The sequence below is a fragment of the Vigna unguiculata genome, chromosome 3 (assembly GCF_037176805.1).
Source record: "Vigna unguiculata cultivar grain cowpea cultivar isolate G323 ecotype 2 chromosome 3, ASM3717680v1, whole genome shotgun sequence".
NCBI lineage: Eukaryota > Viridiplantae > Streptophyta > Magnoliopsida > Fabales > Fabaceae > Vigna > Vigna unguiculata.
This window is the reverse complement of record NC_140794.1, coordinates 67144886-67262606: the sequence shown is the minus strand read 5'-3', so window position 1 is coordinate 67262606 and position 117721 is coordinate 67144886. Positions and strand designations below refer to the sequence as shown.

General features: G+C 31.8%; 11 protein-coding genes, 1 long non-coding RNA gene, 2 other non-coding genes and 3 pseudogenes across 21 annotated transcripts; 12 read left to right on the top strand and 5 right to left on the bottom strand.

Annotated features, from left to right (window-relative positions):
* Positions 1–474: 474 nt before the first annotated feature.
* LOC114175654 (ATP-citrate synthase beta chain protein 1-like) lies at positions 475–6195 on the top strand. 2 transcript variants are annotated; one of them, XM_028060426.2, is made up of 17 exons: positions 475–725; positions 1695–1813; positions 1916–2018; positions 2217–2282; positions 2364–2487; positions 2582–2716; positions 3205–3265; positions 3343–3419; positions 3542–3697; positions 3793–3921; positions 4060–4192; positions 4296–4423; positions 4644–4749; positions 4888–4964; positions 5046–5116; positions 5213–5497; positions 5759–6195. In XM_028060426.2, the coding sequence occupies exons 2-17, from the start codon at positions 1714–1716 to the stop codon at positions 5832–5834; spliced, it is 1827 nt and encodes a 608-aa protein (XP_027916227.2). In that variant the 5' UTR covers positions 475–725; positions 1695–1713; the 3' UTR covers positions 5835–6195. The 2 variants fall into 2 exon arrangements, with proteins under 2 accessions (XP_027916227.2, XP_027916229.2); XM_028060428.2 differs by lacking the exon at positions 475–725 and adding an exon at positions 1154–1285.
* Positions 6196–8506: 2311 nt separating this feature from the next.
* Positions 8507–15997, top strand: LOC114177860 (uncharacterized). Of its 3 annotated transcripts, none has more exons than XR_003603234.2 (13): positions 8508–9369; positions 9845–10265; positions 10349–11021; positions 11262–11302; positions 11648–11716; positions 13274–13374; positions 13505–13583; positions 13825–13923; positions 14049–14117; positions 14242–14291; positions 14395–14476; positions 14856–14961; positions 15409–15997. XR_003603234.2 is itself a non-coding variant. In XM_028063443.2 (13 exons), the coding sequence occupies exons 1-13, from the start codon at positions 8936–8938 to the stop codon at positions 15533–15535; spliced, it is 2340 nt and encodes a 779-aa protein (XP_027919244.1). In that variant the 5' UTR covers positions 8511–8935; the 3' UTR covers positions 15536–15997. The 3 variants fall into 3 exon arrangements, 1 of the variants encoding a protein (XP_027919244.1); XM_028063443.2 differs by having other exon boundaries at positions 8511–9369; positions 14867–14961; XR_014993826.1 differs by lacking the exon at positions 15409–15997 and having other exon boundaries at positions 8507–9369; positions 14355–14476; positions 14867–14884.
* Positions 15998–17592: 1595 nt separating this feature from the next.
* LOC114176065 (uncharacterized) lies at positions 17593–19620 on the bottom strand. Of its 2 annotated transcripts, none has more exons than XM_085670726.1 (4): positions 19360–19620; positions 19098–19153; positions 18942–19008; positions 17593–18016 (listed from the first exon to the last, which is right to left on the bottom strand). In XM_085670726.1, exons 1-4 carry the CDS (start codon positions 19486–19488, stop codon positions 17978–17980), a joined length of 291 nt encoding a protein of 96 aa, XP_085526852.1. In that variant the 5' UTR covers positions 19489–19620; the 3' UTR covers positions 17593–17977. The 2 variants fall into 2 exon arrangements, with proteins under 2 accessions (XP_085526852.1, XP_027916771.1); XM_028060970.2 differs by having other exon boundaries at positions 17734–18854; positions 19360–19619.
* Positions 19621–26669: 7049 nt separating this feature from the next.
* Positions 26670–28288, top strand: LOC114175564 (uncharacterized). The gene has a single exon (XM_028060316.2). It carries the CDS (start codon positions 26832–26834, stop codon positions 28155–28157), a length of 1326 nt encoding a protein of 441 aa, XP_027916117.2. The 5' UTR covers positions 26670–26831; the 3' UTR covers positions 28158–28288.
* Positions 28289–34392: 6104 nt separating this feature from the next.
* On the top strand, positions 34393–36150 carry LOC114175004 (GDSL esterase/lipase At4g16230-like). Its single transcript, XM_028059758.2, has 5 exons — positions 34393–34706; positions 34817–34944; positions 35068–35313; positions 35401–35656; positions 35776–36150. The coding sequence occupies exons 1-5, from the start codon at positions 34478–34480 to the stop codon at positions 35997–35999; spliced, it is 1083 nt and encodes a 360-aa protein (XP_027915559.2). The 5' UTR covers positions 34393–34477; the 3' UTR covers positions 36000–36150.
* Positions 36151–40679: 4529 nt separating this feature from the next.
* Positions 40680–42759, top strand: ECHIA (enoyl-CoA hydratase/isomerase A). Of its 2 annotated transcripts, none has more exons than XM_085671627.1 (3): positions 40680–41206; positions 41279–41561; positions 42191–42404. In XM_085671627.1, the coding sequence occupies exons 1-3, from the start codon at positions 40797–40799 to the stop codon at positions 42209–42211; spliced, it is 714 nt and encodes a 237-aa protein (XP_085527753.1). In that variant the 5' UTR covers positions 40680–40796; the 3' UTR covers positions 42212–42404. The 2 variants fall into 2 exon arrangements, with proteins under 2 accessions (XP_085527753.1, XP_027922061.1); XM_028066260.2 differs by lacking the exon at positions 42191–42404 and adding an exon at positions 42428–42759 and having other exon boundaries at positions 40685–41206.
* A 295-nt stretch (positions 42760–43054) lies between these two features.
* Positions 43055–44428, bottom strand: LOC114177386 (putative ubiquitin-conjugating enzyme E2 38 pseudogene; annotated as a pseudogene).
* Positions 44429–47066: 2638 nt separating this feature from the next.
* Positions 47067–48278, top strand: LOC114175731 (putative ubiquitin-conjugating enzyme E2 38 pseudogene; annotated as a pseudogene).
* Positions 48279–54526: 6248 nt separating this feature from the next.
* LOC114175562 (putative ubiquitin-conjugating enzyme E2 39 pseudogene) lies at positions 54527–55610 on the top strand (annotated as a pseudogene).
* Positions 55611–62219: 6609 nt separating this feature from the next.
* On the top strand, positions 62220–66213 carry LOC114178858 (Protein phosphatase 2C family protein). Of its 3 annotated transcripts, none has more exons than XM_028064982.2 (4): positions 62220–62886; positions 63527–63897; positions 64852–65088; positions 65606–66213. In XM_028064982.2, the coding sequence occupies exons 1-4, from the start codon at positions 62568–62570 to the stop codon at positions 65678–65680; spliced, it is 1002 nt and encodes a 333-aa protein (XP_027920783.1). In that variant the 5' UTR covers positions 62220–62567; the 3' UTR covers positions 65681–66213. The 3 variants fall into 3 exon arrangements, with proteins under 3 accessions (XP_027920783.1, XP_027920782.1, XP_027920784.1); XM_028064981.2 differs by having other exon boundaries at positions 62231–62886; positions 65601–66213; XM_028064983.2 differs by lacking the exon at positions 62220–62886 and adding an exon at positions 62923–63433 and having other exon boundaries at positions 63510–63897; positions 65601–66213.
* A 1665-nt stretch (positions 66214–67878) lies between these two features.
* LOC114178163 (uncharacterized) lies at positions 67879–75446 on the top strand. Its single transcript, XM_028063911.2, has 15 exons — positions 67879–68257; positions 68344–68538; positions 69489–69563; positions 69638–69805; positions 69936–70099; positions 70268–70486; positions 71874–72000; positions 72134–72322; positions 72692–72933; positions 73573–73692; positions 74024–74249; positions 74331–74390; positions 74464–74637; positions 74722–74831; positions 74961–75446. Exons 1-15 carry the CDS (start codon positions 68081–68083, stop codon positions 75124–75126), a joined length of 2412 nt encoding a protein of 803 aa, XP_027919712.1. The 5' UTR covers positions 67879–68080; the 3' UTR covers positions 75127–75446.
* Positions 75447–77709: 2263 nt separating this feature from the next.
* On the bottom strand, positions 77710–77786 carry LOC114180007 (small nucleolar RNA snoR118). Its single transcript, XR_003603585.1, has one exon. It is a non-coding gene; the product is annotated as a small nucleolar RNA snoR118 (small nucleolar RNA).
* Positions 77787–77902: 116 nt separating this feature from the next.
* LOC114180058 (small nucleolar RNA R66) lies at positions 77903–77975 on the bottom strand. Its single transcript, XR_003603633.1, has one exon. It is a non-coding gene; the product is annotated as a small nucleolar RNA R66 (small nucleolar RNA).
* A 4778-nt stretch (positions 77976–82753) lies between these two features.
* On the top strand, positions 82754–83404 carry CP1 (Ca2+-binding protein 1). The gene has a single exon (XM_028061665.2). The coding sequence runs from the start codon at positions 82841–82843 to the stop codon at positions 83324–83326; it is 486 nt and encodes a 161-aa protein (XP_027917466.2). The 5' UTR covers positions 82754–82840; the 3' UTR covers positions 83327–83404.
* A 7982-nt stretch (positions 83405–91386) lies between these two features.
* Positions 91387–96557, bottom strand: MCM2 (minichromosome maintenance (MCM2/3/5) family protein). Its single transcript, XM_028066218.2, has 17 exons — positions 96283–96557; positions 96020–96201; positions 95387–95547; positions 95109–95292; positions 94796–95015; positions 94503–94710; positions 94141–94275; positions 93860–94051; positions 93604–93776; positions 93331–93519; positions 93109–93225; positions 92855–92939; positions 92634–92783; positions 92409–92534; positions 92136–92318; positions 91778–91939; positions 91387–91701 (listed from the first exon to the last, which is right to left on the bottom strand). Exons 1-17 carry the CDS (start codon positions 96492–96494, stop codon positions 91588–91590), a joined length of 2793 nt encoding a protein of 930 aa, XP_027922019.2. The 5' UTR covers positions 96495–96557; the 3' UTR covers positions 91387–91587.
* Positions 96558–103424: 6867 nt separating this feature from the next.
* On the top strand, positions 103425–104378 carry LOC114176208 (transcription factor bHLH148-like). The gene has a single exon (XM_028061165.2). It carries the CDS (start codon positions 103653–103655, stop codon positions 104223–104225), a length of 573 nt encoding a protein of 190 aa, XP_027916966.2. The 5' UTR covers positions 103425–103652; the 3' UTR covers positions 104226–104378.
* A 6895-nt stretch (positions 104379–111273) lies between these two features.
* On the top strand, positions 111274–115568 carry LOC114177036 (uncharacterized). Its single transcript, XR_014993629.1, has 2 exons — positions 111274–111574; positions 114966–115568. It is a non-coding gene; the product is annotated as an uncharacterized LOC114177036 (long non-coding RNA).
* Positions 115569–117721: the final 2153 nt, after the last annotated feature.

Below are 117721 nucleotides of genomic sequence, written 5' to 3'. Positions count from 1 at the left end.
GAATATGGTGAAGTAATTAAAATATATTTATTAAGAAAGTAAGATGAGTTTAATAAAAAAAATTATTCTTTATTATTATTTTAATAGTATGCTAAAAATAAGATCAAAGTCGAAACTGACGTGACAACTTTGTAATATAAAAGGGTTGGCCACTCAATCCACTTTATGCAATGTAAGTTAAAACCAAAAAATATATATATTTTAAATATTTAAACATGATAATTTTTTCTTATAACATAAGAGATGATGAGATTTTTAAAGATTGTTTTTAATATAAAAAAATAAGAAAATAGAAAAAAGATAGAAAATCACTCGATGTCACTTATTGTAAAAAAATATTATCAAATTATAATTATTAAAATATTATTTTCCAATAAAAAAAAATATCATTTTCCAATAAAAAATAAAAGATAAAAATTGGGATGTGATTCACCCCGCACAAAAGATAACATAACCGGTCACAGCCTCCTTCTCCAATGACCAACTAGGCCAGTGCTCACCCCACCTTCCCTTTCGCAAAACACAGAGTGTGAGAAAGAGTTATATATGGACATTGGACACTGAGAATGTATGTATGTGGATGAGGTTTTAACAACTCATAATAATGGTGACTCCCGATCTAAGCTAACTATCACTCTCACGTGACCACTCTCATTCATTTCATTTCATAATGTATACAACTTAACTCGTCTCTTGCACAGCATTCACCAGCACACTCCATTCAGGTACACTCTCTCTTTCAATCTCAGATCTCCTTCAACCGTTTTCTTCCATTATCACTGCACCAATCTCATCACATCGTCCCTTCGCTGCTCCCCAATCTGCTTCAATTTCATTTATCTCTTCGTTCTTTCTTTCCCCAATTTCAAAACCAACAGCATGCACACACACCATCTTGTTCTTTAAAAAAAATTTGTCTAATTATGTGGAATCGGAATTTCGGATCTGGCGAGTTGCAGTAATTACGTTGGATCAGCGTTAGATTTTAGAATTTGTTTGATTCGAACTTAATGCCTAACGTCACGTCCATCTTGTCAAGGTAGCTGTTTGGTGGTGGTTCAAGACTCGGTTAAGTTTTCAGTCTCATTTACTCACTCCTTTGACAAATTTGCTTCTTCGTTAATCTGTTTCCTTTTCTTGTAAGTTAGGAATTTAATGATGTAGTTTTGCATTTCCTTTTCTGAGGTTATATTAGGCTTAGGAACGAGTGCGGTTTTTCTTAGTAAATGCCCACGCTCAGTGGTTTCTTTTCTTGCTTTTCAAGTTTAAGAGGTTTCACGTTCTGGTTTGTTTGCTCTATTCCTTTTCCGTGCGTGTGTTTGATGATAACTTCATGACATGCATGACACGTGGATTTTTGCGCATTACGAACCTGCTTGATCTGTTTATTATATTTTGTTAATCAGTCCCGTGATCCTAGAGCTGTTATATAGTATAACTATTAGGCTGAAGTGTCAGTAAGTTATTCGAGGGTTGTGGTTATTTTGTAATCGATTTATCTTAAAGAATTTAACTGTCTTTCTTCTTAAAATTAAAATAGTTGATTGATACTGAATCCTGCAGAAAGATTTCGATATCTATCGGTGATTCTGAGGGAATTTTACATGTCTTTTGCTATGTTGTCAAATATTGGTTTATACTGTATCTAGTTTCTACTGCAATATAGAAAGTAATGCATTAGTGTATGTTATCAGATCCATCTGTTTCTTCGTCATGGCCGCTGGACAACTATTCTCGCGTACTACACAGGCTTTGTTTTACAACTACAAGCAACTTCCCATCCAGCGGATGCTTGACTTTGACTTTCTTTGTGGTGTGCATCATCAATTCTTTGACAGTAGAAAATTGTGGAGCTACATTAATGTGTTTTTTTTTTTTTTTTAATTAATGAAAGATCCAATTGTTTTATTCGCAGGTAGAGAAACACCATCAGTTGCTGGAATAATTAATCCTGGTTCGGAGGGATTTCAAAAACTCTTTTTTGGTCAGGAGGAAATTGCCATACCAGTTCATGCTGAGTATGTGTTTCATGATTCACAAATTGTCTCTTTTTGGCTTAAAATTTGAACTTGATGAACCAAACATAGTTAAGAGTTTTTTCCCTTCCTTCATTTTTGTGGTCTCTTTACTGCTTGCACATGCCGCTGGAATACCAAGTAACCTGTAATGAAAGGAAATTCTCGTTTCTCTAAGTTTATGTTTGACTTATTTTTCAGTATTGAAGCAGCTTGTGCTGCACACCCTACTGCTGATGTGTTCATCAACTTTGCATCGTTTAGAAGGTTGGTATTCATGGCTGTTCTTTTTGAGTCCAGGACTATCTTATTGCATGTTATCACGAGAATAGTTTGATATACTTGCAGTGCGGCTGCATCATCCATGACTGCTTTAAAGCAGCCGACGACTAGAGTTGTTGCTATTATTGCTGAAGGCGTCCCTGAGTCAGACACTAAGCAATTGATAGCGTATGCTCGGGCAAACAATAAGGTGAGAGAAGAAATGGAAATTAAATTAAATAAACAAACTTTCTAGCGAAATAGAATAGGTTGGAATACTAATTTTAGTGATGATGTTGTGCTAGGTTGTTATTGGTCCAGCCACTGTCGGAGGAATTCAAGCCGGTAGTTTTAAGATAGGGGACACTGCTGGAACAATTGACAACATAATTCAGTGCAAGCTCTACCGGCCTGGATCTGTTGGATTTGTTTCTAAATCTGTAAGTAGTTATTTATTTTCCTGTTCATGTCGTAGTGTTGTTCCATCTCATTTTTCTCTTGTTAAGGACATGATATTATATCTAGTACTACTTTGAAAGGAGGAGATACTTTTCTATCAATGTATTGGTTAGCATTCAGTCTTGTAGATTTCAGAGTGGAAATTATGGTTGTGGAGCGATGAATCAATTTAATATTGAAGTGCAGTTCTGCATAACAGTGAAAATTGGTAGTAGTAAACCTGTTTGATAGGATTCTGTAACATCACTACTAAGCTACCATTCGCTGATCCCCTTTCTGTTGGTAAGTAGTAGCACCAGCTAGTACAGCTAAAATAATGTGCTTACATTTTGATAGTGAAATTACTGTTATCCAATGTTGGATTACCAAACAGCTAAGAAATTTGGAATTTGAGCTCTATTTCTTTTGGCGTTGTCTTATTATGCATACACCAATGGTTGTGAGAGAAGAAAAAACTATTGAATTGCAGGGTGGGATGTCCAATGAATTATACAACACTATTGCCCGTGTGACTGATGGAATTTATGAAGGTACTGCCAGGGTGTATGTTGCTGCTGTATTTCTTTAACATAGTTTTGAATTATATTTTAATATTGTCTTGCTTCAGGTATTGCCATTGGCGGAGATGTTTTTCCAGGTTCCACACTCTCTGACCATGTTTTGCGGTTTAACAACATACCACAGGTAAAATTTCTTTTTCATCTTGGTTACCGTACATAACATCTGCAACTCATAAAGAACTGTGAAGAATTTGGAGCCTATAATTTTCTTGTGAGTGATCAGTCTGTATTTACATCAAACCTCAGGTTAAAATGGTAGTAGTACTTGGTGAGCTTGGTGGGCGAGATGAGTATTCTCTGGTGGAAGCCCTAAAACAAGGGAAAGTGATAAAACCAGTTGTTGCCTGGGTTAGCGGAACCTGTGCACGACTCTTCAAATCTGAAGTACAATTTGGTCATGCTGTATGTCACTGGGTCGTTACTTTTGACTAATTCTCAGTTATTTTTATAACATGGGAGGCAAATTCTTGATGTCCATTGGCAAATTTATAAATTAGGGAGCAAAAAGTGGCAGTGACATGGAGTCTGCTCAAGCAAAGAATCAGGCACTAAAAGAAGCTGGAGCTGTTGTTCCCACTTCATATGAGGATTTTGAAGCTGCAATAAAGGAAACATTTGACAAATTGGTTAGTTTATCTTGAAAATTTTATCTCCATAACTGTTTTTTTCCTTGTTTCCATCTCCCTTAAGGAGCAATGTTTTAAAGAAGTCTTGTCAGTTTTCTAGATTAGCCTGACTATCGTGGTTGTTTTTTCTTTTGCTAGGTTGGAGAAGGGAAGATCGCACCTATTAAAGAGTTTACTCCTCCACCAATCCCTGAGGACCTTAACATTGCAATTAAGAGTGGAAAAGTACGTTCTCCAACTCACATTATTTCCACCATCTCTGATGACAGAGGTATGTTGGGATCCATCAAGTTTGTTAATTGTAACATGGAAATGAGGTGTCCCAAGACACATTTGATAGCTAAATCAAACTTCTCTTCCATTATTTTCTAAAGGTGAGGAGCCCTGCTATGCTGGTGTACCCATGTCTACCATTATTGAAAATGGTTATGGTGTGGGGGATGTTATTTCTCTTTTGTGGTTCAAACGTAGCCTTCCCCGTTACTGTACTCAATTTATTGAGGTATACTACTCATACTCCACTTTGCTGAGCTTTCCTTAAATCTAGTTCTCCCTTTCTTTTTATGCATTGTCCACATTAAGCATGTGAAACTGTCTATGCTCATGCTCTTTCTTAAGACTATTATTGCACTATTCGCATTTCATATAGGTATTGGTTGAGTAAAATATTTATATGATCTTCTAGCTTATATTTTTCTGATGCATTACATTGGTGATATCAGATGTGTGTCATGCTGTGTGCCGACCACGGTCCTTGTGTCTCTGGTGCTCACAATTCTATAGTAACAGCAAGGGCTGGAAAAGACCTTGTCTCCTGTCTTGTATCTGGTAAATACTGGCCTCAAATCTATCTACTGCTGAAGTATGCTTGTTATCTGAGTAACCGTGTCTGTGCACTGATATTTCCTTTAAATCATCTCTAATATTTTTCATTTGGCATTCTTGGTTCCTAACATTATAAAACAGGCTTGCTTACAATTGGTCCTCGATTTGGAGGTGCCATTGATGATGCTGCTCGCTATTTCAAGGATGCTTATGACAGGGTATGATTAGTAGGCTTTTCTTGTGAAGCTAGCTATCCAGTTATTGTTTAACATGCGATACCACGCATTTTCTTGTTACAGAATCTTACACCTTATGAATTTGTTGAAAGTATGAAGAAGAAGGGCATCCGTGTTCCTGGAATAGGGCACAGGTAGTGTGTATACTTGTGTGTTCATTTACTTCTTTTTTTTTTATTTGTATTGTTTCTTTGAAGATCTATAAATTTTGGTTTTGTTCTGTAAATTAGAATCAAGAATAGGGATAACAAAGATAAGAGAGTCGAGCTGCTACAAAAGTTTGCACGCACGCATTTTCCATCTGTGAAATACATGGAGTATGCTGTTGAAGTTGAAAACTACACCCTCACCAAGGCAAATAATCTAGTTTTAAACGTAGATGGTGCAATTGGGTCGCTTTTCTTGGATCTCCTAGCTGGTAGCGGAATGTTCACCAAACAAGAGGTTGACGAAATTGTGTGGATTGGCTATCTTAATGGGCTTTTTGTTTTGGCACGCTCCATTGGTCTGATAGGGTGAGTTTCATTTTGATTGTCTTTTTTTGTCAGGAAGAGCTTCATTTTGATCGTATTTATCTGTCAGTTAGAGCGTTTATCTTTTTCTTTTTTCAAGTAAATAAAAGATATAATTTTTTGTGTATACACACACAAATTTCAACCATTCCAATTGTCAAAACTCGTAACTTCATTGGATTTTGACATCCGTAAAGTGATTGTGTTGCAGATACAGTACTCATGACTTGAAATTAATTCATTTTTATTAATTTATCTTTTCAGGCATACCTTTGACCAAAAGAGATTGAAACAGCCACTCTACCGCCACCCATGGGAAGATGTTCTGTATACAAAATGAGGGGTTCTGCATTGCTGAAAGAACTTTGCTATGCTTCAGATCAGCTGTTTTTAGGGAAATCATGCATCATGCTGGAATGATTTTGTTTTTTAGTTGTTAGACTAGTATATGGCGGTTTTTTTTTTTTTTAAATTTTTTTATCAACAATAAAAAATATAGGGATGAAACAAAAGAATATTTCATTCAATAGGTTTATATACACAAGAAAGTAGAAGAGTACAACAATAACTTTTACTCTCCTAAACACAAAGACCAGTGTATATGGGGGTTTATTGGTATCTAGCTGTTTGTAAGTTGTATTAAAAATTAATTTAAGAAATAACTTAGTTAAATTAAAATTATTCTTCTTGCTCTTGATGAAGATGGTCTCTGTTCTACCCTGACTTCAAACAAAATTGGTCACCAAGTCCTTGTTCATTCGTGCATTACTCTACCATTTTGTCAAAAATTCTGATCATCATAATCTTGTCTTTTTATTTATGCTAATAACGACTCTAAGTAGACCATGAAAAGATGCTCCAATTATTTTTACTTCAACATTTGTTTGGTTCAATAAACATAGTGGAAGAAAATAAAGAAACAGTATTTCAAAAGTTTGGCTTTGAATTTTAGTGTTAAGCTCTAAATCTTAAACTAATTCAGGTCAAAAACTATTTTAATTAGTACACTATCAATCTTAATAAATTATTTGAATCACATAAATTTTTCTATTTTCTATTTTACACCAAAGCAAACTTTCAAACCTCGTTGAAAAGTAACTTTAACTTTATATTTACATAGTATTTTATTTTTTATAGGTCAAATGATATATTTCACTTTTCTGTCTTTTTCTTTCGTATATTCTATTTTAGTATTACAATTAACACTTGCAAAATTTGTAATAATAATTCTTGTATTTCCCCTCCTCCGTGGGGATAGGATATCCGGATTCTTCTCTATTCTTTCTATAAGCCTCCTAAAATTGTGTGTATATACTTATTAATATTCAAGAAATCAACTGTCTAAAAGGATTGAATTATACAGTATTAAGATGAGATTGTTAGGATTTTCATTCTAAAAAAATATTTTTTTCTAATTAGAAATTTTAATAAAATGTCATACACTTTTTCATATTTATAATTCTTAATACTTATTTCCATTCTCTTCTAATTGATATTCTTTATTTCAACTTTTAATCTTTATCTTCATCAAATTAATCTTGATGTTCTTTATTTTTAACTTTTAATTTTTATCTTCATCAAATTAATTTTATTTACGTGCAACATTTAAAATGATTACTTACTCATCTAGTGTCACATCACATACTAATTTGAGGTTCTTACAAGTTAAAAAATTAAAAGAATTTTTCAGAACTTAAATAAAACAGAAAAAAAAAAGTTGTAAAGCAATTTGTACAAGAATACAAAAATTAAAATTATAAATAATATTACTCCTAAAAACACTCATATTTCCTTAAAATTTTGTTTTGAATTTTTTTAAAAAAAAATACTTATAAATTTTGTTATGAAAAAAATTTTGCAGGAAACTATTGTCAATTTTTTTTAACAAATTAAAAAGAAATACTTATGAATTTTATAATTTTATAGGAAATAATTATCCATGAAAAAATTATTCGTCAATCAAGATTCTTATCAAAAATAGTAAAAAAAAAAATTCTTACAAATTTTTTAATAAATTTGTAAAAAAAATCTTATGCATTATGAAAATTTTTAATAAGATATATAAGGATATAAATTCAATCAGAAACAAAATTCTTAGTCCCTCTTACAAAAGTTATAGTAAATCATTCAATTTGAAAAATAAAGAGTTAGTTTTCCCTATCTGATTTTGGAAAGTAAATACAGAATGTATCTGATTTAGACAGTTTAAGGCAACAAAGTGGTGATTTCCTTTTCCATACGCATGTCCTTTTGATAATACTTAGTTAGTTCAACGACGGCTCTAAATTTTTAACATCTTAAAAGATTTCTACTCATATTTTACTAACACAACTTAAAATAAATAAATAATATAAAAATATAGGGTCTTGACCTAGAAAAAAAAAGTTTGTCTTTTAATTTTTTTATGTTGCCATAGTATGTGTGCATGACATTGGTGTAACTATGCTTACACTTATTAAATTATATTTAATATATTAAAAAATATCAAATATACATTATTATTTTTAAGAACACTGGAGAACAGATTAAATTATAATGTGTCAGTCCAATGAACATACCCAAGATGTATAAAGAAAAATATCTTGTTGCTTGCTCATTTGAGGTCTCATTTCATTTTACTTTATGATGAGTAATCACAAATTTTGCAAACAAGGAAAAAACAGGTAAGAAATGTGTCCAGTATTGTGTCTGAACCAAATTAAAACAAGTGGAGTCCTCCTGAAGAGAAAAAATAGCATGCTCCACGGAATAAAAAAAAAAGTGCTGGTGTGAGAATGAACCAATCCGAATGAAGCCACTCAAAAGTTTTTAAACCAAAAAGACAGAGTACGTTAGGAGCATAAAACACACCCAGAAGAGAGAGTTGACACACGTGCGTCCTGGATTGGCCCAACACTAAGAACTTGAATGGAGAACGGGCTGTTACTGCCACGCGCCCGATTGCGAGTGGGGGTTTTCGGTCTACTTTTATGATGTAATAATAATGAATAACTTTCTTTTGGTCCAAATAGCTGGATTCAGATATTAACGATGAGATAGAGAGTGGAAAGAGAAAGAGTTGAAGTAAGAGTAAGCAAAGGCAAAGGAGAAGAAAAAAAGGAAAAAAAAAAAGAAAAGAAGAAGAAGTAAGAGTGAAGAATATAGGTAGAGATAATAGAGATAGAGAAAGGAAGAGATTATTGTTTTTTGTTTTGATGCTGTATTGACTCTGTTGAGAGATAAGACTTTGAACTTGAATTGAAAATTTATTGCAATCTGTGTGTCTAATCAATTTATTTATGAGCTATATGTGTTGGTAGCTTCTAGAGAAAAGGGAGGTGAATGTTGTTGTTGTTGCGGTTGCTTGTTGTTAGTGGATAAAATACACATATCTGAAGAGGACGATAGCAATAGCGTGTGTTTGTGTTTGTGATTGCGATTGTGATTGTGATTGTTGTTGCAATGGGAACTCCACCAACGGATGAACTCGTGAAGAAGATCCAACAGTTAGAAGAAGGACACGCGCACTTGAAGCAAGAAATGTCAAAGCTCAAACTCTCCGATGTGAGGCATGGACATCGCCAGAGGTCGCACTCCGTCTCTCCGCAGCGTTCCAGATTGGGCGCTCCGCCGAGGAGGCGGACTGATGCGCCGGCAGCTGCGTGGAAGAGAGGTTCGTGTTCCTTCAAACAATCCTCGCCGCTGCAGAGAGAGAGCCGCGGCGGCGGCGATCCTCAAATTCACGGCGGCGGAGGTGGAGGAGGAGAAGGAGAAGGTGCTACTCCGTGCCGTGGTCCTTCCGCGGTGAATTTCACGGAACGGCAGTATCTTAATATTTTGCAGTCAATGGGACAGTCTGTTCATATATTGGATCTTAATTGTCGCATAATATACTGGTCAGTCTTTGTCTCAATGCGCATCGCGTTTTTTTATTTGTTTTGCTATTAAATTCTGTGTAATTTTTCTATTCTGTAACGGTGATAGTTAACGAAGATGTGGAATTATATGAATGTATTGACTTTTATAGCAACTTTCTCATTTAACTTTTTTTAAAATGAGATGCATGAGTTAATTTTAGTGCATGAGAGAAAGTCGGATGATTTTCCTTTTCTGTGAATACTTAGGGAAAAGCTTCTTACTATAAATGCTTGTGGAGAGAAGTTTCTTCCACTAAATACTTAAGGGAAAGTTTCTCAAAACTTATGATTAGTTCTTTGCTGGAAAATGGATGTGCTGACTGTGTTTGAGGTTTGATATATTGTTTACTGTTGAGCATGTGATGTTGTATGGTGCTGATTGCGTGAATTCGGGGAACATATATTAAGACCTTGTTTTGAGAAAACAAAAATGTGGTTGGGGAAAATTTTGCAGGAACCGTAGTGCGGAAAATCTGTATGGTTATACAGCAGAGGAAGCTTTAGGGCGGGATGGGATTGAGCTGCTTGTAGACCCTAGGGATTTGGGCTTGGCCAATGATACACTTAACCGTGTAATGATGGGAGAGAACTGGACAGGGCAATTTCCGGTCAAGAATAAGATGGGAGAGAAGTTCATAGCCGTAGCGACTAATACACCTTTCTATGATGATGATGGAAGCTTAGTTGGGATAATTTGTGTCTCTTGTGATTCACGGCCTTTTCTTGAAATGAAAGTTCCGATGTCTGGTGTAAGGAACACTGAGTTAGAATTGGACTCGGGCGGAACTCGATCTAGAAGTAGCATTACGAATAAACTTGGCATTGACACTCAGCAGCCACTTCAAGTTGCTCTTGCGTCGAAAATTTCAAATTTGGTTTGTGACATAACTTTTTTGATTCTGTAATTTTAGTATACCGTGGTGTGTCTCGAGTCTTGACGTCTTTAATCATTAAACAGGCATCAAAGGTGAGTAACAAAGTAAAGTCAAGGATCTGGACGGGAGAAAATAATGTGGATCGTGAAGGTGGAAGCGGTGACAGTCATCATTCTGAGCATAGTTTGTCGGAATCTGTTCTTTCGGACCAGAGAGAGGATGCTAATTCCAGTGGAGCTAGCACCCCCAGAGGTGATGTGCCACCGTCCCATTTTGGTGTGCTTTCTCACGGCGAAGAAAAATCTCAGGGAAAATCTTCGAGAGGGTCTGGTGACGAGAGTGAAGGAAAATCTATTCACAAAATCTTACCTGCTAAGGCTGAAGCCTGGATTCAAAGGAAAACATTATCATGGCCATGGAGAACAAAGGACCGAGAAGGTTCAGATGGATCAGAGGGAACCAATGTTCGTGTTACTGGACCCTGGAGACAGAATGATCGAGAAAATGAATCAGTTAATCAGAAGATTCTGTCTTCTGGCTTGAAGCAAGAAAGCCAGGGAGGTGAAAGTAATCGCCCTAATAACAATGAAGTTTCAGGATCCTGGTCCTCCTTTAATGTTAACAGCACAAGCAGTGCCAGCAGCTGTGGGAGTGCTGGCAGTTGTGCTGTCAATAATAAAGTGGATGTGGACACTGATTGCTTGGATTATGAAATTTTGTGGGAGGATCTGACAATTGGAGAACAAATTGGGCAAGGTGAGACGCTCTTAACTAGAGGGGCAAACTTGAGAACATAATCTTTTGATAACATCTATGCCTTAAGATCAAAATTTATTTTGTTTGAAATTCTGTTCGTTTCTTTCTAGAGCTTTCAAAATTTATTATGCCTATGCTTGCAAACCCAAATATCAAGTTAACAATGGTTATTATGCCTTTTATGCTTTACCTGTGACTTCGTTTCCTATTCACATAACTGTTTCCTTTTCCAAATTGCAGGTTCTTGTGGAACTGTATATCATGCTCTGTGGTATGGATCAGTATGTTCTTTTCTCTTTCTGCAATTTCTGATTTTAATTTCTTCCGTTATTGAGGATACTTTCCAAGAAATTTACTCTAGCTTAGGTTTCTTTGATGCATTATTTTCCTCGCATTTTTTGGGGCATAAGTTTATATATTGGTGCAACTGGAAGTTAATAGCATTTAGTATACCGGTGTCCTTTATTCTGCTAGTTCAACATTCTTGAGTTAAGACATCATAGAATTTCTGTTTGTCCTTGGAAAAGAGGATGACAATTCTAAGCAAGACAACGTTAGAACGTGCCTTTTATAGTTTTATAGGCTGACTGAAATTCTGATGTCAACTTATATTTGAAATTTTGCAGGATGTTGCCGTTAAAGTTTTCTCAAAGCAAGAATATTCAGATGATGTGATATTGTCCTTCAGACAAGAGGTATACTTTCCTCTAGCCTAATTTTCTTATCAGTGAGGAAGTTACAGAGGTTCAGAAAAACAACTATTGTTGCCAATGTAATTAGGAGAGAAAAATCGGCTAAAAACAAAATAGTTTTCCTTACTTTGATGTTTGCTCAATTATTGCACAATTGGGAGGGAAATGTCATACTTGTTGCTTTCACTTTTTTAATACCATGATTTTATGAGAAACAAATCCACAAACAAGTTGGGCATCATTGGCCTCTGATAAGTGAACTTGATTCATTTGCTAAGCTTGTGTTGGGCTTCTTAATTACTTTTGGTTATTTTTGTAAGGATTAATAGGCATTATTGTGACTTTGCTAAGCTTGTGAAAGGGATCCATGTTTATATGGACATGGCTTAGGTGAATGATGGCCTACATTGTTATTCTGTTTTGCTTTTGTTGCGGGGGGTGGGGTGAGGTGTTACATTATCTACCTTAGAGTGGATATAATTAGCCAAATGCAGTGAAAAGTCACACATGTAGCGTACAAGATAAACATCATCTGCATTGTGGAGTGGATGCAAATAGCCAAATACAGTATAAAGCCACACATTTAACGTAAAAAATAGTGTATGATTTATGTAGCATGACTGGTTGGGTAAAATTCAGTCTCATTATCTCTTAGTCTCCTCTCTGATGATAAAAGAGTTTAGGAGGGGACAACCTATACTGAAAGTAGTGAGTTCTAGTGTGGGATTTATAGAGCCTTTGGCTCCAACTAAAGTGGCTAGCTTTTTTGATCTAGCTCTTCCATGATTCTAATAAATTGATATTAGAGCTTTTCGCGACCGTGTCTCTCAGTTATGAAGAAGCAGCGGGTGGTGACACTGCCATTACAGCATTCGATTTGACTAGTAAAAGGGCTAGTGTGTACATCCAGCCCGTATGAACACAAGGGTTTCTAAAGTGCGGGTTTTATAAGGCTTTGGGCTCTACACTACAACAGCTAGCTTTTGTGATGTGGTTTCCCATTTGTGATTGGATGCCTTTTTTTCTCTTCATTAGTTGTCCTTCAAGTTCAATACTGTTTGGTTACTCAGCATCTTGTTATTAGCCACATTTTTCTTCCTTAAATACGGTAAATTACTTATATTGATTTAATATGACCCATATATATATATATATATATATATATATATATATATATATATATATATATATATATATTCTATTCCTTTATTTATCTGACTTTATACTCCAATTTACCATTGTAATATGGATGCACACTCACAGCCTAGATTGCATTCATTATATTTTCAAGATTGACAATTTCCCATAATATGTTTAAAATAATCGGAAAAAAATTGGATTGGTGCAACTTAGTTATCGAGAGCCGTGGCTATTAGGATGGCTAGGGATTTTGATATAATGTACTTTCTAGAATTTAACTAATATGGAACTGTGCCTTGTTCTTCCACTTGATTATTTTACCGTATTGATCACTTTTTTCGTCTAAACCTCACGAGTGCTTGGCAGACCCCTATAATATTTCTCTTACATTGATTTGACAACGTTTTTTCTCGTATGAAGGTGTCTGTAATGAAAAGACTTCGTCACCCAAATATTCTTCTCTTTATGGGGGCCGTGACTTCACCTCAACGTCTCTGCATCGTGACAGAGTTTCTCCCACGGTTTGTGCTGAGCTTTTTCTTTTGAACCATTTGTATCAATAGCATATGATTGTACTTTACTATGCTATGTATCACAAAGTACTTAGCTGGGTTAGTAATTGCTGTGTTGATTTGTATTTTATTACTTCAGTGGAAGCTTGTGCCGCTTGTTACACAGAAACACTTCTAAACTTGACTGGAGACGGCGAGTTCATATGGCCTTGGATATTGTGAGTACCTTTCCTTCTAAATAAGACCATTGTTATGATGCTATTGATTTGTGGTATAATAGTGGATCATTCACTTTTTTTCCTTTTCCTTTTGGTATTATTTATTTCGGATTTTACTCCTGGAGCATAACGTAATTTTGACTTTGTTCGTATAAATATAAATTCCATTAGTATTTTAGAAAGCATCTCTCACATTGTTTGAAGCTTGTTGTTGTATGCTTACAACATATTCTTTGTACAGGCACGGGGCGTAAATTATCTTCATCATTCTAACCCACCTATCATCCACAGAGATTTGAAGTCTTCAAATCTTCTAGTTGATAAGAACTGGACTGTGAAGGTCAGCTACTTTTCAGTTTTCTGTTTATTCTACTATGTTGGTTTGGAAGCTTGTCCTTGATTGCTTAAAGTTTCTAACACTGTCTCTGTTGCTACAAATATCTTGATGACGTTTTAACTGAACAGGTTGGTGATTTTGGTCTTTCACGAGTTAAGCATGAAACATATCTCACAACTAAGACTGGAAGGGGCACGGTACACTCCTTTTCTTTAGTGGGACATACTATTTCTTATATTTTTGCAATCGTCCCCTTTATATTTTTCAATGCTAAAGAGTCTCAAAACATCTCACTGATTCTAGCATTTTTTTTCTTTATAGCCCCAATGGATGGCACCCGAAGTCCTTCGTAATGAACCCTCCGATGAGAAGTATGTCCTATCTGTACTCTCAATTTCTCTTTCTCTCCACTGATGTTTCTAAACAAATTTCAGACTTTGAATATCTGTTTTTGCTGCTTCTTGGGAACATCAGATCTGACGTTTACAGCTTTGGAGTGATACTATGGGAAATTGCAACTGAAAAGATACCTTGGGATAATCTCAACTCAATGCAGGTATTGCTTTCATGAGTACATGAACCTTCGAAAATATATACGCGCGATGCTTAAAATGGTAGTAAAGCTTATTTAATCGAATTGCAAAGTTTGGTTTTATCGTTGGTCAAGCTTTTACTTTTTTTCAAGTTATTTGTTATTCCAGTGCTTCAAACTTGAAAGTGAACTATTATACCATAAAGGATGCACGTTGGGTGTTTAAATTTTTTTTGGCCGCAGCTTATTTAGTTTTTGAATTACGCTTATTCTGGTATTAAAGATCATGGTGACTGGATATTATTATATCATAATGTTTTCCCAGTTCAATACGAAGATTTTCTTTAATGAACTATGGAATATAGATCACTGTGGGTGCATATATGAACAACTTTTCCTCTAGGAATCTTGCAGGTGATTGGAGCTGTAGGATTCATGAATCAACGGCTAGAAATTCCAAAAAATGTCGATCCGCGGTGGGCTTCTATAATTGAGAGCTGCTGGCACACGTAAGCATTCTAATCTCCGTTAAACTTTTGTACGTCAATTTCAACCCTCCAAATGCCTTGATATCCTAGCATGAAAGTTATCACCCAAATGAATATAGAAGTTGCTTTACTTGTGCTCCAATAGTTGGCCAGTTTACCTACTCGTATTTTCTTGCTGTTTCATCAGACTGGAAGAAGTATTTGGCCTTTTATTTATTCAACATTAGGTTACCTACTTGATGTAGCCCATTTTACATTTTCGAACTGTAGTGAATAAGAAATTCTCAGTTCCTTAGTTGACCTTTGGTTTGTTGCGTTTGCTCCTCAACATATATATTTTTTTCATGTAAATCCTTGATCCCTTATATTTCCTACCTTTTTTTGGTAGTTTTACTTACGAATGTTGAAGCCATATAAGTGGAGTTAGCAAACGTTTTTCCAACTTACAAATTTGTCTGTTCCTACCAGCGATCCAGCATGCCGGCCAACGTTCCCGGAACTGCTTGAAAGGCTTAGAGAGCTGCAAAAACAGTATGCCATTCAGTTCCAGGCAACACGATCCGCCAGCAAGGAAAGCACCCAAAAAGAGACGTAGAAAAGCCTGGAGCCATTTTTTTCTGATGGTTAATGATTTTTTTTGCATATATTTTACCAAAACTGGTGGAGTAGATGAGTTAGTACAAACAAACAGCTGGTCTTGGAACTTTGTAGCATAGCTGATCTGAGTCCTTCATCAACATTTGCCAAGTTATTTTGAAGAAGGTGGATTACTGATAAAAGAAACGTGGGGATTGCCAAACTTTTGATAGTGATTGGGTCAGTCATCTTATTTTTCTCTTGTGGCATCTTTTAAGTTTCGTCAATTGATTGGTGGTTTTAGATGTTTGGAGTCTTGTCAATTGGATCGATTACCACCCGCATTGTACTTTTCTATGCAAATGTTTGCGCCACTATTTCAAAGTTGTACAGAAGGTGGCGAAAAGATGGGGAAAAAAAATCATTTGACTACATAGATTTTAGAATCACAAAATCAGTGTGCTTCAGTGTTTTTTGTTAATGTTGGATCTCTATCATTATCCACTCGAAGCAAAAAGTGCAGTTTAGCACATCCGACAGCCTTTGAAGGGAACCATTCAGAATTTGATTGGCTGTCATCAATTCAACTCATCGAACGATTATGCGCAATAATTCCTATATTAGACACTAATTTTCAATTGCTTCTGCTTGGCCGTTCCTTTTTGTTAATATTAACCGAACTGTAAAATGCTGATTTCCTAAGGGATATAACGACCAAAATATTTATTTTTCTCAAGATTAACTGTAATGGTAGATGGAGGTATGATTATTACGATTTGAATCCTTGGCGACGATAACGTTTTTTTCCTTAATAAATCGCACAAAAAAGTAAATTTGTTTTGAGAAAAACATGAAATTATGAAGAAAAACATGCTAACAATTCTCACTTAGTTAGTCTGACTTTAAAGGAACGAATTCTTTTACGTTTTTTTTTTTTTTTAAATTTGAATCCTATAATTTTTTTACAAGTATTTGCATCAGAAATCAAGCTAAATGATTATAGATAACGATGAAGTTGAGTAATTTATACTTAACTGTTTACAGTAATATATAGAGAAAATAGATTATGTACCGATAATATCAAATAACTACTAAAAACAAATAATCATGCATGGTAAGTATGTTAATTTTTACATTAAGAGTTATACTATAGCATTTCTTTTTGGGGTGTTGTTCTACTTTTTTTAGTTTCAACAAGTAACTACAATGTGGCAAAATTCAAACAATGTTTGAATTCCATTACTAACTTCAGTTATGACATATTTTAGATTATTTATGTTGATTTTAATTGGATGCTTATACGAAGTTAGCATATCATCAATTCAAAAAGTAAATTTAAGAGTCAAAACATAATTTTGTATAATTAATATAATCATCATACTCACTTCACATAGACATAACACATGCTTTAGCAGAGTTTTTCTAATGTAGTTTCCTAACAAGCTCAAAAGTTGACTTTCATCGAGTGATTCATGTTCTTTTTCCATGACACCAATGTTTTTTTCAATTGAAATCAATGGAATTTATTTTGAATTAATATAAACCCCAATTATTTGTAATAATATCAACCAGGGTTGTTTTTCTTTTTACATTATTGGTAATTTGTATTTAGATAATTTTGGGCCCAGCTTTATATTTGCATTTTTATTAAAGTTGCGCCAAAAACATTTAAAGAAAGTTTTTCAGATAAAACTCCTAGCAACAGTCATTCAAAACTTTAACTTTAAAATAGCTTTTAAACAATAAGAAAGAAAGTTGGGTCAACTATAGCCCTTTTCCTCCTTCCTAACAATTCCCTGTTTACTAGTGAAAATGTGACGTAAGTTACGAGACAAGAAAGGTGGGAAACATCTCATGCAACTTGTAGAAATCTGAAACAACTTCATGGTGGGGAACTTATAAAGCCCATTTAAGGACTAAGGTTGCTTTTATCACTTGGGAAGTGGGATTACATTTTCAGATAAAGAAAGTAGTGGATTCCCCGACAAACACAAGCAAGAAAAAAAGGGATGAGATGACAAACTAATGGCTCTAAAGACATCTTAGAAATAAAGATAAAAAAAAGACACCACAGCATGAAGAACTGTTGCAGCTATATGTTTTATTAGAATCTTTCTTTAATACGGAAAAAAGTAGGCGAAAACATAGTGGGTGCTTTCTTCACGACAATGTCAACTTCAAGTAACATCAAGAATCTAGCCTCTATCAACTTGAAAGTGGTAAAAATAGTGCAAATATGTCATAACAACTAGCACAAACTGTTGCGCCCAATACCTTACATGAGCATTTAGCATAGAGATAGAGGACTAAGTACAAGGTTTTCTATTTCACCACAGTAGTTGACAAAGCATTAAGCACTGAACTTGAAGATGGAGGAGCTTCACGTTGAACATCCAAAAGAGCTAATATTAGTGGCAAACACAGAGATACATGACTCCAATTATCCCACGCTCCAACATAACTATGCATAGATGATCCAAGGGATCAAGAGCTCAAGATCCTATCATATACCCTCTTAGCCATTCGTTTAGTTCCAATTGGTCAATTTGATGCATGAAAGAGAAAAAACAGAACTGTAATACGGAGAAATCTAAGAACTCTGATACATTTATTTTTTGAGTCAGTAGTAGAATGAATTTAAACACATAAAAAAGAGAGGGAAGGAGGGATAAAACTTCAATAGATAACAATTCATTTAACTAAAAGTTTAAACAAAAATAATAGGTACCCAATACCTTAAATTTCCTTGGGTACCACAATTTCTCAAGAAAACATTGTTTGAATGGTGATATTTGTTCTTCAACCTGTAGGGCATGCATTTCCATGATCCAACGGGTGCTACCTATGGTGATACCCTGTGTTCAAATCTCACTCCCCACCTCCCCAATTCAGGCTAGAAATTCTAACTTGAAACCATCTACGCCAGAACAAAATACCACCCTTGCCACTAGGTTCCCTAGCCTTCATGAAACATTAATTGATTGGTTCTATCGGCTTATATTTGCTCAAAGTCTCGTCTAATATCACCAAACATAAGAGCAGAACAATGCAAGACAACTAAGCTAATCTATTGTTAGTTCCTTTATGTTAGTCATTATGATTTCAATTGCTGACAAGACTTGATTATGAATATAGAAATTTGTAAACATCTAAACAAATGTTTCGGCACATGGATCGTATGGTTTCTGCATAAATTAGGTCTTTGCATTCAGATAAGTATGATTCTGCTAAGCTATGGCACTTCCATTCCCACAACTCTAGCGAAGCAAGTGCCGGATTGCAGCAACAGCATCACCTTTATGTTCGCGTAAGGTCCTTTCAGCCACTTTTTTATCCAGCTTTTGAAACAAATTACACATAAAAATATCAATTGATTAAAAAAAGAACTAGAAAAATTTTAAAAAGCGACATACGGAAAAAGTTACCTCTAATTCATTAGCGATAATATCAACCTCGGCGGCATTTATCTTAACAGCAGCTAATTCTTTCTCCCTACAATCAGGGGGGAAAATACAGACTAATAGTTACTTAATAATTAATCAAATGTTGAAGACAGAAAAAAAAAATAGGAATAATTTTACCTCAAACGCATGGCTTGCCAATCAGCTTCTGCGGATGCAGCAATTGATGCCATGGCCTGCAAGATCGTTAGAAAATACCGCAAAATTCAGTTTAACAAGAATCGAATTGCTAGTGTGGAATTTTGTAGCAACGTTTGGTAACAGCGCGTTCGATTTCACTTTAGGACGTGATTTTGAGAAGCTGATAAACGCGCTTCCGAACGTGTTTTGAATTTCGAATGCGATTAGAAGAAAAGGTGAGAGAGAGAAGAGAGAAGAGAACCTCTTGAACTCGAGAGGAATCGAGTTGGCGATCCTCAACGCGATCAGTGAGCTTGTCGAAAGCTTTGGTCTGCTGCTGCATGTCCTTCGAGTCCACCACCCTCTCTATTCCTTCATCTGCACCTTCCATTTCTCTCTCTCTCTCTCTCTCGCTTCAATTTCACTCTTTCTGCTGCAAAATCAAACTCTACAACAAAACTCACACAACCCACGAGCAACGCTGGAAGAGCTTCATCTCATACTGTTACTTTGTGCTTTCTGAAACATTTTTCGGCCCTTATTGGGCTCAACTGGGGATTCATTTCTCTAAAGGATTTACCTCCTGCACCCCACCATTTCTTCACGCACCCAAACCTTTCAAAATAACAATTTTACTTTATTTCAGACTGTACAATAATATTTTAACAATTTTTTCTTATAAATTGAGGTAAGATTTTTAAGTGGTTTTGAAATAAAAAATTTATAACAAGAAATAATTGTCAAAATTTAATTTTTAAAAAATATTTTTCTTTTCGATTCTTTGGGATAAAATTTCGAAAACACTTTTTTCTAGATCAAATTTTCTGAAACAACACACATGAAATACATTCTACAAAACCTAAACAAGATCAAATTTTCTGAAACAACACACATGAAATACATTCTACAAAACCTAAACACATTTATCTTAATCTTCCTCTACAACATTCTTCGTCTATTTTTCTTCCTTTGTAACAGCGCTGATGATAGAAGCGGGAGCAGCAGTGGCAGCGGTAGCGGGCTACGGTGGTGTATTTATAGCACAGGGGCGTTGTTAATAATTGTAGTGGTGCAGGAAGCAGTAACTCTCTCTTAAACACTCTCAAACAATTAGCCCACTAAGCTAGGCCCAACTACTTTTTCAGAGAAGAAAGGATTTTTTCGGTGCCAATAAAAAAATATTAACTATATTGTAATTAAAATAAATAATGTTTAGTTATTGATAATTTTTAATATAGCAATTAAAAATTAATTTACAAATAAAAATATATATTAAGAAAGGGATAAACAGATCAGGAGATTAAATATACCAATAAAAATAAAATAAGAATATTTTAATATTTCTGGAAGGAATATTTTGTAGGTTCGATATAAAAAATGTATACAGAATAAGAAAAATAGAACAAAAAATATTGATCTGTGTAAGTGGGAGCACGTGCACGATAGTCTCGTTCTTCACATGATATATTTTATGATATAGAAACAGATAACTAATTAGAAATCTTCTTAAATATAACTTTTAAAGAAATAATTACAAAAACAAAAAAGAAAACTTATCATACAAAGTTATTTCTGATTTTATAATAATGTAAAACACTTTATTATATCATAACTCCATATATTTAATTTCTTTTAATAATATGAAAATGATCAAGATTAATCTTAAGTGAAAGTAATTTTCTTATTTATATATTAAAGTGTAAAATTATTCTAATTAGTGTATTTTTTTCGTTTTCAATTACTAAGCACGTAGACGTAAATAAATTGGTACGAGGTCATAGATAGACATCACATAGTATAAAATATACATTATTTCTTTTTTTCAGAAGATATCAATGGTGTATACAAAAAATCTCTGAAATAATTAAATAATTTCGGAACATGATGCACTTAATTAATACAATTAAATAGTTCTTGCATGTGATGAACTTAATGCATTATAACAAGTGTCTACTTTTTGTTTTATAAAATTATGACATGAAATATCTTTTTGATTTATTAATTGTTAATTTCGGATGAAATACTTTATTAAAGGTTTAAATACAAGTTAATATCTATTTTTATCATTTTTATTTAATTGGTTATCATTTTAATTTAGTGTTCAATTAGATCCTAATTTTTGTCAATTGATATTTTTGTTAATAGTGTTTTATTAATTAACTGTACATGTCACGTGTTGACTCCTGATTATTTTTTTAATTAAAAACATTTTAAAAAAATTAATTTTTAAATATTGTTAGTAAGAAAAATCAAATTGACCACAAATTAACAAAAATTAGGATTTAATTGAACACTAAAAATCAAATTGAACAAAAATGATAAAAATAGGAACTAAATATATATTTAAGCTTATATTAAATAATTTAAAATTACTAAATTTATTTTGAGCTGCTAGATTGTTGATTCTTAGATTGAAAGTTGAAAATTTTCACCTTATTTATTTTCTTTATTTGCTTCTATTTTCTGATTTTGCCACTTCTATGCCGATTTTAGATGTTTGTGTGCTTCCGAATCACATTAATCCATTTTAAAAAAGACATACTCGTTTGGGGATGATGCAGACACATCCTTTTTGTTCGACAGAGTTACCGTTGTTAGGTGTGTAAATTCACAATGCTAAAAATAAGTATCTTTTATTAGAGTATTGATTAAGGAATTTAAAAGAATCATTAGTATAGTTTAATCCTGATTTTCAATGTGATTTCAGTAAAAACATATAGACATGATAAGAGGTTTTACAGTTGAATTGTGTTGTTGAGTTGGTTCTGAAATGGTGAACAGCTAGCTAGGTTAGCTCAATTAAGGAATGGGATATCCCCAAGAATGTGGTGGTTGACGAATCACATGATGCTGCGCTCCAGCTATTCCAATTAATTAAGTAGTTAGTTCATTTTTTCTTTCTTGTTGAAATTGAAAGTAATAATTTACTGATATGACAACGATGTTCTTGCTTCCGACTGTTGCCGCTGGATGCATGCATTCTCTCAACTTGCTTGCATCACTGTACCCTTTTTCTTTTCTCCTCCAGTGTGAAGTTCTTCATCTAAATTTCATTAAGTTGAATTGCACAAATATGGTATGAGATAAATGCTTATCATACTTTGTAAACAATATTATCTATTATATTTTTTTGTGCGAATTAAGCTGTGAAATTTAAGTTTAATTTAATTTTATAAAATTAATTTATAAGATCAAGTTTGCATTTATTTATATATTAAAAGAGTGTCAAAGTGAGTCAATTTGGTTCATATGGATTGGTTCACTGTAAGTTGAGCTAAAAAATTATTAACAAGTTCAACTTGACTCACTTTTTGGTGAGTCAGACATTTTATAATTTGATGTGACTCACGGGTTGATGGGTTAGTGAATTGGTTCACTTTTAATTTTTTTTTAATTTATTTTATATTTATTACATTACAGTGGATGTGAATTGACTTCATTTATTTTTTATGATAGCAGAATTTAATTTTCAAAATTTTATTATAAAAATAATAATTAAATATTAAAGTATCAACATATATAATTTTACAAATAAATTAAATAAACATTCAAACTATTCATATATTATTAAACAATATTCTAAGTGAACCATATATAAAATAGTATTTTGTGAATAATAGCTTAAAGCTTTATTCGATCTCTTTTAGGTTTAGTTTTGTTTAATGAAAAGTAAAATTGCAAATATCAACAAAATTGAAGGGGAAGAGCTAGTATTTTTTATTAAACATATATATAATACAATTATATGAATAATGTCTACAAAATTATTGTTTAAAAAATAGTATTGAGTTGAATTAAATATTCACACATACTAACAAATTGGTATGCGCAACAATCTAAAAAGTACTAAGATTTTAATTTTATTAGTATTCAAACTCAATCCTTCTTGAATAATAATGAATTCCATAAATATAAAATTATATCCAATATCCATTTAAAAAGTGCTTCAGAACATTATAAGGTGTCTGAAATTAAAATATAAGAAATAACTTCTTAGTTATATTTATTTTTCTTTTAAGATTTATCATTGACGTGCTAATCTAATTATCCAAATTAACCATTAGAAAAAATCTCATTTAAATCAGTTCAATTACATCCATATCATTTATATATGTGAATTAATAAATAAGATCTATTAATATTCATTTAATGAATATTATCTCTCTCACACACAGTGATGAAACCTAGACAAAAAATTCAAGGGTGCCAATTTATATTTTATATAATTTATTAATTAATTTTTTTTTATTTCTTTTATTTAAACCATTTTCATACCGTAATTCACACTTCTCAATTTTATTTTTTCTAATTGATTGAATTCATGCAAAATAGGTATTCTAATTTCTATTCAAATTCAAGATTATTCAACTAATTCGTTATATGAAATGGAAAACATAAAATTCTAACATTTTATAATGTAGGGTAATACTAATTTAGGAAGATATAATTAGGGTTCATACCAATTTCATAAAAAAATTCCTAAAATCAAATTAGTTTTCATACTAATTTAGGGAAAACTTAATTTAAAAGAAATAATGAAATAATCATAAATCTAACATACATAAATCATACTGTAAGTCTTGTGAGTATGAGTTATTCGATCTCTCAACTCTCCCATCTTGTTTTCTCAACCTCTCTTTCTTTTTACGATCAGATACAAAATCTTAATCGATTTATTAACTAAGATTTATAAAATTAGTTTTTTAAAACATATATATAATTTAATACATTATATATATATATATATATATATAACTTAATAAAAATAATATATAAATATAAATTTAAAAAATATATAAAAAAATAAATATATATATAAAATTTAAAATTAAAAACTTAGGGAAAAACATGACTCTCCTTGGTCACAACGCAGGTATGCCTATGCTCACACACACACACATATATATATATATATATATATATATATATATATATTGATTTATTCAAATCATTATTTTCATTAATAATAATACTATGATTAAGAATAATTTAAATTAAAATTGTGGAAGATTATAGTATCTCATTATCATAATCTCCATTATGATAACATATTTTAAATTATTATTAAAGATTTTATAAAACTAACTATTATATTATACCTTATAAATATGAAATAAGAAAACTTTATTTAAAAAATAAAACTAAGTAATTAGACATTGGGTACACGTATTGGTTCCAACACCAACCTCACCACCTTCCAAACCAGCAACACCAACACCAGTCATAACAGCCTCATCACCCTCCACACCTCCACCACTACTACTAGAAACCAAATAAAACCATTTTTATGTCATTCAATGCTTTACTCAATGAAACAGACAAAAAATAAATGAAAAACAGGATTTTTTGTATGGACTAAAATCATGAATCGACGTTAAAAGTACACTCCACATTTATTTTTGAATCAGAGAACACTATTTTCTACCATCAAAAACATTCATCCTATAGTTAAAACATAAATCATCAGCCTTAATAGCTCTGTATAGATGAAACCTGCAAACATTAAACTTGTTATGTAGGTACATTTCGATTTGAAGCCAATTGAAATCTTAAAAATAATTTCCCTTTCATTGCATCTAAAAAATTAGAACAAAATGAAGGGAAAACTTACCTATTAATAAGGTAACCTTATGAAGAAATTGCAACAAAATACAAATATATATACCTACTCACAATCCACCACCTATTTAAGTCCCCACAGCATTCGCATGAAAAGAAAGAACAAACAAAATGCGTATTAAGGAGCAGAAGAGGCCAAGAATGGAGGCTTTTGCACAGACACGTTCAGATAACTCTCACACTCTATCCATTCTTCAAATTAACTACACAGACAAATAAATTTAACAGGTAAACGAGAACCATTATAATTGTTATGTAAAATTATAAGAACCAAATAGATAAATTATTTAATATAAATATTAGAACCAACAAAAAAAAAACACATTTAACCTTACAATAATAATATATAACTGATCTAGAAAACGTGGAAATTCAGACTAAGAAACGATGAAAAGTATCGGTTTGTATTATAATTAATACTGCATGTATAGGTCAGTTTTCTAAGAATTGGTTTATATACCTTGACTAAGATAAGTATAGTGTCAGGTTTACAGAGTATCTATTCTCGTATAGCTGTTTATCTTAACGGAACACGTTTATCTGAAATTCTTGTCAGAAAAATTTTTGATACAAGGACATGCACTCGTCTGAGCCGGTTTTAACCACTCTGTTATGATACCACTTGTCAGGTTTACAGAGGAGTTTCACTGACGAGATACAACAGACCTAAGGCTAACCACATAAGACATTGATATACCACTCTCAACCCAAAACCTTAAGGCAATAGGTTTATGGATCTTTATTCTTATATGGTGCTCTACTTTCTCATTTCTAGCCAATGTAGTACTTATACTCACACTTGAATTCCTAATATATACTATTTTATTTTTATATTACAACAATTTTTGGATGATTATATTATTTATTTAAAGACAGTGATGGGAGCACATTCAAACCTAAAAGCCATTGAGAATGCTGGTACTTTATTTTTAACAAGTTCTTTAACTAAAAGTACATTTTAATATTAAAGTTTTATGAAATAATATTGCTGTCACCGAGTATTGATGAAGCAAGTTGTACATGTGGTGGTGGGGTGGCTAAACGTCCAGAAATGCTACATATTTCTGAAACTGGATTAAGCATTAACATGTGAAGTTTTTTTAATTTGATTATTAGTGAGATGGCTGAAAATGTTGCTCACATCACATGCCAATCCCATTTATATGACATTGAACCGACAGATAATACACATAAGAGTAGGGCAAGTTTTGAAGCTATAAATGAGAAAAACAGTGTAAAGACGTGAGGGTCTTCAACATCTCATAATTGCCATCTGCCAATCGCAGTCACTTCCAGAAAATTTTTCTAATTACACTTTTACTCACACTCAAAATGGAAGAAAATTTATCACTCTGTATCCTTGATTTCGACAAGTTACGTCCAGCATTAAATATATTTACCAACTAAAGTTCTGTTGGATACCAAAAATAACACCAATTTACCATCATGATCAAGAAGTGTATCGTTAGAGATTGAATCTTCTGTGTAGAAAAATTTTCTTTTCGAGATATTAGTCCTTCAAATAAATTTTAACAATTTAAGAAATTATAGTTCTCAGTTCTTTATCAAGATTCTAATAATTTACTTCAAAATAAGAATTTGTTCCTGTACAAACTTCATTTTTTGTGGATAGTGATTCTTGACAATTAAAATAAGGAACATGTTTCATGGAAAATTGTGAACAACCACTTTCCTTAAAAACGAAGCTGTGCCATTTAGCAAGTGATCATGAATAAGATAATTCACCGCAGAAACCCCGAAAGGCCTACTCACTATTTAAACTCCTACTGTGAGTGGAGCAAGCTAGTTGCTTTCACTAGTGTTTGTTATTATCGAGATATTAACGTTTTTGTTAATAGTTATTAATCGCACTACATTGTACTTAAATAAAGTAGTTGATGGTTGGGACATGACAATTAAGATTTCACCGGCCCGTGGATTTTGTCTTTAGGAACAAAGTTTGAACTTTTGACGGTGTTGGATAGTTGAGATCTTCATAAGTCTACGTGTATTAATGGTGTGTGTGCGCGCTTGTTCACACTATAAATAACTCCTTTCTTCCCAAGCTTTCTCCACAGAGAGCATTTTCTGCCCCTTTTCTCTATTTGTGGAAGGATGGGAAAGTTACAAAGCTATGTTGCAGTACTTGCTGTGGCATTTGTAATAGTGATAGGAGCAGCAGAATGCAGAAAAATAAAAGAAAATGAGTTTGTTGACAATTTTGGAGGTGGCTTAGGTGGTGGCGGAGGTGGTGGCTTAGGTATAGGAATTGGAGGTGGACACGGTGGTGGATTAGGAGGAGGAATTGGTGGTGGTGGTGGTGCTGGTGGCGGCTTTGGAGGTGGAAAAGGTGGTGGTATAGGAGGAGGAATCGGAGGTGGGCACGGTGGTGGAGGAGGCATTGGAGGAGGTGCTGGTGGTGGTTTTGGAGGTGGAAAAGGTGGTGGCGTGGGAGGAGGAGTTGGTGGCGGAGGAGGTGCAGGAGGAGGCATTGGAGGAGGAGCAGGTGGAGGGGCTGGTGGTGGTGGTGGTTTTGGAGGTGGAAAAGGTGGTGGCGTGGGAGGAGGAGTTGGTGGTGGAGGAGGTGCAGGAGGAGGCATTGGAGGAGGTGCAGGTGGAGGTGCTGGTGGTGGTTTTGGAGGTGGAAAAGGTGGTGGCGTGGGAGGAGGAGTTGGTGGCGGAGGAGGTGCAGGAGGAGGCATTGGAGGAGGAGCAGGTGGAGGTGCTGGTGGTGGTTTTGGAGGTGGAAAAGGTGGTGGCGTGGGAGGAGGAGTTGGTGGCGGAGGAGGTGCAGGAGGAGGAGCAGGTGGAGGTGCTGGTAGTGGTGGTGGTTTTGGAGGTGGAAAAGGTGGTGGCGTGGGAGGAGGAGTTGGTGGTGGAGGAGGCGCAGGAGGAGGCGTTGGAGGTGGTGCAGGTGGAGGAGCTGGGGGTGGTTTTGGAGGTGGAAAAGGTGGTGGAGGAGGGGTAGGTGGAGGCATTGGAGGTGGGGCAGGTGGAGGAGCTGGCGGTGGTGTAGGAGGAGGAGCAGGTGGAGGACTTGGAGGTGGTGCAGGTGGAGGAGCTGGAGGTGGTGTAGGAGGAGGAGCAGGCGGAGGAGTTGGAGGTGGTGCAGGTGGAGGAGCTGGCGGTGGTATAGGAGGAGGGGCAGGCGGAGGTCTAGGCGGAGGAGCTGGCGGTGGTCTAGGAGGAGGGGCAGGCGGAGGAGCTGGAGGTGGTGCAGGTGGAGGAGCTGGAGGTGGTCTAGGAGGAGGAGCAGGTGGAGGTGCTGGTGGTGGTTTTGGAGGTGGAAAAGGTGGTGGTGTAGGAGGAGGAGTTGGTGGAGGTGCCGGTGGAGGCGCAGGAGGAGGCTTTGGAGGTGGTGCTGGCGGTGGTGCCGGTGGTGGCTTTGGAGGTGGGGCTGGTGGTGGCGGCGGTGGTTTCGGTGGTGGTGGGGGCTTTTGAGTTAAAATATATTCTTAATAGTATGTATAATATATACCATGCAATGCAATGCTCATTTAACGAACCAAGTACGTATAACGTACACTATATTTATACACTATCGAAATAAACGAAAGTTTCTTTCATGCTCATCTTATTCTTCTCCTTTATACCTCACAAGTCCATTTTATTTTATCACAGTTAACAATTAGCCCTTAATAAAACAATTGCCATATTTGTACTTTGTACGAATAAACTAACATAACCTTAACTAACAAAAATTAAAGACATATTGCATGAATGTGGCACTTGTAATTCAACTGTGGAAAGAGTCTTGGATTCTATCAAGACTGCATAAAACTGGTGATGGAGGTAGTAGAAACAAATTCTCATGAAAAAACCTATTACCTATGCAGAATGTTTTCGCTCAATGACTAAGTTGTACCTTACAGAGCTTCAAAAGGCTAAGCCTTTATTTTCACTGCTATGTGGAAACACAATAATAGGTCAACCTTGTTAAGTGTTTAATTATAGTGACACATCAATTTTACCACTCGCGTTAATCCATCCATTGTGGGGACTACATTAATGACTATATCTTATTTTACATTATTTACCTCAAAATGAGAAAATTTATGATGATCGTTGTCAAAATAAGCAATGTAAATTATTAGTTCCTTCCTTTCTTTCAAAATAATTGTGGTTTATGGAAAAGGCAAAGACGTGAGGATACATTCCCAAAATTTAAAACCAAAAGTTGGTTAAGGAATAAGCTAACGCGTATCTGTTATCTGTTGTCTTATACTCTTGTCTTGGCCGAAATAAGAAGACCACACACAAGCTTGAAATTTACAAAACATGAAGTAGCAGAACACAAAAAGTGCAGAGGGAACATTCTACTGGTTAAGATAACGGTAGAATTTTGCATTGAATCGTATCATAAGAGAGAAAACAATTTCGAGACAACAAAGTTAGCCAGTTATGAAGATTTTAAAATTGCAGAGAAGCTACAATGTACAATTTTTAGTGACAACTTGACTAAATTACTTTTTAGTGGGATTTCTTTTTTTTAATTACATTTTCATTTGTATGACTTGAATTCAAACTTTTGTTTAAAGCAAGAATTAAAAACTATGCATTTCAAAATATATTATATACTGACATTGGTTTTATGTTGGTATTTTGGTTTTCCGGTAAAATACATCATGTATTTCCAAATTATGTATTTGGTATTTAACTCGAATACTAATATTTTGACATTACTTTTTTTTATTTTCATTTGACATTATTCATAAGTTGTGAAATAATATCAAATAACCTTTTTCCATCATTTATTATTGTTAGTTTGAATTTGTTGGCGTAAACTTATTTCTTTGGGCGCATCCTCAAACAACTATTGGAAGTTGTAGTTTTTTATTCTGAAACCCATAACTTTGATCAGTTCACACTGACCAGAAAAATATTGTCGAAGAAATCATGAAATCTTACTTTGGAAATTGAAGTCCAAGGAATTTCATTAGTTTATGATGTACAAGCCGTTATTTGTTTAAAAATTTTAATCATATTATTTTTTTTGTTTTGTATTTAAATTTTGATCGTTTTACTTTTCGAGACACATAGGAATATAATCTTTAAGAAAAATATTAGACATACATAGTCAGGTGGCAAAACTCGCTCTACATCTTTGGGATGAAAAGTAAGGTTAAATTACTCTTTTGATTCCTTTATTTGTTATGAAATTTCAGTTTAGTCTTTAAGTTTTTTGTTGTCTTAATTTGGTGCTTATTTTTTTAAAAATGACTCAATTTGATTTTCACCGTTAATTTGACCAAACGGTGTTAAAGTTAACGTCATATGTCAATTTTTGGTTTTTTTGAATTTTTTGATTTTATTTTGAATTTTTTTTTAATTTTTTACACGTGTCACTTCATAGTTGTGCTATGTGTCAAAGTGACTCAGTTTGGTCCTTATATTTGTTTTTAGTTTCAATTTAGTCCCATTTTTTGTAAAAATGAAATAATATTGTCCTTCCTTAAATTGATACTAAATTTATTTTTTTATAAATTTTATGGTGATATTCTTACTAAAATTAAGGTTTTTATTAAATATTTTTATAAATATTTTAAATTAACTTTAAATTTTATACACAACATTAGACTTTGGTTTTGTTTTGAACTTGAGATTTAGTTCCTAAACTTATGTGTGACAAGTTATTTGATTTTTAATCTTCACTAAATTTGTATAATATGATACACTTGATGCCTTTATATATGATGACAAAATTGTTAATTTTTGAAATTAAGTTTGGTGTTTAACTTTGTTTAATAATAAAACTAAAAAAAACTTATTTAAAAATATTGCTACAAATATTTAATAAAAACGTCAATTTTATTAAGAATATTATCATAAGTTATATACAAAGATTAGATTGGGTGTCAATCTAAGGAGGGACAATATTGTTTCATTTTTACAAAAATTAGGACTAAATTGAAACTAAAAACAAATATAGGAACCAACTTGAGTAATTTTGACACGTGACACAACTCTGAAGTGACACGTGTAAAAAATAAAATAATAAATAATAAATATAAAAAAATTCAAAAAAACCAGAAATTGACATGTGACATTGAATTTCTTTAGATAATTGGGGTACTAAATTGAACAAACCAAAAGTATGGGTACCAAATTGAACTTAACCAAAAAGTTGGGATATCAAATCAATAATTATACCTTATAAAATTTTATTTAGTAAATTATAATTTTGTTTACGAGAAAGAGAATGATTAATTATCTTTATTTTCTTATAATCAATTTAGATTTTATTTTCTTCTTTCATCCTTTTATCTCTACGTGATTTTTCTTATCTTCCCTCACTTACTTTTCTTTTTAAGAGTCTTTCTTTTAAGGTTTTGATAGATTACATTCCTTAAATCTCATATTTAGGGATGTCGACAGGACGGGTAGGACATGGGTAGTAGCTCCCAGTATATTTATCCATATTTGTGCGGGTATCCATTAGGTGGGTACTCGCATATTTTTTTAACATCCACAAATATCCACGGGTATTTACAACAAAAAATTAATATTTAACAATATATTTTAACAATGAATTCAAATAAAAATACAATGCATAACATTTATAAATTTCAAACAAAGTACAAATAACCTATTTAAATAGTGTTTAATGACAGTTTACAAAGAAATAGAGATTTTTTAAAACCAATTGATAAAATATAACTCATTTAATTTCAATGGGTTAATGTTTTAATCGTGTTTTTTTAATTTAAATTAAAATATAGCGGGTATGGATACTATGATCCCTTGCCCGTCCTATTAACATGTGAGTATAAAAAATACATGTATCTGTTACCTGCGGGTATCCATTTACAATATTCATTTGTTACCCGTTGTAATTTTATCCACAAATATTGATATGAATGGCATCATGGATCAAATGGAGAAAGACTAATATCCCAATTTGTTGCAGTTTCTTTTATTTAAATAAGGGTTGAATGCTTTATAAAATTGGTTGACCATGTCTTGGCTTAACTTAACCAATTAATGGGTTTAGTTTTACCTTTTTTTCCAAGCTGAAATACAAATCTATTTGCTAACTTCAGAATCAACTTTTAGAAGAACAATAAAATCTTCGTTGAATGCTTGTAAATAATTTTTGAGTAACTTAATTTCAGTTAGACTCAACCTTTTAAAGTAGTGGATAAATTAATAAAAGTCAATTAACTTAAAGTATGCATAAAAAGAATAAAAACAAATTGGCTGAAAGTCAATAAATGAAGCCAGAATCACGTCGACCTTCATTGATTACCAGAGTAGATGAGGCAAGTTTCAAGTTGATGGAACTATTTCGTTTCCCATTGTGGTTTACGCAGTTATGAACATGATGCCACACATCAGCAACAACCAAGTATGGTTCTTCCTTTTTTTCTTACTGTTCATAGCTGTAACTCAGTTTAGAATATCTCTTTTAAAGCGTATGCATGTTCCCAATTCTTCCATATTATGCTACCTGCACCATTTATGATCGATAACAAATGCAAAAAAAGTAGTGATGGTGATGTGCGCAAAGTTGTTTGAAAAAATAATGGATGGACTACTGTATGATCTTGTCAATGACGAAGAGTTTATTTGATTTCAGTTATAGGTTAAAAATCTCAATTAAAAATGAGATAATTTTATAATATATATATATATTTATATATATTACCAATTGATTCTAAAAAATAAGATTATTTTATAATATATATATATATATATATATATATATATTTATATATATTACAAACTGATTTTAAGAGATTAAATTAAGTTTAAATTTTCATTTTCGATATTATATGAAATGTACCTATTTGTAATTCTTATATGGGTCGTGATCCACTTTTAATGAACCAAACATAGAACGGACCATTTTCGTACTAAAGAAATGATGCATGGAATTAATCATTTACAAATAGAAAAACTACACCTAATATAGAATTAATTTTCATGTTAAATAATAATAATAATGATAATAAATATAAATAACACTATACATATTTTAAATATTATTAGTGGTAGGGGGTGCACAGAAAACGAAAGGAAAAACTATTAGACAAGAAAAAGCGACAGTGTGGGTTTTCTGCAAAAGAAAATATGAATTGAGGAAGTCCCTGCAATCATTAAATACTCTCCCTTCTTTTACTGAGATGCATTTAATTAAAAAGCGTGAAGATTCAGTGCTTCTGAACTTTGAAGTTTGAACAACCTGTTGCATTGTTAGCAAAGTACTGTAGATGGAGAAGATTTTAAATTCGAGAAGCAGATAACGAAAGCTATCATTTCGTTGTGTTGCACATAAATTCAAAAGCTTTAACATAGTATAGCAGAACCTGTGGTCTGATAATACACGGATTTTATACTAGACTCGTACTAAAATATTTTATTTATAAGGTTTCTTAGACACCTTAAAAGAAACAATAATAAACAAATTATTCTCTTAAATAATTTTATTATTTTCTTTTCAATTATTATAAATTAAGTCACAACAATAATTAATTATTTTTAATTTTCTTGTAATGTCTATTATTTTGGTTTCAAATAAGCTTTTATATTTTATTTTTGGTTCTCACTATTTTTTTCATTTTAGTCTTTCACATTACAAAAAAAACATGAATTATCAATGGTATGAATTCCTCAAAAATAATTATTATTTATCGGTAAACATGTTTTTCTGATGGACTACTGACGAACACAAATTTATCAATAAAAGTTTCGTAGGAAATATTTATTGACGAATTTTACACTTTGGTAATTATTGACGGATTTTTCTTTTAATAATTATTGACAGATATATCCATCTATAATATCAAGCATTAGATGTTGGACTCGATGGGCAATGACTATGTCACGAAAGTGCAAGGTTGGAATTTCGCTTCTCTATGACAAAAAAATTAGGGACAATTGAAATTGGGGAAAGGAACAACTAAATTTGGGTTAGGAAATATGAATTATAATTTTGATTTCATTGAAGACATTACTGACAACTCTGATCAGTCGATAAGCCAGTCACATACGTTGATAATTAGGTCAACAATTTTACAATTAACTTTACCGACAAATTATATTTGTCGATCAATTCAATAACAACATTCGTCAATAATTCTGTTAGTAATTGATTACCGATAGAAATAATTTGTCTATAAATTCAACAACAACATTCGTCGATAATTCCATCAATAAATAACCATTATTGATTTGTTGGAAAAACGTTGTCGATAATTTGCATTCTTCCAATAGTGTCATCAAATTTTCATTTTTATTTTAGTTTTTGTTATTCTTTTTAATTTTATATAAAGAACAATGATATTTTGACAATTAAAATTTAATAACTTTTTCTTATAATCTCATGTAATATTTTCTAAATAATTTTGAAATATAAAAAAGTAAAAATTACTTAAAAAATATCACCTCATGAATGGTTAATTATTTATATAATTAATTGTTTATTAAGTGAGCATCTCTCTTATGTGGATGAAAACTAAAGAAGTTCGATTTATTATGGTATCCGTTTTAATTTGAAATGTCATTTATTCCCTCCAACTACACACGGTCAAGACTAGTAGGTTCATAGGCAGAGCAATTAATGTTGGCCCACTGCATGATATTATCATCCCTCACATGATTTATTATATAAAATTCCATTATCATGACCCAATGCCAGTGTCTTTTGCACATTATAAAGCCCATTGTTTATGGTCAATGTAGCACAAGTATACGTACAATATAGGAGGAGGATCCTGATTCAGTACTTCGTTGCAGTCATCAGTTACTGTTCTTTCTCTCTAATGGCTGTCCTCTTGAATCTGCTTCGACTTTTCATAGTCTTGGTCTTGTTTAACGTTTCAACCTCAGATGAACTCCCTGCAAATTTTGTATTCGGAGACTCCCTTGTTGACGTGGGAAACAATAACTACCTTGTTTCCTTCTCAAAGGCTAATTATTTACCCAATGGCATTGATTTTGGAAGACCAACGGGAAGGTTCACTAATGGAAGAACCATCGTGGATATCATTGGTAAGCTTTACCACCTTGTATTACTTCCTATGTTTTTCTGTTCTTTTATCTATTTTTTAATATTATTACTTCTTTTGTCTGATGAGTTTTTCTTTTTCTTGCTCCACCAGGTCAGGAACTGGGTATGGATTTAATCCCACCCTATTTGGCACCCACCACGGTTGGACCAGTGATTCTGAAGGGTGTGAATTATGCTTCTGGTGGAGGTGGAATTCTAAATTTCACTGGACAAGCCTTTGTGAGTTTCTGCTGATGTTTGTTTAAGATAGTTTTACATTATTATTACGTAGTTTATTAAGACCGTGATAATCTCACATCATCGTACATTAATAACGGTGTGCATGCATTGATGGATTGTCAGGGTGGTCGACTCAACTTTGATGCACAGATAGATAATTTTGCAAATACCAGACAAGACATCATAGCCACCATTGGTGTTCCTGCGACTCTCGATCTATTCAATAGGTCATTGTTTTCCGTGACGATAGGCTCAAACGATTTCATAAATAACTACCTAACTCCAGCACTCTCATATTCCGAACGGGAATCGGAGACTCCACAATCCTTTGTCGCAAAAATGATATCAAAATTCAGAGTTCAGCTCACTGTAATGTTTTTCAAGATTATAATTTTTGTGAAATCCCTGTTTCTAAAAATTTCCCCGACAAATTGTTAATGTTTTAGCATTATGCAGAGGTTGTTCAATCTGGGGGCTAGAAAAGTTGTTGTGGCGAATGTGGGGCCTATAGGGTGTATTCCAAGTCAGAGGGATTCAAACCTCGGTGCTGGATATAGCTGTGTTTCTTTCCCCAATCAGCTAGCACAGCTATATAATTCCCAACTAAAGGACCTTATTACAGAACTCAATTCAAATCTTGAGGGTTCAGCTTTTGCTTATGCAGATGTGTATCAAATTTTAGATGATATTCTCAAGAACTATGTAGCACTCGGTACGTGTCTATCTGGTTTGACAAATAATCGATTATCAGAATAGAACCTTGAATTTGAATTTATAAGGTGTTTGTTATGAACAAAAACTTTGTTGTGTGTCTGTGTAAACATGTGACAGGTTTTGTTAATCCAAATTCAGCTTGTTGTCGCGTGGCTGGGCGCTTTGGTGGTCTGGTTCCGTGTGGTCCCACATCGAAAGTTTGCTGGGACAGATCAAAGTACGTGTTTTGGGACCCTTATCATCCTACTGATGCTGCAAATGTTATGGTCGCTAAGCATCTCTTAGAAGGAGGTTCCAACTACATTTGGCCACGCAACATTCGCGGACTCCTTCAAACTTGAACTTTTTTTTGGTGTAGATACCTAATTCGTCATACTAAATGCTTCAGCATAAATGTTATAAACTTTCAAATTAAAGAAAGATTAGGAGATAGTGAAAATCATGTTGTGTTTTCATGATTTCAAAGCTTATGACAATCGACAATTTCCTTAATTAAGGTGTCTTTTGTTCCTTGGGAATCACGATATGCCTCAAACTGTTGAGTGCTGTCTCCATACGATGAAAGATATTACAGATATTTGAAGCCACCATGTTCTGCCCACTTCCTACCCATTCAACAATAATTCATATTCACAGTCACATATCTCCGACACACTTTTATAGTACTTTTTAGGGAAAACATTAAATAATACAAATAGTGATTAATTCCTCGTATTAATGCTGTAAAAGGATTTCATCCTTGTTATTTTACTGCATTATCATTTTTTCTTTATATCAAATATTCATGTTAAGTATATTTGATAGAACTCATTACATTTAGATTGATATTCGCATCTTTTCATTTTAATAATATTAAATCAAATAAGGTGGTATTTATAACATCAAAATGAAATATAATGTAGTTATCATTATATAAAGGTAATACAGATGAAAATGCACTCAAAATTAACGATATATAAATCTCAAATTACAGAACATCTAATAATGTGATCCAATATTTTAAAATTCGACTGAGATATACAGTGATGTCATCAAACACAGTGGTAATAAATTAGATTGAACCAGCAAAATTGGTATGGTTGGAACCAAAATTTTCGTGTCAAAATCTGTTGATTTTTCAAATGCGCTGTCATGCAGTGTTCTAGAACAACGTTCTTACTGAACCTCAACTTTACTCATCTAACATTTCACTCACCTGCAAGTCTACAACCACTTTTTCAATGGAGCTAGTTCAACCTTGTGCATTACAAATTATAGGAAATATGAGGTTAAAATATTTGTTTATTCTTAATTTTTATTATGTTCTGCCAAATTAGTCATATTTTTATTTTTTTTATTTAAATAGATTTAAATTTTTTTTTTAATTTAGTTTTTTTTTTAAGATTGTTTAAATAATTAACATAATTACGTATCATTTTGTATTTTTTATATTATTTTTTAATTTTTTAAATTATTGTTAAATTAATTTTTAAATTTGTATTGTTGAAAAAATGTCCACATGTCAATTCAGCCGTATGTCACGTGTGAAAGTCAATGTTTTATATTAAATTTGATTCCTATATTCATCATTTTTATTCAATTTAGTCTTAATTTTGTTTAAAATTGAACAATTTTGTCTTCTTTAAAATTGAAACCAAATTTAATTTTGATATTAAAATTCACAGTTTTATTAAATAATTTTGTTTAGAGTTACAATTAATTTAAAATTAGAACGAAGATTTTAATGACAAAGACTAACTTTAAAATTTTAGATCATTATAACTTCAAGGCTTTATAATTAGTCCTAATACCCTTGGACTCAACCAAACTTAGTGTTTCTCCTTAAAAATACTAATTTAACTACCACACATACTAAAACTTTACACACATACACTAACAAAGATAACTATTTAGCATCACCGTAAGACAATACTAATTCACACTCTATAACAATGGTATAGATATATCACAAATCTAAAAAATACAAATACAATGCCACATTCAATACTACATTATTGTAATATAAACATCTTAGCCAAACATATTTATAGTTTTTGCAACAATATTCGAAATTCATAGGTTTTTAATCTCTTTTAAACTAAAGTGTTCAATTACTTCAAGACTTATAATAAAAAGTTATTATACCACACCAAAAACATCCAATCTTACAAATCCAAACAACTGTTTCACCATAATAACATCACAGTCACACATATTCCTTTCTCATCTTATAAACTAACTCTTCCATACATATCTATGATATTTCATACTAATACAATATCAAACACACTTAAGTATCAATTCTTCTCCTAAGTCAATGTCTCTATAATCACATTCATACCCATCCCATTAAAAAAATAGTACAAACAATAATTCATCCATCCAAAATAATAGTTTCTCATCACATTTTATAATTTCACAATTCAGATCAAATCACCCTTCTCATAAAGGTTATTCCCAAATTTCAACAAACATACAACATTCATACAAAACAAAATCAATAATAAGACCTTAGAATTTGAATTAAATTAGTGTCCCTTACCCAATAAAATTTGTCTAACTTTGCTCTCCTGCCCTTAAAGAGTGTCACACACGAAAAACCATTCTATCTACATAATCAAAGGTCTGATTGACAATCAAGGCACGATTTTAGTATCTCCAACAGAAGAAAAATCACATGCAATGAGAAAAGAGTTGCATGCAAAGAGGGAGAAACTTATTACTTCATAGTAAAATGACAGAAAATGAAATTACCTAAAGGGAGAAATCGATCGGAGGCTCTGGTAGAGTCTTTCGCATACATCACTCCATTAGTGTTGGATTTTCAAAAAGAGAAGTATGTGTTAGAGTTTTGAGAGGGAAAATGAAGATGATTGAGGGAAATTACGGTTTGTGATAAAAGGGTTTGCAAAAAAAATTTGGGGTTCCCACAAAAATTGAATCACAGAACACTCAAAGAGTTCAGACTTCTTGGTTCATAATGTTATTGCTCTTGGTTTAAATACGACTACATTGATTCTAGTAAAAGGTGCTTTGGATGTGCATGGTTCTAAGTTAATGTTTGATAAAAAAGATTTTAATTATAATTTTCCTTGTGATGGCCTGGGACGAGGTGGAACTTGTGATACTTCTGCTTGGGAAGCATTTTATTTGGAAGTTTTTTGGATTGGCGCTGAGCACAAAGTGCAGGACGTTGAATGTCACTTTAATTTTGTTTCTAGGTTGTCTCGAAAAATTTGGATTCCTACTTCACTAACGGTTGGATCATATTGAAATTTTAACAATATGGTTCTTTATCTTGACAGTTAGAATCGATTAGAGAGTCTACTTTATTACATTATTATTAAAGAATAATTTAAACAATAATCTTTGAATAGTTGAAACCTTGATAACTAAAATCTTGATAGTTAATATTAAAAATTTAGAACATAATTGACAAACAAATTATAATTTTTTATTTATAAAAAATTATTTTAAATATCAATATAATTTAAATTAGTTAATATAATAATTAAATATTTTTTATTTCTAAAATTAGTTATTTGTTTAGTGGTTTTTTTATCTTAACTATAAGGACTATAATGAGAAGAATCATAACAAACGTCCAAATTTCTGTGAAAATTTTTATTTATGTCCTCTAAAATCTCAAGTTATAGATTTTACTTAATCATAAAAATATTTGACTTCGGTTGTACTTTTAAATGTTTCTCTATTTTTTTATCTTTCCAAAATTTTAAAACATCAATGTTGGTTTTCACATTTATTTTGATTATAAATGAAAATTTTTAAATATAGAAATAACATTAGTGAGAAAATTGCACCAACAGTAAAAGTAATATAATATTATCATGGGTTAAATATGTTTGTGGTCCCTTAAATTTCAGTGAATTTTGGAATTAGTCATTTTTTGAAACTTGATACCAATTTAGTCCTTCATCTTTAGAAATGTGTGGATTTAGTCTTTATTACCAAATTTTATTAAGTTTATATGACGTTTCAAGCGCATTTCATGATAGTATTTGAATTGTTTACACCGTTTGACACACTTTTACTTCAATATTAGCTTAAATATTATCATAAAATGCATTTAAAATGTCAAATAAACTTAACAAAATTTTGTAGAAATGACTAAATCCACACATTTCTAGAGATGAAGGACTAAATTGGTATCAAGTTTTGATTGAAGAGGGACTAATTCCAAAATTTACTTAAACTTGAGGGACCAAAAATATATTTAACCCTATTATCATCAAGCCTTTCTATGGATTTCCCTCTTTCTAATTTATATAAGCACAACTAGGGATGGCAACGGGTCGGGTCGGGCACGGATAGTGTCTACCCGCAATCCGACCCGCAAAAAAAAATTCGCCCGTTACCCAGCTGTTTACCCACCAGGTATCCACTTAAAAAATACCTGTGGATATTTTTAAAACTCGCAGATACCCGTGGATACCCGATACCCGCAAATATTTTTTAAAAAAATATATTTTATAAATTTTTTAATATAAAATTATTAAAATAAAATATAAATTAAATTAAATTATAATTATAATTAAATTTGACATAATAAAATATACTACTAATTTTAATTTTAATTAAATTTAACTTAATAAAATATAATTTTAATTTTAATTTTAATTTTTTGCAGATAACGGGTACCCGCGAATACAGATAGTATGATACACGTACCCGACCCGTTTATAAGCGAATATTAAAATATCCGCTACCCGCTACCTGCAAATAATCAATACCTGCGGGTAGTAACTATTCATCGCGGATTTTATCTGCAGATATCTGCGGACTCATATACTTTTACCATTCCTAAGCACAACAATCAAATAATATTATGATTGATTAAAATGATTTCAACCAATTATTCGTGTTTAACAATCAAAAAGATGATTTTATTTATAAAACTAATTCTAACATTTCTTTAAAAATATTAATTATTAAATATAACTTCGGTTTCATATAAATCATGATGATATATATTAAGAAATATTAGTTTTGTGATGGATAAAACATAATTATCTGACACGTCATCTCTCTGCCCGATAATCTTTCGCGTCACGCACTTGGAGACTGCATCCTCACAGAAGGATCCACGCCCTCTCTTCTTAAGCCAATTTCACATTTTCAACTATCGATTCGGGTCAAACATGGATCGGCAATCACCGGAGAAACTAATACTCGTGAACCGCCACCCAAACGGCGTCGCACTGATCACGATCAATCGTCCGGGTTCTCTAAACTCGCTGACCCGGCCCATGATGGTGGACCTGGCGCAGGCGTTCAAGAAACTGGACCGGGACGATTCGGTGCGGGTCATCATATTGACCGGGTCGGGCCGGTCATTCTGTTCAGGCGTGGATCTCACAGCGGCGGAGGACGTGTTCAAGGGCGACGTGAAGGATCCGGAGAGCGACCCCGTGGTGCAAATGGAGCTCTGCCGCAAACCGATAATCGGAGCCATAAGAGGATTCGCCGTCACCGCTGGGTTCGAAATTGCCCTCGCCTGTGACATTTTGGTCGCTGCCAAGGGATCTAAGTTCATTGACACTCACGCTAGGTTCGTTCCCTTTATCCGTATTACAAATCGACTCTTCGGATTTTGAACACGCCCCTTACGTGTTTGTTGCAGGTTCGGGATATTTCCCTCGTGGGGTTTGTCTCAGAAGCTTTCGCGCATCATTGGGGTCAACAAAGCGCGCGAGGTTTCTCTCACGGCCTCACCTTTGACCGCTGAGGTGGCTGAAAAGCTGGGTTTCGTTAACCATGTGGTTGAAGATAGTGAATTGTTGAAGAAAAGCAGGGAAATTGCAGATGCTATTGTCAAAAACAACGAAGATTTGGTGTTGAGGTACAAGGCGGTCATCAATGATGGCATCAAACTTGATCTTGGCCGTGCACTTTCCCTTGAAAAGGTTAGTATTCTGTACAATTTGTGTCTACCATAACATGGCATGGGTTTTACGAAAAAGATTGGTTTGGTTCTCTGGTGTAGAGCAACACTACAATTATCTGTCTCTGATATTACATGTGGATTATTGCTTAATTCTCTTAGATGATAAGCTAGAAGAATTCTAATGTATATGGAATGTTTTCAGTTTCCTATAAGGTGGGTGGGGTGTATCCATTAATTGCTGTTCTCTGTAGTTGATGGATGTGAACTTAACATGGAGTTAGACCTCAGCATACCAAAAGTTTTTCCATAACTACCGTACAATTTAGTACTTTATGTATAAGTTTTAATTTATTTTTTCTCCTAAAATATTTGTGAGAAAACTTATAACATCAAGAAAGATGGTATGGTTGAAAAGAAATAGAATCGTACCTCACAAATTAGGAGTGACCTACCTTAACTTCGTAAGCTACTGAGACCCTAGCCACCTAATTTTGTTTATCACAAAAAAATAGTCCCCCTAATGATGGAAAATTTGTTCCAGATTCTGAAAACAGCATTTTATTGATCAAAATTGTCTTTGAAAGTGTAAACTTAATGAAATTAGTTTGCAACCCTTATGGCTAATTTGTCTAACGAAATGCAATTCAGGGGCCTCAGACTCCAGTGTAATTTCCATCAACCTGAGATTAGTGTATTGTATCATTCGTAAACATTGGAAAAGAAAAGAGAAAGGTTGTGTTACACTGAAATTCTATCTGGTGATTGATTTGTTTCGTCTCTCTTTGTCACTATTTCTTTCCTAATTGTCTGCTGAATTATCCATTTTATGCTTCTCTTACACTCAAAATCTTCTTACATACAACTTCACCCGTGTAAAAAATTTAGGAGAGGGCTCATGATTATTATAACGGAATGACGAAGGAGCAATTCAGAAAGATGCAGGAATTCATAGCTGGTCGAAGTTCCAAGAAACAGTCCAAATTGTAGTAGGTTCTTTATTTGTGCTGTAACTGTACATGACTTTTCTTTTTATGGGCAAAGTTCACACACTGGCCTAATCTTGATAACCAAGAACTAGTTTGTTTGGGACGATACTTTACTGGTCCACAAATTCGAGGTTTTACTTTTACTGGGAACTTCGGTTTTTAGTTACGAATTATGTAAATGGTGGAGTTCCTTCCTTGTTTTAAAAATAAATGGTACAAATTATTTCTGTATTTGTTTTCTTATCTGTTATTAGCCCCTTTTAAATTTGGAATTTCGTTTAATTCTATGACTCTAAGCTCTTAGGATCTATTTTGTAGATAGGAAATAAAATAGGGAAATTTTGATAAAATTTATTTTTATGTAGAAATGGTAATTTATTACACTCAAATTTTCACTTCATTTTAAAGAAGAATATGCAATTGTTATGGTGAGTGGAATACACTGCAGAAAGAGATAAAAGGAGAGAGAGAAATCGATAAAACTATAATTTATGCGATAAAAAAAAAAAAAAAAGGAACAAGAATGGGATCAAAATAAAATGAGTGCGTTAATTTTAAAAACAATTAAATTGCATGAACATTGCAGATAATAAGATCACAACCTAAACTTGCATCATGAACAATTCAATCATAATAAAAAGGTCATAATAAGATATACATACTACAATTATTATAGGGTTAACTTTCAAACACTTTGAAGACCATTATTTCTCCCCTCGATCTCGCTAATTTTGTTCTTACCCAATTTCCTCAATCTGAAAGCCTTTTTGATCTTTTCCACAATCTTTTTGAAGACTCCACTGCGTTTGTTTTCGGGTTCTTGGCTCTGCACCTCCAATTGCTCTCCCAAACCCTCCAAAGAAGCACCATTCCCACGAAACGCTTCGAAAAGCCGAGGGTAAAGCACCACCATGCGCTCCTTGAAACTCTTCGAAACTCGGACCATCGGAAAACGCAAGCCATCGCAACCATAATACCCAACTACCACGCGCCCACTCGCGTACTCGCCGCAGGCCGCCAGAATCGAAAACGCCCGCCGGCGAAAATGATCTCTGACGAAGGCTTCGAAGTTCCGCGGCGGCCGCCTAAGCAGGTGGAAGGAGGTGACGCAAGTGCTAAGAAAGACGTTCTCGTTGTACGCACGTGACTTCTTCTCCGACGGCACAGCTTCAGGTTCGTTGAAAAACGGTTTCTCGTTCAGAACCAGAGCTTGAATCGAGAGCAACACTTGCAACATGGTGGACTCACACGGGACCCACTTCTCCTTCTTCCTCCCGTACCACGTGTTCAACAGACTCAGACACACTTTCCCATTCGTGTAGAGGTTCGGGTTCTGTCTGTACCCAAAGGAGTGGTAATACAGCTTCGGTGGATTCCTCGGATAATCCGAAGGGAACACGATGTCGAAGAAGAAGAGACCATCGTGGTACGGTGTGCCCGCAGCGCCTACGATCACAGCCCTCATAAGATCAATGCGTTGCTCGTAGACTCTGACGTAGATTGATTCCGGTAAGTTCTGCTCCAGAATTTTCCACTCTCTCGCGATGGTTTTGTACACTGCGCTCTTTGAATCGCTGAACGATTTTCCGTTCTTTGAACCCAGAAAGTGGTGATCGGAATCGTCTGACACCACGTCGAAGTGCTCGAACTCCTTCGTATTTTCCATCTCTCTTTTTTCTCAAACTCAATTTTCAACAGAAACACGAATTTGCAGAGAGTTCGAAAATTTTCAACCTTTTGAAGGAACGAGTTTTCAATGTGTATCAAACTCTTTCCACTAGTCCGTTGCAGGAACTTGAAAGGTGTGATCTGCGTTTCTGGTCTTTAAATCATATCAAACTCTTATAACAGTAAGATCATACAAAAAATCATTTTCATTACAAGAATCTTTAAAGACTTTATGATTGATAATCATCCTCTTAGAGTTTCTGTTTTATAGTACATTATTACATCATAAATGGTTTCATTTACTTGACTCTTATATTTGTTTTTATTACTCTTTAATCTCATCTCATCTTTCTGTGGTTTGTTTGTACTTCTTCGTAAAAGTGTACAACAAGTCATTCTAATTACTCAACATTTATCTCTTTCCATCGCTCCACTCTCTTCTTATCTCCACGTGACTTCTAAATTAAGAAAGTGTGCAAGTGCCATCTTTTAAGATGTAAGTATGAAAAATGGGCTTAAATAACTTTTATTTCTCATCAATTTTGCCTATATTTTTTCCGTTTTAGACTTCAATAAAAATTTTATTTCCATTTTGTTGTGTTTAAGTTAATTAAAATTTCCGCAACTATAATACCTGTGATTTTCTTTTTCATTTATGTCATCAATCAAGTTTTTTGATAATTTTTGTTAATATTTTTTTCGTATTTTACTTCTTATTACAATAAAAAAATATTTTGGTTCCTTATAATTTTTTCTTTTTTGTTATGATACCCATCATTTATCCATATTTTTTATGCAATGAGTGGTCCGCTAATTAAGAATATTACTATTTAAATGTAATGACACATATATTTAAACTTGTGCCTTTTGGAGAAAAATTAACCAATGTGACGGAACAATGTCATTTTCATCAATTTTGCATTTCCTATTGTTTTTGTTTTTTTATTCAAATGTGAAATTCAAAAAGAATAAAAATTAATTAGTACCGTCGTTTTGGATTCTTCATTAATTTAATTTTATCATTAAATCAGATATGCTGAGGAAAGAGCAATGCAACCTCTGATAGAAAGAAAACAACATTATCTCCATCAATTAATGTGTTTTCTTACAAAATAATTTTAAGAAGATACGTGTCCAATTAAGCATACGTGCAATAAACTTACCATTTAGAGTTAATTATGCCATTAAAAGATATGGAAACAAAAGTCAGAATGAAAGAAAATACCCAAAAAATGTAAAAGTTATTTAAAGAGGCCCAAAATATTATATCTTTTGCGAAAATAATAACAAATTACTTAAGCAAAAATTATCAAATTTAAAATCATAATTAAACTTAGTTGCAGTATAACTCCCTCAATATATTTTAGTCAAGTTGCTAAAATTAAGGCTTAGATAAATTTTGAATCTTCTAATATATTTGATTTTTTCCTTCGGAATACCATAGCAAAAAAAATTATTGACATTAAATACCTAATCTCTTGACACGGATTTTATTTCCTTCAGATTTAAATATTAACCTACAAAAGTTAAATTGACTTACATTGACACGAAATATTCATATAAACAAATAAAAGCATTAACCTATATTATTATGAATAATTACAAAAATAAAACAGCAATGTGCATCACAAGCATCAATAATATTTAAATTCAGTATCATTGAAGTAAGACTTTCATTATTGGGCATTATAATCGTCTACCTCTGAACATAGGGGTTTATGTTTACCGATGTGTAACTTAGTTAATATAATGACGTTAAAAAATCAAAGTCAAATACATAATGATAAAATATGGATTAAAACATTTAATGTTATTATTAGGATGGAAAGTGTGAACCTCAGTGGTAAGATCTAAGTGATGATTTGAATATTTCTGGTTTTTGGAATTGAATCTTTCGTGTTGCTCAAAAAGGGAAGATCCACTTGTAAAAGACTATCAAATGCTCAAGTCAATAAGAGGATTTGAATTTTTTTAGAGTAAACGAGGATGAATATGAATACTATGTATATTTATAAGTTATAGGACCTTTTGGACCTTAGATCCATGTGATAAAACAGTTATCACATGTAATATTAATCAATATTAATAAAATCACAACTTACTTGAATAAATAATAATAATAATAATAATAATAATGTGGCACTTTACTCGATATACCAAATATCCAAATATTTTGAAAATAAATGATGTTAAAGAATATAATGACGTAATTATACTGTCGAGATTTAGTATAATATAATGTTAATACATGAATATTTGCGCTAAAAAATATATCTTAGAATATATTTCAACTACCTACATTAGTAAAGCTAAATAGACTTTATGGATCCGCATCACTTGAGATATTTGTTGGGCCAAATATATACATTTGACAATTAAAATAATATAAGAATTTAAGCTCAAAATAATGTACGAAATAATATAAAAGTCGTTCACATTACTCAATTTTTAAAAACATAATAAATCCTCGATTAAAGATGATATATTATCCATTTAAATCAATTCATCAATATTAGAAATAATAAAATGCTTAGATTAAAATCTAACTATGGACTGTATCTGTGAGTAGATCATCATCACCTTTGACCAAAACCCTACCTCCAATACTACATAAAGTTTTTATTGCTTTAAATAGCAGATATTTCAAATATCTAATATTAATTTAAATTTTGGGTTAAATTAAATAAAGATATAAGATTTCTTTAGCTAAACTCGTCTGTAAATCTGATATCAACGAAATGCAACTTCCCTTACCATAACTTAATAAAAAAAAAAAACTTACAACAATTAAACCTAGTGTGATTTAATTTATAGGTAACCCTATATCTGCGAGTTCAGTTGTAACAGTAGAATCCTGTTAAATAGTTTGTTTTCCCAAGCAAACCTTACAAGAAGACCTGAAAGAAAACCTAAAAAAGCACACTCACTTTACAAGCTGCTGCAATGGAGGCGAAAAAGACAACGGAGTTCGAGCAGTTCGACGTTGTTGTGGACGACTCAGGCCATCGATTTCGAGACACAAAGGTTGTGAAGGTCTTCAGCGATACAAGGAGTGGACTTTACAAAAGGATCATGAAAGAGTGGAAGATTCTTGAGAACAACTTGCCGGAATCAATCTACGTGAAGGTGTACGAGCGACGCATCGACCTAATGAGGGCTGTGATCGTAGGCGCCGCGGGCACACCGTACCACGATGGTCTCTTCTTCTTCGACATCTTGTTCCCTTCCGATTACCCGAACCGCCCTCCCAAGCTCTATTACCACTCCTTCGGATACAGACTAAACCCTAATCTGTACAACAACGGAACGGTGTGCCTGAGCCTTCTGAACACGTGGAGCGGGAAAAAGACGGAGAGGTGGGACCCAGGCAACTCCACCATCCTGCAAGTGTTGCTCTCCATCCAAGCGCTGGTTCTCAACGAGAAACCCTTCTTCAACGAGCCTGGTGTCGATGGTTTTGCGAGTCTCATCATGATGAACTTGGAGAAGAAGTCACGCCTCTACAACGAGGGCGCGTATTTCAGAACTTGCAAAACCTCGTACCAGCTGCTTCGGAGGCCACCTCGGAACTTCGAAGACTTCGTCAAATCCCACTTTCGCGAGCGAGGGGATCACATAATCAAGGCGACCAGGGAGTACACGAGTGGGCGCGTGAGGATCGGGTATTACTCCTGCCAGTCGGCTCCGTCTTCTTCGTCGGGGGTGCCCGTTTCGTGGGAGTTCAAGCGCTGGATGAAGGACTTTTCCCCTGATTTTTTTCACGCGCTTCGACGGAACGCTGGTTCTCTTTCGAACAGCGGCGGTGCTGGTTTTTCGTGTATGGTGGATTACTTTTTTGTCCGGTCGGATAGCGCCGATGAAGATCGCACCGATGGCGAGGAATCCCCAAACAAAGGATTCTTCAAAACGGTTATGGATAGGATAAAAAAGTCTTTCGGATTGAAGAAAACTGCAAAAAAAGAATAAATGAAGGGGATGATGGTATAGTTTGTAGGTAGTCTTCAAATTCAAATTAAGAGCTTCAAAATAAACTATGTATGGTTATGGTTCATCATAATCTTTACCCTTTTTATGATTCAACTATTGTCAATTCATTATATATAAACTTTGTGCTTTGCAGGAAGGAAAAAAGTGAAATAGAACATTGGTTTTAAGGGTGATGTTACATAATACCCCATTTTTTATTTAACAATCATCCAACATCAGCAAAGTAACATTTTTATTTTAAAATATCAAATAATTTAGGTTAAATTAGTTATTTGAGCCTATTTTAATCAATTTTTATTAACATATATTTCTTCCCAGACAGAAAAGTCTAAGAATATATCTACCTCCGGAAAAGGATAAAAAAAAATGTCTTAGCATGAATCAATCGCTCTAAATTTATTTTAATAAAAATCAATTTCGTAAACCCAAATTATTTATGTCGTAAAAAGGGCATCAATTAACATAAAAAATTGGAAATATGAGGAGAGCCTTATAAATTGTAAGTTGACATTTACTATATGAGTTATTGCTAACACATTTTATATCGTATTTTGAACCAATCAATGTAATATATTGTATTTTGAACCAATCAATGTAATATATAAATAATTTTATTTTAATAGTAACTCTTTTTGATAAATATTCAGCATGCTATTGCTTCACTTATCTCTTTTGTTATTGTAATATATAAATATTTTTAGTTTGATAGTAACTTATTCTAACAGCAATGCTTTATTGGTGCACTTATCTCTCTTGTTACTGTTGCTCATTTCCCCTTCCATTGATCTTCTAGAAGGTTAAATTTCTCACTTTTGAATTAATTTTATTTGTTAGGTTTCTATTTTTACCATACTTCATTTTTTTTAGGTTTAAAATCGTTGATTTCGATTCTTAGAACATGGAGGGATTTTTTGGGGACTCGGATGTCATGACCCCTCAAGCTTTTCAAATTCTTGGAACAAGATGGATTCTTTAATTTCTTTTATAAAACATATCATTTAATATGAATAACTAATGAAACATCAAACTAAATATAAAAAAAAAAACAAAAAACATTAAGATGCTTTTTTTTGTTTTTTTTCTTCTCTGATTATTGATTAACTTAAAGAAAATAATTTAATCACCGACTCACTTATTATTTTTTACTCTGATTTCTGACGTATTCTTATCGATAGTTTTATTATAATATAAAGAAAGTGACGGATTTTGACGAAAATTGTTGGGGGAGCCAAAATAATACATCAAAAGTTTATATATTTAATTATTGTCATTAATAAAATGAAAATAAATACATAATTTAGTATAATAATAACTAAAAAAGAAATCACACATATCTAAAAAATTGTCAAAAAAAAATTCAATAATAATCAAACCACACTTAAAATCCAATTATAAAAAACACAAAATACAATATTTTTTTCTACTTTCATAAAATAAAAAATTAATATACAAGAGACTGATTAAATAAATGATTAAACTAGTATTTTACTATCAAGTGAGACAAGAGATAATTATCTTCTTCTTTATTTCTTCGAGAATGGAAGAAAACCACTGAGAGATGAGAGCAATAGATCTTTTACTCTTCAGAAACAAAAGAAGATAGGTGAGAACAATTTGTGAGAAACTCAAAACATATAATGGAACTACAATTAAAATTTGGTTATAAAAAAACACACAGTATAATATTTTTTCTTCTATGTTCATAAAATAAAAAATTAATATAAAGCAGACTCATTAAATAAATTATTAAACTAATATTTCATTATCAATTGAGACCAAAGAATTACCTTCTTTTTTTCTCCCTCGAGTATGGAAAAGAACAGAGGAGAAATAAGAGCAAAAATGATAGATCTTTTTCTCTTCAAAAACAAAAGAAAACAGCTAAGAATGAGATATGAGAACAATTTGTGAGAAACTCAAGACATATAATGGAACCACAATTAAGATTCGGTTATAAAGAAACACACAGTACAATATTTCTTCTTCTATATTCATGAAATAAACAATTAATATAAAAGAGAATCATTAAATAAATTATTAAACTAATATTTCACCTATTAATTAAGACCAGAGAATTACCTTATTCTTTTCTCCCACGAAAATGGAAGAGGACAGAGGAGAAATAAAAGCAAAAATAATATATCTTTTTCTCTTCAAAAACAATAAAAAAGAGATGAGAATGAAACATGAGAACAATTTATGAGAAACTCAAACCATAATAAATAAAAAAATATATTGATAAATCTTTTTATTCTTTATTTTTTATTATGTTTAATTTTATATTTTATTATTTATTAACATTAATTATTATGTTTATAAAAGAAATAAAATATTTGATTTAATTATAATATATTTTTTAATATCTATAATATATAAAAAAATTAAAATATATAATATAAAAAAAATTTAAAACTTTTTGGGGGGCATGGCCCTCCTTGTCCTAATAGTAGTCTGTCACTGTATAAAGATATATTTTGCAATAAAAATTATCAAAATATTTATAATTTTTTTATAATTATAATTATATTAAATTATGTATTCATTTATATGGTATCAACAATTATAATTAAAAATATAAATTTTTATTATTATTTTAGCTCCTCCATTATTATCGATTAATCATTGCTTGGAAATATAGAGTTTGATTGTTATTTATGAAAATTTTCAAAAATATAATATTGAAAAATATAAACATTTTACATATTTAGTTATGTTTTATGACCAAATTAGAAACTCTACATTTTTATTAACAAGTTTTGAAACTCTATCACAATAATAAATTTCTATGGTTTCCAAATTAATTTCACTACAAAACCATGATATAAAGAAACTCATTCTAGTAATAAATTCAGGATAGACACGTCTCTCTTACTAATGATTAATATAAACCTAACACATGTAAATAGAATGATATTGTAAAGAGAATGAAAAATTTATCACCCTAAATTCCACATTTAGACTCCACGCTTGGGATTCAGGAATTGCACAATCGATGATATACTAACATAATGATCTATAGAATTACAAGTTAATTTGTGACATTTATGAAAGGACAATAATCCATATAGTTTTACTATAAGTCGCTAATCAAACTTTACCACAAAAATCATCCTAGAGACTTTGACTAAAACATTTTTTTTATAATGTGTACACCAGTGCAGAAAGGGCTTTCTGCCCCGGTTATTTTCGACATTTTGCCTCGGGTCTGGAACCGAGGCATATTGGGGCGAGGCCAAAAGGTATATCTTTTGGCCTCGGTTATCACCCGAGGCCATAGACCCAGTTTTTTGCCTCGGTCTTGATAAGAACCGAGGCATATTCCTTTACTCGTCAGTTCCACAAGCTGGTCCATAATCAAATTTGATTCTCTGCAAATTGGAAGTTCTGAAGGAGTTTGTCTCCCATCTCGTTATTCAAAAAAATGCAGATGAACCTGTCCAAACAATACCAACAGTACCTATCAGAAGCTAGGGTTCAGGTGGAGGTTCACCAAAAATGGCAGAGGCGGGATGTCCAGCGCTCACGCTGCCGAACCAGTTCGGTGAGGAGTGGTGGTGGATGCCAGAGGCTGTGAATGGCAACGAGCGCAGCTTGCCGGTGATAGAAAAGTGCGGCGGCTCAGGGGCAAATCAAAACCCCTATTCGACGAGGTTTGGCGCGGACGCTGGAGCGCATAGTGGTGGCCGCGGCGGCGGGAGGTAACCTAGACTAACGAGGGTTTGGCGCGGACGCTGTGGGTTGCGCAAGGCACCAGGTGGAGGAGCTGTGTCGTCGTCGACCCCGTGTCCGCAACATCGCTCGCGCAAGGCACCAGGTGGAGGAGCTCCTCGGTGGCGCCTGACTTGCTGAGGAGGACGAAGGGGCGGAATTTCGAACAGAGGCGCTGCTGGCGCGGGGACTTGAACAGAGGCTGTGACGCGGGGAGGAAGAAGGGTTCGCGAATTTTGAACCCTAAATAAACCCTATGGCTTCGGTTGTTAGAGGAACCGAAGCCATTGACCCCCTTTTGGCATCGGGTCTTCTTGGACCGAGGCCTATACCCTGACTTCCAGCCACTTTTTGGCTTCGGGTCCTACTGGACCGAGGCCTATACCCCTCTTTGGCACCGGTTTTGAGCGAACCGGGGCCTATACCCTCTTTGGCTTCGGGTATTTGGAGAACCGAGGCCTAAAACTTGGCTCTAATTGCAAAAATGTCACCGCGCCATTATATGCTTCGGTTCCTGGCCAACCGAAGCATATAAGGCGAGGTAAAATGGACATTTTGCACTAGTGGTAGTTGGATTTCAAATTATTACGGGTTTTTAAAAAAATCATTAATAATTGTAAACTTTTAGTTCATTTTTCATGGTGTATATAAGTCATTTGCAACCATTGGCGGACCTACATAGGGATTAGGGGAGCCATGGCTCCCCCAAACTTTTAATTTTATTATATATATATATATATATATATATATATATATATATATATATATATATATTTAAATTTTATATTATTATATTATTTTTATTAAGTTATATATATATATATATATATTATTTTTAGTGTTTAAAAAGTAAAATAAAAATTAATTTGATGGATTAATAACTGGATTAAAGAGATTAAAGTTCTATATCTGGTTATAAGGTTTTTCAAAACAAGTCATCAAACAAGTGTGAAATAAAACAAAGACAAATTAGGAAAAAGAAATTGAAAAACATAGAAGATAAATAATGCATACTCACACGATCTCATGAATAAGTATCATAGTATGATGTATGTATGTTAGATTATGATTCTTTTATTACGATATTTCTCCCAAATTAAGTTTCCCCAAATTAGTATGAATCCTAATTATGATTTTAGGGATTTTTTGTATGAAATTGGCATGAAGTCTAATTATATTTTCTCAAATTAGTATAACCCATTGATATTTTGTATTTTCAACTGTATGTAATGAATTAGTTGAATAGTCTTCAATTGAAATAAAAATTAGAATACTCATTCATGTGAATTCAATAAATTAGAAAGATTAAAAATTGAAAAATTTGAATTGCATGGTTTAAGAAGAAATAATTTTTTTTTTAATTAAGAAAATTATATATAAAAAATATAATTTGGCACCCCTAAATATTTTCTCCAATTTCCGCCACTGTTTGCAACGAAGAAATTAATTAAAACACATACAACCTACTAAACATTCTATGCAATACACATTAATTTATTAAATTATTAGGTAAATATGAATTGTTGTACATGTTAGAAAAATATGAAATGAAAATTTTCTAATATATTTTATTTTCACAAAAAGTTACATATTCATGACTTTGTTATCATTGTTAAGGATTAAAAGGGTTAGAAGTGGGTTTTAAAACTAACTCAATCTCATAAAATTGGCTTGTAATTTGTCTTATCTCTAGCTGATGTGAGACTTCCAACATACCCTCTCACATCGTGATATATTTATCTTGTACGTGGAATTAGAAATGAATGATCCGTTAGCGGCTCGATAGCGGATAAAACAGAATGTCAAAAAAATCTCGCTAAGATAGGCTCTAACCTGACTTTGATACCATGTTAGAAGTGAGTTTTAAACCTAACTCAATCCTACAGAACTAGTTTGTAAGATAAGGATTACATCCACTTATATATGTTAATTGACCTTATCTCTATTCCATATACAACTTCCAAAAAAACAAATAAGATAAAAAAAGATTAAGTGCAAAGTTAAATTATTTAATTTTGAACATGAAATTAAATGTATTTTATTTATTTTCTAACTACAAGCAATACAAGAAAATTTTTTAGTGGTCGATTATAATAACTAAAAAAAAAATCTTATCAGTGGTCAATTATAATAATAAAAAAATTAATCACGAATAATTTAAATACTAATTTATATATTAAAATTATTAATAACTAAAATAATTTATGAATTTATCGGTGAATTGATTTTTAAATTAATTATTAAAATTTTTAATTGTTTCTAAATTTATATTTAAATTAATCACTAATAAAACATTTAAAAACTATTTTTTTAATAACTAATATTAATGACTAATTTATTATAATAAACAATTTAAAAACTACTTTAATTATTTTTAAACTATAAATTGATATCAACAATTAATTACTTTTTATATCTCTAAATTTGGTCAGTAGATAGAATCGAGAAATAATCGGAAGATGCAACACGATCTTTGCTTTTTGCTATTTAAAGAGTATATAAAATTATTTTTAAATTAAAAACTTAAGCTCAGTAGTAGTGGTAATAATTTGTGTGAGGAAGGTGGTATATTCGTATTTCATTATAATGATTCAACTCAATGCTGAAATGTGGCATCAACTGCCACGTGCTCCTTTCTGACAATGTATTTAACAGCAACACTCAGCTGCAAAGAAAAAAAATAAACCAAACCTGTTCGCCGATTCCCATCCATCCTTAACATGGCGGCAGCCACCGACAAAAACAACATGGAACGCTTCGACGTCGTATCGGACGTGGCGGACCACTACTTCATATTACCAAATCAGGACTCAGAAGGCCTCAGCAGAGTAGGGAGTGACGTGTACAAGAAGATAATGAGAGAGTGGAAAATCCTCGCCCGCAGCCTCCCCGATTCCATATACGTTCGCGTATACGAGAAACGCATCGATTTGCTCCGAGCAGTCATCGTGGGCGCCGCCGGCACCCCCTACCACGACGGTCTCTTCTTTTTCGACATGGCGTTCCCACCCGATTACCCGGCCAGCCCGCCGGATGTCCATTACCGCTCCTACGGGTACGCCATCAACCCGAACTTGTACAGCGACGGCCACGTGTGCTTGAGCCTGATCAACACGTGGCTCGGGAGAAAACACGAGAGGTGGGAGCCAGCTCGCTCCACCGTGCTGCAGTTGTTACTCTCGATCCAAGCGCTTGTCCTAAACGAGAAGCCGTTTTTCAACGACGTTTGGTCGGAGTTTTTCCCGCTCGGACGCTTCTTCTTGATTGATAGGTCGCAGGCTTACAACGAAGTCGTTTTCGCTCTCAACTGCAGGACCATGCTTTGCCAGCTACGCCACCCGCCGCGGAACTTCCAAACCTTCGTCGTTGCCCATTTCCGCGACCGGGCGCGTGCCATTCTGAGCGCGTGCGACGACTACGCGAACGGGCGCGCTAGAGTTGGGAATTACGGTGAAGCCGGCGAGGGTTGGAAGTCGAAGGTGAGGGTTTCGGCGAAACTGAGAGAGACGTTGGTTATGTTGTATCCTCAACTTTTTGAGGCATTTGTGTTGAATGGTGCGTTTTTGGGTTGTGATGAGGAACGGTTGAGGATGGAAAAGAGAGATGGGTTGTGCAAAAGTAATGTTACTAGGAGAAAGTACAGGGTAATTATGGGGAAGGTGTTTGGGAGAATAAAGAGCATTTATAATTCAACGTTTAAGACTAGTCACAAAAGTTGATATCAACGTTTAAGACTAAGAGTGATATAAACTTTTTCTCTTGTAGAAATTCAGCATCACCTTGCGAAGTCACCCATTCTTAGGAATGTTAATATTAAAGTAATCCGTATAAACTCATTTCAGAAAATATTATGACTGCATTGAATAATAAAATTAAGGGTTAAATATATTTTGGTTCCTTTACTGAATTTTGGAATTAGTTTATTTCGAAACTTTAAATCAATTTAGTTCTTCATCTTTCGAAATACGTAAATTTAGTTCTTTTAATCAAATTTTGTTAAATTTATTTGAAAGAACATCTCATGATAGTATTTGACTTAACATTCAAGTAAAAATGTGCCAAACCGTATAAACAACTCAAATACAATCCTAAAATACATACGAAACATCAAATAAATATAACAAAATTTAATTAAAATGACTACATCTTCGAAAGATGAAGGACTAAATTGGTCTAAAATTTCAAAATGAATTAATTTCAAAATTTACTGAGAGTTAAGGGAACAAAAACATATTTAACCCTAAAATTAAAAGAAAATATTAAATAATTATGATAAATATTGGGAAAATAAAAAGGAGTTAAGCCTTAGAAATAATGTCTCATTTTTTTTGTTAGACTATTTATATTCATTTTTTGAAATAAATTTAATTATTTTAGCTTTTAATTTTATTTTTTTTTACGGAAGCTTGGTTTTCAAAATTAGAATTTCCATATATAAGTATTTAAGAGTAATCTTTAAAATTGTATTATAATTACGGATAAATTCATTTAATGTTTCTAAACTCGATAACTCGAGTTCTTAATAAGAGGTGAATTAGATACTCGTATCTTGTATTTTGTTATCTTTTATTCGTGCCTAACTATAAAAAAAAATATTTAAAATATCCTTAACTTTTCTGTAAACTGTAATTTAATTGTCTCTTATGTTATTAACTATTTCAGTTCATATACAGTTACTGTTAGAAAATGAGCTGGATTAAGATTTACCTCAAGTGTGACATAGAAGGGAAATTAGTTACGAAACTTAACGGTTTTTTTTTTTCTACGCTGAAATCTAGTTAGAGGTGAAAGGATAGCGAGATTACCTCGTTGAAAATTTTACCATGAGATTTGCGAGTGAAAATAATTTAATTTAAAAATAAAATTTGTGTAAGTTTGTGAATGATTTGATTGATATGATTGATTAAAAGTTAACTTTAATTGAAAAAAATATCAAATTATTCTTAATGTTAAAAATAATCTAAAATTATATTTATTTTATAAAAAAATATTTAAATAAATAAATTTAACAAAAATAAAGTATATTTACTTCTTAAACTTTAGTTTTTGTTGAGTGAGTGCTTGAAATGGGCAAAAGCAAAAAAGCATGCAAGTAAATCAACTTGAATTAAGAAAACAAAAAATAATCGAAGGCATTACAATAATTTTATATAAATCACTTCTATATCTTTGCATATGAAGGAAGATGGAAAAATAATGAAATCCTACTATTCCTTCCTATTCATTCTTTCGTGTCTCGCAAATCTCCCTATAAGTGACTTTGACCGAATACGACCAAATTTTGTATAGGGTTGACTCCACCGAATACAACCAGATTTGGACTAGTTTATATCGATCTTTAATCTAACCCAACTAAAAATTTTGGATTATAAATTTGGATTGAATTTTGTGGATTGTCCATATTTGGAAATCTATATTTAGATAATGAATATTCAATCTATAAATATATAAAATGTAAATCACAATGAAATCCAAGATCCAGTTAGATGGATTAAATTCTTAATAAAATTAATCTTAAATTGATTGGATCATAATAAAAGTGGATTAGATCAAGAAAATTTGATTTTTTTTCCAACCCTAACACACCCGTTTTTCTTCCCTTTCCTTGTCGAAGATTTGCTAAATCCAAAAGAAACGAAAATCATAAATCAAGAACTATTTTTTATATAAAAACAAAAACGATAAGTACCAAAAGTAAAATTGATCAAAATTATGATTTAATTTTGTTGTTTAATATTGATGAAAGAATTTAATTAAAATATGACAATGTAATTTTTTTTTTACATTAATGTTAACTTTTATTACAGTTCTTCTAGTATCATGCCTTGAATGATTTATAGTTATTTATAATATTCTTTGCAATGCATTTAGAGGACTCTTCTCTTGCTATAGCTTTTAAGAGTATCGATCAAAATCGGTTAGAAGGGACCATGCCTCCATGAGCAGCGATATTTAATGTAATACGGAAAATTTGACTTGTTTTAAAAGTATTGAAACATGTTTGTTTGAGACATTGCTTCATGTTTCTCTCCCTACACCACATCAACATTCATCCCATCATCTCTCAAATTTAGCTTGCTCATCATATTTGGGATAAAAGAGTAAAATAATTTTAACTTGAATTTAAACAGTAAATACTTAATTTCATGTTACCAAAATCTAAATATGAACACCAATAATTTCATGGAATGAAACTGTGCGTGTTTGAATATGTATATAAACTAGTCATGCATAAAATTCAATTGAAGTAATTAGGAAAGTGTCTTAGAAACATAAATAATACAAATAAAAGCAAGTATTATGAGAAAGCGAAATCCCATGTGGAATTCGTGGTACATGTTCAAAGAAAAGACAAAAGTTTGATGTAAATTTCATTTCATCACTAAACATAATGATAACTCTCCAAGTCAATTTACATCTAATCCTTGTTTAGGTGTTGGCATCAAACTTATGTTGTAGATAGAGCGACAAAGGCAAGTGCGTCTCCTTTATATGTATCATGATATGTCCACTGCCTTGTACTATGATTTTAATCCAAGACTAGAAGAGAATCCATAACTTCTTATTTTTGCAAATGTGAAACTAATATTTTTTTTCTTAGAATAAACGGAACCTACTGATTAAAACAAAACAAGGGAAACATCTAAATACACAATTATATAATTATATCATTATATTGTACGAAGGAGTACAACATCTTTTAAAATTGGTAGTATCATTTTCAATGGGTTAAATATGTCTTTGATTTTTTTATCTTTTTGGTAAAAATTAGAATTATTTCTTTTTTGAAATTTTGACCAATTTAGTCCATCAGTTTTAGAAATATGTAAATTTAATCATTTTAACCAAGTTTTGATAAGTTTAATTTATCGTTTCAAACACGTTTTTCACAACTAAAAAATTCATGTCTCCTGCCAATTTTGTTTTGAATTTTTTTTTTCGTAGGAAATACTTAACATTTTGTTATGAAGAAAAATTGCAGGAAATTGCTGCCTTTTTTTTTTGCAAAATATTTTGTATAAAACACTTTTCACAAATTTTTTTGTAGAAAAATACTTACGAATTTTATAATTTTGAAAGAAATAATTACCCACAACGGAATTACCTACCAATTAAGATTCTTATAACATGTAATGAGAATTTTTCGAAATGTTTTCCCTAATAAACTTAATAAAATATGATTAAAATGACTAAATTCATGCATTTCTAAAGATAAAATACTAAATTGGTTCAAATTTTTGAAGAAAAACTAATTCTAATTTTCACTAAAAAAGTAAGAGACTGAAAATACATTTAACACATTAATGGAGTTATGAAATCCCATGTAAATACTTAAGGTTTCAAAACTATAGACAAATAATGTCTTACCAGGAGTAGTTAAAACTGCTCGTAAGCCATTAATGACATTGATTTTTTTTTGAACAAAAGCAAATTGCGAGTAACACCTTTAACTGAGGTTAAAACCTTCAGAAATCCCAAAAATAACTCAAGTTAAAAATAATTTCTTAAAGGAAAATAATGTTTTGACAACTTTTTTTTTGACAAAGTTGACAAAGTTACTATAAATGAAATTAAATTAGATTATCATTTTATTTTTTAACCAAAAGACTCTAATAAAATAATACTTTTTTACTTAAATTAGTAATTTGTCAAAAAGTTTGTTAAAAAACTTTGTTAACCAATCACTTCCCCTTCTTAAATTATTTGTATCTTAAATCATAAAGTATATTTTTTATTTTTTACATGCATAAATGTGGAGGAACACGGTGATCAACAATGTTACATTTATAAAGCCCAACCGTTAGTTAGTTATAAATAAATAATAATTACTAATTAATTGATTTTTGTTATGCCTAACTCTATTATAATTTCAATCACTGGGTGTTCAATTTTTCTCATCAAATTCATGTGATGTGAGCACTCGATTTACTCTCAAATCATTTGGTCTCAAGCTTGTTAGTCTCTAGAAATCATATAAAAAATATATTGAATAAACTCATAAATTATTGACAATAGAATTATTTAATTAGTTTTTTAATAGTTAATTTACTCGTGCATTTTATACAATAGAAAGTCATCTCTAAAAAGTTTCAAGAAAATAATGTACTTGACTTGTAATTACAATTTTGTTTTTGTAATATTCTTAATAACAGTTTATTGTTGATTGATATCAAGGAAAAACAGCTCATAGTTAATTTTTTGTGGAGAAATAATTACTTAAAATAAAACATTAAAGTTTGATTATAAGAGAGATAATTTGAAGTAATGTGTAATAATATATAATCATCGACACACCGTGAAATCATAATTGTATCAAAATAACAACGTTATGCTTTTTTTTTCCCACTTGGTTTGACAATTATTAGTAAATAAAGAAGTTTAACACTGAACATTCGTATCATTTATTATACAACTAATGTAGGAAGTGAAATAATATTTTTATAATTATTGAGATTACAGAATTTATATAAATCAGTTACCTCAGAAAAAATATTCCTTCGTCAATATACTGTAAATTTATGTATAAAAATAATTTCTGAATAGCTATTCTCAACGGATTTAGATCCAAATGATACCCTTAAATGAATATGTTAGGCTCATAGTTAAATTACACTAAAGTAAAAAGGTGCATTTTTTTTTTACATCTTGTCACGGTTGAACCACTCATTTAATATTTCTTCTAATGCAACTCACTATCATCATATTTTTAAAATTTTTACTATTAATTCATATAAAATCACTTCTAACTATACTTTTCAAATTGTTCTCCCTTCTTTATGTATAATATATAAATAGATAGAAAGATTCATATTTTTCTCATTTTTCTTTGTGGTAGTGACAGTTCTGTGTTTGTATGCTTCCGTAGGAAGAATAATTTGCATAAAGACCCACACTGCAATTTAGAAAACAAATCATCTTTCTGAATGTTCAAGTCAGCTTCAATCATGTAGACACCAATTTAAACAAAGAAAAAAAAATTAAATAAGGAATTGTGTAGATAACTTGTTTTAGTAGGTGTTACATTGATAGTATACAAATTTATACTTATTTTGCGTCTTTGTATTAATCTTTATCACCTCTTGTATCTTGAAATTTGTTGTTATTGCTTGCTTAGTTGTGGTATTATACTAAATATATTTACAACTAAAAAACATTCCAACAAGCAGCATATTACCTCTACAAAGGTGTTTCTTTCATTCACTGCATTTACTCTCATTAATTGCTCTTTAATGTTTTCTAACATTAAGTATTTGGTTGGATTAAGAAGTAGAAAATAAATTGAAAATTGATAAGGGAAAAAGAGAAATGGTTCGTATTAAAAAAAATGAAAAGTGAAAAGAAACGAGTAAAGTAATTAATGTGATAAAAAAAGTGATTATAAAGTGGATATATTTAAAAAATGATGAATGAGACATGATTAAATGTTGAGAAATATTTAAATTGCTACTGCTTGCCACAATTAAAAATCTATTCAATTACAAACCCATTTGTAGAATTATACATGCGAGTATATGTAATATTGTAAAATAATTTAATGTAAAAAAAATAATGTTTAGAAACTTTTTTACGATATATCTTTATCATTATTAAAAAAATTAACACTAGAAATATCTTTTCTGTGTTTTAAAAATTTTTGTTCTTTTTTTTTTCAAATTTTATTGCTTTTTCATTACACTTCTTTCATCTATGCTTGCTCACGTCTTAATGCAAGACATAAAGATTAATGGACGTGAACTAAAATTAATTTTTATCATATAAACTTTAACGGTAAAAGTAAAAATAGCAATTTTTGATACATTTTTAGTAACATTCTTTATTTTGCTTGGCTAAAATTTTGCTAAAAAATTTAAGAGAAGTCACAAGTGGGACTCGTCAAAATAAAAAAAAAGTATACAGATTTATAATTTATAATAAAAATGAATTATTGATATCTCTTAAATTAAACAATTGTATTTTTCTCAATTCAACAAAATGGATGGGGATGTTCACATTGAGCAACAGTTGGCAGGTCGTGCCTCTTCTTGTAGGCAAAAATAAAACCCAGTCAAAAGAATTGAAATGCCAAAAGTATAAGTACAAGGACGAAAGAGCAATAACTAAAAAACAAGTCCAAAACTTTTACAGCCCGAAAAAGTGATATATATTTTCATTTGATTTTTATTGAAAAGTGATAATTAAATTTATTTTTTGCAAATGGAGTTTGTAAATAGAAAGAGATTTATATGAACTTTGAACACTGTTTGAGATAAATAAAATTCTAAAAAAAAAAGAAAATAAAAAAATGGGAAGGAAAATTGTGGAGAAGACACGAAAGTAAAGGTATTTGTCCCAACCCAAGTAAAGTATGGAATTTGGTTTTATGAAAAAGGAAAAAAAGGAAAGGCATTGAAAATAACATCAGCAAACAGAGTCTTCCCCACACCATCTCTCCCACAAGAGAATGAGCCCGTTCATGTTCCTCTACAACCGAACACACCCCGCCACCACCCAAGGCTAACGTGCGCCCCCTCCTTACCCTGCGCCTCGCCACCCCGTCTTCTTTTTTCCCATTTTCCTTTTTCCCTTCATAAACACCGCGTTAACCGTTCCTTCCGCACTCAGATTCGGAGGATCGGAGCGAGGTTGGCGGTTCCGGCGTTGGAGGCCTTAGGGTTAGGGTTACCGAGCGATGTGGTATGCTCCTGGCATTGATGAATCTGTTCTCGCTGTGTTGGAAGCCGTTCGGGCGCGATGCTGATCGATACGATTCCATCGGAGTTATCGGGAGCAACTTCGCCGGGAGAGAAGGCAGAGAAGGCTTGCTCTGGTTCCGCGACGTCGGAAAATATGCCTCCGGCGATTTCTCCATGGCCGTAGTTCAGGCCAACCAGGTTCTCGAAGACCAAAGCCAGATCGAGTCCGGTCCTCTCGGCACATTCGTCGGCATATACGACGGTCACGGAGGACCCGACGCCTCCAGATATGTCTGCGATCACTTGTTTCGCCATTTTCAAGGTTCTTCATTCGGAACCCTCACTTTATAGACACAGTTTCGTTTGCTTCTTTGTTTAATTGTTTATTTATATCTTCACTTTCACGGTTGTTGCTGTGTGGATTTAATGCGGTCACGTTTTTAGTCTGATCGTCTCTCCATGAATCACGAGTGGCAGTGGTAGTAACTGTTACCAGTGGTTTTCATCAGTTTGCTTTTCTCATGAACCTTTTTTGGAAGTGCTTTTATACTCTCTCTTTTTTTTTTCCTTCTCGTTGGTCTATTGAGTTTAAGGTTTCCAGGAACCAAGTACAGTTGAACATTCAGGACAATAGGTAGATAATGTTTGCAAGTTTCTCCTTTTCTTTGTTATGATTTGTTTTCGCTTTTTATCGTGAATCGATTTAATAGGTGAATTGTTTGTAACTTTTTATTGGCTTTCCTCTAATGGAAACGGATTCGCGGTTCCATGGCACATGGTACTGTAATTAGTTATTAAAGTGTTTTGGAGTCTCGAAGGCCCATGGTTTTGGTGGAGCATTATGCCTTCAATTTTGGTTCCTTCATGGGGTATGAGTGTTGGGTATTGGTTCTTCCATGTCTTGTTCTGTTGTTAAAGAAACAGTTCTTATGCTAGCTGTCTCAGATTTCTTGTCTGTGCAGCATCATCGGCTGAGTCACGCGGGCTTGTGACAGCGCAAACAATTGAAAGAGCTTTTCGCCAGACGGAAGACGGATACACAGCCCTCGTGTCAAGTTCCTGGAATGCTCGACCTCAAATTGCGAGTGCTGGTACCTGTTGTCTAGTTGGAGTGATATTTCAACAGACACTCTTTGTGGCAAACGCTGGAGATTCCCGTGTTGTATTGGGTAAGAAAGTTGGCAACACTGGAGGTATGGCTGCAATTCAGCTGTCTACAGAACACAATGCAAATCTTGAGGCTGTTAGACAGGAACTTAAAGAATCACACCCTCATGATCCTCAAATTGTGGTCCTCAAACATGGAGTGTGGAGAGTAAAAGGCATTATTCAGGTAATTTTTAAACTTGTGTCCTCTCGGCTAAACATTTATTCATTCATTCATTATTTTCTTTATTGTTTTCCATTCTGAAAAGTGCAATACAGAAAGGGGTTGGAGGCTACTCAAACGGTTCCTGAAAGGCCCATCTTTTGTTTGTTAAAATTGAATGCTACATATGGTCTATGATTTCTGAATCCTTACATGTCAACAGACCCAAAACACGTAAAGCCATGGTCATAGATCATGATTGTTCTTTTACTGTTTCCTTGTATATTTTAATACTGTGTCTTGTGTTGCAATATGAATTACCAACCTTAAATCTCATACTATCTGTATTCATTTTCTGCAATGTTTTTCACCAGAGTTCCTTCAAAAAATACATTTGAATATTTCAATTAAATTGTATTTGTCCTCTATTCCCTTGTGAAGTTATCAGTACTAAAAAATAGACCCTATTTTTGTGTATATGTATCAAATCCCTAATGCATGTCTTTGTAGTTTTCATTTGCTATCTTGTTAAGGCATTGTGGCTTGCGGTGCCTGTGTGTTTGCATGTGTATTAAAGAACGAAGGTAATCCATGTAATTAATGATTCAGTCCTTGATTCGTGTGGTTAAATCCAAATCGTAAATGGAAGCAAACATTTTATATTTGGCATATGACATTCAATATTCTATTTCCTACATTTATTTGTATGGCATTAGTGTGTTAAAAATGACTACGATGATCATATGAAAGACAATGAAGATGCTTTGCAGTTTTAACCTCGGTATTTTTATTGTTAAAGTCATATATATAAATATATATGTATGTGTGTGTCTGTGTATATACATACACACATAATTGTTAATAGTTCACACGTAATCCCAAAGTTCTGCTTTAACTATTATTTGTTATTTGTTTTACTTCCTCGCATCAAAACTTGGCAATATCACATCAATACTTCATTGATTCTATTTGGTGCAGGTTTCAAGATCTATAGGTGACGTATATTTAAAACATCCACAATTTAACCGGGAACCACTTAATCCAAAATTCAGACTTCCTCAACCGATGCACATGCCTATCCTGAGTGCTAATCCCAGTATTCTTTCTCATCCTCTCCAACCAAATGATTCCTTCCTTATATTTGCATCAGATGGTTTATGGGAGCACTTGAGTAATGAGAAAGCTGTGGATATTGTAAACAGCAATCCACATGCGGTAAGATTCTTTTTACCATGTCTGGATTTTCTTGTACTTATTTCTGTAATGGACGTTACCTGTTCTATTATTTCCTCGTATGGCCATGAAATGTATGGTTGTGTGTTGAGGGGAGGGGGGAAAGTCTTTTAAATTGAACGTGAGAATTGGATGAGGATTAGTCCTGTTTTCATTATGTGGTTTACATGTTGGTCAGGACAAGCTTTAAATATTCCCCCGTACATCTTTGGTCCTTAATTTCATTTTTAGTTCCCACCATGTCTTTATATCCGATTAAATTTGCTTCTGTCGGTTGATTTGATTTTTTTCTAGAAGTGCATGGCTAGTGAATGGAGTTTATTTCCTACGCTCCTATTATGAGTTTATTTCCTGCATCCTTTCCTTTCACGAAGTTGTTCTTTTTGCAACTTATTATGACTGAATATCTGTGCTAATGCTTTGTCACTAGGTATGAATACCAAGACTTTGTTTCTCTGCGTAGCCTAGGTACTGAAATTGTGTCTTTCATGCAGGGTAGTGCGAAGAGACTTATCAAGGCCGCCCTCCACGAAGCAGCAAGAAAACGAGAAATGCGGTATTCGGATCTGCGTAAGATTGACAAGAAGGTTCGACGCCATTTCCATGATGATATATCTGTTATTGTTTTATTCTTAAACCACGACCTTATTTCCAGAGGCACAGTGCTAGACTCGGCACTTTCACTTCGAAGCGCTCTCGATCACTGACGTGTATCATTGTAAGCAGTAAGCAGTCTTGTACCAGTTTTTCCCATAACTCAAGAAGATACGCCCATTTGGCTTCTAGTACCCACACACATCATTCTCAGGCACTACAATTTATTAAGTTATAACATATTGTTAGAAATTTATTCGTCAAGAGGAAAAAATAAAAAAAACAAAAACAAAATCACAAATGTCTTATTCCCTTTCCTAACCTTATAGTTTTACCCCCAAACACTGGATTTTATTTATTTGTTTATTTTTTTAGCTTCATATAAGCTAATCAAGCAGTATGTTCATTGAGTCCAAATTCAAGCTTATTTGACGACAAATTATGTAGAAAATTCATATGTAATACTGCCCTCAAGTTGTTAGACCCGAATTAAAAACCATTTTCAATCTGTAAGTTCAAGTCTGATTGCCATTTTTGTCGACCAAAATAAGCAAATAAATAAAATTTAGAATATATATTGTGGGGTTAGAACTTGAAACTGATGTCTACGATGCTTCATATGTAGAGATTAATTTTCGTACATTACTTGTGTAAAAGATTATAGTAAATTATATACTTATGCTTCTTTATTATAGTTGTCAAGTGTGCTCCGTCGGATTGGTCTGTCCTTATAACAGATTAATAATATTATGATCTTAATTGCATTAAACAAAATATCGAGAAAAACAGTTGTGATAAATTAATTTGGGTTATTTCTAGATAATTTAGTTTGTGACGTAAGGGAGTTTATTGTTTTTTTTTTGTAATTGAACTTGTATTTAGAAGATAATATTATAATAAAAGTATAAAAGCAATTTGTTTATAACTTATATATATGCATTATAATTTATATATTTAATTATTATAGTTAAAATGATAATTAATTTCATATATATATATATATATATATAAATTTTCCTAAAGCGACACGAAAATGTTGGTTAACTTGCCATAAGTCAAACCATTTGTTTCGTCATCTCTATTGATATTTAGTTTCCAGTTTTTAAATATTATTTTGGTCATCTTTACCAAAAAAACATTTACAGACTATAATTATATGTAATTAGTACCAAACAAAGACCATTAAAATCGACGCAAATTAAAAATAATTTTATCTTGAAACGTAGGAATATGAATATGATATATTTTTAATTTTAATTATAAAACCGTGATGCCATGTCAATTAAATAAACTGTTAGTACAATTTTATTAATTAGACCATTCCAGTCTTGAACATACTATGAACCAAATGGGCCGGTCCATGATCACTTTTTCTTTTTAAATATAACAATTCCTAAATCATTTAATAAATATTTTTAAAGTTTAAAACTTTTGAACGAAAAAAAAAGGGTTTGTTGTATGAAGGCTTTTGCTTTCCACGTCCCATAATTACTACTGCATCTTCATAAATTTTAAAATGATCATTCTAGTCTTCATGTTATATTTTAATGGTGAGCTTTGAATTATTAATTCTGAAAATTTTCAAAACAAATTTTCTGAAATAAGATTTATAGAACAAACTTTTAGAAACATGTTTTTTTAGAATATATAAGATGTTCTTTGGAAAAAATTTCCCAAACTATATACATAAACATTTACCTTCCCTCTCTCCATTGAACACTCCAGAAACATTAGAGATTGAACAATCCGGATATTTTATAGATTAAACAATAATTAAGGAAGAAAAGCTATGTTTTGTCATATAATTTCCTCCAAACTAAATATTTTGTTCCCTCTTTCTTTCTCTTCATTCTCAGAGTTCACTTGCATTTCTCCGGCAGAACCTTCTAAAGACCCCCGACGAGACTCTTGCTAACGTCGGTATTGTCGCCTCGAGACTCAGCAACAAGAGTATAGTAGCGGCACGGATGTAGTGGTGAAGAAGAAGACAATGTGGTGCAATGAGTGAGGAAAGTTTAGTCTTTTTAAAGTTAACATGGAGGTGTGGATAGTAATTATGGGAATGCAGGAAACAAAAGCTTGTATACTATTGGATGGACCGGTCCGGCCCGATTTCAAATTTGGGCCTGTAACGAAAAGGATCCAAAACATGGTTATTGTCGTTGAAGGACAATCTAGGAAAACGTTGTGGAAATTCGCAGCCATCAGGTCCCGGCGAGTGGACTCCGCAGGCACACCGAGCATCGTTGTTGTGCGAGCTTCGCATATGGCTAATTAATTCCTCACAATCTCGCTGTTGCAGCCACAAATGTTCTTATTTCAATCAAATCACTAACAATTCTGTCATTCCTGAACTGAATCAACAAACCCGAGCGAGGTAATGGCGCCTCGTTCGCTCCTACTCGCTCTGCTGAGTCTTCTCCTGACTCAGTCCAATTCGGCGCCGCAAGCCTTCAGGAGAGAAACCGGCCATCCTCAGTGGCACCACGGCGCCTTCCACGACGTCCGCGACAACGTCCGATCCGACGTCCGCCGCATGCTCCATTCTCGCGCCGAGGTCACTTTCTTTTTTCCGTAAAATTAAAATCATCATCAACGTCCAATTAATTGATGTGTTAATGCACGTATTTGTGGTTTGTGTAGGTTCCGTTTCAAGTTCCGCTTGAAGTGAACGTGGTTCTGATTGGTTTCAACGGAGACGGAGGTTACAGATACAACATCGACGCGCATCGATTGGAACAATTTCTCAAAAATAGCTTTCCAGCTCACAGACCTTCGTGTCTGGAGACTGGAGAGCTACTTGATATTGAGCATCACATGGTCTATAATGCGTTTCATGTAAGTCACGTTTATATGCCTTGTATTCTATTTAGGCTAATTGTTGCTTCATTGTCCCTATTTTCTTGTTGATTGAATTGGATTGAAAGTGAAATGCAGCTCCCAAGCTTTATCGTGGTGACTACTGTTTAACTGTGACTCTGTGGAGTCTGCTAGTTTGGGAAGGTTGAGTTAAATGGATCAGTAGAGTTCTAATTACCGATGTTTTGGTCTGAAATTGGATAATTTTAGCATATGTCTAAGTTATGGAATATTGAAATGCAAAGCACGGTCATTGGGGGAGATCCTAGTGCTTTCTTGAACTGCATACTCTAAAAAATTAGTTTGGTTCAACTTCTTCGTAAACACTTGTAAGAGATGCAAGCAGGAAGAAGATAAAAATATGAAATGAGCTTTCCTAAAATTAGCTAATTTATAAGTTAATTTTCAGAAGTTTTTTCATATTAACTTCTTCAAAAACCTAATTTTAACTTATTTATAAACTTATTTTAACTTAAGAAGATTTTTATTTTATTTTTTCTTCCTATTATCTTTAAGTACTGTCTATGGAGAAATTTATACAATTAGATCCAAAGTTAAAGGTTTCAAACCATATATAACAAGTGATGAAAGTTTGATCATGTCCATATTTTTATACTCGAGAAAAAAAGGTCAAGATTGGATTCCCAACCTTGGAAGGCCGAGAGAGGAAAAAACAATGATCTTTTGTTTAGATGAACTTAAATACCCTTTGTAAATAAGGACCAGCTGGCTTTGTTTGAGAATCAAACTGTACTTTGGAAATCTTATGGATTGATTAAGACTGTTCTATCTTGGTATTGTTGTTGAAGCATATTCTACAATCGGACATCCTTTTTTTTTTATGTTATTGTTTGTTTCTTTGTATAGGCCATCATGTACAAACTGCTAGATATGAACACTAATAATTTTAAATCTAATTTTCGCTGTAGGCTGGGCAGCCTGAACTGATAGCACTTGAGAAAGAACTTAAAGAAGCAATGGTTCCTGCAGGAAAAGCAAGAGAGGTAACTGTGTGGTCCTTTCTTTTTTTTTGCCACTTTCTTTTATGGAACTTGCTAAAGCTTACCACAACTTGCAGACTGAGTTTGGAAGAGAGGTGCCTTTGTTTGAAGTTGAAGCAACAGGTGTGGAACCAGTATTTCAAAGGCTGTACTCCTACATATTTGACATGGACAGTGTGGGATCTTCTGTCACGGAGATGGATAGGCCAGTGCCAAGTGCAATATTTATTGTAAACTTTGACAAGGTATAATCAATAAGCAATACCTTTAGTTGCCAAATATTAGATATACCATACTTCATATGTCCCTACTACTGTAGCAATTGTATTTGTTTTTTTTTTCTCTTTTTTAGTGTTAGTTTAAAAATGCTTGTAGGTGAGACTAGATCCTAGAAATAAGGAAATCGATCTTGATGGTTTAATGTACGGGAAAATTCCTGACCTAACTGAGGAAGATATGAAAAAACAAGAAGGAGATTACATCTATCGTTATCGTTACAATGGTGGAGGAGCAACTCAAGTTTGGTTAAGCTCCGGCAGGTATAAATGGTTTAGTTCTGAACTATTTTCTCTTAAACTTCAGTTTCTTCTCTCAAAAATGTTTTACTGGGAAAAATTGGTTTATTGTATATTGTGTAGCTCAAGAAATCATGTTAGCCCATTCATCATACATATATGCTAGCCTGACATTTTTATTTATTCATTCAGATTTGTGGTGATTGACCTTTCAGCAGGGCCTTGCACTTACGGTAAGATTGAAGCTGAAGAAGGAAGTGTCTGTTCTAGAAGCCTGCCAAGATTACAAAATGTGATACATCGTAGTAGTTTGAGCACAACTTCTCAACAATCAAGCAATGATATTTTTCTTGGGCAGCTTGCTTCTTTGGTATCAACTACGGTGGAACATGTTATTGCACCTGATGTGAGGTATTGAGATCTATAAGCTAATAACAACTGCTAAGTCTTAACCCCCTAGGAGCATCTTCAATAGAGTTTTTTTATCTATAAGAATCATTACTATTGAGTTTCCACCATTGGTCCAATCACGTGTGGCATCAGCTGTGTAAGAACTGTCCTTGTTTAATCAACTGATTTTTATCATTAAAAGTCCGCAAGACTGATCTTGGAACGGAGGGATGCTTCTAGCCAGTCTCTTTTGACACAAATTAATATCGGATCAACCATACACATTGACCATGACTCTAGCAGTTGAAACATGACTAGAATTTCATTATTTTTTAAGTTTGAATAAAACCAAATATAATGACGCATATGAAAATGTGTAAGGTATTACATGAGACTCATTTTAAGTTTTTACTAGTGTCACCTGTGCTGTAAAATATTGCTAGTGTTGTTAAATATCATGTGGAGTAGTTGGGTCCATTCAGAGAATGTTAAGCAACACTACCGTTGGCCCCTTTTAATTGGATAGCTTTCTATCTGCTTGTCTCACATAACCAAACCTCTACATGCAACTTTAAATCATTATCTCTTCAATTGGTGGCCTCGGAACTTTCTCTTTAAGATATGCATTTATTCTTATTTTTAGTTTTTCTTCATCCATTAACTTATCTCATGATTCTTATCAACTATTTTAGTGGGGATGGGACATGCTTTTGTCTGCTTTTCACTGTTTAAAACTGTTTTGCTTAGCTGATTTTATCGTCTTCTGCTCAAATTTTCACAAGTTCATAAGCTCTTTGGTTAAGCAGAACCATCTTTACCATCAAGGTTGGATTTTAAGATGGGTTATGGATGCTTAACTTTTGAAACTTGTGGTATGATGTCTACCTTGATTTTTATCTCCAAAACATTGTCTTAGAAAGTAGGGTTTAAGCCTAACTCAATTTTGTAAAACTGACTTGTAAGATAAAATTTGCATCCACTTATATATACTATAATTTAGTTTTATCTATAGTTGATGAGAGATCTCCAACACCTCAAAAGAATAGATATTTTGAGCATGACATAAATATTTGTGGGTAGTCCAACATTGTGGGTAGTTCAATAGCAGCCTAATAGCATGATAGGTCTAACAAACCTCACTAGCATAAACTCTGATTGACTTCAATACTGTCTTAGAAAGTGGTTTTTACCTAATTGAACTCTACAGAACGGTTTATAAGATGAGTAATGTCCCTCCGCCTCATATGCCCCTGCGTTATTCTTTTGTTTAGTATTCAATACTTTTATGTAATTTGAGCTGCAGTTGGGTCTAGCATATGAATAATAAGTGCACTTGAATGCTTTGTTAACTGCTGATCACGGAAGTATTAGCTCTGGAGTTTAATTGTATTGTTATTGATTTGTTCAGGTTTGAAACTGTTGATCTTACTTCAAGGCTGCTTATACCGATAATTGTCTTGCAAAATCATAATCGATACAACATTATGGAAAAGGGCCATAATTACAGTATTGATATAGAAAGAATTGAGGCAGAGGTTTGTAATTTCCTTTAGGGCAGACTACCTATTTTTATTAACTCAGTTTGAAAACTGTCTTATGGATTTTCTGGAATTGAGGTTTTTGTGTAATTGTAGGAACATCATGCAACTGCTACATTTTTTCTTTCAGGTGAAGAGTATGCTTCATGATGGGCAAGAATTAGTAATTATTGGGGGTGCACATTCATTACATCGCCATGAGAAGCTGGCAATTGCTGTTTCAAAAGCTACACGTGGACATTCCCTGCAGGAAACCAAGAATGATGGTCGTTTCCATGTTCATACCAAGACATATCTCGATGGTGCTATTTTAAAAGAAGTGAGTGCTGACTTATACTCTTTGTTGCTTAAATCTACTGCTTTCAACTTTTGATATGAATTGACCTGGGCAATGTGATTTCTTCCTTTTCATTGGGTAATTATTGGAAAAAATTGTACTAACCTTGTAAGTTGTAGATCATGAGTATGTAACCCCTTTTTGTTAAATAGACAAATTTGAATGCTTAGTAGACGTAGTGCTGCTCATGTTATCGTTTTAGCCTAAGCGATCTTTTGAAGGACCTCCAGAATTCACCATCCACATTGTTGAATTAAATAGATACATAACTAAGATGCTAAATGCAAATTAATTTTATTAATTTCTTAGCTATTTATATATAGATAATGGAGTTGAAACCTCATTTTACAGGAGATGGAACGTTCTGCTGATGTGCTTGCTGCTGGATTGCTTGAAGTGGCTGACCCATCTCTTTCAAGTAAATATTTCCTCCGCCAGAATTGGATGGATGAATCTGACAAGTCAACTGATTCTATTCTTAAGCATAAGCCTCTTTGGGCTTCATATAACTCAAAATATGGCGGGAAAAGGAAAAAGAAAGTAAAGAAACAAGGGGATCTACAACCAACATATGGAACTAGAGTAATTCCTGTGTGCGTACACTGCTATCTCTTGCCTAGATGAACATTGAAATACAACCCTAACATCATAGTGTCTTTGTTCTTGTATATTCATATTTAATAATAGTTTTATAGAACACCTTTTGTACTTTTATTATTTTCAACTGATCTCTCACTTAGGTCAATTAGGACACTTGAGGTCAACCTAGGCCTACCGATTTGCAGTTAGATACTCTGGACTTCGTGAAGTTGGTACCCAAAATTTGGTGGCGTTCTGCAAAATGAAAAGGAATCTCAAATAACTCGAACTTGAAAGACAAAAAAAGTTATCCCCTAAATATATTGATTATATGTATAGCTCGCAACATACAAAAATTTATTTATTTCTATTTAACAGTGATTGATCAAAGTTGAAAAAATTGTTAGAAAAAACATCTTAGAGTTAAACTTTTGTAAGGAAAGTTTTGGAAGTACTCCTCTTTGTTAATCCATTTTGTCAATCAATCACAAAGTTGGAAATATTTAAATTCTTGTGATTAGATCATTATATTCATTCTGATGGGTTTTTTTTTAAATGAAATGCACTATATTGCACTTGCTGTATGAAAATATATTTTGATTGCTATACCAGTTCAACTAAAATTTCCAAATGTAATACTTTTTAATATGCAGCTTTGTGTTATCGCTGGCGGATGTGGATCCAAACCTTATGATGGAGGATGAAAGTATGGTATGGACAAGCAATGATGTTGTAATTGTGCTTGAGCATCAAAATGAAAAGATTCCCTTAAGGTGAGTAAATATAAAGGTTCAGATATCCAGTTCTTTCAAATTGAAGATGAGTACATACTACTGTAGACATTTGTACATTTTGATTACTTTTGAATGTTTGTCTGTCTTTTTGAGGATATGTTGCTAATGTATTGTGATACTATCCATTTAGTTACTTTTTTAGAAAGTAAAGTCTACTCTCATTTCATGCTGACTATCTGTCTATTTGGGTTGTTCGACTCAAAAAAACCATTTTGAACACTGCTTTCAATTACTTTGGTTTCCTCATTATATATTATGTTTGTTTTGCAAAAATTAACACCACTCTTAATTGCCTTGTTTGACTTGACAGCTACGTTTCAGAAACACAAAGAAGGCATGCTGTTCCATCTCAGGCACAACGTCATATATTGGCTGGTCTTGCCTCGGTTGTAGGTGGTTTAAGTGCACCATATGAGAAGGCTTCTCATGTACATGAAAGACCTGTTATAAATTGGCTTTGGGCAGCTGGCTGCCATCCGTTTGGACCATTCTCTAATACATCTCACATCAGTCAAATGCTCCAAGATGTTGCTTTGGTTAGTGCTCTCTCGGTATGCCCAAGTGAATTTTATTTACCAGAAGTTATTTCTCTAATTATCTTTTTTGTTTATTGACAGAGGAACTCGATATATGCCCGTGTGGACTCTGTACTTCATAAAATTCGTGATACATCAGAGGTAAGTCATGCTTCATGAGTTTAATTTAATATCAGTACTTGGTTCCCTGAAATTACCTGTCAATTCTGTGCAGACTGTGCAAACTTTTGCAGCAGAGTATCTGAAAACTCCACTTGGTGAACCAGTAAAAGGAAAGAAAGAAAAGTCCACCACTGATTTGTGGTTAGAGAAGTTCTACAAGAAAACTACTAATTTGCCAGAACCCTTCCCACATGAATTAGTTGATCGCTTAGAAAAATATCTTGATGTAAGCTTTACTTAAATGGAGTTCTTGACCTGATTTGCAGGCATTTGTATTCTTAACATACTGCAATTTGTGTGCATACACCAGGGCCTTGAGGAGCAGCTTGTTGATATGTCTTCACTGTTATATGATCATCGGTTACAGGACGCCTACTTAAACAGTTCGGATATTCTGCAGAGCACCATGTTCACCCAACAGTAAGTTACCCTTTATTTTAGAACGTCATCATTTGTGTTGTCAATCAAAATGGGAAGATATTCTAGTAAACTGATACTTGTCTCCTTGATACTGTTCTAGTAGGCTATTTACAATTTTGTGAATTGCAGATATGTTGATCATGTCTTGGCCAGCGAGAGGGATAATATGAAATGCTGCAAAATTGAGTATAAGTATCCTGTGCACTCGTCTCAAACTTATATCTACGGTGGGATACTTATTGCTGGATTCGTTGTATACTTTGTTGTAATTTTCTTCTCAAATCCGGTTCGCTGACTCAAGATTTTGAAATCAACAACCAAAAACTACCAAGCCATATCACATTGGGTAGAGCTTATCACTGCAATACCAAAATCAAATATTGGATGTATACGATTTTGATTTCATAGCGATCAATGCAGGGCAAATGAAAAGAACAAATTACAACAGTAACATTGGCTAGATATGTATTTTGGTAGGTTCTGGCAGAGGCTTCAGCTTTAGTTTACTGACAATCCTAAGTAATAGCTGAAGAAATTTTCGTGTGCATTATTCAATTTGTTGCAAAGAGCTGTGATAGCTGAAACCCTAAATTTAATGCTGAAGATTCGAATGAATTTGGGAGCCAAAGGAATAACTTCAAAATATTCATATAATGTGGAAAAAAAAAAAGAAAAAAACTATAACACGTTTCTGTGCTAATATATTTGAACACAAAATTAGGAAAATAAATAATATCTTTCATTTAGATCATTACTCCATAATCAAATGCTTAAACATCGACAGTTCTTTGCTATAACGATGCGTTGTTAATAGAAGTTTAATCTGTTAATAATTTTAGCATTTTGGTTTTAAGTGGATAGTGCATGTAATTGTGAGCTTTGATTTTGGCTCACTTGAAGTGTAGATCTGCTTGATCTGTCAATGTCATAGTTTTTGTGCCATGGAGGGTACTTCTTGGAAGATCAAGCACGGCTCGGAAGAGGTATGTACCATCTGCGTTGACTGCCATTTTTCGGACTTCTACGAACTTGCAAGATTAATAGTGCTAGATCTCCACTTTGGTCTAGGTGCTAGATGATATACAAGTAAGGAGGGTTGCAGGTGGGCTAAAGTTCTCTCAGCTCTGTCAAATTTAGAGTTAGATGTAAAATGGATGATTCAGGGAAGACCACGCACATGTTTTGGGTGGCAGGAAAATACGTGTCTGGTGACGGTAGTTATGTTCAATTCTCTGGTCATATCAGCTATATTTTGTACTGTGATCTGCATGCTGGGTGGTTGCACGCATATTCGGCTTGCTTGGAAGCCATAACTGTGTCTGGGTTAATAAAGAAAGTGGAGCTAGAGTGGTAAGGGTGAAGTTCTATACTGCGAAACTTTAGGATTGGATGCGAATCTAATCTGGACAGATTTTATCCTTGCATTGCACCTAAATTAGAAGGTTGGAACTCCTTAAAAGCACTGGTGATACCAACAGTGGAATGGAGGAATTGGTGAGAAAGGGAAATGTAGTGTTGAGGGACCTGCTACAAAATCTTCTATATACCAAAATTAGTGAGATAAGAGCATCTCCAGCACTATATGGCTTACTGAGGCGGAAGGGAGAAAAGGATGCCTTGAGGGAGGAGGGAAGAATGCCTATACAAGAATTTAGAAAAGTAGGGAAGACCGGAAAAATACAATTATTTTTTTTCAAAAAAATGTAAATTAACTTTTAATTGGTGTATCTTAATAAAAGACTAGATATTTAAATTGGTTTCTCAGATATGGTGAATACGCGAGATTTTTCCTTACCATTCATATATATTGTATGCAAATCCGTTTATCAGCAAACTCATTTCAAGAGTAAATTTGGCATTTGTTCATTGATGATGTTACTATGAATTAAGTCTAAATTAAATCAAAATAAGTTATTAAATAATGAAGTTTGGATTAGGATAATGTATATATTAAAATTTCTTTAACTATATCAAAATAAGGTGGCATAATAGGACCTCCATTTTTCTAGGAAAACCATTTTCGGGAGTTGCTTCTCCAGTAGTTCTCTGTTGCTGCATTTAGGTGTAGTTTCGATTGATGTATCACAACCATTCTTCTTGCGAATCGAATGTCATTAAAAGTTCAAGATTAAATAGCTTTTGCAGTGGGAATCCAACTGCATTGATTTTGTAAATACATTTTTTTCCGGGTAATGTTTTTTCTGTATTTAAGCTTTTCAAAGAATTATGACATTGCTATGGAGAACTTGAGGTACCAGTAAGCAGATTATTTTCCAATGGAGAGCCAGTGGGATGTTCTTCAAGATAATTGACCTAGATATTTCTTGTAACTATTTCCTTATAGGCATTTTTATGCTGATTTAACAATAATAATTTTGAATTAGTTGTGAATAAAAAATTCTCAACTAAATTCGGCAGATCTGCTTCTAAGGTGACAATTTCTTTTCCTCATTTGCGAGTTAAAATACTAATTACAGAAACATTTTTTATTTCCATTTTTTTAATTTGTATTTCATTATGATATTTTCAAATGGCACGGTTTTACATTACACTTCCAATTTGAAAGGGAATAATTCATCTTCAATTAATTTTTTATTCAACAATCAATTTTCCCTGTTCTATGTAAATAGATTCAATTGCGAGACGTTTCGAGAACTAAATATAAAAAAAAAATTATATATACATTCAAATATATTGTAATCTTTCATATAGATGCAAATATATTTAATATACATGAAAACAACAATGATTGCATTCTTTGAAAAGAATAAGAAAACACAAAAACACAAGTAAATTGTTATGAAAGAAAAATAAAGATAAAAAGAATAACAAAACTCAAATACTCAGCCAACACACTAATGTATAAAACAGAAATAAAAAGTCAGACATAGCTTTCTAGGCTAGCATTATGCATCAATAAACTGCTCAGAGCCCAGTGCATATTTCATCATTCAGATCATTTTCCTAATACTCTGAAAATCACAAACATACACACATACTACATTAACCCTAAATCATAAACCCAAAAAGAAAAACGAAAAGAACTTGACATCTTTGAAGGTTTGGATAGGATCCTCAGCAGTATGCTTATATTTGTCATCAAATTAGACAATCAGGTCTCAAAGATTTCATGCCATCATCGGATCTCAAAATTAAAAGAAAAACAAACCGATACAGAGAAATAAAACAACAAAATCAATCGATTGGAAGATTAAAAACCATAAAAAGATTATTTGGCAGTACAATAATTCACTGCGCCTGGAATAAACAAACGAAGGCGAAGCGACTCAACGTTCCTGCGAAAAATGTACGCCTCTTTCATCAAACAATGCGAGATAACCAATGACACATGGCCTATGAATCAAGAGCATCTCAAGAGGCAAATGAAAAATAGAAAAAGAAAGAAATTTTAAAAGACTGTAGCTTCGCCGTTCGTAGATTTGATTTTGCAGAAAGATGGTTTTCTTCAATCTTTGAGATGTAAACACAGCCTCTGGGTCTGACTTATATAACGAGAATATTAGAATTAGGGTTTCACTCCCTAGGAAAAGACCAAAATCCCCTCCCTTGTTAATTAATTGCGGATTTACCCTTTGTGCCTTTTTCTTTTTATTGGGTCCAACTAAAAGCCCTTTCATCCTACGAAGCGTAAACTTTGAATGGGCTTTGCCCATTTTGGATTCTAGCCCATAATAATTTATATATTTTAGAGATATTTAAATAGGATCTAATTATTTAAAACTTGAAGGCGCCTTCTCCCTGCACCTCCAAGACTTCTTCTGTACCCCCAAAAAAGACCGTTATACCCTCATTTATAAGAGTGGGTGAAATTCGTTGGGACGCAGTAAATCTCATTTACTGCGTCACCAACCTCATGCACCCCCAAAACTTGACTCTCTTAGTATTTTTCTCTTCTCGCGTTTCGTCGTTCTTCATTCCAATTGCTCTCGTTCTCTTCTCCCTGGTCCCTTTCTGTCCTTCATTCATTATGTGGTCCATTCATAAAAGTTTGTAAATTTTTTTAGGAAACGGATTACAGAATCCGTTTCACAGTGTATGAAACGGATTCTGTAATCCGTTTCCTAAAAAAATTTGCAAATAACCATGGATTTCAGAATCCGTTTCTAAAAAAAAAATAAAAAAAAAAAATAGGAAACGGATTACACAATCCGTTTCCAAAAAAAAAAAAACAAACGGATTTCACAATCCGTTTTAAAAAAAAAAAAGGAAACGGATTACACAATCCGTTTCCAAAAAAAAACACCAAACATAGTCTTCATCTCAGCTACAATCAGATGCCTTTCTCATCCCAGTGCGCATGTTCGTGCTCTGAGTATATCAGTTCTTCGTGACATTTTGCAAATAACCATGGATTTCAGAATCCGTTTCTAAAAAGAAAAAAAAAGGAAACGGATTACACAATCCGTTTCCAAAAAAAAAAAACCAAACGGATTTCACAATCCGTTTTTTTAAAAAAAAAGAAACGGATTACACAATCCGTTTCCAAAAAAAATACCAAACGGATTTCACAATCCGTTTTTAAAAAAAAAAAAATAGGAAACGGATTACACAATCCGTTTCCAAAAAAAAAAAAACAAACGGATTTCACAATCCGTTTTTTAAAAATAAATAAATAAATAAAAGGAAACGGATTACACAATCTGTTTCCTAAAAAAAAAAAAAAAAAGAAGAGGGGGGGACGTGGGTGGTGCTGTGTTGTGTGTGTGGGAGAAGAGAGAGAAGAGGGAGGAGACGTGTGGGTGCTGTGTTGTGTGTGTGGGAGAAGAGAGAGAAGAGGGAGAAGAGGTGTGCAGGGTGCAGAGGAGGGAATCTGCTTTTGGGGGTGCAGTGCGGTGAATCACGGGGTATTTGGGGGTGCAGTGCAGTAAAAAATAATAACTCATTTTTTAATCATGGACAAAGACAGAATTAAGATAAATTTTGGGGGTACAGGAGAAATCATTGGAGGTGCAGGGACAAGCCCCCAACTTGAATTATGAAAAACAAAATCAAACTTTGGTCGGCCCATGTATTTCTTTTCCACCCGCAACTAAATAAGTTCTTTAATAATCCATTGGATAATTTAGACTTTAGTTTATAATTATAATTTTTTGCTATGATCCACTAGTATTCTAAGATTTTGTCTTCAGCTGACTTGGAAGGAAGATATATAATCTCATCGCAAAAATATTTCAATACAACATAATCTAATCAAATTTTTATTAACTTGTTCCAAACAAGAATACATTTGAAACCATCTAATTTAAAACACATATAAATCAATTAGCATCTTACTCCACTTCCTAATCTCAAAAAAAAAAAAGGAGAAAAATGGATTGAATTAATAATAAAGAGAAATGAGAACTTATTCTGATTTGATTCACATTAATCTATCTAGAGTCACATACGATGTGTTTGTAAAACAAATAATTAGTGAATTAATAATGTACATAAATTATATTTCTAAACATAGAAGTTTAAATGAAATAAAAAAATATTCATTATAAATTTGCATTATTTAATGGGAATTGTTATTTAACAAAGAAATATAGTTTGTTAATTTATGTTATTAGACTAAACCTAAAAAATATTTCATCCTATGTCTAATGTTATTTATAATTGATTTCAATCATAGTAATGACGAAAGAAGGTAGAAATTAAGATCGTTTGGATTAGAAAGAAAAAATGAAAAATAAGTAGAAAATATATGTTATATGATTGACACAATAATATAATTTTTAATATATTTTAAAATAATTTATATATAAATATTTTTCAAATGTAAATTAAAGTTAACATAAATTTAAAAAAAATATAATTAACTATTACCAAATAAAAAGGTTATATTTGAAAATATTAATATACTAAAATAAATTGCTTCAAAGATACGAACAATTAAAATTAATTAAGTTTATTTATTTATTGTTTCAATATTTTATTTTAATTATTTAATTTTTAGTATAAACATATATAAAAAATATTAATATTTTAATTTTAGTTATCCGTTTATTATAGTATAATAAAATATATTAACAACAAAGTTATTGACATAATTACAGTTATGTTAATAAAAAATTGAATAAATAGAGGATAATCAATTATACCGTTTTTGTAATCATTGATTATTAATGGATTATCTTTTTTTCATGAGAAATTTTAAACTTTCGCTTTCATTAGATGGGCCTCAGTACTATTTCAATAAATAAGAAGAGTGTGTAAAAGAGACGTATTCAAATCCAAATAATAAACAAATTAAGAGAAAACAAAACAGACCAAAAAGCACGAACCATGTGACGTTATTGACTAGTATACTCCGCTACGTCTTTCCCACCTCCACCATCTACACCTTCATAAAACTAAATTGCTTTAAAAGTTTATATTTAATTACAGTTTCATATAATCACATAATACTATTATAATTAATGCTGATATTCTATTTATCACGTTTCATAAGTTTGTTAGTTTTTAATAATTAATTTAAAAGTTGCCTTTAACTTGTTTATGATTAGACGGTTGGATAATTATTTTAAGATAAATAATTGTCTCATTTCGATAATTATTATTCATGTTTTTATTAAAGAGAAAATTAATATTGATATGTAATTAAAGTATTTCACGTTTTATTTTTTGTTTTATAAATTTAAAATCTTAAATAGTTTATATTAAGATTAATTTTAAATATACATCATCGTTATTAAACAAGAATATTGAAAATTTAGATGAGAGACAAAATGTGTTATATCATATTATAAACTTATAAATGAAAAATATGTCATAGTTTTTTATGGATTAGAATAAATGTTACACTAAGACAAAGTTAAAAACGTGTCCAATGTCAAATTAAGAAAGAATCTAACCATCAAATATAGCAAAAAATATTATAGTAGGAAGTATATATTAAAAAAACGTGCAATTTATATTATCATAATTTACTTTAAATAATAAATTATTTTTCATTTGTTTAATTTTTACTGTCTATAAAAACATACTAAATTTACAACAAAAAAAAAACACTAAAAGAAGTAAAGTTACTGTACTAAAACTATTGTAATATTTCTTCCTACTTTAATCAAATTAAAATATGATAACAATTGTTATACTTAAATAACTTTTTTTACACATATTCATGATATACGAATGGATGTTTCAAAAATATCGAAGTGTTTATTTATTTTTATCATATCATTGAATAATATAGGAAACGACATGTGTATTTTCGTTGGAAATTGTTTCAAAACATTTTTATATTTGTGTACGAATAATTTTTATATAAATTTGAATTCATTTTATATAAAATTTTATTGATTAATCATTAAATCTCTCCTTTTAAATTTAAAAAATTATACCTAAAAGTTTTTTTTAGAAAAGGGATGAGTTGAAAAGGTTTGAGTTTGGTTTGGAGGAAGAAAAGCAAATAGATGAGTGTGAGAAGTGAGGGAGAAGCGCGTTTGGCGTGACAATAAACGTGAAGTTTGTCATACGAGAAACTTCCAAGAAGACTTAATTCTTCCCCTTTATCAAGTTAACATTGACCAATGAAAGTTAACAAACTTAACCTTAAAAAAGGTAATAACACTTGTGCTAAAAATATATTTTAGAGTAAAAAAAAGTAATTATTTAAAAATCACATTACATGTGCCATATATAAACATAATATATTAATAATTGATCTTTTCAACTTTTTTTTTTCGAAAGTCATATTTAATACTCGTTCTCTTTTGTGTCTTTGTAAAGGAGTAGTGTCCATGAAAGTTCTAGAATTGAATCCGAAAAAGAAAAAAGAAAGGTGAATGACGTCAGCACATACGCAATCTAGTCAGAGTATGAGGTCAAATAACCTTGCAGCGGAAGCCCCGTGATCCCGTCTCCATTAATGTGGGGCCTAAAATCTCGGAGTCTCGGCTATTTAAGACTTTCTTTTCTCTCAACAACCACAAAAACCCAACACACACAAACACAAATTCTCGTTCCTCGAATCGAATCATCGTCCAAACACGACACAACAAACCATGTGCCCTTCTGGTCGCCTTCTCAACCCCCACGCCACTGTTGCCGATTTCCGGCCCGCATTCGAAGTCCTCGACGCCGATCGCGACGGCAAAATTAGTCGCGACGACCTCCGCGCCTTCTACGCCGGCGTTCATGGCGGAGTCGCCGGCGGAGATGAGCTGATTGGGGCAATGATGACCGTGGCCGACACCAACAAGGACGGGTTCGTGGAGTACGAGGAGTTCGAGCGCGTGGTGACGGGAAACGCGCAGACAATACCCGTGGGTAGTGGAGCCATGGAGGACGTGTTCAGAGTCATGGACAAGGACGGCGACGGCAAGCTCAGCCACCACGACCTCAAGACTTATATGGCCTGGGCCGGTTTTCCGGCCACTGACGATGACATCAACGCGATGATACGCTTCGGCGGCGGCGACAAAAATGGCGGCGTGACGTTCGATGGTTTGCTTCGTATTTTAGCGCTTGATTCTGCCGCTGCTAATTGATTAATTTGTTTAATCCGAGAACATGTTTGGGAAATTGTGTGAACAATTGAATACAAAATAAAGTTCTGTTAACGGTCATATCACATTTTTCCTGGGTTCGTGTTCATAACTTTATTTGTGTGAGGAGAACATTTGCTTTTGTTTGAGATTCCTCTGCCAGCGATGTTGCATGCGTACTTGCATATGGAGTAAACAAAATTGTTAATGTTATTTCATTATAATAAATATTATTAAGGACAAGGTTTGGTTCATCCTTTTCTCATAAAAAAGAAAAACAATTTTTTGCTGTTTTTCTCAAATTTTAACTTACTTTTTATTTATTTTCTTAAAAAGTTAGTGAATTGCATCTTCTTTCCCAGAAGTTTCTTCATCGGTGTCGCAAGATATTAGTTAATTTGTACCGTATAAATATATATTTCTTTTCTATATTGTTGTTTATTGAAACAAAAGAATAGCAGTGAGAAATCGAATGCAAGATAATTGATAATTGCGTATATACGGAACCGCCTTTTTCTCTTTCTCTTTTAAGAGATTGTAGCAAAAATCAATAAATATAAAATATTTCAATATTAATTAATAATTTAAAAAGTAGAGATATAATTAATATATATTTTGTAAAGGATTATAGAGAAACAAAATCCTTCCAAAAGTAGGGATGAAGAAAATAATCATCGAGACAGTACTATTTTATTTATAGTCCTTTCTTTTGACTTCTCTCTACTCGCCAAAATTTAAATCCTTTCAGTAATAAATTTTAATTGAATTAATAACTTAAAATATATTTTCTATATATAATTTTAAATAACTATTCTGTTTTAAATGGATGGAGTTAATAATAATGGAGCCTAACAGTGTTTCATAATTAACTTTGACTTCACTATTTTTTCTTTGTCAAATTTAAATTTATTCCCTATTAATAATTTAATAAATTACTAAAAATATGCTCCCTAAATACAAACTGTATATAGTTCTATTTTCTAAAAAGTATTTTGAGAAATATTTTACAAATAATTAAAATTAATGTAATTTCTTTACAAACATGAAATCAAATAATATGTTAGTGATTGTATTAAAATCTATAGTAATCTGACTAAAAAAACTAAAATGTATTTGTTAATATCTTAATAATTGACCAAAAAAAGGTATTTTCTAGTATAAAATGAAATAATTATTCTGATAAAAATAAAAGTAACTTTAGGAGTTATTTTTAAAATAAATAAATAATTAAGCTCATGATTTATACAATTATTACAAGTTATAATAAATGAATACCTTTAATTTATAAATTATATTTGAGATTTATGACAAATAATATACTTTTTACTTATTTATATTTTAAGAAAAATAATAATTAATTTAAAATATATACGAGGAATAAAATTTAAAGTTTTATTAAAAACTTGAGTTGTTTGTTGTAGGAATTTTGAAGGTGTGAAAGGACATGTGCAACGTTCCAAAGTGCTTTGGGAATAGTGTTGCACTGTGTTTTGATTCAGTATCGACAAACGCATTAAATACAATATAAACTCTCATTTCTCACATTTATTTAACAGTAAACATCAATGTCTACACACACTGTTGTGTCTTGTCATTTTCATTGTTTTGCCAGCTAGATTTCGTACATCCTACTTTTGAATTCATCAATTATTTATATTTTATTTAAAAAATAGAAATTCATTTTAAACTTATTAATTCTACTACAAATAATTTTTTTCACAATTCAACTCATTCAAAGCATCACAATTACCTCTAATCCACTCTTATTGATCAACTCCTACAAATTATTCAAATACTTACTTATTTTTTATGAATAAAAGTTAAAAGATTAGAGGTAAAATAAAATCAATTGTTGAAGTGACACACACCATAGCTTACCCAAAAAACTTGGAAGTGTCAGTTCAAAGTTTATTCTTTGAGATGAAAAAAAAAATATCTACTTGCTGCTTTTATTTGTTTTAAGTTTTCTCACTCCTTCTCATGCCGGGAATCTCAAATCTACCCAGGTGTGTAAAAGGTTGCTCTTCTTTAAGGAAAATTATGCTTTCACAAAAATTTATGTGATAAAGTTGACAAATCTTTTATAAATGGAATTAAAATAGATTATTTTTTATTTGTTAACTAAAATAAAATAATTAAGTAATATTTTTTTATTTAAATATATAATTTTTTAAAGTTTGTTAAAAAAATTGATAAACTATCATTTTTCCTTCTTTAATTCATCCTTTTTTTCTTTAGTTTCTTTTTCTTCTTCTCTCTTTTTTATTTTTTATTTTTATCTATTTTAAAAGGTAACTATGTTCAAGCTTGTCTGAAGCACGTGCTGTTCTCTGCCTATTTTATTAAAGTCTGTACCTTTTACAAACATTTCAACAACTGTTTGCCTGCACAATATAGTCCTGGGGTACGTTAAGATATATTAATTTTTAATGCTTGCATTCATTGATTTCTTAAAGTTAAAAAACAATATATATATATATATATATATATATATATATATTCAGTCTCAATACTTAAGCGTATTAAATAATATTTTAGGCTAAGTTTAAATTATTTAATATTAAATAATATTTTAAGTGATGTTCAAATTATTTAATATATTAAAACTCAAATATTAATATAAAACATTATTTAATATTAAAAAATTAGTATAATTTTATTAAAAAATTTATATTTGTTTATTTTTAAAATTTAAAAATCAAAATATATTAAAATTTATGACAATAAATTTTAATTTTTTTAAATTTTAAAATTAAAATTATAAGTACTGTTTAACAAGGATCGTAAAACAAACCAATTTCACCCTTAGCTGATAAAAATAAGGAACTAGTCCGTCACACAAAAATGGGTTAAAAACTTTAGTTTGTCTCGTTACAAATGGACCAGTGGGTTAGCGGGCTTACCCACCACTTTTTTTTTTTAATTATTTATAAAATTTGTTTATATATACTTATAAATAAATATTTAGAGCATGTTTTATCATGTAAATACTTTATAAGCTTTTAATTTAACAATTAATATATTTAATTGGATACATTAAAATAATTATTATATTCACATATTAAATTACTCTATTATAACTAATAATTATAACTTAATTTGTAAATATCAATATTTAAATCATAATAGTATTGTATATTTACATTTATATAAAAATATAATATAAAAATTTTATTTATTTATAATTTTAAAAAACAAATAAATAATTAAAAAAAGCCACCAAACCATGAATGGATTGTCTCATTAATTTGACGAGTTAGATAAACCAAACTAAAACAAGTTGGTGGATTAAAAATGTCAATCTGGTTCTCTCTTTTCTTGACGAGTGGATGGACCTGATCCACTTTCACATGCTCATTGTAAACAAAAATAATTAGTTGAACTTTAACTAGTATTTTTTTTTTCAATGAAACTGTGTTGTTCAGGTTTTGTGACTACTTAGTGAATCTATGACATTCATAGTGTCCTTGTGTATGAAGAAGATTCCCTTTTAAATAAGGTAATCTCAAAAAGTAAAAAAAGACATGTATATTATAATAATAATAATAATAATAATAATAATAATAATAATTATTATTATTATTATTATTATTATTATTATTATAATAATAATTACAATAACAACAATTATTATAACAATAACTCATATTTTATTTTGTTTTTATGATTAAATAGTAGAATGGTAATTATCTATTTTTATTAACTAAAATTATTTTTTAATCTATCAAACTTATTATATAATTTATTAACTTTCGTAAATTTCTATTTCAAATATTTTCAATTTTCATTATCTTTTCCTAATTAAACAATCTCACTTTCACATCTATTTTTTCTCATATTCATCTTAAATTTAGTAAAATAATAAAACTAAAAATATTTTTTTATTACAAATAATTATTTAAATTTAAAATATAATAATTAAGATGATAAAATTGAAAAACCAACAAAAGACATTAAAGATGTTTATCTTTTTAGATGTGTAATTGTATTAATAATAATAATAATATTTTTATCACTACGCAATATTACTATTATTATTATTATTATTATTATTATAGTTAGACACATTTTATTTTTATTTACTATAGGATTATATCTCAATTACTTACATCTTTTATTTGTTTTATTATTCATTTTATCCTTGTATTTGTGTAATTATTTGAATTAAAAAAAATAGTTATTAAAATTAGTAAATGATAAAACTAACAAATAATTACTTATTATAAAGAATTATTTAAATTTAACAAATAATAATTAAGAGGATAAAATTGTAAAAACAAAAGAGGACACAAAAGATGTGTATCGATCTCTTTATCTGTAGTTGTTGTATTATTATTATTATTGTTACTATTATTATTTTTACACTACGAGATATTATTATAATAATAATATTATTATTATAGTTAGACACACCTCTTAATCTTATTTACTTATTATGGAATCATATTTCAATTATTTGTCCTTTTTATTTGTTTTGTTATATATATATATATATATATATATATATATATATATATATATATATATATATATAGACATTAATATATATATTAGTATCGTTAACATTGACATTAATATTTATTGCATAAATATTATTATTATTATCATTAGTTTCTTATTATTGGTACCATTATGTTATTATCAAAAATGTTTTTTTAATTATAAAACCTGTTATTATACTAAATAGTTTTGTTAAATAGATTTTAATCTTTTAAAAAATTATAATTTATATTAATTATTATTCTAAAAAAAATTGAAATAAAAAAAACCATGCGTACACGCTGAAGAGGTTATTATAATCATTTTATACAATCAATTAACTGCACAATATTGTAATATCAATTTTATTTATTATATTTAAAACTAAAATTATTATCATGTCACTTAGATTTACTACTTCATTACTTTAATAATAACATTTACAATAATATAACTTGATTATATTTCATTACATAATATTTTCACTACTTTATTATTTTAATATAAAAAATAATACAACATATACATACGCACATATCAATTTACTAGTTATTACAATAATAACTCATATCTCATTTTGTTTTTATTATCAAAGGATAGAATGATAATTATCTATTTTTATTAACTAAAATATATTTTTTTAATCTATCAAACTTATTATATAATTTATTAACTTTTATAAACTTTTATTTCAAATATCTTCATCTTTCACTATCTTTTCCTTAATTACACAACCTGATTTTTGCATCTCTTTTTCCCCGTATTCACTTTAAACACACTTTTCTAAATTCATCTTTAAAAGTAATTAGACTCCTTAAATATTGTACAATTGGATATTGTAAGATATTGTAGTGATCCAACAATGGGATCAAATGAATTCCTTTTAAATTTATAAATTAATTAGGAATTTATGTTAATTTTTTATAAGATCAATGGTTGATCTTCTAAGAGGCTAAAGGGGCATGGCCAACAAAATATTGTAAATTAATACATTTATAAATTTTAAAATTTAAATTTTTTAATTTTTTTTTTAAATATAAGTAGTGTATATATAGAGAATTGATGAAAATTAAATTAGACATCTTTTTAATTTTTTTTACAACAAAACGTTAATAAATAATAAAATATAAAATAAAGTATAATAAAAAATAAAAATATTTATTAACATATTATTTATTTTCTTTTTTATTGTTTATTGAGTTTATCATATATTGTACTTATTTTTCACTTTTATATGTTTTTTTTATGAAGAATAAAGTTAGACACAAACTCACTATTTTTACTTTCATTTTTCATCTGTTTACTTTCATTATTGGAGAAAAAAAGTAACCCTTTTTTGTGAAATTTTAGTTTAATAGTTAGCTTTATTTTTTTAATCTCATAAACCTTTGTATATTGATTTCTTACGAATATAAAAGAAAAAAAATAATGTACTGTATTTTTTCATAGGTTTTTAATTGTGTATTATTTATCATTTTTTTAATAATTGCTTATTTGAATTTTTTTATTTGATTATAATAAAATATTTTTTAATCTTAAAACTTAAAAAAATAGATTTATGTTTTAAAAAATATATATTCAACTTCTTTACATATTATAAAACATATATTAATAATCCAATTGTTCAATCTGAGCTATTTCTCAAGGTTCAAAGGATAACTATAGGTGAAAAGTTTTATATTTATTATTTGGAACGTGATTATATCTTCAAATATATATATTTGTATGATTTCTTTTGTAGTTACAATTTTTATTTTCAATTCCAATTATATTAAATTGTGTGTTTATTTTTATTATATTAGTCATAATAACTAAATATATAAATTTTGAATATTTTATTTTGGCTCTTCCAGTATTATTAATCGAGATATGATATCATTCAGGAAAAAAAAAACCTTTAAAATGTCGTTAATTTGTAAAAAAGAACATATATTAGAAAGTGATTACTCTAAATGTAAACTTTTCATAGTTGAGAAAATATGCAATGGATTAAGGAAAAAAAAAATGATTACGGTTTAAAAGTAAAAGTGGACATCTTTGATACTCCGATATCAATTATGCACCATACAAATGTACAAGGTAAGCTCCGTTTTTATATTATAAAATTTTCATTAAGGACATTTTTTATATTATAATTGTTTTTCATTAATAACTATGTCATGCCACAGAAAGACTGTAAAAACATGATAATCTAATTTACTTTAAATAAAGTTTACACTATTGATAACAGAGAGGGACAAGAAGGAAAGAGATTCAGAGAATTTTGATAGCATATAAAAAAGAGAGGTGTATGAAGCGACACCTCTTAACATTTTCTCAAAACTACATTTACAGCAATTCATTTTTTAATGATGCTGTGTGTAATGTAAAAAGGTGACAACGAAATGCTTTTATAATAAAGCGAAAATTTGTGTGTAGTTTAAAAAAAGGGATTTTTTTTATGTAATTTGAGAAAGTATTATAAGAATTAATCTATCTGAAAAGGATTTTACACTATTAACAATGGGAGGGTATAATTTAAGAAGATCACAAAATTTAGGGGATTTTGTATAACACCAAAAAGATGGGATATATACTCGATTGATTAATTGATCTGGTGTCTAGATATGATAATTGATTGTGTATGACAAAAGCTTCCGCAACCTAAATAATTGATTGTTTACATCTAGTAATCAATTATCTGTATATAACAAAAACTACTTATAAAAGTAATTGATTAATTACAAAAATAATTATTTATATTGTTCAAAATTAAATTGGTATAATCATGAATCATTTAGGATTTCTCAATAAGATTGTCGGTAATCATTTTTTATTCATAAAGAATTTCAAAGTTTGTTCAACATTATGGAAAAAAAAAACCAAGTATTTTAAAAAGGATTATCGAATAATAAAGACATTATAGAGAGGTTGAATAAGGTACATCGAAATTAAAAAATAGCTAAGTGTTTACAACTCTTAAATGAGTGTTTGAATTACATAAAAGCTGAGGGTGACATGATACAAATAAAGAGGTAAAGTGATCTTTTTTTGTTGGAGGATCCTTTAAATCTGCAGTCGACTAGTTTAACACTTATAACGGTAGTTCTCTTTAAACCAAACATGAATTATTAGGTACTAAGGAACTCAAAAAGAACTTCCCTGCAAATTGTTATAAAAAATGTCAAGTATTTTCTATATATTATGAATAATTATTAAATGTTTAGATGTTCACGGTCAAATAAAAGATTTAGTGTTTAGGACTTAACAAACTAGTAAAGTACAACAAAGAAAATAGTATAAAGTATTTTTTTTCCTAGATGAGATCCCATGAGTTTATTTTGAAAATATACTTCTTTCAAAAAATAATTAAAATTATTTTTGAAGTATAGAAATGTGAAGAAGTTTGAGAAAAAAAATGTCAAAAGATGCACTCTACTTACACGTGCCTTAATAACTGTAAATGCCCGTCACCAATCTTGTAATTAAACATTATTTTATCTTCCAAACTCAATAAATGACTAATTCATTCAGATTTAGAAAGAGTGAAATATAACATTCACTGGCTAAAAGGAAAGAAGATAATTTTTGAACATAATAAAGAATAAGAAATATAAATGTATCCAAATTATATATTTGTGAAGTGAGCGGCGTATGAAGAGTAATAATAATACAACTTGCGCGTCTTCTCGCTGGTCTTGGCGTGTAAGTATAAAGCATTAGGCAACACCAGTGATTAAAATAACAGCGAGGTAAGAAGATAGCACATGTAACTGCTGGGTCAATGGTTAAAAGCGATCGAATATTCAAACAAGGCGATGCCTGATGACTTTCCGTTCTTCATCCAATACAAAATTGGCCCTTGAAAACTGGGTGCTGTTGAAGAATGGTTTCAGATCATAGATGTCATGTTCTTGAGCCTGCGCAATGTCAAATAAAGTCAATTCATTGATTACCTCCGTTGGTAACAATACTCAAAGGACAAATCTTCTTTACCTTATTGTACAGATCATCTACTTTAACATCTACATAAGTTAGCCCTGAAGTAGACCCGGTCACAATTTCTTCAAAATGCATAGCATTCTTTACAAGCTCCCGGAGAATATAAAGCAGCAGTTCATTATAGTCCTTCTTGAAAGTCATGTACTTTCTAAAGCTCTGGGGAACAACAAACACATTGTTTAAGGGGAAGGCTCAGGGTTATATTTGTGCAGTACAAATTCCATTCCTTTTAAAGTGAAAAATAATTGCAAAATGGTACTACTACGAATATAAAAAAGGCCAAAAGATGAAAATTCATTTGTAACAAAATATGATGCCACGGAATATCAGGATTCAGAATATTTTTTTATACCTTTTGAAGAGCCTTCTGAACCCCAAACTTCTGTGTTGAAATAAATGATTCAAGTAGAACACGAATTGCCATGTCAACGTCCTCTTGTGTAACATGCTGTCTGAGATGCATTCTCGCATGAGCTTCAGACATCCGTATCATGGATTCGATGTGTCTTACAGCAATAGGGACTCCTTGTCCGTGCTATATACAAGAAACAAGAGAAGCATGTCAACGAATCGGAATACAAACAATAACTACAATCTAGTTTGGGAAAAAAGTTTAAGACATTACTGAAGATTCCCTCCGCAATTCTGCATATACATGAGACAGTTTATCCATATCGGCATCTTGCAACCTTGGAAAAATATTCAACTTCGCATATGTAATGTACTTCTTCAGTAGATCCTGAGGAAGTATCTGCAAGAAAGCCAAATAACTCTCAAAATTCAAGACACGGAAGTCATACCGAAGTTTCCCTTAAAGATCACAAAACACAAGCAGGTTCTTGGGAAAGACCTCTGGATCAGCTGGCACAGCGGATGCATGGACATCTTGGGACTCACTAAAGGACTTATCATCTTGGTTAGCACCCTTGGGTTGTGACTTGAAGTGACTGTCAACGACAAACGTTGCAAGCATTTCATCAGTGACGGGATCAACAACATCCTGTAAAATGGACGCCCTCAATAAATACGTTCAAACGAGGAGGTAGAGAAAGTCGTGAATTTAAATATAACCTTCACAACGCAGAGGACATCAAAACGAGAAATAATAGGATCTGTCAATTCAACATTCTGAGAGAATGTTTTCGAGGAATCATATCTGCAAATGAAAAAAATTGTTTAGATACTTGAAAAAAGGAACAAAACCTTGCAATATTCGTAGTACATCCAATATCTTTCAACCTGTATGAGATAGAAGTTGAAACCTTAGCCTGATGAACATTACAAACTTGGAGCCAGGTGGAAGCAACCTTAAAATATTTGCTTACCTTCCTCCAACAGGATTTGCTGCAGCAATTACAGAACAGCGTGCCTGAAGAGATGTAACAATTCCAGCTTTTGATATGCTAATACTCTGCTGCTCCATGGCTTCGTGGATACTCACCCTGGTAACAAATACATAACTTAGTAGGTCAAGGATAGTTCGTGAGGGTGCAGATTAATAATGAAATTAAAATTTTTCAAGCAATTGTAAAAGACTGTTTCCTAACCTATCTTGGTCATTCATCTTGTCAAACTCGTCAATAAGACAAATTCCTCTGTCGGCTAGAACAAGGGCTCCTCCCTCAAGAGTCCACTCCCGTGTGATTGGATCCTTGTGAACAGCAGCTGTGAGACCCACGGCTGAAGCCCCTTTGCCAGTAGTGTATACAGCTCTCTGTCCAGTTTTTTCAACATACCTTGAAGTATATTTTGAAACGTTAATTTACTGAACACAGTTACCAGTAGAAAGACATAAACAAAATCAACTTGATAAATTATACTTGAGAAACTGAGACTTCGCTGTTCCTGGATCACCCAGAAGAAGAACATTTATGTCTCCTCGAAGCCGATGCTTTCCTTCAACATTCTTTTCTTGGCCTCCAAACATAGCTAAAGCGATTGCAGTTTTTATGTCATCGTGACCATAGATTGATGGAGCAATGGACTTAATAATCTGAAATTAAATCAATCGGTAACACATTATGTAACAATATTCGAATTGAAAAAGAGACACAGAAAAAAATCTCAGGTACATACCCTTTCTCCGATTCGAGGGTCTTTGGCCAAATTTTCAATCTCTGCCATGTCTTCCTGTGTCAGTTTGTAAGCAGAAAACAGGTCTTGCTTTTTCGTAACATAATTTGCCTCAACAACAGTGGCAAATACTGGAAACCCATTTTTTGTGTTTAGGGATAAGTCAAAATTATTGGTATAAACACCAGTGACCTCCTGAAAAACAGAGCAGAAAAAAAAATATAAGAATCATCCTATAACAACCAAGACCAAAATAAGTAAAGAGTCCAGGTAAAAGATGATACAATCTCTTCGCCAGGGCGAGCGCAGTCAATAAGATCATTCAATAATATCACTTCCTTGTATCTTGGAAGACGACCTGCAGGAACTATTCCTGGACTTTCTTGGAGGGTAAGCTTCTGAAAGTTCCTATAAATTGTCTACAACAAGCGCAGAAAGGGAAAATTAGCTTATTTATCCTTTTGTCTTTCAAATCTAATGAGCGTGAAATCATTTTGCAACATATCAGTGGATAGATAACCATTTAGTAATCATTTGGCCTAGTCGAAAGGAAGACCAGTATTCCGCAGGATATGAGCATTCAAAGATTTAATTTAGACATCCTCACTCTCATCCTTTTTCCAATTTGGATCCAGAAAGTATGTACCTGTTCAATGTTGACAGTGAATGGTCCTTTTGATTGGCACTCAGGACAAGACCCGACTTTCACCTCTGAATAGGAATTCTGGAAAAAGGGACCCAAAATTGCCCCACATTTGTTACAGTCATACTTCACCTGCTGCAACTGGGGAAAAACTCCGGAGCGCCTAGTTACTACTCCCCCAATTCGGATCATTGTATTCAAGTGGATTTGTCTGCCCCAACGAAGCCAATTCAAAGTTTTTCACAGTGAAAAAAATAATGAGAATGAAGTAACACGCAGTTTGTTTTTTATGCTACCTTATATTTCGAATCTGATCGTAAACTGGCAAGTTGGTAATGCGTACGTAAATCTTTTGGTGTATATTTCTGTAATTTGGATGCAACTCAAAGACAACGCTCTTGGTAACATCTTCCATTACTTCTAAGACAGACTGAGGCGCATCAGCCAGCCAAATGGCGATGTTGGGATGAACATAGATAAATTGTTTATAATCAATCTCCAAACTGCACTTACTAGCTGCATAATAGACACGATGACCAAGTTGATGTAAAAATCGACATATCTCGCTAACACAAGTACAAGGCATAAACACTGTACAAAATATATTACCTGACACCATCTCATTTATCAGCCACACGTATTCCTTGTCCCGGTGTTCATTTTTCGGATTAACGTATGTTAGTAAGAAGTCCTTGAATTTCCTGGCTATGAAGCGGCGCACTTCATCTCTTGTAACCCACTCCCTAAGTGTTCCTTGAACTTGATACATCTCATACCCGTCATCAAAGTCGTCCTACATTCCATGTACCCAGGTTAATTGTAAAATAAATCAATGGTGTGAAACTATGGAATATTAATGGAAGAAAAAAATTCAAAGTAAACAGTACATCATCTCGATCGTCCTCGGTTTGATCAGTCGTATGGAAGTCCTCCCTTGAGTGCCCTCGTGACCTTCCAGGTGAACTTTGCATATCATCATCACTCGGTAAAGAAGCTCTGAAATCAGCTCGAGCCCTTTTAGAAGGCCTGTGACTGTCATCATCCGTATCTGGAATACAAATCACTGATTAACACCGTATATTTTCCACAGCTAACAATAAACAGTTAACAAGGCTTATTATAGCTAATGGGTATTTTAGTCCCTCAATTTATAAGGTTTGTGAAATAGACCAATAATAAGTGGAAATTCATTTGCACCATATGTTTATCAACCAGGAACCAGTGGTTAATCAAAACTGATATTCCGACTCTTGCTCATACAAACGAATATTAATGTCACGAGTAATACAATCAGTCTTCTTGATGTAAAAAAACCATTAGTTTTCTCTTCTCCCTATGGCATGGTTAAAAAATGTATTTTGGGGAACAATGGGTTGTTTTAGACTATTTCATTGAAAGGAATTGTTTTGGCCCCATCTATAACAACCTAGCTCAAATTCAATTGAGAAATGAACTTGCGACACTTCAACTCTTTGTTGTATAGCAAAGAAACACTTTTCATCCATTTAAAAACAATTTACCTTGGTCGTGGAGAAGCTGGGGAAGCTTGTTGCGATTGGTAGTGCGACCCTCACGTGCGTCGATTTCCATCTCCGCAGCCCTTCGATCCTCCAGCATTTGATCAAAGTCTCTGTCGTCTTCAAAGGTGTCGTCCAGCCCAAAAGCTTCGAACTGGTCAGCCTCATCCATTCTCCGATAGTCACTGTTCATTCACCGAAGCAGCGGAAAAGTTGTAAGTACAAAAAAGAATAGGGTTGTGGAAGGAAAAAAGAAAGAGACTGACTCCATGAAATTGTCGTTGAAAAGATCCTCTCCATCTTCCTCTTCCTCGGGTGGTTCCTCACGATCATCTTGTACGATGTTGGGGTCAACGGAAGCCTCGTCGTCCTCGGAGGCACGGCTGGTATGGGTGTGAGGAATCTGGTCGGTGTTGAAACCAACGGAAGGAGAGGATGGCGATTCGGGATCCGGCGACGAAGGGCTTCCTGGTTCCATGCTTCTCTCTCTCACTCTACACAGTTGTTGATTCTTCTTCTTCTCTTCTTTTCTTTTCCTTTGTAAATTTATTCAAGGGTTGCAAACCGCTCTTTTGTGGGGTTCCTCCGTTTGGCGGGAAAACTTTCGCGCCAATTCTCTCGCTTGTTGGGCTGAGCTGTGGGCCAAGCCCATTACTATGGCTCGCATCTGGACCTACACTACAAGTTCCATTCGTGGTTATTTTCCCTGAACCACTTTTTACTCTTTTTTGTGTGAACCAGGAATAAAATTTCGATTTATCCTTTCTGTATGCATAAATTGAGAAAAAAATTATATAGTTCAAAAATAATTAATTTTAAAATTAAAAAATTATTTTTATATACGAATTATACGATTTAAAAGTCAAAAATAACTTACAATGTATCTTTTAAATTGTACAATTAAAATAAAAAATTGTGTTATATTAGGTTGTAGGAAAAAACAATTATGTCGGTCCAATCTATTTAGTTATTCTAGTCTATCATAGTTAACAGTTATGTCGGACATTCCTTCCTACAATCTCGTTTTGTTTTTTTTTTTTATATGAAGACTTCCAAATTTAAAAATTCAGAAGTGGAAAATAACTTAGAGATTGCACAATTTGAAAGCTGTTTTCTTTAAAAAAATAAAAAGGTTTTTCTTGCGAGACAAAATGGCTACTACGAGTTGAAAAAGGTTAAGAAAAAAAATGTTTTTGAATTACATAGTCCAAAAGTATTTTTTGTTTCCGGATTAAACAATTTGAGAGATCTGTTCTTGTTATGGATTGTATAATATAAAAGTCTTTTTTTTTTTCTATATTGTGTGATCAGAAATAAGTTTTTAAGAAAAAAAGTTACTTTTAGATTTTATAATCAAAAATAAATTTTTGACCTTCAAATTGCACAATTCACTAAGGACAAACCAAAACAAGACTTTTCATACTTATGGGGTGCAGGACAAAAAGTATGGAGGTGAATGAAGAATTTGTCTTTCTTTAGTTTTTTTGGGTTTAATACACCTCTACTCTTTGTTTGGGCCCATAGTCAATTTCTTCTTGTACCTTCATAACTTTTTTCAAGCACCTCCATGATTTTTTTTTGTTTAATTACTCGTATAGTACTCAGTTTGGGGTTAAAATGTCAAATAAGTACCCAGTTTTAAAAAAGTGTCAATTGCATCCCAACTTTTGAAAATTGCTTAATTAGGTCCCTTTCAGACAGAGTTGACTAACGTCGTTAGTCAACGTGCCACGTGTCAATCTGTAGTTTTTTTTTTATTTTATTTTTAAATTTTTTTTTATTTTAAAAAAAATTAAAAATGCCACGTGTCAAATCCCTGTGTGTGACACGTGACGTTGTCAGTGCCACGTGGCGTTGTCAATGCCACGTGTCAGTATCACTATCAGATGTCATTGTGTTGATTTCGATTTAATCCCCATTTATGTTTTTTTCGTTTCAATTTAGTATTTGATTCAATTTTGACCTAATATTTTTTAATAATTAAAATATTTTTTTATAAAATTAAAAGTAATGGAGTATAAAAGTTTTACAAAAATTAAGTATTTTATATTTATATTAAAATTTAGTGGTAAAAGTCATTTTATTAAGTCATTTTTAATAAAAAAAATTAGTATAACATTCATACCAATAGAAATTTTGATTTAAAATTAGTAAGAGACAATATTATTCTATTTTGAAACAAAAAATTAAAATTAACAAAATATGAGTACTTAATGAAAAAGTAATTAATATTAGTATAACATTTATACAAATAATAAATTTGGTCTGAAATTGAGAGAAACATTATAAATATTAGTACTTAATTTTGTAAAAATATTTATACTTAATTATTTTTAATCTTATAAAAAAATATTTATATAAAAATATTTTAATTATTAAAAAAAATTAGGACAAAATTGAATCAGATACACATACTTAAATACTAAATTGAAACAAAAAGACATATATGAGGACTAAATCGAAATCAACACAATGACATCTAATAATGACACTGACAAGTGACATTACAGTGTCATGTGACAATGACAATGCCACGTGTCACACACAGGGACTTGACACGTGACATTTTTAATTTTTTTATTTATTTTTTAAATAAAAAAAATCACAGATTGACACGTGACATGTTGACTAACGACGTTAGTCAACTGTGTCTAAAAGTGACCTAATTGAAGCAATTTTCAAAAGTTGAGATGCAATTGACATTTTTTTAAAATCGGGTACCTATTTGACACACTAACCTCAAACTGGGTACTATACGAGTAATTATACCTTTATTTTCCTATTTTGTTTTTTTCTGAATTATTATTAAAAATACTCCTAAATTACACAACCCATTTTTTTATCATACTTTAAAAAAAAAATCAATCAAATTATACAATTTAAAAATTATTTTAACCTTCAGATAGCCTAATCTAAAAATAAAAAATTAATTTTTGAACTGTACGATTCAAAAGTAGCAAAATGAAAAAAAAAACATTATGATAGTTAATAAAGAAATTTATGGAGGTGAACCAGGAACTGCCTCAATTCTAACATACGAAGAGTCTTGGATCCTGTTGCGAGCCCAGATGCTTGGTGTCCATATCTGTTAGTCACATTCGAATTTGGATTCTCCGTTAGAATTTTTTTGTCCTTCAACTTATAATTAAATATGTTTTTTATTCTTTAATTTTTAATAAAAATTAAAAATAGTTTATTTTAAAAATATTGAACCAATTTAGTTTCTCAAGTCTGTAAATGTGTAAAATTAATCATTTTAACTAATTTTATTAAGTTTATTTGAAATTTTAAACACAATTCATTAAAATATTTAAATTTGTTTACACCATTTGACACATATTCGCTTTAATGTTAATCAACAAACGTATTTGAAACGTCAAATAAACTTTAAAAAATTTTGTTAAAAAAATTAAATCTACACATTTATAAAAAAAAAAAAAAATTAATTTAAAATTTCAAAAATAACTAATTATAATTTTCACTGTTGAAAGAAAACAAAAATATTTAACCATTTAATTTATTCCTAACTACAACGAGCAACTTCATGTCTTCAAGGTGGCATCCATGACACGTGAGCTTCTTGGAACATCATTGCCAGCTTAGTACATGTATGTCCCTCCTTATACATACTTCTTCCTCGTTTCTGGATCGTGGTTGTGCTTCATCGTTAAGCACATTCCCTCTCTTTATTTATTGTGTTCTTCTCATCATTACATCATTACACACATGCTACCATGACTTTAAAACAAAAAAAACAGGTTCAAATATAAAATAAGTCAAATATTTGGTATAGACGTTCAAAAGTAAAAAAATTTAAAAAATAAATTATTATTAATATTTTTATTAAATTAATTATAAAATTATGTTTAATAAAAGGACCTAAAAAAACTATACCAATATACCTCAATTAAATAAATTATAAAATTATATTTAAGAAAAAAAAATCTAAAAAAAAAATTATTATTAATATAGCTCTATTAAATTAATTATAATTAGTTTACGTTTGAAAAAAAAATTAATTAAATTATTATCAGTATATATTAATTTTTATTGGTATTAAAAATAATAATTAATGAGTTTAATGACAGATTTTCAAACAAAATTTTAGGATGCCAGGATAGGAGGTTGAATATGTTTTTAGTCCATGAACCACACGAAATTGAAACTTGTTATTGTCTGAAACTTTGATACATTTTAGTCTTCAAACTTTAAAAAAGGATGGATATAGTCCTTTTAGTTGAATTATGTTTGATTTTTTTTGTATCAAACACATTTTTGACAAATATTGAAACGAGAACGTGTCAGATAGTGTAAACAACTCAAATGCTAGCATGATATGTGTTTATACCTTAAAATAAATTTATTTAGAGTATTTAGCTTAAAACGACTATATTCATTCATTTTAAAAATTTATGGACCAAAATATATTAAAATTTCAGGTAAGGACGAATTTTAATTTCCCTCAAAACTCATAAATTAAAAGCATATTTAACACAAAAAATATATAAACTTTTTTAAAATATCAAATGCATTAAAATTAAATATATGTTTTAATGCATTAAAATTGGACTATGGCCCTTTATATGTACACTAAGTTTCATCTCTTAACGAGTGAAAACTTTTATTGAGTAAATTATAATTTTATTTACGTAAAAATTAATGATTAATTATCTTTATTCTCTTTTAATCAATTTAAGTTCAATTTACTTCTTTTATCTTATTATATCTATGAGACTTCTCTTGCCATTTTTTTCATCATCATCATCTATGGCTAGTATGTTTTTTTCTTTTTATTTGTGTTGTTGTTGTTTTTATTCTCTTTTGGATTTGCATTATAATTATAACCTTGTTTCATTTCTCCAGTTTTATTTTTCAGTACTTTTTGATTTACAAGTTTCAATAGTTTTTTTTTTTTTGCATGCATATTGATGAAGAATTGAAAATTTTCTACAAAACTATTAATTAAATTAGGGTTCAGTGTTCTAGTGGATGATAGATTAATTTTTCAGGTGGATTTTTTTTTCTAGAAAAATAATAAAAAAAATACTTACTATCACAATAATTTTAATTTGTTTTAATTATTAATCTTATAGTAAACTGTGCAAGTTTTTGAAAAAGTTTAGACTTAAGAAAGAGAAATAACATTGAGATTTCAAGATACTACAAGTATGTTATTTGAATGACAATATAATATTGTTAGATTTGATTTATTTTCATAATTAAACAGAAAAATTATAGATTTGGAAAATGATAAACCAATTGACATTATTAATTATTAAAAAACAATAGATTATATCCAAATACGTATATAACTTATAAAATAATGTTAACAATTTAGTATGCTACAGTCAAAACTTAATATAATAAAAACTTATTCAAGATGAATATTTTTAAAAAAAATATTAAATGAATTAGTTTTATTATCTATTAAGAAAAAAAATGTCAAATAAAATTAATTATGATAATTTAATATATAATTTTGCATTAAAAAACTTGAAAAATAAATTCTAATATAAGGTTTTGTTTTTTAAATTTGTTTTAGGCCTTTCAAAGTTTTAAGTCACATTGACGAAAAACGATATGCTTATGATTGTCTCTCCGTTACTATAAAAATAATTGTTTGACACCATTTGACGATTATCTTACAAATTATATAAAAATAAAATAGTCTCAACAAAAGTTAATTTTTATATTTTTAGAAGAAAAAAATATTATCATGAGAGATAATGTCAAATAAAAAAAAAAAGTATGATATCAAAATAAGAGTATACCGGTGTTCTTGCTATAAACACATGAACTACTTTTTAGTTTTCACCCTTAATTCACAATTTTATGAAGTGTGTTGTGCAGCTTTGTCTTTGGTTAATTATCCCTCTCGAGTCCCGAGCCATCATCCAGTGAAGTAGGGACAAAGCAAAGGGCCATTAGGTTTGCAAGCACCATGATATCAAACAAACAAGAGCAAAAAATAGGAAGATGTTGATTATGATTGAGAATTAAATTGTAAAATAAGTATAAATTGGTGGAGCATGATAGAAGGTGTGAAAAGAATAAAAATCCAAAATCTCTGGCAACAACAAAAAAACAAAAGAATTTGGAGATGATGCATCCCTCATTTGTTTATTGTTAATGTTATAATGGATGACCACACTCACACACACACATACATACCCAACAATCATTGCACGGATTACCTCAATGGAAAGCCACCATCATGCATGCACCCATCCAATGCGGATCCAGTTGCTCACTCATCTCCCACACAATACTTTTTCTTAGCTTCTCCATTTCAAATTCCTTCAAAGTTACATTAAACCCTAACTTGTTAAGTAATAATACGATGAAACAGTATAGTTTTTATCCAAAAGATTTCGTAATTGTTCCAACCGTTTGGCCCCTTTTTTTATGCATGTTTCACTGTTGTGCATAAAGTGTTTCAATGGACCACCTTTGACATCTCGAAGAAGGGTCCTTTCGCTCTCAACCTCGCTGGATTTTTCTGTTCTAATCTTCAACTATGAAACACACATGCCATGCGCTCCAAATTCTATTTCCAGTGCCTTCTTACCCTTGCCCAACCAAAACATTCACCACAATACTACTTTTATGTCTCACTTTATATACATTTTTTTTTTCATTTCCAAGCCTTTTATCACCCCTTTTGTTTATGAAATTTTTCATTAAAGTTATGTATTTAAAAACATAACGAAACAAATATAGACATAGTAAAAAAAGGATTGTGAAAAGAAGAAAAAGCTATATGAAAAAATCAATATAAAGGTATTTATATAAATATAGACAAAAACAAATAAAGTAGTTACATTAGAATTGCCTATTCAACTATAAGAGAACTTGTGATATTGCAAGTTTCAACTCTCATTTAAAGACGACAAAAGATATTTATTAAATACAAACTTCTCCTACCTATATAATTCAAACTAAAAGCAATAATTAAACTAAAATAATATAGTACAATCAGTTTAGAATATAAACTATCAATAAAATAGGGACAATGATGTACTATATTTATTAGCTTTTTGCATGATTAAAGGTAGTAGTAGTTATGTGTCTTCAGGATTGAAGACGACGAAAGTTGAGTAATTCAAAATAAAATAAGGTAAAAAATTTAGAAATGAAAATTTTGAATTTTAGAAAATATAAAGACCAATATTTGAAGCTGTGAATAATTCATAAACAGAGAAACGTCACCAGTTTACAAATATGATAGCAACATATGCATTTTATATTTTTGATTTGGGAACAAAAAAATAGGCTTTACAGGCTGGCTGGGCTGGCATACAGACAAGTGCCGAAAGTTAAACCCAGTCCAGTAAGTATGCCTAAGCAGCCCAAAATAAATAAAACACTTTTTTCTTTTTTATTTAAAAAAAAAAAAAAAAGGACGCGTGGTTTGGCAGTCTCTCTCCATCGCGATTGTGATCCCTTTATATCTCTACTCCACCGTCCCTCTCTCCCTTCAACTCAACTCAAGGGAACACTCTAACGGAACGCCTCACCCACCCTGTTCCGTTCCCTTCTCTCCTTTTTCCCGTTCCTCTTCTTTCTCTGTTTTAAGAATTCAACATTCTTCAGATGACATCATAATTCATAATCGTCAGAACCAACATCATCGTCAATGATCAGAAACCCGACAACAGCGAGCACGGAGCGGTCACGTGACGCGAAGAGAAGAAAGAAGAAGAAAACACAGGAACGCGAGGATGAGAAGCAGCCCAAGTGGAAATCCCAAGCGCAGCAACAAATCTACTCCTCCAAGCTGCGCCAAGCCTTAGCCAGAGTCAACAACCTCGGCTCCGCCTCGCCCAAAGGCAAAGCCGTGCGCCAAGCCGCGGACAGAGTCCTCGCCGCCACGGCCAAGGGAAGGACGCGCTGGAGCCGAGCCATCCTCACCAACCGGCTCAAGCTCAAGTTCACCAAACACAAGAGACAGAGAGTGGCCGCGACGCTCCCTAGCCGCTCAAAGAGAGCTCGCGTGAGCGTTCACCGGCTGAAGGGGAAGGGTGGAGCGGGTGTGCAGAGGAAAGTTAGGTTCCTGGGACGGTTGGTTCCCGGTTGCCGGAAAGAACCGTTACCGGTTGTTCTTGAAGAAGCCATCGATTACATACCCGCTCTTGAGATGCAGGTTCGAGCCATGAACGCTCTCTTTAACCTTCTCTCCGCTGCTTCTTCTTCTTCTTCTTCCTCGTAATGTATGTCATCTCACGTGTCTGTCCATTTTTTAAACTGTTACTATTATTTGCCTCCTTTTCTCTCCACTCTTAGTACAAATTTATCTAATCTATGTATCTATCTATTTTTGTCCCACTTTAATCTCGAAGAATGTGAACATCCCTTTTAACCACTTCGTGTAATCTTATGTGAATCTTGTTTGTTTCTGCTACAAATGGATAAATCTAAATAGATTAATTATCATCTCAACCGAAACAATACTATTCCACCCATGAAATTGACTCTTTTCTATCTTTGCAAAAGACCATAAATTAAACCAATAGAACAGAGTTTAGAGTTGAGAAGGTTCAGTTGCAGGTCGCGCCTCTTCTCATAAAGGTGGGGGAATCCATCGCAAAATTTACTTTCCTTGAATATTAATAACCGGATCCATGATTAAGCATGTGATTTAATGGTGTGAAGCTTGCAAAAAATATCATTTTTTCGAATCTGTGGGGTAACAAAAAACTACTGTGTTTTGATCTGAATTAATACAGTATGTTTTGAAGTGGAGTTAGTGGATACGAGACAAACATGGTGACATGACATGCATATTTGTTTGGTGTTACTATTGAATGGCAAAGGTTGCTATGTATTTGAGATTTTATTGGTGTTTATCTGAGCTAAAGGCTTCATGATACTGTGGGGGAAATTAAAGTGAATGTGTGAAGGAAATTGAATGGAGTGAATGTCCAACTCCACTTCTCCAAACTTTTCACAAAAGCTCCAAAAAACATGGTTATTGGACAGAGCAGAATGGCCTAACATGCCATGTGACTTGTCGCCCACACCTTACACGACCCCACCAACTTCTCTTCCCCTTTCTACCCACACCTTCCAATCACAAGCCATGGATCTCATAATAAAATAAAAGTTGGTGAGAAGAAGGGTAAAAGAATTTGAATCTGGTCGAGGCGTGCCTATCTGAGATGCTCAGTTTAAAGGCTCACATGCCCTTTTGGATGAGGCAATGGCCTATATGAAGGACTCAACATGTCACTTTCTTTAAACTCTTACCCTCTCTCTCTTTCTGTGGCTCAGAGCCATTAAGATACACGAGTGCTCTGGTTTCATCGTTTTCGGTGGAAGCACTCACCACCCCACATCCCTTTGTTAGAATCGTAGAATGGCTTGGTTGGGTTGATTTGTAAGAGGACCACACCAAAAGTATTTAAAATTTTTGCATGTCACTTTTCAGATTGTGGAGGGTGATTCTGAAAAATAGTGAAAGAGAAAGGAAGAAAAACCAGAGAATCTTGAGAAAAAACTCGATAGAAATGGAAATGGGTCTTTGTTGTTGTGTGTCCACATCCAGCACTAGCATAAAAGTATGACCATTTACAAAGCAAACGGCAATGGTCACGACTCACCAATGAATCTGGCGTTTCCTTAATCAAACTCGTGTCACCAACTTCCAACACAGATGTTATTATCATTCTGGAAACATATTCATGAAAGGAGAGGAAAAGATGAATAAGTAATAACAAAGTAAAAAATAAATAAAATAAAATCGATTCCCTTTGTGTTGTCCTTTCCTCCGCTGAAGATTATATTCGATTAACTAATTAATTCACCTAACAGTGAAACAATTATTAATCCCCTTTTTCTCTATAAATCACGAGGCCATTGTAAGCTTTAATAATGTGACAGTGGTATTTTATAAGAACAGTAATTTATAATGAGAAAATCATAGCACTTTTTGACATGAGACTGTTGACTACTATCAAACCTTTTTTTGCCACTATGTGTTTTAGTGCTGATCAAGATTTGAGATTATATTATGATGATAAACTTCATAACTCTTTAACATTACTTGAACTATCACGTTTTACTACTTAAATCAATGACTATTTGGCTGAATAGTGGTACATGTGTAATATATATTAGTACGAGTTTTACCATGACATTGATATGTATTTGTAATAGCATAAATATGGATTTGTTATAATAAATCACTTTATCAACAGCACGCAAACAAAAAATTAGACTAATAATAATAGAACTTTAACATAGGTCTTTTATCTTTTGTACTTCAATATATCTTAAATGATGATAAAAAAACTATAACAATTACATTAAATTATTATATTATAGTAAATAAAATTTATTTATACAATTACAGTGATAATATATTAAAATAGTATTATACATAATAAAAATAAACAAAAAATAAAAACAGTGAAAAAATGATCAAATGTGTCTTAAAAACAATTTGAAAGACTTTGCACAAAAAAAAATAAATCTATAATAATTAAGGGTATGATAAAATGAAAAATACCTTAGAAAGATTTAAGAATTTTCTTTAAATATCAACATAATCGATGATTGAGAGATGATGAAATTTGTTTTAACGAAACAAAAAAGTTATTCAAAAGAACAAAAATTAGTAATAATATAATAAATAAGATAAATTTTTTATATAAATTGATAAATGAAAGGTTTATGCCATCGAATACTTAAATTGATAATGTTAAATATTTTTATGTGAAAAAATATATAATAAATAAAAATATTACAAAATATTAAAAATATTCAAATGTAAGATATAACAAATATTTAATTGACACACATCATTTAAACTTGGATGAAAGTTGTGATAAGACAAAAAATATATCAAAGATACAAATGAATTTCATGACAAATCAACATAAAAATAAAAAATATGTAGTATATATATATATATGTTATGAATATTTTAAAAATTTAAATGTTCACGAATATCATAATAGATATAGGAAGATGAAGTCGAAACGGATATATACGTATCATTTCCATCCGCATACTTATTTTTTATACTCGTATCTATATTTAATCGGTGCAAAATTTTCTATCCAAACAATAACAAGTTCAAACGATACACACCAAAATAAATTTATTTAACATTAGAACATGATAAACTGAGAGAGATTTATTATTGTGTGAAATAGAGTGATAATTAACGAAAGAGGGTGGGGCCCAGGAAGCATAAAATTATTGATGGTGAGCATGTGACATATACCCGTGCCTCTAACCAATTACACTAATTTATAATCACTAGCTTTGTGGTCTCCCACCCAAAACATCTACGATCTTTCAATTCATTCAACACTTAACCAATTTCCTTATATATATATATATATATATATATATATATATATATATATATATATATATATATATATATATTATACTTTTTTTTACATTTTTTATAATTTAATTAAAATAAGTCGTAGAGAAACAAGACAAATAAAAAAAACAGAGAAAAGTTCTGTTGAGAACTTTCTTATTAATAACAACAATTAACAATTTGACTTTAGAAAGTAACAACTCAAAACAATTTGAAGAGTAATACAACTACTCTATTGCTATCATGGTTGAAATTAAAAAAAAAAATGAATGAAAATAGAAATGTCTCACATATTCTAGTGATTGATTAATAAAACGATTGCATCTACTTATTGCATCCTCAACGAAAAACTGATTGAAATACTTGAACAAAATTACCACTCTACTTATTGAATCTAATTTGCTTTTCCATGGTTAACAAATATTGTATAATTATATTAAGACAAGAAAAAAAAAGCAACATAGAAAAACCTAATAGACATACATTAGTTATCTTCTCACCGTTAGAACTAGGGATATGACAACGGAGTGAGATGGTAAGAGTTTTACTATCTCATATCCATCTGTAAAAAAAATCAATTATCATTCTCATACCCAAACTCAAATCTAACGGGTATCAAACTTTTGTTCCATTCCAATCTTCACCGAGTAACGAATATGATCTCGTACTCTTACCCATGACCGTTTTCTTACTTTTTTAATATTAGTTTTAATTAATTTTTATAAAATAAAAAAAATACGATAAAGGAAACATAATATTATCAAATATTCAATATTATGAGGATGATTGTTTGTTCGATATCAAATACTATGAAATAAATTATAATTGTTTACATTTTATATTAGAATACCAAAAAAAATTTCATGAAAATAAAACATTTATTAAAAAAACATTAATGAGATCTAGTTGATAAAATTTAAAAATATTTTTAAAAAGTATAAAAGGAAAAACAAATATTCAAATTAAAATATATTTTGAATGTTTATTTACTTCAATTTTTTAAATTATAATGAATATCTTTTTTATACAGTAATAAAAGTTATATTACATCACTTGATCAAAATGACGCAAATAACAAATAATAAACATAATAATAAAATTTTAACATAGATCTTGTATCTTTTGCACTCCAATATACGTTGGATGGTGATAAAAAAATATTAATGGCAATTACATTAAATTTTTATATTGTAGTAAATAAAAATTATTTATACAATTATAGTGAAAAAAATTAAAGTATGGTTGTAATGAGTTAGAAAATAAAAAATAATTAGATAAAATATATCGAAATAGTATTTTACATGATGAAAATAAACAAAAAATAAAAATATTAAAAAATTAACAAATGTGCATCTTATAAACAATTTGAAGACTATTGAAAGGAATCGCACAAATAAAAACAAATGTATAATTAAGGGTATGATAAGATGAAAAATATCTTAGAGATGTAAGAAAACTTTTCAAATATCAACATATATACTCAATGGTTGGTTGAGAAATAACAAAAATTGTTTTAGCGAAATAGTTATTCAAATAAAACAAAATTTAATAATAATAAGTACAAATTTTATTTTATATTACCTAGTAAATGAAAGATTTATGCTATTAAACACTTAAATTAAGAGTATTAAACATTCTCATGTAAAACATGTAAAAGAAAAATATACAATAAATAAAAATATTAAAAAATAATAGAAATATTCAAATGTTAGACATAATTTTTTTTAATTGACATATATTATTTTAACATAATTACATAAAGGTTATGATAAAATAAAAAAATATATTGGAGATGCGAATGATTTTCATGACAAACCAAATAATTAAAAGAAATAAAAAAATAGAAAGTATATATATATATATATATATATACGGTTACTTAATTAATTGTCAATATTTTTAATAATTTAAACGAGGATGGAGATATGGCGAGGACAAATATTTTAGCGGGGATATGTACATTCTCATCCCCATACCCAATTGAAAAAATCTGGGATTCCTCATATCCATACCCATACTCAGTCAGTGCGAAAATTCCCGGTCAAAACGAGGACGAATTCGGACAATACTCACAGGACAAATTTATTTATCATCTCTAAAATTAAATAAAAATAAGATCCGAATGTGAATCGTGCCCTCTTAGCTAGATTTGGGGAATATATTTCTCAAAGATAAGCTAGAACGGCGTGAAAAGTTATAATATCTTTTTCTGTCTCTTAAAACCAAAGAACGAATAAAAAGTTTACAAGTACTGTGTTGTGGATAAAGTTAGCATCGGTTTGAAATATTTGATGAGGTTGTAGAAACGCAACACATCATGGTCGCAAATGGAAAACAAAACAAGAAGACACAATTGTTTAGCAATATACTAAAAAAAATGTCCTTGTCCCTCACATGATCACCACTATATAGTCGTATATCATATTGAACTACTTTATTTGTGATTAGTGGAGTGATGAAGTAGATAGTGAGTCACGCATCCTTTTGTAGGGGTAGGATAAGACTTATAACTTATTTGAACTTCATAATAGCCCCATTAATGCTTCTTTTTTCCCACTAATTCATTGCCACCGTTTTTCAATCTTATCATTCTTAATAAATCACCATTTTCTACTTGTTCGGTTCAATTCAAAGCCATCGCAATGGACCCAACTAATTCAATGTTCTATATTCAAGGATAATCACATGTTTTTGAGTTTGGAAATTGCTTCCATTTGAATGCTCTTATGAAAAGGAGACACATACCGAAGAGAGTGAAAGAAAGAGAGACATAACATAAGATGGAGAGTGATTCAGAGATTCCTTAGAATGGAAATGTAAGACATAGATTATTAGAGTTAAGGTTGTTTTGAGACATGATGTGGAATTGGATTGAATGACCAGTTGATATTCTCATATATTCATTCACTCAATCCTCCATTTTCATCTCCATGGACCCACACACAACCTTTCTCCTTTTACACGTATATGCTTCATCACCCACCACCCTTGAATCTATGTTTCATTCATTTTCTATTTCGAATAATAATATTTTAACAATTAAATTTTAACAATTTTTTTTTATAATTTGAAATAATATTTTTTAAGTGATCGAAATATAGAAAAAATAAAAAAAAAATCACTTAAAAAATTTCATCAGAATATAAAATAAATTAGTTGTCATTTTCTATCTCTCATTATATTGGGTGGGTGACTCACTTTCACTTGAGACTTTCTTCATATAACAATAACTGAAGTTATCGATGGACTTTTACTGTGAGACTTGTCTTCAAATTTGACTTAAAATATATCATAGGCCCACTAAGAAAACAGACCCAGAGTAAACCCATAATGGATCTCACTGGATCTTCAACCAATATAGTACGACCTTTTCTTCCTGCACCTCCTTCATTACTACCTACATCCCATATTAATATTATAATTGGGATTGGAATTATGTAAATTTTTTTCATATTTTATTCTTAAAAATATTTTAAAGTTACAACGTAAAATTTCCAGATAAAAAATATTAATATAAGAAAATGAAAAAAAATATATAATAAAACAAATAAAGAAACAGAAAAGAAACGGAAACAAGAGACTCTATAGCAAATAAGAAAGTATCTATCTATATTCAACTTACAATGGAAGTGTATATACAACTAAATTTATAATATTTGATTATCTTATTCTGTCAAAATATAATTTAAGTACGTATAATAAATAATTTATTTAATTATATTATTTTTATATAATAAAAAAATGTAATAAAAAATGGGAACACAGGCTGATGTGTTTGATTTTCATAACATAATTAAAATGATGAATGTTTTTCATTTTTTTAAAAAAGTGATTATATATTTGCGCAATTTTTTTAAAGTTTTAAATTTTAATATAATTTATGAAAAAAGCTATTTTATTTTACTTTCCTTTCTGAATTTCCTTGTAGAGAGAAGTTTTTCAAACAAACCCATTCTCCTAGTGTTTTTACTTTACTTTGAATGAGTAGATTGCAAGAGGATTAGTGTTGAGACACAATTTGGGGATGGAAATGGAAACAGCGAAAGACCCAAAACAAACTAATTTTGGCATTATATTTTCAATTTTCTGAGTGTGGAGATGAGGTAACAACTCAACAACAATGACTGCTACTGTTGCGAATTGTTGTTTATTCGCCCTCTGGAGAGGATGTTCGGATTTATCTCACTCATTCAGGCCTTGATGCCAACTTTTCTCCAACAAAGGTTTCTTCTTTCCCCCAATAATCAATGCAGTATTGTTATTGAAAATGCCAACTTCATTTCTTTGGCTTAAGAGGACTTTTAGACTCTCAAAACCTTTTTTTTTTTTTTCAGTTTTATAAACAATAAGCTATTTGTTGCTTCACCCCTCAATTGATTCTTGTTTTCCTTTGGAATTTTAGTATTGGATTGATGAGTATGATTAAGGCATTTTGCAAATGTGTGAAATTCTCAAAAATAATTGTCATGCTGTTTTTTAATGTGATTTTTATACTGCATCTGATGTTAGTCTGTTGTGCTTAATTTTTCATTTTTGGGATTCACCAACTGTGCACTTTCGTATATTTTTCTTCATATTTTTATTTCTTATAGAATGGGTCTGGAAACAGTTTCAGGTTATAATGCTCTGAATGATAGGGCCGTTAGTTATTGTACACTTACTAGGTTCATTTCTATTTCCTCGCTTTTCTGTCTATCATCATTATTGTACATATTTGTTGCATCATGGTAGTATAAATAAGATAACAGTTCGGTGTCTTTTTTTTACAGAGCCATTAACCTAAGTATAGGTCATCCTAAATCATTCTGTATTTACAGTGAGTGAATTCTGCAGCAGATTATGTACAAAAAAGTAGGTTTCTGTTTTGAGTACATACCTGCACAACTAAAAACTCATTTTTACTCTTAAATATGCTGTATACGTGAGTTCCTGTTTCCTAACAGCGTAAACTTCATAGTACCAGGTTCTTAAATTATAAAGATAAGAATTTCTACTTGGATAAGTAGCTTCTAAGTGTAAAATTTTGTAAAAATATGTGTTTGTATTGGTTTTCTAGGTAGCAATAATATCATAGTCCCTATCATGAATATAATAAGCTGAAAAACTCTCTTACCTGACTTAAATCATAGAAATAAGAATGACTACTTGAATCAGTAATTTCCAATTGTAAAAATTTGTATTTTGTGTTGCCGTTTTCTCTCCATCCGCACTTACTACACAATTTGTTTGGTTGTGTTTGTCTGGCAAAGATACCAAATATTGAGAAGTGCTTACATGTTGCTACATTGCAAGCAAAGAGGGTACTGGTGAGGTTTATTTGGACCCTGATTTTCTCATAAAGTAGTATATGGCTGTAGTGGTTGCTCAAGTAAAAGATATTTATTTGTATTTTATGTCGAGGAAAGAGTCTTATATATGAATAGCAAAATTATCTTTTATCAGGCAGCTGAAATGAAAATGTGTGCCTTTTTATTCTAAGCATTTATATATCCCCCACCTTGTGTACAATGCTTGGTGTATTTTTATTACATCCTCAAGGCTTCCTCCTGCTTCCTAAACCCTCCTTGAGTAAAGAAGGTATATGAAACGAGGGGGTGGGGGAAGGGCATTGGTGCCCTGTGTGGTACCAACCAGCTAAATTAAGCACAATGGAGCAGTACTCAAGCCTCATACGCTTATTAAAATTGGTATTTAGGTATCTGGTTCGTGCCTACCTGTGAAGATTCAATATGTATTTGTAGGTACAAACATGTATGACTCACATTGATTAGATGGGCAGATGTTGGTGGATAATGTATGCATCCAGTTTAGCTGTCTTCCATGAAGCAGTTTCGAGCTTGGGTTGTGAAATTTAAATGTAACTAGTTCTATTTATCGATCCTAGTAAGATTCAACTTACTTCATTTTGTAAACTTTAAGAAATAAAAAGGTTGGGATATTGTGATGTTCCATAGTTCCTTACAACAACAATCAGGTCTTTTCCCATTTCGAAGGATTTGGCTGAATGGATCACACAGCAATCATGTTTATGGACAAACCATCCAGTTTTAAATGATGTTTACCTTGTTGATTTTTAATGTTTGCCCAATGATACCATGGTCAATACAGATTAGTATTTAAGGATAGATATTATGATAGACCCATAAGAAGTGTATGACAAAGAAGAGGCATAGAGAGGGATATGGATGTGGGTCGTGAAGGAAATGGGCGCCAACCAGGTTTATGGGTGTGTGAGAGGAGAAGGGGAAAGGTATTGGCAAGAGCAAGGAGGGGAGAGAAAAAGGTAATGGGTAGGGGAGTAACAGAATTACCATGTGGCTGTGTTCAAGGGGAAGAAGGAGGAGTGAGTGGTAATCGTGCAAGTTGTGGTAGAGAATTAGTATTGGGGGGAGGCATTGACAAATTAACAATTGGTATGGAGTTGAGAAGAGAAGTTGGTTCTTTCAGTGTATACGCGGATACCCAGCATAACATCGATGCCATGACTAATTTCTTTCCCAGCAATCAACATGGATGTTAGAGGGGCATGAAAATACATGAGTGTTATAGATTGTGTTGAGTTCACTGTTTTTCTTTCAAATTCAATCACTTGCTAGATTCTTACACCGTTCTGCACATCTCGCTGATGGAATAGACCTTTGTAGTTGGCTTTCATGGTTGGTCTTTGCTAGGAAGAATCATGCTCAATACTGGTTTAGTCCAAAGGATTAGAAGATTTTTAGTTACAATGATGTTGATACTCATTTTCATTTTAAAATTGTAACGGGCGTGATACTTTCTGGTTTACTAATACATTTAAAAAGTTTTACACCATCAACGAATGGTAGTTCTGGGTCATTTTCCCCTCCCATATTTGATCAAATTACAATTAGTCGCGTGTATGATTGGGATACTCATCAACAGAGAATTCAACAAGCTGGTGCCTAACCCTTCAAGACTAGCAAACCAAATCTGATACATGCTTCTAAACTTAGGGAATACATACACGTTGGTTTAATATACTGGTATCTATAACGTTTGGAAACACCAGTATCACTGGCATACCTTTTGTTTAAGTCAATTACTTCCTGCACCCTATCAAATTTCTTCTCCCACCCCATCAAAACGCTTCTGGAAAATGTCTTCCGTAACGAAGAGATTATTTGCTTTCCAGAAAAAAAATTCCGGAAATGATGGTGCAGGAAGTGATTGCCTTTGTTTAATTTGTAGTACTGGTGTAAATCTTATTTGTATGAGGAAACTGTTATTTGAAATCAAAATCTGGGCCTGCAGGGTAGTAAAAAAGGCCCCACAGAATCATAGTCTGAACGAAATATGTGAGTGAAATAATGCAAAAATGAAGGAAGAAGTCATGCAGTCCAATATTGTAATACAGGGTAGGGCTGAGAAAATCCTTTGGTACGTGATGTAGACTTGAGAAGTGGTCTAATAATACAAACTGTGGAAAGTAACGACGTCATAGGAAAGAGGTTAAACCAGAATCTTAGTCTTAATGATCTTATGTTTTGAATGGTTGAGTTAGGTAAAGTGGCACTGTTATTCATGTGCCTAAACAGGATTCGTTGTTGGGTTCTAGCTTGACACATGGTTGAATATTATATGGTTTGTTTGCAGGCTAATTAATTTCATGGGCATAGACTCTTCACATGGGGGACCCATAAACAACGCTCAGTGTTCTCACAAGTCAAAAGCTGTATCAGCCTTTCGAACAAGTCTTCCTTTTTTCTAATTTTTTTTTTCTCCATTTCTTTTTGTTTTTCAGTGGCAGATACAAAACTTTTCGCCGAATATCTGCACCATTGCCTCAGCTTCTTTTCATTGCTATTACTCTTGCCATCATTATTATTGTTGTTGAGAAAGACGTGACTCAACACAACCCTAAACTTTCATGCAACAGAAGATAAACACATTACAAAGTATGCTTTGTCCACATTCATTTCCGTGCGTTATTTCAGAGGCTCATCTCATGATCGAGACACTGAAATTTACGTAACAAGAGGCTGCTAACTGCACCAAATCTGAAAATAATGTAGGTTCATATCAACCTCAACAATTAATTCAAGCTTATTTACATGTTTATAAACCTCTTTGAGTTATTACATGATCGAACACCACGTCCTTTATGAAGAAGGCATTGTGTTTAGAGTTTGAGTTGTGTCTACTTTAGATACGTTGAAAACTGGTTGTTTAAAAGTTAGTGCCGGTCCAAGTTTGTCACCTACTTGTATTATTATTTAAGCCGTGAAGTCTATCCTAGATTCTGTGTGGGTGTGATTTGGTTTGCTTTTATGGCTTGAAGCCAACTATTGAATGAATAGTTTGTGAGGTATATATTATTATATTTATAGGGTAAGAAAGTTGACAAAGGCTTCGTGGGCCAATGATATGTCACACCTTATGAACCAAAAACTTATCTAGAGCTTTTGGTTGGTGAGGCTCTTGTACCTTAAAAAAAAATACAATGGTTAGGGTCAATTCCATCTCTGTCAAAGAACCATGCAAGGCATAGGTGTGGTTGACCTTATTAGACGGGACTTTGGCCCATTTGGTGATGGTCCAATCCTTCACAAAAAGTCACCCACCACCTTCCCCTTCTCATCATCAATTTTCCACCGTTTTTTTATTTATCTTTTAGTGCCGTTTTTCTGATTCATTCTGCCCTTCAAATTCAGCTGTTTAACCTTCATAAATGTTAGTGTAGTCCACAACAACCCGATTATGGCAATAACAAGACTTTGAAGTTTGAATCAGTCCTTTCATGTGATTGAGGTTTGAGACACTGAGAAAGATCTTATCACAAATTTGTGTTTATCCCATCAGAAACACTCCAAACTCAGTTTACTTAAATCTTGGTAGCAAGTACCACTCATTCTTCAAGTGGGTCATGAAACGAAGAGGTTCATCAAGTTTCCAAATTGGAAAAACCATATAGATTGGTTAAATTTGTAAGTTTGAGATGTTCATGTTTGTATTTATGCAGTAGTTACATTCAAAGTACAAATCTATATTTTTTATTGATATATCCTGCAACAGGTATCTTGCTCAATAAACAAAATTTCATATCTAAAAAGAGATTTTGAAGGGCATATGCTTCATAATTATGTCACTTTCATTACTATTACAGGAAATTGTTGAGAAGGACAATCTGATTAGCGTGGCTTATTCTGAAACACTAACTATTCTTCTCAGATTAAATGCATTCTCATTACAGGAAAAAAAGAAAAAAACAAAAACAAAAAAGTCGCATACGATACGTACCAATAATGCTACATATGCTAGTGCACATATATCCAAGTTAAGATATTGTTACTCGGAATTATATTTTATCCAAAGTTTGGAATTAACAACACCCACATATTTAGGGTGTAGATAAAAAAAAAAAAAAAACAGGCATGTATATCTTGCAAATAATTGAGACACGAAGTGACACAATATGCTTTTTTAGTGTAAAAAGAAAACAGTGGAATCTTTCTTAAGTTGTAATCAACAATCATATTATTTGGCGTAACTTGTTTGAATACCGATAAAGAACACAACGAACATTAACTCATAATACGCAACGACAGTGGGGTATAAAGTAACCTCCCATATACCGGTATTTGTTTATTCCTAATGTTCTCAAGAATTTAAAAACCACATCTTCATTAATAATCTATATTCCTACCTCAATTTTTTTTTTTGGATATAAATTAGTAAATGGACATTTTGTGATGCTTTACATTCGTAGTAGTTTACTTCTACTCGCAATTATTATTATTGACCAATTGTGTCGTAATTAAGGAACGAATTTTAGTTCAATGTTTCAAAATTGACTGTTCAATCACCGAATTGAAATATGAGTAAATGAGTTTCCACAAAAATTTTATAAATCTTCGTTGAAATAATATCATTAAGATTACTTACTGTATTAAATGTATTGTGTATTTTAAAACGTAAAATTATTTTACGATTTTTGTCTTTTAAAAGACGTTTTAGAGAGTAAAGAGAAAAAAAAAAATACATCTGTTGAATACACTAGAACAAGAGCATCATCTCTTGAAATGATTTCACATAACAATATTTTGTTCTTAAATTTTTTACCTTTTTATTTCATATAAATCAACTTCAATTTATTTTTGATTCACTAAATACTTTTTGCCATATTGCCACCACTGCCAGCAAAAATCTACAAAGAGTATCGGACATTAATTCTCACGTGCTCGATTCATCAATTATATACGAATTCTAGAAGAAGAAGCAGAGTTAGCATGGTTTAAACTACTTTAATGGCGAAGATTTAAGAAAAGTTCTTACTTTTACTTTTATTTCCTGTTTCTTCATTAAAATTTTCTTACACACATCTTTAAACACTAGAAAGTAGATTACAAATA

What these genes read in the sequence shown, in the direction of transcription:
- MCM2 (XM_028066218.2), bottom strand. Translation starts at nt 96,494, where the DNA reads ATGGAACCAGGAAGCCCTTCGTCGCCGGATCCCGAATCGCCATCCTCT. An exon ending in CTCGCCCTGGCGAAGAGATT is followed by an intron (nt 94,052 to 94,140) that starts GTATCATCTTTT and finishes TCTGTTTTTCAG; the next exon opens with GAGGTCACTGGTGTTTATAC. An exon ending in TAGATGATCTGTACAATAAG is followed by an intron (nt 91,702 to 91,777) that starts GTAAAGAAGATT and finishes GACATTGCGCAG; the next exon opens with GCTCAAGAACATGACATCTA.
- LOC114176208 (XM_028061165.2), top strand. Translation starts at nt 103,653, where the DNA reads ATGATCAGAAACCCGACAACAGCGAGCACGGAGCGGTCACGTGACGCG.
- LOC114178163 (XM_028063911.2), top strand. Translation starts at nt 68,081, where the DNA reads ATGGCGCCTCGTTCGCTCCTACTCGCTCTGCTGAGTCTTCTCCTGACT. An exon ending in TAGAAAGAATTGAGGCAGAG is followed by an intron (nt 72,001 to 72,133) that starts GTTTGTAATTTC and finishes TTTTTCTTTCAG; the next exon opens with GTGAAGAGTATGCTTCATGA. An exon ending in AGCACCATGTTCACCCAACA is followed by an intron (nt 74,832 to 74,960) that starts GTAAGTTACCCT and finishes TGTGAATTGCAG; the next exon opens with ATATGTTGATCATGTCTTGG.
- LOC114175004 (XM_028059758.2), top strand. Translation starts at nt 34,478, where the DNA reads ATGGCTGTCCTCTTGAATCTGCTTCGACTTTTCATAGTCTTGGTCTTG. An exon ending in AACCATCGTGGATATCATTG is followed by an intron (nt 34,707 to 34,816) that starts GTAAGCTTTACC and finishes TTGCTCCACCAG; the next exon opens with GTCAGGAACTGGGTATGGAT. An exon ending in AATTCAGAGTTCAGCTCACT is followed by an intron (nt 35,314 to 35,400) that starts GTAATGTTTTTC and finishes AGCATTATGCAG; the next exon opens with AGGTTGTTCAATCTGGGGGC.
- LOC114178858 (XM_028064981.2), top strand. Translation starts at nt 62,568, where the DNA reads ATGCTCCTGGCATTGATGAATCTGTTCTCGCTGTGTTGGAAGCCGTTC. An exon ending in GAGTAAAAGGCATTATTCAG is followed by an intron (nt 63,898 to 64,851) that starts GTAATTTTTAAA and finishes TATTTGGTGCAG; the next exon opens with GTTTCAAGATCTATAGGTGA. An exon ending in TAAACAGCAATCCACATGCG is followed by an intron (nt 65,089 to 65,600) that starts GTAAGATTCTTT and finishes TCTTTCATGCAG; the next exon opens with GGTAGTGCGAAGAGACTTAT.
- LOC114176065 (XM_028060970.2), bottom strand. Translation starts at nt 19,488, where the DNA reads ATGGAAGGTGCAGATGAAGGAATAGAGAGGGTGGTGGACTCGAAGGAC. An exon ending in ATTCCTCTCGAGTTCAAGAG is followed by an intron (nt 19,154 to 19,359) that starts GTTCTCTTCTCT and finishes ACGATCTTGCAG; the next exon opens with GCCATGGCATCAATTGCTGC. An exon ending in TGGCAAGCCATGCGTTTGAG is followed by an intron (nt 19,009 to 19,097) that starts GTAAAATTATTC and finishes CCCTGATTGTAG; the next exon opens with GGAGAAAGAATTAGCTGCTG.
- CP1 (XM_028061665.2), top strand. Translation starts at nt 82,841, where the DNA reads ATGTGCCCTTCTGGTCGCCTTCTCAACCCCCACGCCACTGTTGCCGAT.
- ECHIA (XM_028066260.2), top strand. Translation starts at nt 40,797, where the DNA reads ATGGATCGGCAATCACCGGAGAAACTAATACTCGTGAACCGCCACCCA. An exon ending in TTCATTGACACTCACGCTAG is followed by an intron (nt 41,207 to 41,278) that starts GTTCGTTCCCTT and finishes TGTTTGTTGCAG; the next exon opens with GTTCGGGATATTTCCCTCGT. An exon ending in GTGCACTTTCCCTTGAAAAG is followed by an intron (nt 41,562 to 42,427) that starts GTTAGTATTCTG and finishes TAAAAAATTTAG; the next exon opens with GAGAGGGCTCATGATTATTA.
- LOC114175654 (XM_028060426.2), top strand. Translation starts at nt 1,714, where the DNA reads ATGGCCGCTGGACAACTATTCTCGCGTACTACACAGGCTTTGTTTTAC. An exon ending in GACTGATGGAATTTATGAAG is followed by an intron (nt 3,266 to 3,342) that starts GTACTGCCAGGG and finishes GTCTTGCTTCAG; the next exon opens with GTATTGCCATTGGCGGAGAT. An exon ending in CACCATCTCTGATGACAGAG is followed by an intron (nt 4,193 to 4,295) that starts GTATGTTGGGAT and finishes TATTTTCTAAAG; the next exon opens with GTGAGGAGCCCTGCTATGCT.
- LOC114177860 (XM_028063443.2), top strand. Translation starts at nt 8,936, where the DNA reads ATGGGAACTCCACCAACGGATGAACTCGTGAAGAAGATCCAACAGTTA. An exon ending in ATGCTCTGTGGTATGGATCA is followed by an intron (nt 11,303 to 11,647) that starts GTATGTTCTTTT and finishes GAAATTTTGCAG; the next exon opens with GATGTTGCCGTTAAAGTTTT. An exon ending in CTAAGACTGGAAGGGGCACG is followed by an intron (nt 14,118 to 14,241) that starts GTACACTCCTTT and finishes TTTTCTTTATAG; the next exon opens with CCCCAATGGATGGCACCCGA.
- LOC114175564 (XM_028060316.2), top strand. Translation starts at nt 26,832, where the DNA reads ATGGGAAAGTTACAAAGCTATGTTGCAGTACTTGCTGTGGCATTTGTA.